This window comes from Fistularia commersonii, chromosome 11, assembly GCF_037954325.1.
Source record: "Fistularia commersonii isolate RoL2024-O1a breed Wild chromosome 11, RoL_Fcom_v1.0, whole genome shotgun sequence".
In the NCBI taxonomy this organism is placed as follows: Eukaryota; Metazoa; Chordata; class Actinopteri; order Syngnathiformes; family Fistulariidae; genus Fistularia; species Fistularia commersonii.
The window spans coordinates 4,961,698-5,105,876 of NC_141294.1; the positions used below are offsets into that span (position 1 = coordinate 4,961,698).

The 144,179-nt window shown below is 39.1% G+C and overlaps 1 protein-coding gene and 1 long non-coding RNA gene across 4 annotated transcripts; one reads left to right on the forward strand and one right to left on the reverse strand.

Moving 5' to 3' along the window:
• Positions 1-21,305: 21,305 nt before the first annotated feature.
• LOC147229275 (uncharacterized) lies at positions 21,306-87,234 on the reverse strand. Of its 2 annotated transcripts, XR_015106770.1 has the most exons (4): positions 87,122-87,222; positions 86,866-86,936; positions 41,815-41,892; positions 21,306-22,539 (listed from the first exon to the last, which is right to left on the reverse strand). It is a non-coding gene; the product is annotated as an uncharacterized LOC147229275 (long non-coding RNA). The 2 variants fall into 2 exon arrangements; XR_015106769.1 differs by lacking the exon at positions 86,866-86,936 and having other exon boundaries at positions 87,122-87,234.
• Positions 87,235-88,215: 981 nt separating this feature from the next.
• Positions 88,216-105,114, forward strand: sall3a (spalt-like transcription factor 3a). 2 transcript variants are annotated; one of them, XM_086154603.1, is made up of 5 exons: positions 88,216-90,941; positions 99,238-99,305; positions 99,432-102,351; positions 102,772-103,109; positions 103,437-105,114. In XM_086154603.1, exons 1-5 carry the CDS (start codon positions 90,860-90,862, stop codon positions 103,866-103,868), a joined length of 3,840 nt encoding a protein of 1,279 aa, XP_086010729.1. In that variant the 5' UTR covers positions 88,216-90,859; the 3' UTR covers positions 103,869-105,114. The 2 variants fall into 2 exon arrangements, with proteins under 2 accessions (XP_086010729.1, XP_086010728.1); XM_086154602.1 differs by having other exon boundaries at positions 99,238-102,351.
• Positions 105,115-144,179: the final 39,065 nt, after the last annotated feature.

The window sequence follows — 144,179 nt, forward strand, 5'->3', positions numbered from 1 at the left end:
AAGATTAATTATGCTCTGCGCATGGCTCACAATTATACGAGCACTGATCCTTTCCACTGGCAATATTTAGTCACTCTCCTCCCGTGCCTCGAGTTTCACATAATCCATCATCACTTTCATGATATGTGTTATTTATATATTGTAATCATTTATGTGAATGTGTGCGTGTATGTGAATGTGCATGTGCATGTGTATTTGTATGTGTGCATGTGCATGTGTGTGTGTGCATATGTATGTATATGCACTGTATAAATGTGTGTGTGTGTGTGTATGTGATGGGGTGAAAGTCCCCGCAACACAATCACTTACTGTGATGACTCAGATGAGTGAAACTAATCAGTTCTTCAAGTTTCTAATGTCATCCTATAAAAATTTGTTTCCGCTCAGCAAAGTATTAGTAGAATTTGAGTGCATTAGTCACTGAATATTTTCAAAGGAATGAAACTGTTAAAAAAAGGAGGCACCTATATTTCACTGAAAACTTAAATAGTCCTTATAGATTGAAAAAACTATAAAAGAAACACTTTCAAACTAACATGTTTTTTATTCTGATTTGTGATTCACTTTTGATGAATGAGGAAAATGAGTAAAAGTTTTTCCAATACTTCTACATTGAGTTGTGGTACAACAAGAATGGTATACTATTTTGATCTGACTATCAGCCAATGGCAAAAATTGCAACTGTTTGTTTTTTCTCAATTTTGTATGAAATGCAAGTTTTGAATGCATTCTTTGACATGCAACATTAATTGTCAGCTTATGCTACAAATTCTGAGACGGAACACACGGTGTTTTTTTTTTTTTTTTTCTGTAGAGATGAGAAGGCGGTGGGGGGAACAGATCAATTTTCTTTGCGGTAACTGGAGTCAGCTCTTGATTTAATAACTCTCTATGAGATGCTCTTCTCTCCGAAGATCCTGAGAGAGCAGAGATGTTGGAGGGGGGGGTTGAGGGGTGGAAGAGTGTGTGTTGGGGAAACGAATGACGGGTTAACTGGGATGTCTTAATTCCTTGACATAAACATACACACAGATTAATGAAGCCTTGGGAGATTGTGAAGAAGGAGAAAGATTGCTTATCGATCCATATCAAAATTTTCATGCTAATCCCTGCCAGGAGACAGAGTGTCTGGTATCAGAGTTAATAATCTGATTTCTAAGCTGTCCGGGACAATTCCAGCCAATGTGAGAGCCTAATCACAGCGCCGTCTTCCCATTTGAGAGCAGCTGCCTTCGCCCTGCAGCACGCTACCTCAGTTACACCCCCCCCCGCACCCGCAGGCCTCTGGCCCCTGCCACTGACTCGGACAGTGATGGAGCATATGATAGAAACATGTTGACAAATTAAATTTTTTAAATTTCAGAGGAGATTTGCAGCAGAGAGATTGGTTGGTGATGGCGGTTATTTGGGAAGTGCTGATAGAGGCAGCACTGACCTTCGTCTGTGAGTGTACTCATGGGATTCTGTGTGTTTCCTCCCACTGTTATTTGATCTCTTGAGAAGTTTCGGGTGAATTATCCTGAGCTTGCAGTAACAAGGTTCTACCTGGCTGCAGTGCTCTTCTTGAACACTTGAAGTAGGGGAAAGATGATTGAAAATACTTTTCATCTTCAAACATATTGTCTGAAACTAGCTTTCAAATATTACAAACTTCTCACAAAAATGTAATTCTGTATGCGGACTAGTACTGTTACATTTATCTATTACCTATACTATTATAAATGCTGCCTTATTTTGTTTTCTTTTCTTTTTTCGTTTCGTTTTGTTTCATTTTGTTATTCAATAATTCAATCATCCATGTTTTGTCTTGGTCGTAGTTCTCTTCTGCCATAACAAGGAAATGAGCCCAGGCTCAGCCGATGGGTCTTAACTATGCTAATATCCATTCCTCACATGTTTTCCATTTAATCTGAATTACAGACTTGTTGAGCACCACTTGACATTTGCATTTTGCCGACGCGAGCTGCGATGCACACCGCGTTCAGAAGTTTGAAAGCTTCCGTCCACTGACCGCTTTGTTCGGCCGCAAGCTTTCATCTATAAAAGGGTCATAGTGGCAGATTGGACCTGATGAGACTTGCTGCGCAGGCCCTTTGGGTTTGCAGGAGAAAAGAGCAAACTTTTCTGAAAGAAAATGTAAGCTCAATTAAGAGACATGACAAAGTCATGTGAAAAGAAGACACTCTTAACTTCTCTCAATAATCAATCTTCTCCTCCTGATGTTTACCAAAAGAGTCAATATTTGGAGAGAATGCCTCGTGATTGGGTTTGATTTTTACCTCCAGTTTGAATCAGACATGACCGTCCATTGAGAGTTTCCTCCCTTTCAATATGACATTGATGATAGCAAACATGACAAGGATCGTGAATATTGATGAATCAAGTAATTGCATTTGTTTAATAACAGGAAATGCATGCGTAGTGTAAAGTTTCAGTAATGTGTACCAAAGGCCAGATGTACTAAAACATTAGTGCCTGTTTTAGGTGTAATTTTGTTGCAACGTGCACTTAAGAACATGGCACGACATGCACAAACAGATGGTACATGTCTGAAACTGCAGCTTGTCTGCCACCAGAGCAAGGAATGGCAAATTACGCTTCTCCCTTATGCATTCAGTGGATGATAAATGAAGCGCAAGTTAAACGAGTGCCTCTTAAATGTGTTTGTAAGGTGCCCATATGACGGTTGAACTGAATAAGCCGACCATTTTACTATTTCTCTATTTCCTTTTTCATCAATTTTGGGGGATCATCATTGTTGGAGATCCATCATGCACTTCCCTGCTGTATTTATATTTTCTATTTATCCAAAGGTATAAAGTTTTGTGGTGGTCTCTTTGTAACTGCAGAGAAACTACTGCAGCAGACATTTTTTTTTTTCACATTTGTCTGTTTTTTTTAACTTTTACTTTTTGTTCATAATAAATTCAAAACTGACACCTCCCCCGCACACACACACACACACATACAAACAGACAAACATACACATACACACACATAACATATTTTGTAAACACATAACATGTTATTGTAGATTGTGACTTTCTCAGCTTGGGGTCAGAAACATCCTTTGACTGTGACGTCATCAGAGGAGATTCTGAGGAATTGATGCCCTACTGACATATATACCCATTGGAGGAATTCTTGTTCCATTAAAATGATCGAGACAATGTCAAAAAAATATATTTGTCAGTATCCACGAGTATTGGTTCACTGTTCATCACATTGAACGCTCAGTGATACTGCTGAGCTTTTTTTATTAACTGTCAGTGTTAAGAGAACCTTGTTGTCTGTCTGTGTATTTGCATAAATAATATTTCTGTCTGTGGTGTTCGTGGTGTTAATACATTGCAGGCAGTGGCTGCCTGTATGAGCAATAGTATAAAGTTGATGTTTGCTGTAAACGGTATAAACCTTTACGGCCTCACCTATAATCTGTATCTGTTTTGGGGGGTATAATAATGTGCTAGCGTGGCCTGGATTTTCTATTGTTCTGTAGCCTTGTCATGGTGGCTCAGGGGAAGACTTATCCATATGAGAGGCTTAGCGAGGCCTGTTTAGATCCGCAAGGATTAGACCCAGGCTAATACACTGGGTCAACTGCCTGGTTCTCCTAATGAGACAGGTGTACAGTACTTATGACTGTCTCTTCACGTAGAGGAGGCTCAAACAAAAGCTGATATCATCCCTCTCGGCTTAGCCTGACTCATATGATATCTCCTCCGTGGTAAATACGGTCGCCGTATCAACCGTAATGCAGAAATTCAACAGAGGCGATCTTGGCCGCGCAGCGCCGAAAGGGATTGGGACGTCAACGGCCAATTTGAAAAAGGAGAACTGAAACATTGCGAGGAGGATTCGTGGCTTTTCACTTTAAAAGCTTACGTATACACATCATTGCTAAATCACAGCTCTTGGCAGAAAGGGTCCGTAGCCTGGTCCGGAGTCTGCAGCACTAAAGCTTGATCAGAATTTGTGCCTTCCAACTGCTGATGGATCTTTGGCCAATTAAACACATATTTACAAATGTATTGGTTTGATAAGTGTATTGGCCTCTTCTCATTTATCAATTATAGCTTAACGCTACATGTATACTCTCACCTTTATGGCTTGAAGGTAATGTCTCCGTGATCACACAGTGCATTTTGTTTATGTTACATTGGATAATATAAAAGCTTCCCTCTTCATGGGTTCTGTGTTCCACATTTCATTACCTAAACCCCCACAGCACCTCCTCCCCCAACCAACCCCTCTCCTTCTTCCACCACTCCTCACTCTGCTTGTCAAAACATTTGTGAAATCCTATTTTCCTTTAATAAACTATAGTTCTTTCCTGCAGATGTATGTTTGGATAACATGTCATACTCTGTCTTTGTTGAGAACGGTGCCCTGCTGATGTTCTTAGGCAGTGAGAAAATTGCCTTATTGAAATACGTTGCTTGGAGTGCCTATCATGCCACACTAAGGGCCAGCATTATGCACATGACACATTCAGGACCTTGGAGTGGAAAAACTATGAATATAAAGTAATCACTGAAGGCACCTACATGTTTTCTCTACCATGATAGCTTTGCTTTTTTCTCTAACCTTTGTCAGATATGATGATTTCATGATTTTTAGACAAAGCATTTGGTTGCAAGCTGGATGATTCAAAAATCAGGTTTGTGTCGCGGCTTTGTAAAGGGTCTCACAAACACAGAGACACCGGGCATGTTTGTTCGACTGAGGATCGAAACGACGAATATGATCTTAATAAGTAGATATACCTCCCCTAAATCAATACGTTCACAATTATTAGAAAGATGCAGGTAAAAGAAAAAGTCATGTTGTGCATGACCCTGAAAATAATGCAGATTCATCACAGACAGTACAAACACTTTAAGTTTAATGGCCCAGTCTGTTTTTGTGTGTGTGTAGAAGAGAGGGCGCGTGTATTCTGGTGAGCTGTGTAAACAGAAATGCTAAGCTACCCCAAGAGTATAGTATCTCTGTGAAGTTAAGGGCCGGATACACATGTTTATTACAATTTCAAACAAAATGCAAATGCCATTAAACAAATGGGGTAGAGGCAAATTAGCCAGGAATTTAATATTCACAGTCTATGATATAGGACATCTTGTTACGAGACACTGGTCTGAAGTATCAGTTGTGAGCCAAGTCTTTCATCCAGCCAACTCTCTTGAGGATATTTGTAATTAGCATCATTTGCCTAATACTTCAGGTTAATTAGAATATTTAATTGAATAGCTCTAATCTTCGGAGATGACTATATTATAATCAAATTAGCACCACCGATAGGCCGGCTATTGAACATGGCAGACTGCCTGGCTCCTGGTCTCTTGTCTGCTGCGTCTCTGTAGAGCATTCTCACATACTTAATGGTCCATTTGAACTATGCTATCAACATTTGATTATTCCTGAACAACAAAGGAAGCCACAACCAGTAGGCATAAAAGAAGAGATGATAAAGAAAAGCACTATGGCTCCCATATGGCAGGTTTGGGGGGGGAAGCGCTCGCTCTGTTCGAAGCAGCCGAGCCAGGCAGCGGGGCCTGGGAGGCCATCAGAGAAAGGAGTTGACTCAACTCTTACTTTCCTCCGTCCGCCCTTCATCTACCGTGCCAAGTGTTTGCTAAGATAAGCAGATGAGGAGACATATGCTTGAGAGGCTTCTGGAGTACTATTGAAAGAGTTCGGTAGTAAAACCAGATGAAAGGCGGTTGTAAGCCTGTGGTATTAATACTGCTGCATACAGTAACTACTTATTTTTTTCCGTACCTTTATTAGGCACGGCTTGCGTTTTAAAACTAGTAATTAGTCTTTTTTTTTTTTTTTTTTTTTGTAATCCATGCGCATGTGCACCACTTATTTTTAGATTCATTTTGAATATCGTTGTTAAAATCTGTTGCCGGCTCGATCCGAGGGAAATCAGTCAATTTTTTTTTTTTTTCATACTAGTCATATATTCATACACAACGGTTTGTCTCCCTGAATGGAAATTAAAAAAAAAAAAAAAAACACAAACCAATGAAAAGCTAAATATTACAGTGTGTTCGGTTCCAGCAAGCAGATGGTATCTAAATTAAAAGAAATTACATATACATTATCTTCGCTTTATTGCTCTGCTCTAATTAAGGCGGTTATAACTCCTACCTTTCTCCTCTATAATGAAGTTAATTAATTCATTTAAGCTGGAACGTGTTAAAATTGTATTTGCCAGTATTTCGTGTTTAGCGTCCAAAGTGATCATTTTTGACAGTGCCATATGTTTCACTGGCAATATTTCTTCTTGGTTGAGTTTTATTACATAATTTTATTTGTCCTTGCGCTGATTTCTTTATATATCTACAAATGAACTCTTGTTGCAAATAGGTAGCCATATGCCACGAGGATGTAGAGGAGAGGGTAAAAATATATTCCTTAGGCTCTCTGTTAATTTGTTTTTTTTTTTTTTTCTGTTTTTTTTTTTTTTTTCTGTCTCGTTGCATTGAATCTGATTGTGCATTGTGGCTATATTAAAATGATAATGAAAAAAATGTATCATTAATTCAACCACCTTCAGCCTTCAGTGGTTTCAATGAGGACGACTGAAAACGTAATTGCATCCCTGGCCCTTTTCGGCATTACACACCATTGGATGGAAATGACAAAATGCTACATCGAGTCATCGTTAGAGGAGGATTAAAACAGATGAGGGTTTATTTTTAAAAGCACGACTACAGCTGTACCATATTTGAAATCACATTTTTAATTTCTATAAATGTTCATATTAATTTTATATCTGAGCATCTTTAAGGCTAGTTTTCATCACTTACTAATCCTCAGCGGACATATACGTATTTTTTTTTTTCCTGTTTCTTTTGGAGAAAATAACCTCGACATCTAAGTAATGTACAATGTGATTGCATGCTTTGATATATTCGCATAAAAAAATCGTAAAATGTGTAATTGCAACAACCCGCTTCTTCTTTACCGGAGCATATCAGTCTCACACTAAATTTTAATCGTACCGGTATTAATACAAGTACTTGTCTTAGTTAAAGACTAATTCTATGTGTTTTGGGGTGTCATAAAACTGGGCAAATCGGTAAAATTATTTATGTTGACATAACCTCCTGTGGAGGCAGAAATCAGTGTGTTGAAGCCCCCGGAGCAGAGGCTCAATAAAAACAGGCCTAACATTGGCAGAGAAGGGTCCTCACTGCACTTTCTGAGTTGGACCCCCTGGGTGTCTAAATGGCCACATAGTGGATAAAGCGTAGAGAGGTAAATGTTGTCTAAGTAGCACTCATGCATCTAAATTCGTGTTGTTGTCATTCGGAAAAACAATGGCAAAGTGATTGGCACAGTTCCTCGGAATTGAAAAGGGAAGCCTTTGATTGGCTGAGTCCATCACAACAGCACACACCACTGCTTGTTTCTTCAGCCATTTAAAATGCTTCATTAGTGTCTCTGTAAGTGGCAGCTTTGAGTACTAAAATTTTTGCTGTTTCAATCCACCGACCCTATTTCAATCTAGACTTTGGAAACGGGCGAAAAGGGCTCCGACGGTCTGAAGTGCCACTCCGTTTCGCAACTTTTTCCACGTCTTACAACGTTGCTGGCATCATGCATCCTCTCATACAAGGCATCAACTATTTTTTTACATCTTATTTTCACATCCAGGCAGAAGTGAATGAAGTAATTACATGCGCATATGTTTACCGTGCTTCCTTAAGTATACTAGATAATTAGAAGGTTCAAGATGTTTAGCCAAAGCTTTTAGGGGTACAGTCATTCCCACAAAAATCTCATGTTCTCATAAACAATTCAACTTTAGAATATAGTCGGGTGATTAAAATGATGAAAGTCAGCTCAATTATATGAAATACTTGAAATGCGGTACGGTTAGTTGAGAATCTTCAGTCCAAAGAAGTTCAAAGTTCCCTGGGTCTTGCTCCCACATGTTTCGATATTAATGGAAAAAGTTCCTTAATATCCAAATCCTCTAGGTCCTTGGAAATTGAGCATTTATACATGACATGATAATACAAATGCATCTTCAGCGGACTGAAAATGAGATTCAATAAAAACATCTGCAATTACGGGAAAGAAAAAAAAAACAAAACAAAACAAAAAAAAAAGATTAAAAGTAAGTGTGCGTTCTTCGAAACGGTTTCAAACAAATCACCAACGATGACTTAAAAAACGCATCTGTTCTCTTGGGAGTAGAGGAAAGAAAGAACCGTCCGTGATCTATATAAGGATTGTTTAAAAAAGCCTGCACCAGCCTAGTTTGTGATGTCCGAAGCAGTCAGACCCCAGTGTATGGTCAGAGGCGGTTTGATGCTGGGTTTGATGGAGTATGTCAGTCCAATCAGCCCAGCTTCCAGAGTCTGATTGGTTCTGCCAGCCAGAGAGGCAGCCCTGATATTAGCTCTACAGCCAGCTGACAGCCGGCATAGAAAGCAGTTATACGACACAAAACAACAAAGCAGTCACACCGAGGGGCCACGCTTTGTCTGGGTGAGTGTAAAAGATAGCAAAGGAAAAGAAAAATACTAGACGTCGTCAGATGTTGCCAGAGTGAAAAAGTCTCCGCTCGCCGTTCATCAGTTTTTACGACATCTGAACTCAATCTCTGGTACTTATAAGGGTACATATTATCGTCACCGCAGGAAAACACAAACTATACGTTTATGTATCCTAAAATCAAGAGTCTGTGTGTTTTCCAACCCCCTAAGATTGTAGTGTCTGTTTTTTGAGACATTTATATTCCCACTAGCACCACATATGTTTTTTTAACGGACACATGATACACCAGGCGCGTAGGTAGATGGTAGCCTCGGACAGGAGTTTTGTTTGCGGAAAGAACAGATTTCAATGGTTTACAAAAGTTCCAGAGGAAATTTGCTCTAAGGTTTATGGGCCATAGCTGATGGGTAGATGACCCAAGTTAATTATTATTGAATTTGTTTTCCCTGCTTCACTGATACTTACCTATATCCTGATGCAACAATGACATCGGGTCCTCTCATTAAACCAAAGGATGTGCTTGTTTTGAGAGAAGTGGGCATTTATTCACACAGGCACTTTTTTGGAAATATCTCTGTCTGAAGGTTTTTTGTTATATTTGGAAAAACAAACAAACAGGATATTCTGCTTAATAGTAAGTAAGACTGAAAAAGTAATATAGTACATGATGATTTGTGGCCCTTTGAGTAGTTATATATTTTACCCCTTCTGTTGAAATTGAAGTGGCAATAAGTAAGCAAGCTGACAAGGCTGTGGAGGATAGAAGGAGGGAGCGGAAATCGACGCAAATTACTTAAATCAAATGGATAATCTTGAAATTAGATGGTCAGGCATGTAGTATAATATAACATAATTGACAAACTATTTTGGAGCTGACTTGCCTTCTGTTGCATCTTACAAAGACAAATGACATAAATCATTGTGATATAAAAGATAAATCTCTCCTTCTGCCAGGATTGAATGCAAAATAGATGAAACACAAGCTGTCAGCTTGTCTTGCTGGCATTCACCAGAATAAATACTGCGTGTGATAAAAAAGACATCTGTCTAAAATATATATGTTGGCAGAATAACTTTTTTATTTTCTAAATTTCATAAATCTTTTCATGGAAAAATACGAATATATGCTTTTCTTAATTTCGTTATTTCTGTTTGGAAAGGTAGCATGGACCGTGTTGCATGCGCGCTCTGAAATATTTTCTTTTATAATTGTGACCTCATCTTCCCTCTTGTTTCTGCACCCGGCTGGAAAAATAGTTGTGATACAACTTAAATAATAAAAACTTCAAATAATGTCTTTAAATACGACTCCAAAATAAGTATTGTGTCTTGTCCAAGTACTAGATTTCATTTATATATAAACACACACAAACACAAGGATTGACATTGAGAATGATGATATCAATTACGTGTAAGTGGAGAAATTAGAACTGTTATACGTCTTTGCTTTTGGTACACAGGAAAGGGAAGACGACAGAAAAAATGCAGAACTTTTACTGTCAACTATGAAATCAGCATTGAGGGACTTGGAGCATAAACCTATTCCATTTTTCTCAAAAATCAGATTTTCTTTATTTAAGTGCATGTTCGATAATCTAAATTGGGCCCAAGGATGTCACCTCTGTACCTATAGGAACCCTTAGCCATGGTACACAAGCACAGCTCATTCAGCCACTGGTGGAAAGTGATATCTAGGTCTTATAGCGATCTTCTCCTTGTCCTTTCGGCTCTTCCCTTCAGGGGTGGCCACACCGAATCAACCTTCTCCACTCTAACCCTATCATCTGTATCCTCCTCCACTTTAACACCAACTACATTTATATCCTCCAGGTCTCATAGTGATAATTCCCTATTTTTTTGCAGAAGACTAACATGTTACACTTTTTGTGTGGAATTTGCATGCCCTATCTGTTTCTGCACGGGTTTCCTCCCACAGTCCAAAAACATGCAGTAGGTTAATTGGAGACCCCAAATTGCCAAGATGTGTGGATAAGAGAGTGAAGAGTTATACGTTGCTGTATGTGGCCGACAGAAACTGGCAACGGGTCCACGGTGAATCGCGCTTCATGATAATAAATGAAGTCACAGTAGGCACAACATAGAAGGGATAAATTGACTGAAGGTGTACCATTTTTATATTTAGGGTGACACATATGCAGTCATATAGACCTGCAGCATTTCAGTAGAATAAGGGGGGGGGGGGGGGGGGGGGGGGTTGGTTTGATACGTCAGATAACTGAAGATCTTTTTGGCCAGCCTGGTGAGTAATCTTCCCGGAGTAACAGATTCCTTACAAACCGAACAGCTTACATCCAAACATGTTTTCTCTGTATTCTGTCTTTGCTCTGAGACAATATGTAGGAGCGTTTGTCATGGGTTATCAGGGGGATGATATATAGTCTAGCCTGCAGAGAAACATGTGTTGTGCTTTAATCTAGAGTGCATAGGCCAGTATTCATGGCCAGCAGCTGGAGAAAATCACAGGAGACGAAGAGTCCACCGTGGAGAGAGGAGACATACTGCCTGCCTGCCTGGCAGATGCTGGTTCTTGTTATCAGCCCACTCTCTGCCTTATTTATGTGGTGGCTTACAACCCAACACGCTCCTTTTCCTCTCACACACACTGTTCCTCGGCCCACACAGACACACTTTTATATGAATAAATGTGTGTGCGCTTATTCTCAATGCCAATACAAATAGCACTTTCTCCCATCTCCGGAAGGGACTTTAGTTAATATTTAAATGGATTGAACGTTTTCTATTCCATACCCCCTTTTCTCCCTATGACAAGAAGAATACGATCAAATTTGTATTCAGAGGGACAACTTTCTACTGTGATTTTGGCGACAATAACTCGGAAAGTCTGGTTTCATTGAAAAGAAAATGATAGAACGCATACCTGACTGAGAAACGAAAATACCACGCTTCTATGATATCATGTCAGTCTAAAGTAGTCCTTCCGCTTTCATAAAACGAGGGGAGGTGGAAGCTTTCCGGCATTTTGGGGAACTGGCGTATCTCAAAAAGTGACAAATTCCATTAAGGTTTTCAATAGTTGCTCAAGAGAAGGAAAAGAAAATGCGGTCGATAGATCGGTTCTCCTTCAACGTTTACTGAGGCATTCTACCGTTTTCAAAGTTGATTAAAAATGAATTAACGAGTAAGTCCTTCTTCCAATGATAGAATGGACATTATGCTACCGCCGGTGTTGAAGATGTGGCAGCCTGAGGGAGACTCAGGTAATAGGCTTTGGGCTGCGGTTGCATCAATTTTCCGACTCGTAAGGCTCCTTTTATAAGAGGCAGGGAAACATCTGCACGGGCCTCCTGCCTCACCCTGTGACATGCACATTGTTTCTGTTTTACACCCCGGTTTTACACTGCTGCTCTGTTATTGACAAGCTCCTACTGTGATATTTATGTCACATATTTAATATGGACATGGGAATGATTATCAAATCCATAGTTGTCAAGAGAGTCTGATCGGCCTTAAATAATGGATGAGCAAGGATGCGACTCAATTTGTGAGGCCGCACAGAAAGACATAGCAAGTGCAACGATCGACCTCTCCGCCCACCCCCATCACTTTCTTCCTCCCTGGAACGTCATTATTCTGGTCGATCTTTTCTCCCCTCGCTTGACATCATTCAATGTAATCATCCTTCAATAAAAAAACCTGCTTGTAATAAAAGGAACAACCCGGGTCAATACACAGAATATGGAGAAGGATGACCCTGTGCTTGGAGACAGCGTATAAATGGGCCTCTTTATCAAAGCGGATAGCAGCCCGGTGCCTTAACAGGATTTCGACCGTGGCTAGAGTTATCATTACTGTTACCTTTTGTATGGTTGGTGTTTGCGCTCCGTGAATATGAGGAAGAATGATGGGTACATTAATGAATCAATGGACTAATGAAGCAGCCATTGTGTTGGTTTATTGAAATACACTGACATGAATTGAATAATACTTCTGCAGAATTCCTATGCTCACTGTTCTGGCATCATAAGATCCCAGTGTAAATGTAAGGGGTTAACAATTTTTTAAAACAATTATTGGCAGCTGTGCATGTCGCATCTCATTTTGTCGGGATACAATACACGATGTGAAGTGTTGGGGGAAAAAGGAAAAGACTGAGAAAAAAAAAAAAAAAAGGCAACCCTTTTGTCTTTTGCCGTTCTTCAAAAAAAAAAAACAGAAAGACCACTACACTGAACCTGAGAGCTATCTGTGTCTGGACTAAAGATGGTTCGAGGGTCAAATTAACTGACAGGGTAATTTTGCAGCGATGCCATGCAGAGCTGCTGATTATCCCTGAGCTGGCATCATTTTTGTTTATCAAAAAATGTTAATTGCCTGTTTTTACGAGTAGGAAAAGATTAAAAGTTAATAGGAGAGACTAAATAAACACAATGCAATTGCATGAGGCTGTAGAAGATGGTAATTAATTTGTGGCCACCCCTGAGCTAATTAGCTAATATAAAGCAGGAAAAAAGAAGTTAATGAGGCTTAATGTAACTGATACACTGCAAGTTTAGACTAATGAATTTATGAATGCGTGAAGAAATAAACTTGCACCAACTTCCACTTTGTGTGGCACCTCTAGGATACGGGAAACTTAGTTGGTGTTCTCCGACTTGATCACCTTGAATGTGCAATGTGCGGGTTTAAAGCTATATAAAATTTCATAGCTCTGTCTGATTCAGCGTGAAGGTGGAATCAGGAGTGTTGCCTCCATGCCGAGCCTGAGATAGTGGACCATAGGAGGGCTTATACCATCCCAGCGGTTAGTTTGCTCTGTGAAACCTCAGGGTGCGTCTAATATAAAAATACAAGAGGTTCAGTATCTGGGCGTCTGAGGAGGCCAGTTATCTCTGTGAAGGTGGTATGGAAAATAATAATCTCCACCTCACTACCCATGGGGGGCTGTTGGTGCAGGGGGCTCTGTCTGTCACAAACATAAACCAGCATTTAAACCACATCTGTCATATTCTCTATTGTTTCCTAAGTGACTCGGGTCTCTAATATCTGTCTACGTCCACTCTTTTCAGCTGCGATGCTCATTTTAAGAAACACCTTATTATTTCTCTTACTACTGTGATGACCGCAGATAACATTACTTACGCTCAACAGGGTCACAAAGACATTTACTGTTGACACCGTGGACTAAGGTTCATGGGTAATTTGAATTAAATTATAGGGCCATGATGAAGATAGTGAGTGGGAGCCAGATTGACGAGGTAATCAGGTAATTGCAGCTTTCATAAATGTAATTTATGAGCAAGGCAAAGGCCAGGCCCGTTAGCTGAATATCTAGCACGCTCGCTGTCTCTTAGGAGCGACCTGCAAAGCTCTCATGTGGTGACATATGACTTTATGAGCTGTGGGAAGCATAAAGGGTGATAAGGCAGAAATGCCCCCCGTGTCATATCGCATAAATCATCTCTCTGAATGGACATCACGGCTCGGTTTGCCGTGTTGCCCATGGTTTTACAGCAGGTTCTTTTCACCATTACACATTGACGTAGCGGCACTTATGCTATCATGATAACAATCGTATAACAGATTTTCTAGTTTCAGAATGTGTGGCCATTTGGGAGCCGTCGGAATGGTTGTTGAACTACTTGATCTGAAGATAAAATAAATATTCAATAGTCTTAATAACATCAGCTACTTTCAATGTTGCATCATGCAATATTTGATTAAGCGACATCTAAAAGTTTAGATCAAAATAACTGTTGTAATATGTTGCATATAAGAATGGTCAAGTCAAGGCAAGGCAAATTTTATTTATGTAGCGAAATCACAATGAAGTTGTCTCATGACACGAAATTACCAATTGCATGTCATTCTTATCACCTAAAGACTGAAGTTGACTATTATATAAATGTGTATAATAGTCTAAAACATTAAAAAGCAACCCTCTCAGGCTCAAATTAAGTTGTAGTTGCAGGAAAAATCTGATATTTGGCTGTCGCAAATCTGCAACATCTGCCTGGAGAAGGTTAAAATATATGGAATTGTTTGAAGAGTTTTAGAGGGGAAGATTTTTTTCTCTAACACTATATAACTTGTTCATTTTAAACAATAAAAAGAAAGGTTAATTAAATTCAGTTATAAGTCAGTCATAAATAATAATGATGACAACAGAATAGGCATGTCGGGATTACTTTTTCATATTTGTTATTTTGATGAAACAGCCTACTTGACAGTATAAAAATGTTGTCCAAGAAAATGTTTATCATTGCTATTGATTTAATCTTAGTACCAAAACAAATGGGAATTCTGGTTATTTCCTCCAACGCACCTTGCAAAATGTGAACATATTAATTTCATGCTATACTCAACACATATTTGAAATGCTTGATCTCCTGGCGTATAACCGTGTTTCAGTACAGGCAAGCATGTAGATAGAATTGAAATTACCTTTTGTCATGGCGCAGATTGGATCATCTTATGAGTGTGTAGACAAGACAGAAAAAACACTGACTCTACTGTTTGGTGATCTGGCCCTGGCTCATCGTTGAATTATTCTTATACAACTGCCAATGCGTCGTCATGACAAATCAGATGTTCTTTGTGATTGGGAGGCACACATAAATGAAAATGTGGTGATTTTGCATCCTAATGATCCGACTGCAAATTTGCAAGATTTCCTGTGCTTGATGCTGTAGACAAGGCAACTACAATAAGATTGGAATTATTTCATACATCACTACAGAAACAGTCTCTCAAGCTGGGACCATTGGTTGTCCCTCCACCCTGCCGACAAATTAAATTACCCAATACAAGGAGAAGTAAGTTGTAAAAGACAAAAAAAAAAAAACAATGAGATTACTGTTTTTGTTTTTTCTTCCTCTTGGATTTGTACTAGTTGTTTGCAGTTGTTTGAACTAGCACGATACTTTGCACTATCTTCTTTGGAAAGCGGTTGTCCGCTCTAAGATCCCACACTTTCCAAGTTTTAATGCATGTGAGTGAATAGTATCGGAGACAGCTAGAGACTGCACTGGATTATCGTGAGGATTTCAGCGTCACATTTGGACTGAGTACACGCTGCGAAGATCTTTAATTCTATTGGTCCTCTGCCTCACATCTTACTATAATGACATAAACTTGAACTCTGCAAGAATCTTATCATGGTAGAGTTTGTTTTTTTTTCACTCCAGTAGTAATACTGCGGAAAGAATACATTATCATTTATATTCTATTACCCCCATTTAGTATTTTATTAACCGTCTTTTTGCCCCAGCAGGTAATTTGTTAGAAACTGATTATTTTGGATTATCCAAAAACATTTTGAAAAATGGCGTCACTCAGTTATTTATATTTACACTTATCATATTTCCTAGATTGTAATGGCCAAAGCGGGATCAGCTATTGTTTGCCCGGTTCCACGGCCTCTCCACAACTGAGTGCTGCTCACAGTGGAGTTTGACGGACTGGAAACGAACAGAAAATCTGACAGACTGGAAACAACAGGACTTGAATATTACACAACTAATGATACAATAAAGAACAGGTGGCGGAACATTAGGCAGGCTGGGAGCTGACTGGTGGGGGAAACAATGTGAACGGGGCAGAAAATTATGAGGACTGATGCAGCGGAGGGCAAATGAAAAACAGGAGGAATATAAAGTAGAGAAACAACCAAAAGACGAAAAATATAATAAAACGTCATATGTTTGTTAATATAAAACAAAAGCTGAAGCGTCCGTAGCCGGTGACTTTGGCTTTTTTAAATCGATTTAAATTATGTATGGATATACAGATCTTCACTTGCGCAACGCTCATATTTGAAGTTTGTTTTGTAATTACATTTTCGCAGAAAAATACTGATCAGACCAGTCACAGGCCAGTTAACCTATACAAGATCCAAATACAGCATGGATTAAGCTCTCAGATCCAAAGTAGGCGGTTTAAAACCTAGATCCTAATCCTGTCAAATTCAATACCTAACCCTCAACGTAATAGACTCAGACAGTAATTCTCTTTTGTATGTGATGATGTTAAGTGTGGCTTTTCACTTGTCAAGTGATGTCAGGATGGATGTGAAACACTGTTGTATGGTATATTACTCACTACAGTACACAAAATTCACAACTATACATGTATCCAAACTTTTCCGACAAAGCGATGGTCATTATATTGTGTACTTCTGGAGTGAAGGAGTGGCTTAGTCATGCCGTATTTTTTTTAATTTTTATTTTTCTATAAGGCTGTGAGTGACATTCGAAGCCAAGAAAGCACAGGAGAGAGACAAGAAAGCCTCTGATCACGCGTCACTTACTTATTTCATAATATCAGACTGGAGAGGGCTAGAACATTATAGGTCAAATACAGGTCTAAATGCCTTTTACAGTTTTCCTATTTTTCCATTTCAACATATCCGTCTGGTGTCCATGCTCTCTCGCCTCTGTAATAGAACACTATTGCAGAAGCATTTCTCCGTTAGCCAGGGTCAAGAGGTCATCACTGATGTCACTCTCAAAGTAACCAGTGGCAAATAGGTCCTGACACGTATTCTCCAATGAAAGAATGAGACTGGACAGCTCCTCCGGCTTCCCAACTGATAAGCTATAGAAAATATGTGAGGATTGGAGCACAATAGCTGCTGCTGCTGCTGCTGCTGCTGCTGCTGGCTTTTGATAGACCAATACTAGGAACTGAATTAAGCCTTACGTTAAAAATAAGTATAAAATAGATGGTAGATGGTAAATACAAGTCTTTTTTTTCCTCCTCCTCTCAGTAATCTCCCACATTTTAATCTGGAAATGTAAATGGCAGTTTCTTCTGAACTTTGTAGATTTTATTTGTTTTTTTTTTTAACGACTTTTGTGCTTCCATTATCAAACAAATGCCATTTCCTCTAGTCGAACTGTGTTTTGCTATGTTTATTTAAACTATGTTATGCTCTTTATTTTTTATTATCTTATCTCGATCTGAAAGGTCAGGTATAAAAGTGAACATTTCTGTCTCGCCTTCTGTTTGTGGTGGTCACGATGTTTGCGATTTGCTATGCAATCTAGTGAATATTCCTCAAACTCAGTCACGTGAAATGGCCAGATATTCAACCCCGGTTTCACATCTTCAGTTTTGCCATTCTCTTGGCAGACTGGAATATGTGCCAGGAGTGACATAAGACAGAAACAAAATATAGCAAATTAAAAGCCTGATTTGTCATAGTTTACAAATATTTCGACGAGTGTTAATTCCCCAAGTTCGTCCCTTTTCTCTTCCTCTTCCCTGTCTCTCTGAATCTCCACCTCGGTAGTTTGAGAAAGGATGACTGAATGAGCAGGAGACTGGCATTTTCTGATAGAGTTACACCCCACAAATGGAGTCAATCAGGGGCCGGGTGAAAAAATTCATTTTCTGACAGAGGTGTCAGCAAGATTGTTCGGCCTCCATGACAACAAATCCATAGCACTAAGAGAAAAAAAAGTGTTTGGGGGAGAAAAAAGCATGGGAGTTAAGAAGACCTGAGAGCCCAGACATAGTGTGAAACAGGAATCCTTGGAGTGGATTCACAGTCAATCAGACCACTTACCTTTCAGCTGTCCATAACACTATTTCATACCAATTATTGCCCCCACTGAGCAGGTGACAGGCTTGTGTGCAGATGCCAGTGCCATGCAAACTCCCGGTAATCCCAAAATGATGGATTGGGAGGGAAGCCTTGCAGTGATTTGTGACAAAGTGACTGAACATAGACTTCTGTACTTAGAAACGTGAGAGTAGTTTATTGTCATGCTTTCGGTAAGACTCTACACTGATTTGCTGCATGGGTTTTAGTCCACCTCACCAGTGCGCCTCCTCAACTTGCTGCGACCGTCGCTGTTCATGTTCTAAATTGGAAAAATTACTGTAGGATGTCAAATTTGGTCTTCACTGAGCAATAATGGACAATGAAAAAGATGTTTCCATCATCACCGGCAAAAATGTAGCAGTGTCATTTATGGTGTTATTTGATAATTATTAATTCATTATCAATTCATTTATTTATTTTTGGCTTTTATGAAAAGCATCCATTTTTTTATTCTTTTTTTTTTTTTTTTTTTTTGTGAGCAGAAGCATAATCAAAGACGAGGTCTAAAATTGGTGGTGTTGTTTGATTTTTCACTTAAAAACCCATAACCTCTCAGCTTGCATTTTTCTTCTTCTTTAAGCCAAGCCCTTAAGTCTTAAAGCTTCCCGCCTGTTATATTTCCTCCACATCAATATGTCACCCTGTTCCGCTGCGGCAGGATGTCAACTTAATGCAACTCTAGGGTTAAGAAAACACCATCTCTACTGCTGACTAATCGCCTGTCAAGCCTCACACAAAAAGTTTAGAAATTTGATCCACCTGTCATCTTGCCTGTGATTATGAATCTCTTCCTCTAGCAGCTCAGCGCCCATTCAGATGCAGTCTAGCTTGGCCCCGCTCAGCATTAGTTACATGGATGAGAGAGCGAACTTCAAATCACTCCAAGTGAGTGAGCAAGAGAAAGAATCCAGCTCATCTTAATGTAAACAATGGGCCCCAGTGGTGAGCCCACCAAAATAGACACCGCTATGAAGTGAGGATTTTCCTTTTATTTTGAGCAAGACCTTGATATCAGATTTTACCGATAGGCGAATGAGGTGGAGCATCACAATTATCATATACATATACACATTTGTGTGTGTGTGTATGTTTCAAAAAAGGCTCTGTTAGTCTTTATAAACGGACTAATAATACGCCCCCTTTATGCTTTTTGCACTCTTTATTTTTCCACCTTTGATCTTCCTAAAAGGAATAAGCAAAAACAAAGAATGAATTCATGTTTCTTCAGCTTCAACCTCGCAGTGAACTATAGATGACCCTCGGAGTGAACTGCTTTGGGTGGTCAAGATAACGCCATTGGATGTCTGTTTGTGTGTGTGTGTGTGTGTGTGTGTGTGTGTGTGTGTGTGTGTGTATTGGAGAGATGAAGAACAGAGTAAGAGTGGGGATTTTTCATGTTCTCCATTACCATTGTTTGGGTTAGAGGGGTTAACTCAATGAGGCTAAGCAAGTCTGAACTGTGAATTTTAACAGCAGGTTTGTGCCTTCACATATGCACAATGTCACATATGCACGAATCCAGGCGTAATCACGACATTATTTTATATGATGAAAGAATATTGGATGGAAACATTTGTTTACACATTTTTTTTTTTTTCCAAAATGCGGTATTCAGTTCTCCATGTAGTCATCTCTCTTACTCTTTTCATTTTCCCAGATAGTGTATGAGACAGATTTATTATAGATTTTCTGTGTTTTGATTGCATTTCTGAGAAGCAGGATGGGAAGATGGGATTTCCAGCTGCTCTGGATGTTTGGAAATCCTGGGAGTCTTGGCCCAGCTGCCCTCCCGGCTGGTCCAACCAAGTGGGCATGCGCTGTTACGGGCTGCGGTAGGGGGTTGATGGGACTGAAGAGGCAGGGCCAGAGAGGCCACAGATGCCTTAAATGACTTGGCATGTTGGGATAGTGAAGGCTAAGGAACATGACTCACAACCAAATCAAAAAACAGGTTGTCGGTTATTTGTGAGTGAGTGTTGGGATGATATAAACCTCCACAAATGCACTCAGGGATTCGGTCAAACTCACAACTTGATCAGGTAAAAGCCATAAGATAAAAAAAAAAAAAAAGTATTTCAAAATCTTTTTCTTTTTTTTTTTGATGAAAGCATGAGTATTTTTGCTATAGACTGCAATGTATTTAGTTTTTTATTTGAAGTTTGTACAGATTTTTGTATGCATCATCACACTTGTTAATTAAATCTATAAAACTGATAAATTAGAGCTTTATCATTGGTCTGGACCTTTTTACTCTACCTTTGAACCATGGTGATCCCAGTAAGTCTAGCACAAAGACATAGGAAGGGCTTCCAAAAATGCATTTGAATCCTGCACCCATGATACCAGGCTAACAGAAGGGCCCCCATTAGAAGGTAATTCATGTGGAAGCTGTGGGACTCCAATATCATTATCATGCAACAGTCCTGCCAACTTTTTGTTGTGCCTTTACCAAGTTTCACAATGTTCTTCTTTTGTCCTCATGCTGAGGTAGATCTGGCACGTTCTTTACCATTATGTACTGTTTATATAAGTGTAAATCTTTGTTTATCCCTAAATGAAGATGTGGATGTCATGAGAGCAGAACTGCTTCCAAAAATAGAGAAACTGGAAATTTTGGAAACACAAGTCCGTTACCGATGGTTCACGTGATCATTTTATCAGTTTTTTACATTTTTAGTTTTATTTTCTTTTGTCTAATTTAAAGGTAACACCTAATATATTAATATTAACATATGGACAAAAAAAACAAATCAAAAACTTGCAGAACATTAGTACCTATGCAATTTTAAGACTGACTCAAAGATGTAAATCTTTCCTGCACATTCCTTCGTTTGAAAACACTCTCCTGTGACAGCACTGAAGCACAGCCACTCAAACTGTGAATTTCGAGAAAAATGTAAGTGATCAGGTAGGACCTGCGGAGTGAGTGGAAAAGGAAGAGAAAAAAAAAAAAGAGCCGAACAAGTCCCTTTAACTTTTTAAAGACTTTTCAGCATTTGTTCTGCACACTTACCTACGCAAACTCCAAGGGGCCACAGTGACTGGGGTCCCATTTCAGGCCCAGCGTGGAGCCGGAGAGCTCCTCAGCTGTAAAATGAGAGCGCCAGAGCGCAGTGTGAAAATGGATTAGCCTTGCTGAGATAAGGGGAGCTCTCAGCGAGCCATGCACGCCTTCGATGGGGAAAAAGAACTGCTGTACAAATTGTTTTTGGTACATTAAGTACCTGTTACTTTATTTCACAGATGGAAAACAATAACACAGGCTCTGGGGTTGGAACCGCCACCGCACGGAGGAATATGAGAGGCTTGGCCCACCCGGTGCCCTCCCGGCGTGCACCTTTTTCTTAATATGCAGTCATTTTTCGGAGCGCTTTTGATTGAAAGAAATCAACAGATTGACAAACGTTACATATGATGATAAATGACAAAGTGCTAGGTCGGTAGCCGACAGTCTGCTGAGGGAAATCATACAGAATATCCATGTTAATGAAAGATAAAATAAAAATGGCTGAATGTTACCACTCAGCAAACAGGGCAGGGATTTTTCATTAATAGGCCTGCTGCTGCACCGGGGTCCCCCAAATTAAATGAGTGTGTCAGATCCTGGATGATTTATACATTTGGACTGATCTAACAGCTCTGTGGAACAGCTATGACACCCTGACAAGCCAAGAATGGATATGAAAAATGAGCCAATACAACAGCACTAAATCTGAGACTTTCAAAGCCAAATGCACATATAGAATCGAAACCTCGAACATACCCGCAAGAATAATGAAAATAAGGGGCGGGGGGGGGGGGTCCCCCTCAAGAATCTGCACAATTTTAGCTAAATCGTTCAGTGTTTATATGAAAGGAGTGATGGAGACAAATTGGTCCGAGTGGAACGCGGTAGTACTTTGCCTCTCTGATGTCTTTTTGTGGCTGCTCAGAAAGCACATCACTTTACAGCTAAATGAGATATCAGGCGTTTTACGCAGCTTTGACTTACTGGGGAAACGTCAAGTCAGGTTAGGGCTAAAGTGCTTTTCAAATCACCTCGGTTCTCTCCTGTACGTCAAATTTAAAATAATTATGCATGTTATTGTTTCTTTTCGCAAACCAAATTCTTTCTCTTTTCATTACACTAAGAAAATGCATGTGGCCCAGAAGCATCAGAAACTGAAATCAACCTTTTTCCTGTGAGCATAGCAGCAGAAGCTGTGTTTGTAATTATGTTGTGTGGGCTATTGGCCTTACTCACTTGTTAGGTGAAGTGATAAAAACCAACATGATGGACTAAAGCATTTTTGCTTTTCTTTGTATTGTCCTTTTACCCTCTCATTCTCCGTCTGATGAAAAACAGCGCTTGGTGTTCCTCAGCTCAGCAGATTTAGAGGAAACAATTACCAGTCCGGTGATCTCTGCTTCTCCAGTCCCACCGATAAACACCCAGCGCCCTGAGGTATGGTCAGAAAATGATACAGTTTTAAACGGGTTAAATTTCATTGTTTCCTTCAACCCCCCTCTCATCCCCTCGACTCCCCTTCTCTCCCTCTGAGGTTTTATTTCACAAAAGCGTAGACACATTTTTTTGTTGATGGGGGCGAAAAAAGAGAGAGAGTGCAACAATAAAGAATATGAAAAGCCCATCTTCACAGAACATTAGACATCACAAAACAACCCAAAGCTATGATTGGATAAATCAAAACTGACAAGTAAAAGTTGATTGCTGAGTGTCTATTGATTGAGCTATATTTCAGTGGAAGAGCACGGCCTTGCTGTTGTCTCCACAGTGCACCAGAGTCTGCTGCAGAGCCACAGTGATAAAGCGTAAGCAAGCATACGCCGGTGTGATTCAGTTGATTGCTTCTTATGATGTACATAACATACCAAGTATAGTTCATTTCAAAGTTTTTCGTCCACATTTTTGGTCATTCTTGCATTAGAAAGGTAATTGAAGTGACTCTTCCGATGCTTGCGATGTTTAACTTTCGTCATGGTTGTTGTGTGCGGTGTTAATTTTGGCCTCCTCAAAATTCATTTTACATTAATTGCATGCATGATGCTGCATTTTAAATAATACATGGCATTCAAACCTGCAAAGACAGTGAAGGGTTTATGCAGTTGGTGATTTGGGGATGCCCTTCCCCTTGTTAGCAAAATGACCATAATGCATCCTCCTTGTTAAAGAGCCATTCCCCCAAAGTAGAGACAGCGCAGAAGCTGTTAAGGTGAGCGTTATTCCAGTCTGACTGACTCATCCTTCACTTGACCGTGGTTTGCGCAAGTTAGAATCAATGGCTCAGATGGTTCTGAAATATCAGAAGCCTATCTGCGCGGTGTATTGATAAAACCGTGGTGCTGTCCGTGGTGCTGAGGGGACGCACGAATTTGAAATTAGCCTTTTTTGTTCTCTCCACTTTGCTTTTACCTGTCAGGTTTTTCTGTTATATTTCCTAAACTTTTTTTTACTGCTTATGATAAGCAGCACTGTGAGGCCTTGGGAAATCCAGTTCATCCAATGTAGCCTCACTACTGCCCTTGGTTTCTCTGGAACAATCCTTCTATAAAGCTTTTATTTGCTATTATTATTTAACAGGAAAAATAGGCCTCCTACGTTATACAATATTTTTGGGTTGACTGGCCAGGAAGAGAACACAGAAGCTTCAACATTCTGGGATATAACAAGTTCCTCTGCGTTTAAATTTAAGTGCATATTAACCCATTACATTTAGATGCAGTTGTAAAAAAAAAAAAAAAAAACATTTTATTGGGAGAGAAGGGGGATAATTGAATTTTAATTAAATTATGGAATTTAATCAGTACAAGAAAGAAACAAGTGCCAAAATGTCAAACTATTGTATTAACAGTTGCCTTGGGATTATGGCCATAATGGGCGAAGAAGAAACATAAGGATAATTGTTTTTTTTTATGATATATGTACTGTTGATAATAGGGATTTGGGGGGAAAAAAAAAAAAATGGAATGGAGCAGTAATTGTAGCACTGAAGCGTTTGGATATTGCTGTTGTTATTTCACAAGGCCATAATAAGTCATGAGAAAGACAGAGATGTAGGTGACAAGAAAGACTAAGACGTAGATGAAAAGCACAGGCGTAAACATGCCCACTGTATGTTTTCCTGGTTCCCTTTGACCATGTCACATTTAGTTATGATGGGCTCTCCGTGATATGATCATTCGTAATTTGTCTTTATCCACAACAAGTGAGCAAAAGAGACAAGCAAAAGACGGGGATGAAAAATAGGAGGAATGCTGACAAGGAGCGAAACACTTGAACTGTAGAGAAGGAAAGCAGCGCAGCCAGGAGTGATTGAATGATCCCATTCTGGGCTCTTTGTTAGACACTAGGCAGCGATGTATGAAGATTGATACACAAGTGCTCGACTCGGTTTGCTGGATCATCAAATGGATTGATATTATACTCCAGCCAAGGATGAAGACAAAGTAAGTGTTATCATACTCAATACTGGGGCTTGTCAGAGGCGGGAAATCATCCCGTGTCACTGGTTATGGGAGCATTTCGCAGACTGTCATGAGAATTTATCCAGGAGATGTGGTGGTCTATGGCAGTCTGTAACTGATGGCGGAGGCCCCGGCTGTATCGTAAAGATCTTAGCTAAAGATTGAATTACAACACCTTGCTTGCGACTACATTTATTTACCTACTATCATGTTTGTCCCCACTGACAGTGTAAATTCCTGGGCTTCTTATCAAGTGACCGTTTATAGTCATTCAAAATTATATTATTCACGCTGAAACCATAATTTAGATAAGACATATTACAGCAAATGATTTGCTTGCCTGTTATATAGCAAAGGCTTCCAATATAACCTTGGAGGTTACTTCAGGTTCCATATTATTCATGAGTGCCGGGCACAGCGAGTGCACACTGAAGGGGAAAATGCAGTGATATTACATTTGTTTGGAAGGTGTTCTAAAGATGCAACAACACATTTTAACAACAACAAGGTATCCATTCATTTTAGAATCTACAGAATTGGTATGACATAAGGGCAAACCACGATTACTCTGGGCTGGAGATGAGATTACGGAGAGAATAAGGAGCCTGTGAATGTAGTCTATTTCATTTTATTACTTTTATTTTAAAAAAAAAAACTTTTTTGTCAAGTATCTGGGGAACAAATATGCTTTCCACCCAAGGATACAGCATGTCACTCGATTTTCGGCATTTTCCACGTACAGTTACGTTTGACATTGTTTTTCTAAAGTAACTCTTTCTTTCAATCAAAGATATATGATTTTTGTCAGATATTGTTTTCTAATTTTAATATTTGTGTCACCTTGAAGCCTTTCATCAGAGTATGTGAAGAAGTGCGTGTTATTAATATTGAACGGAGCATATTCAAACTAGTGACTATGAATATATTACAACATATTATATAGTATTATGAATAAAAGTTACTTGGTTCTATGATTTGTGTGTTTATAGTTGGCATGTGTGGCATTTATTCCATCTGCAAAATGCTACTTTCATGGCAGTGGCTTGATTCACCAGTACGTTGTATTTTCTACAAAATAACACATTACATGTATAAGACAGTAACAAAGTGTAAGCCAGTGAAATGTTGTGTTGAAAGATAGTTAAACGATTAATGTAACAATATTATTAATGATTAGAAAGATAGTTAAATGGTTAATGAAACAATATTATCAATTATTAATAAAGTTAGATTATTAAGAGCAAAAAATTAAAATTATTGTGCCACAGAAAAGGACATTTATTTTCAGCTGTCAGCATATGACTCCTCACTCCCCTCTGACCATGTTTGTACCAGCGAAGGCTTTCTGATGCTGTTTTCTTAAGGGTTAGAAGCACAAGGCGGCATAAGTCAATGACTCTGTATGGACAGATTTTATGCCCATAGTAAAGCTGTCATTTATGTCTGTGCATATGGTGCCCTCATCATGTCGCCTAGCTGTGTAAAATCAATGTATGGGAAACATGGCAGGCCATGCACTTATGGATATTTCTCTTAACATTCATCATTTTTACATGTAGTCACTGGACGCAGCGGGCTGTCGAACAGACTTACTGCTTTTCATCTTCATATTGAAATACCAGGACGCACGTCTCCTGCTGCTTGTTATATCATTTGTATTGCCAATATTTTTAAAGATACACTCAGAACATGAACAGTCACACACCTCGATACCAGGTAGAAAACCGGAGCTACAAGGTGTTTGCTATGATTTGGCCTTGTTAAGCTGTTAACCCTGAAGATAGAGAATCGCCTCTACTGTGAAGTAGGTGTCACTTAAATGTGTGTGTGTGTGTGTGAGTGTGTGTGTGTGTGAGTGTGTGGTATGATGTTAGGAAGAGGGGGTTGTCCTAGCTTTGAGTTAGGGGGTCTATCAAGGGACAAACTTCTCTTGCACCACAAAGCCACAAGATCCATCTCCTGTTTTAGTTGTTGTCAGGACCATTTTATGTGATGATGATTTGATGCTTGGGCGCCAGGTCTCCTTCCCCTCTTCTCAGATTGAGCTATGATAGTCAGACCTCAGATCACTGATGCTCACAAACAAGCACACAAAATAACACAGTGTCCCTTAGCTGTGGAGCACAATGACAAATCCCGTTTCTATTGCATTCACATTGAATTGCTTCTACGACTTCCACCGAGACTGTTATCCAAACCCATTTGCTTGAGGTGATAAATTTGCTGAAATGAATGAACAATAGATGAGTAAAGGAATTAATGAACAGATGAATAGCTGAGCAAATGCATTTACTGTATGAAAATATATTGTATTTATTTTGCAATATACTGTAGATTTGCATTTTAGAGAGACACATATCCTTGATGGCCATCATCAATATTTTGCAGAAAGAAGGAAAGAAATCTAAAAACTATATGTACCCCCAAAGAAGAAAATTGATTCATTCGCAGTCATTGTTGATTTCTACGGTAACATTCTTACGGTGGTATCATATCTCGGCTGGGAGCAAAGAAGACAAAATAATTGCACGTGGAACCTAAAACAAGTGTGTGCATGTGTGTGTAATGGATAATCTGTTTGGACTTTGCAAGGAAACTGGAGAACCTGGAGGAAACCAATGGGACACAGATTTTCTGCACAAAAAAGCCCCCCTTTCATATAGTTCATATTTATATGATGTCGCTTTGCAAGTTTGAAAAGTTAATTTTATGTTATTTATTGACAACTACAGTGTGACATTAGATGTGACAAATGTAAAGGTTTTTGTTTCAAAACAGTTAAGCTCTAGAAGGATCTGGATCTGATTTCCATAATGTTTGTATTTTCAAAGGTCATCCTGTTGTGGTCAATCCGTAAAATTAGTAAAATTTTGACATAAATGACACTTGATGTTTTTTTTTCTCGTTCTTTTTTTTATTTTTAACATAGCTTTCCAACCCGACCATCTCAGCCGAAAGCACTGGCAATAAACAAATTCCTCTCACGCACAGTTTTTATGTTCATAAATGCTATAAATCTACTGTATTGTCCAATTACATGTAGCTTTTAAAGAGTGTGTTGTTTGTGATAGGCCGTGTAATAGCATAATAATTCTGTCCCCTGTACGGCCGTCAAGGAGGCTGTGTGTAAATGAGATAGTTCTTCTACATTAGCTTCATAACACCATAATCCTTTCTCCATAAAACATTACATGCACTGCAACATTTCTGATTTATGGGGGCTGGAGAATCAATGGGAAAAAATTAATGCCCACAAAACATCCCCGGGACAATATTGAGCAGATTTTAATTGTGATTTCTTTCAAGTGGCTGTTAGCCAGATGATGAATGGGAGCGAACCTTCTACTCCGTCACGCACAAGAGAGAGTCTTTAAAATGACAATTAACTGTCTGTATTTTACATTTTATTATATCGTTTTTTTCTCGACTTCCCGACTTCCCTTTTCTACTGCACTCTCAACTCTCTCTGCTTTTTCTCACCGCTATCTCTCTCCCCGCATCACTTCATCTGTACAGTGAAGTCTCTGCCTAGATTAAATGGAGAGTCCAGTTTTATCCATCCCACAGCACTTACTTATGTTTTATGACACACACTAAATCAGGTTTATGTTGTTATTGATTTTTTTTCCCCCTCTTCTTATTACCCTTTTGCTTAAATTGACACAAACCATTTTGCCTTTTGCTCCCTTATTCTTTCCCCTCGTGTCTTGCGTTGACCTAACGCTCATGACCGAGAGATGGGAAAAACAATGGAATTTTATCATGGCGGCGGCTGTGACAAAGCTACAAGTACCATGACAACAGAATCCTGGTGTGAAATGAAAAAGTGTGTCGCAAGAGTGGCAGGCTGAATTTGGGAGTGCCGCAACCTTAAAATCTTCCTTTTAGAAATCCCAAAGTGCACTTTAATTCCTTTGAAGCATCAACACAGGGTAAATCAAACACAAATATTATGCTGAATGACTAGACCCTCAAAGCATAACAAGTTTGAGACATCTTGATGAATGTGAGTCTTATCAACCTTCTAGCCTAAAACATGGCCCCCACAGAAAAAAAAAAAAAATGCCCCCCTTCACTCATAAGATTCTATGTGGCTCTAAATACTGTCATAGAAATAATTGTCTTAATGGGTTGTTTTCATTAAGTTGTTCAAGTAAAAGAAAACATAGTTTACAGGGATTTCTAATTTACTTTCATCATTAAGACTGACAATACCTCTGGCACCTTGCAAGCAGTCTCTTCTGAGCGCAGATTTATTCACAAGTGTTTCCGCAAACTGAGCCAACAAGACTGAAGGCCAAAAATTTCAATTATTGCGTGAAGCATCACAAGGTGTAGAGAAACCAGGAAAAAATATAGTACGGAGCATAAAATTCCAAGCAAATCTTAAATAAAATGGCACATTTCAGACACTGCAAATATATTACAGTGATTATTTGTAAGATGTTTTAGAATTTTTTTTCATGTGTTCATTTGCTTTATTTTCAAGATGGGGATTCCAGCGGGGTTCCTTTACAGATTACTTATTCATCACTTTCAGGAAAACTAGCTGGTAAGTGCAGGGGGTTAAGTGCAATGAGAGCTGGCCTGATCTCAATCAATTTGTCCCTGTCTGTTGGCAGTTGCCCAGGCTTTACTCTGTCCCCGTCCCCAGTGTTGGCTCCATCAGGACTTCCAGCAAAGAGCTATGCAGCAGCATCAATGTGACCATTTATAGCGCGATTTGTGCAGATGCAGTTGGAAGGTCAGGCCATTGTGTGACCCTCTTCCCTCTTTCCTTTCTCTGCATCCTCTAAGATGCCATCCACATCAAAGTTTTTATTGAGGCCCCCTAAATCGGAAATCCCGGTTTGGCAGGGATGTGAAGTCTTCGAGAAAAGAATGAAGGCCTTGACCCGACATGAGGACTAAATCAGCCTGCTGACAGCCAAGACGATTAATACTCATAGCAACTTTTTACACCTGGCTCCATCATACATCTCACATCTGGATAAAGAGTAGATTGAAATTAAGGCATCTTGAGTGATTTCACCAGCTCATTTTTGCTAATTTGCCAGCATCATGTTGTCCTTCTATCAAATGGTTCTATTTATTGTTTAAATGATCTGTTTTTCTGAGCACTCCTGAGTGGATTTCTATTCTTGCTTTTGTTTTGGGCTCTTTAATTCTACTGTTATTCCCTGTTTGCAGTGATAGAAAAGTTACTCGTAATACTTATGTTAAGCTTTGATAAACACAATAGCCACATATTGGGTGCATGTTTGAAATTATATCTGGTGATTCAAAGCAACCCAGACTTCAGCTATGCTTAAATATAGTGGGCCTTTGAGCGATTTAAGGGTATAATCACCTACCTGGATTTAAAAGTATATCTGTTTGGGTTTCTAGCAGCCACACAATGCCATCATCACCAGTGTACAAAATCAAACAAAATACGTTTTTGGGGTATTAATGATGTCAGGATCAATAGAAATGATTACTTACTGTAACTACTAAAACAATGACAGGAGTATTTTTGACCGTAAAAATGTCATCGCTTAAAATGAAGTCACAATCCTGAGGTGTTTGAATAGTAGCAGGAAATAAGTTAAAAAGTACATTGATATAAATCAAATTATTTCCTGGGGGAATGAATTATACAAGGAATTATATTAAAGCTGAATTTATGTCAATGTTTTCAAATGTTTGCACACAATACTGGTGATGAAATGGGGTGGAAGAGAAACTGCTACAAAACCCGGTTTCATTATCTAGAAAAAAAATCAAGCTTCAGCCGGGCCATCTCTCTCTCTGTGTGACACAAACAAACTGATGCACTCTTTTCCATCCTGCAGGCTCAGCTGCCTTGATTCTTTCCTCTTTTTCAGTTTGCACAAAAAATGAAGGAGTTCATGATGTTTCACCATTCAAATCCTCGGCCGTGAGTACGACGATCAATCATAAAGATATACAGTTTTGTTTTTTAAAAGAACACTTCCAAACAATCTGGATAAACAAACACACATATATATATATATATGTATATATATATACACACAACATGCTGCTATAAAACGATTCATATCATTGTTAGCAATAAAACTACTGTTGTCTGGCTTGTTTTGAAACCTCGAGTTTAGCTTTTAATACCTTGCTTTTAAAGAAATTGATTTCAAATATTTAGATTGGAGTGTGGAGTATACAGCATCTCTATCCCATTTCGGCAGCACTGCATCATTTATTTAGTTGCGCAGCTTTTATCAATTTAATTTTTATTTTACTCTTAACAGGACAAATAAACATACATCTTATAATGTAATCAAAATGACATTAATTTGAGGAGACTGTATAAACTTTACCAAATATTGTGGTTTTTGGATTGACTTTTACAAGATTGCTAGTTACTAATACCTCCTTATGTGAGTGACAGCCCTTGAAAAATCCAGGTTCAAGTTATCCCCACATTGCCTTCATTTTTCATATCTGAAAGCCTGGTCTTCTTTAATACCCAATCTGTCTTCACACAAAGAGAGAAAGAAAGAGTTAAACTAAGAATGAAGGAGAGAAGGAGACGGAAGCCAATAGGGGGTGGAGGCTGCAGTGAGTAGATGTATGGGTTTTTTTGTTTTTTTTTTCCCTCGCTCCTCCTCTTCCTCTTTTGCATTTTAAACTCATGTGGCAAAGCTTTTCAAATTATGATGTGGATTGACGTGCAGCAGCTGTCCCCTCTCCCAGGTCTTACCTGTCACCTCACCGGTCACCGCTGACAGGACTATGATGGATTAGGAATTGTCATCCAGGACGTTTGTCACTTGTTTACAAGTTGGCCATCCCTCATCTCTCACCACAGGCCTTATAATCTGGCTGACCCCCACTCCCACCTCCTACCCACCACCCACTGGCAAATTCACAATACAAGACAACACCATACATTACAACAGCTCCCCCCCTCCCCCTAACCTCTCTCTACCACCCCCTCTGAGATCCCTGGGCTGAACACAGTCAACACATTTAATGCATTAATATATGTGTTGTGTTCACCAATCTCCCGGGGACTGGGGCGATGTCTTCTCCTGTCAACCTCTACCCCTGAGAACTGACTGGGTTTTATACAAACATCCCGGTGGGTGCAAGCGGGGGGCTCGGCTCAAACCTAAATTCTGTTATTTGAACAATAGACCCGCTACATTTGTTTCTTCAAACTGTGGAACATCACCACATGTTCTACATCACAAGTGTGCTGTTATAGTAAATAAAAATCATAGTGATTCAGAGGAGTGGTAGCCAAAAAATACATATATGGGGAATTATTTTGCATAATGTTCCACTCGAAAGTTCAATGTGACAGATGTGAATATGTGATATGCAGAGATACATTTATTGGGATGATTAGGATTGCTCAACTATCTTGTATTATTTAAAGAAAGACACCATCATCGAATAATCGAATCATCGTATGGATATGTTGTGTGAGAGGAGGGAAGTCTTCATGGAAATGGGATCAATTTAAAAAACAAAAACAAAAACAAGGGAAAAAGTATACGTTGTTTGTTTAAACTTTGTTATCTGAACCAAGTCATGCTTCTTTCTATAAAAAAAATCAAATGATCATACACTATTTAACTTTTGCTAGTCATGACCCCTTGAGCACAATTACCTCAATAATAATAATAATAATAATAATAATAATAATAATAATAATAATAATGATAATAATAATAATAATAATAATAATAATAATAATAATAATAATGGGTGTATGGCAAACCAATCAATGTAAACTTATCCCTGTCCAGTCCTTGGTTGATAAAAATACTGATGGGTTTTTGAAAATAACAAGAAAACCTATGGTATATAATGTAGATACAATCAAAATAAAAGTGAGAGGAACACTGTATGCTATATCACAAAAAACTTCCTTTCAAAAAAATACATTTCCTACCTGTCAGGGGTTGAGTAAAGGTACTGCTGCATCAATGACGGCTCCTGCTAAAAAGCTGGCAGATCTACAAATGCGATATCATTTTTGGCTACTTATGGACTCGTAACTTGTGTTTCATTCAGTACTTTTATAACAAAATGGTTACACTGAAGAGACATTTATTTGCCAAAACATTTCAGGTGGCATTGTGTGGAATTTGCATATCGAAAATGTTGAGGAATGAAACCCCACAGAGCAGAGTGATCTCTCTCCACTGCTCCTCTACGACCCGCTGTGGCAAAGCGTGAGTTTATACTCCCTCTGCAGGCATAGCCCGAACTGGAAAATGAACCAGCCGGCACGCCTTTCTCACTTGGACACCGTCCTGCCAGCTGCAATCACGCAGAGAGGATGAGTGGATACCATCTACCCTGTACTGCTGAGACCCTCTCCGTGCTCCCACTGTGGCCCTTGAGAGAGGCCATAATCTTCTCCTATCTGCCTTAATGGCTCCCTCTGTGGACGCCGAGATAGCAGGCCCGGGAGTGGGAGGCGGCATGCTGAATCCTACCATGAGCATATTGTAATTAAATTGAAAATTTCTGAACACTCCCTTGCTTGTGGCATAACTGCCACCATGAGAGCGATCATAATTGGCTCTGAAAACATGTGTAATTGCCTTCAGCTGGCATTCTTTTACAGATGACATTTATGAAGCGGCGGCGGGGTGGCGGGTTGAATATGCAGCTTGTTTCACAATGACTGGAGTAATTCTAATATGGTAAGTGTGACTAGAAGATTACATGAAAGTTTCTAGATAATCTCCTGACAGGAGTCACTGAAGTGACAATCTGCCAAGCTGTTTGCGGGAGCAGGCAACAGCTAGCAGGCTGCAGAGAGAAGCAGCGAGCGAGTGGGCATCGCACAGCAGAAGAAAAAACATCTTGGATGGTTCACTTATTCAGAGCTGTTCTGGATTACTAGGCTGGCTGGCATTCTTTCTATCACCACATTTATCCCTCTTTGGTGACTGTTGGTCCACATCAGTACACACCTTGAAGAGCAAACAGATGGCGATTTATTTATAAAAAAAAAAAAAAAAAACATCACAACTTTACTATAACTTACATACAGGGGCAAAATTTGGTCAATCAGACATGTTTATGGAGACAAATTATGAGGAGATATACATAATATAATCATGGCATAGACTCAGTGGTTGTGTTGTGACTTGAGGTGAAAACGTCGAGGTCGTCTCCTCCTTTTATTTTACTTCTCCCTTCACCATTATCTTATATTTGGGTATAAACACACAGACTGTGCGACTTGATAATATGCAATTAAAAACAAAGATCATTAAAAAGTTATTGGTGTCTGTCTAATTACTATAACTTTACCCCTTGTATAATGAGCGTGCATGGGTATTGATTTGGAGCAAATCTCCCTTTCCTCCTGGAAAACGCAGGTAGTTACTTTGTGTTAAATCATTAATATAGTAATGATTTTTCCAGAACACTCTCAATTAAGACCAGAGCAGAAAATGACCCTGGGGATTTGAAGCTCACGCTCTTAAAAGTGTGATATTCCAAATATATCCTGGCTTCTCTCGCCAGAGAATATGGATAGGAACGGGCAATGTTTCTGAATAATTTGTTTCAGTTGGGATGCCTGTAAATGTGTGCTTATGTTGAAGGTGTACTGTATATGCTGTATCACAGTTTAGGTCATATTCACCTAGTAAACTTGGTGCGCAAATGAATTAATAAAGTGGTGAGGTAACTCTAGAAGATCTGTTTGAATAAAATCTGAGAGAAAATGCATTATTATAAAGGACTGTCATTTAGTTAATCAAGAGGTTAGACGGACGCCGACGCATAAATGAAAAACATAATGTTACGTGTACCTGTTGTTTTACTAAATCCTCTAAAATAACAAATATACCCAAAACTGAAATGTATTGAAAAAACATGTATAATTGTTTGAATAATTGTTGCTGGTATTATTATAATTATTGTTATTATTATTATTGCATTTCACAAATTACCACTGGATAATCTGCCTTTTCTCTGACTCCCTGACTCAATGAGTTGCAGATACAAGGCAATTTGTTTCCCGGCGATCGCTGATATTCCACCATCACGGGCACTCCCCCACTTGAAAGTGCCCATCTATTATATCAGAAAATCTATCTTAATTTCCCCTGCATTTGGGATCTAGTCTACCTTCTGTCTTCCTCTGTGGTTTCAACATAAAGTCTACTGGTTAAGTCCACACCAGCTTTACTTCTATTAGTCGTGCTGTGGGCGCCGGTATCTACCCCAGCATTGTGTCGATGCTAAAAATCTGTGCCAATTCAGGCTCCTGTAGCACCAAATAGTTGTCATGGCCCTGCCTTTTTTCTTTTCTTAAAGTTATTTTAGGCCCCCCAACACAAAACACATCGGGGGATTTAAGCAGGAAAATGTACGAAAAAAGATTCTCTGTCATTTTCCCTTTACAGACACTCGTAATATTCACTAAGTGGGGGCCGGCCAGCGGTGGCACAAAGAGCCCTTTAGGGTTAGACGAGATTAGTCTCTGTAACCGTGGTTTACAACAGCTCTCCTTTGAAATGCTTGACATTTTATGTCCTAGTACGTAGATATAGACGGCTGGTACAGTGCGTCATCTTTGTTTGCCTTTATTAGAAGCAAAGAGATGTTTAATGTCATTGCCCAGGTAACCGAAGAGTTTTTAGCGACAATGTAGAACAAGCCAATTTGTCAGAGGATGTGTAAAGTGTGTATATATAAATCACTACCCTCTAGCCCACATTCAGGAGATTATTATTCTATAGATATATGATATGTTTTGTTTTTAATTGCACATCCTGTCACTAACTGGAAGTTCAGTGCTCCAGGGGAGCTCAGGGAGGTTCTGCTTGATGGAGGGGTTTAGAACAACGGTTAGCTTTGGATGCAGGAAGAAGTTATTTTCTGACAAGCAGATGAAGACCTTTGGCTCAGCCTTCATTCGACAGCATGGTTTCCTGTGCCGGCTCCTCACGTACCTCTGCAAAGGTTTGTTGGCACGAAATACTTTGAATCTTTTTAATATGTTTTTAAAGCATTCTCAATTAAGAAAAGAAGACATTGGCAAGATTACTTATTTTTCTAAATCCTTATTTTCAAAGGCTGCACCTGGTTTGATTCCCCACTCCAAAGCAACAATTAACATGAGGCCGAATTGAAGGGTTTTACTCAGTTAAAAGGAAGTACGAGAAAATTTTCCTGAAGATATTGTTTATTTTACTTTTGATTTAACAGTTCAAGCTGCACTTGTAGTGTAAAGCGTCCATGAGTGAAGGATGAGATGCACAACCAAGGTTAACCTTTCCCTGGGTTACATTTCTAAATAATCTAGATGGTCATACTAAATGCACACTGCGTTTTGTCTTATTTGACCAAAGGGCGCGAGGATCGATATCATATGAAAGTTTAACAATTATTCTCCAAACAAGCTGGATGGAAATGAGAAGATTCTGACAAAAATTGAGATAGAAGTACCAAAAATCCCTTGAGCTTTGAGATAAAAGTAACATAGGTGTCTGTGCCCTGTAATGATTTTTAACTTGCTGGTCCATGACATGATCCCCTGCTGTACATACATTTGAAGGCTGTCACAGCCTGGCATTTAGGTTCATGTGACATTATCAAAATGCTCATATGACAGCACACCAATTATGAATCCTGATGAAACACCGGTGGAAAACATTTTGCACTTCAATTCTCACTGACATGACCTTTTTACTATGATTCTCCATTCTAGAGATGGATGTCCCCTCCTGTGATGCCTTTTGCCTTTTCTTTCCTCTCCCTCTAATTCATAGCTCTGTCCCCTCTGCTTCTGTCCCGAGGTAAATCCCATCAGGTGGATGTTTTGTCATAGAGGCTCGTGAATGTTTGTGCAGCTCTGGTGTTATTTATTGGCCAATGACAGGGTCATGAATTCTGAGCCAAAGTGAAACTCATATTGTTATCAAAAGCATAAAATTCCTATCACTTTAGGTGTCAGAGCAGAGACAAGAAAATGAAACAGGTACTCATAAAGGCAGCGGGAGTCGTAAATCATCAAGAGGGGCCTGAGCATGGAGACGCTTGATTAAATAAGGAGAATTAGGTATTTTTGCAAAAGTGGCAAATAACATTGATCTATGCCCCTGTCACTGCTAAGGCTGGACTGCGTCAAGTTGACACTATTGTGTATTGTTTATTTTTTCATGCATTGTTGAAGGATATCAATCTCTCTTCCCGTTTGACAGAACAGTATGAGTAAGAACGTCTCCCCTCTCCCTCGGCTGTCCTTTCCTCTGCTCTTGTTGTCCGCCTTCTGTTGTTTCTTCAGCAATTGAAAGACCAATCATAAGGTGTGAGTCTGGTTTTTTTTTTCCAGATTGTTCCAAGATGAACCAATAGGACCACTGTTTTATTCCTTCTGTGCCATGGGCATTATGAGGCAATTTTAGGTCACTCAGAGGTGAGACACTTCACTACCTGTTATACCAGAGCACAAATAAAATTTCACAGCATTTTAAGTGAAAATCACTTTCCGGCAAATGCACTTTTCAAGACTACTAGGAGCCTCTGCGACATAAGAAATTTTAAGACCCCTTGAGCCCTGAAACGTCAAAAATCTTTCATGTTTATCCTGTGCAAGATGTCTTTTTAATTACCTCTATAACCCTGTAGAGAGCGGTCATCTGCAAAAAGCTTTTATTTTTTATGTCATTTTAGAACTACTGGGTGGTATTCTTGAAGAATGGTCTTCCAAACACAGTATATGATGAGATATAACTCTTTTGGAACGGTATCCCTCCAAAAGCTAATTTTGCCATTTGTTTTCCCCTCTAAACGTATGATATCAGTTATACTCTCTGCTATGATTTTGAGGTGTCTGGTTGCCTGATGGAATCAGTGAACTCTAAAGAGTGGGGTGATGACCTTCCACCTCATCCATCATCCACTGATGGACATGGGAAGCTAGTTGCTGACAGGTCGGCGGGGAGGTAGGAGGAGTGGAGGGTACAAATGGGGTTAAGGATAGGGCCAAAGAAGGCTTTTGGTTACAGAACCATGATTACTGGAAGAAAAAATAAGGGGAGGGAGCATAGTATGTCTTGGATTGAGGTCAGAGACATATGAAGGGGTTTTGAAGACCCTGGATGGATAGTAAAAATGTTGAGGTTTACAAGGACTGATTGTCTGACTGTTTTAGCATTTGTTACGTCCAGGACTAACAAGAAGTAGCATGATGTTGCATACAAAAATAAACATTTTTTTTCATCCTAGAGAACAAATTATTCAATGTAAATAAGAAAACTAGGAGTTAGGTAAGTGTCCATTTTCAAAATTTAACTAGAATAATTGTCTTGAATCGTAAAAACTGTCGAAGTTTTGTCCTGAAAGGGTTTTATGTCATAATCCACTCGTGAACCATGTTCCTCGGCCACACTTAGAGCGGACAAGTTCTGGCTGCACGCTGTGCAGACAATTATACCGGCGCTTTATTGAGTGACAGCATGCTACGAAGCAAGGATGCTTTGCACAACCACACATACTCACAAATGTGACTGTGAAATGACTTCAATGACCTTCGACCCCAGCGCCCCCAAATGCCTGTCAACACCATGTACCATCATTTTATGCGCAACATTGTGATCATTTGTTTTCCTCTTTCTGAAAAAAATGCAATCGTGTCTAGACACTTCTTTTTTTTTCCAGTTGCATGGTGATATTTCTGCCTGTCATGTGAAACATTTTGCTTTTTCAGGAAGTTAAAAAAGACTCCTTCCCCTCTCATGTCAGACAGTAGCTTCATGCTTAGCTTGAAGAAACCAGGAACAGGCATGAGGTGAAGTGCCCAGTTCACTGTCACTCATGAATCTGAGGTTTCACTGTTTATTTCGTCAGTGTTGGTTCATATATAAGTACATATTGTTTTTTGTTTGTTTTGTTTTTTTAAATCTGAATTCCCAGTTAGAGAGAGCTACCACGTCTTAAATCCCGATTCGGATTAAATCATTAAGTATTCTGTAAATAAGGATAGTCTGTTATGATAACATGGAAAACAGTACGGATTGACACGGATACTTTACGCGATAATCTTGAGATTAAAATGATTTACTCTGATTGAAGATTTGATCTGGTTGATCCTGTTTTTTTTCTTGCTTTGTTTTGTTTTTTCTTGTTATTCAAAGTAATTGCTTGGATGACAGTTTATGCTTACAAGGAATCTGTTGCATCCATTCTGTATTAATTGAAGCATAATCTAAGTACACAAACAACACACACATGTTGTGTGCATCAGGGGTGAAACAACAAGCTGCCCTTGCTTGTCTTCTGCTGGCCAAGGCCTCACTGGGATGGGCAGTTTGTGAAATGACAGGACATGCCAACAAATTGCATCACTTCTGCCTCTGTGGCTGAGGACAATAGGCCACCATATGCCAAAGTGGGGAAATAAATGAAGCTCATTTGTGCTGGCACCCTGAGCCCCCACTCCCCCCGACCCTGCTGGGGCCTCCGTGGCACCGAGGGTGACACAGACAGACGAGCCCACCCTCTGCCATGCGGTGCTTCAGTCCACCAATAGATTTCAAAAGATAACTCGCCCAAAGAAGTTTCTGGATTTGTTGTTTTATTCATGAAAACTAGAGATGAAACAGTAAAGGTTAATTGAATTCCTGTGCTAACACTTTTAGTAAGTAGGTCTACATATGTTTACCAGCTAATTTAAGGGATACTGTAACTGTAGACTTATCAAAAATTCTAAGCTCTGATTATTACGACTACTCCTTCAACTACCACCAGCTATGATAATAATAATAATAATGAAAATAATAATGCTAATAGCAATAATAATAATAACTTAATATAATAATAATAATAAAAACAACATGATAAAAATAATAAGCACAATAATAATAATAATAAGACATTTTATTATTGTTATTATTATTATTATTATTGTTATTATTATTGCGATTGTTATTATTATGATTATTATTATTATATAATATTTTATATACTAGTACTATAACCAATTATTATTACATAATAATAATGATACTAATAATAATAATGATAATTACTATTGTTATTGTCATTATTATTATCATCATCATCATTTTTATTAGTATTATTATTGTTGTTGTTGTTGTTATTATTATTGTTGTTGTCAGCCCCCACCGTAGTGTTGGCTATTAATTTACACAAAATTGAAATTACTATTGTTTGAAAGAATAAATGTATTGTTTTTGTCTGAGTTTATCTGAGCTGGTTTCTGTTTTTCTTTGTGTGTTTGCGCGCGTGTGTGTGTGTGTGTGCGCACATGCGCTTATGTGCATGTACGTGTGTTTGTCTTTCTGTGTGTAGGCCTGGGATGATAGCAGATGATTAAGGAGTGGCTGCTCTGTTGACATGAGATACTAATGAGGATGAAATGAGAAGGTCAGGCCTCGTCTACAGGAGGGGGACACCCCCATACACACATTTTTCTCTCTTTTGTACCCCACCGCCACTTCCCTCCCCCTCTTCCCTCATCATTGTACCCCGTTGCTGCCCCCCTCCTTAGGATGGACAGCTAATCCTCCTCTTAATCGGCACAGACCAGTACACACACATATGTACTCACACACAGACACTTGCAAGTATCTCCAGACTTCAACACTCATCTACGCTAAGGCGCCTCTGATCACGTTCTCTGCATCTTTATAATGGAGGTAATTAGCAGCTCAACAAGGCTAACTCAGCATTATGATTAGCACCTCTTTCTGAGCACACTCTGAATTTAACCAACCTGGCCCTCTGCTGCCGATCCACTGCTCCTCACACCTACTACAAATAAAGCCGATAGCGCAAAGTTTTACCAAACATCATGTGATCTTTTTGTTTCGCAACAAACTTTGCGGTCCGAAATTGTAAGTTCTTATCGTAGTTTTACCTCACTATGAGATTTTAAAATAAATAAATAAAAATCTGAAAGCCCCATTAGCAGCCTCTAGAGGATGTGTCGCTCCTTAAACCAAATCTGAATGTGGATTTGCAGAACTACGGGGCAAGTAAAGGTTAATTTGCAATTCTTCTGACAAGCAATCATTTACAATTTCACTGATTTGAGTTAAAAAAAAAAGACAATTCTATTTTTGCGAAATTTATGAAAGCAATATCACACCGACTTCTCGAAGATTACAGAGTCACTTTAAACAACTGGGTACACCAAGTGCCGGAAATCTCGAAAAATTGATGACATATTTCAGAAGAACATGATGAAAATAGAGACAAATGCAGCACCGATGGGGGTTCACCAATGCAGCAGAGTGACCTGTGTGAGTGCAGGGAGCCTCTTATTAATGGAAGTGTGAGGGTCTCTATCAGCATAGTGAACTGCTGACCCCAACAAGGGGAAGGAAGTGCTGGGCCAGCTGCATGCCATTTTTCATCTCTCTTATAGACCTCAAAAGACGACAGAGGGTGAGTGGGGCACAGAGCAGAGAGAGACAGAGAAAAAAAAAAGGGGGAGTACCCAATATTAAAAGAAGAAGTTGGTCCTGTGAAGTGTGGCGAAGTGTTGGATAGAGGCCTCCTAAGCCATGCCCCCTGTGATTTTAAAGAGTTTCCACCTCACCTCGTTAATCAAAGGCTAATACGTATCAGCGTGCTTTCCGCCCCCAAACCCCACATACACACACACATTATACACACACATTATACGCACATTTTTTTTTCAGCTAGTTCATGGGAAGATAAGGAGCCATAGTTTGCTGCCATGAAAATCTTTAAAAAAAAGATGGTGTGTTGATCTTTGCGTGCCTGATTATACAATAATTATAATTTTTTTCTTTTTTTTTTATAAAAGGGGAAAAATGGGGCCAAAGATAGTGTGAAGAATTGATTCAGTAACAACTTGTAACATTGGTGTTTAATCACAGTGACCGACATTAGTGTCAACTATAGAAAATTATTTGGAAGAAAAATAAAAATTGTATCAGTGACTCCTCAATAAAAGATTTTTTAATCATTTGGAGGACGGAAGCTGACACAAAGTTGTCCGTGGTCCCGAATGAAAGCATACAATGGTGGATGATTTACCGTGGACTGTATTGGTCCAGAAATAAGACTACCAAAATAAATTTGATTAAATACAACAAGACGTATCATAATTGATTCAAATGGATGACTTTTAATAGAGAAAAGAGTGATAGTCATGATTTTCCTGACTTTAAGCGTAAACTTTATTCTATGTGGAATCCCAGATTGCATTTTGGAATTGCATTCTGTGCTTCTTGTGAAGTCTTGGCAATTGTACTTACATGTTAAGAGAATTGGGATTATAGCTGGCGATCACTGCTATTTTTCCAACAGGCATCAGATCTTTGTCTCCTGTCGGTCTGTGGAAAAAAAAAAAAAGACAGAAAGCGAAAGAGAGTGTGTAAGAGAGTTTCCAACTTCAGAGTACAGTGTTCACTAATGGTTAAGCAGAAGGAAAAACAACACTTATTAGAATGCAGCGATTGAGTAATATTTAACTTTGTGAATTTGCTTCTTACTTCAATCCAGTGCGATTGTTCTGGCTTACTCTATTCGATTCAACATGAGAGAGCAGGAGAGAGAGGGGGAGGAAAAATGAGCCTTCCTGTGGTTAATTGAGCATACAGATTACTAATGTGTCAGGTGGTGGCCTCTTAGATGAGGTATGGCACTTTTTTTTTTACAAAGCATCTTCCTTTGTTTCATCTTTAAGGCTAATGAAGTTAGCCTTCCAGTTGCCATCCGGTTGGGACTCAGACACCAGAGCTACTCTCACCTCCCAAGTCTGGCCGCGAGTTGTGGCCTTCGACACTCGACCCCCTGCATCCAGTCAGCCCAAAGACAAATGCAAACACGCAATGAGTCATAGACACACAGGCTCAATTGCAGGTATACTTTTAAATATACTGTAGATGCGCATAATTTGGGTTATTATCTAGCCGTTTTTGAAAGACTTACACTCCAGGCCCATGTTTACAGCATATTCATTATAAAAGCCGCAGACTTGTTTATTTTTACTGTCTCAAAACAGCAAGCATCCATTATCCAAAGATTTTTTTGTCTTTCTCTGTCGTCTTTTTTTCCTTTATGCCTTTAGGTCACCCACTAATGAGCTTAACACTGAGGAAACATGGAAGTGATTAGATGAGGTTGGCTGTGTAAACAACAGAGTGATGATATTGTACTGTGCGTGCATTTATAAAAACAGAAACAAGGGATAGTAGGGGTACGAGAACGGTGTTGCTAACCGGCTTGACTTTTCCTGTGTGTGAGCTACTAGTTAATGATGATCGCTGTTGATGGCTGCCCCCGATCCCCTCCTTTCTGCTGTTTTATCAAGGTGGGCTTACGCCTCCTTATGATCTACTCCTCTCTCTCTGTGCCATGGCTGCTCTGGCCAAGTAGTTCTGGTTACCCAAACATGTTCAAGGTGCTCCATGACCATATGTTTGCTCATTGGGGACTGGAGCAGGGAAGAGCTGGACTCTATAACCTTCACCCAGGTTGAACAATGAATACTCCAGGCTCAGCTTGCTTGGGTTCATGCCAGTTAAGTAGTAGTTGAGGATTCAAGCCATAGACCCGCAGCCTGGACATAGATTTTGGGGCAACAACACATGAGAAATAGAAAAGAGAGTAGGACATATTTAGGGGAGCAATCTAGTCATTCTAGTTAATAATTATCATTAACTGTGCCTGTTTTTCATTCTATTTATTAATCAAGCTATCTAGAAAGGCTATCACAAGAATTCATATTGTTTGAATTTGGAAAGGCCTATGAGAAAACATGTCATAAATTGAGCTGACGACTATATTTGTTTGATGAAAGTGTATGTGACAAAAACGTATGGCTAAATATTAGAGGCAGATTTAAGATCATTCTACCAATACAGATATTTATCTATTGAACATGTCTGTGAGGAGTAAATGAATAAAAAAAAGCTGATTATCTGTTCCTATGCCTTAAATACATTTCACTTTGCTTTCTACTTTAATCATAACTTCCATTTTTCACTTGTCTTATGATTAGATGTCAATTCCTGATTTGTAGTTATCCTAAAAAGGCTTCTATGACAGGGTATCAGCAGAAGCAACTCAGCCACTGGCCATAGTTCCCTGTTTTAGTTCCCCGAAACCCGAAAGAGCTCAACTGTTGTAACGTATCATGCACATTTATTTTCACATTTAGACTGTTAAGCGTAGACCATTCTGTTATATGTTAAAACACAGTGAGCTATTGAGATGATGAATTCCAGAATAATGTAACGTCATGCTATTTTTTTGTTTAAATGTGAAACAAGGGCAGAGAAACAAGAATTGTACAGTTGATCATGGATTTCAACGTAAATATCCTTTACAGATTTTTTAGGACATGAGCCCAATACGCTCCTTTTACTCAATATATAACCTTAGTAATATTTAACACATTTCATAAGCCGAATGACCGTACAGGTTTAAGAAGTTAAGAATAAACTTGTGCTGCCAGTTGAAAATGTCTTCGAACATGAGTCAACAAGTGATCTTAATAAGAGGGAAAGGGCTGAAGGAAAATGCCATTACTCTCCAGATAATTCAAACATGTGTTGGCATTTATCTTGGTGGTCCATGTCCGAACACTAATGACAAACTCTGGTTATTAGTGGACTGAACCAAAGCCAAAGGCATGCCCACCCAAAACTTTAATCTGTTAATGTTTCCCTCTCTCTAATTTGGTATTCAAAAAAAAAAAAAAAAGAAAAAAAGGAAGAACAAAAGAAAGATGCAAAGAGAAAGCTGTGTAAAATCAGGGTAACATTTGGTATGTTTTTTTTTTTTTTTTTGAATATCCCTCTGCCTCTTCATCCCCCGTCAAACTTTATTATGTATTAGTGTTTACTATCTGCTTGAGAACACTCTTTAAACTATGAACACCTTTGAAACTACAAAATGACAACTGACGCACAGACTTCCCCCACCCCTACCCCAACAGATGCACACAGACAAACAGACACACAAAGACACACACACACACACACTCCACGGTCCCCTGATTTTGGATGGATAGATGTTTGGGGAGAGGCAGGAGATGGGGGGTTGAAATATATAATCTTCTGAAAAGAATGAGGCCCTCTGGGATTTTCTCAAAGTGGCCCCTCTCTGTACTGGGTCGAGGGAGAGAGTGGGTAAGCGCTGGTGATGTGCATGCGTGTGTGTGTGTATGCGTGTGTGTGTGTGTGTGTGTGTGTGTGTGTCCCGAAACACGGCAACTCCACACTGTAACCTGAGACAGAAGGGGGCCAATCTGTCAAATAATTAGCTGTTGCCCGGCACAAAGGTTTTATTTGCAGGAATTTTATCGAGGCAGGATTGAATAATATGTCTGCGCATTGTGTGGGGTCATGGGAACATCATCTCTTACTGGTGGGCCATAAAAGACGTCTAAATGATAATGAGAAAAGGCCCCGGTAATTCAATTCCGCGAGCTTTGGTTTTCATCTTTCTCCCCCTCCTTTCCTCGCCACTTAGTTTCTCTGTCCTTTTCTCCCTGCTTAGCTAATTGCAGAACTTCATATTATACAGTGGAGTGGAGATAGCGGAGTATCTTTACCGAGTGTACAGAAAAGCACAAGCTTTAGTACGACTATAGCTGCACAAAAAGGCAACGTTCGTAGCTCATTGTATTTTTCATCCAATTCATTTCAGTCTAGAGCTGGAATTCATGAATAAACAATGAATGTGGATGATGTCTGGTGTGACATTGTGCATTAACAAAAAGCTCCTCAAACAGTATCGACTTAATAAATAGCTCAAGAAATTAACACTTTAAAACATACAAAAGTAATTAAAATTATGCATGGCGTAATAGAAGAAACCAGATAATCAGTAGCATGAGGCTTTTGAAATACTTAATCCTCGTTGTCTCTTTGTACATTGACCCCTGATCTCTGAGAGCAGCCAACCAGGATGTGGATATTGTTAAAAGGGATTGATTAGCCTGTGGTCTATAGATGATTGTTTATATCATTCCATACTGGAGGCTTGACCTTTGGTGACCTTTCGCTGGACCAATCTGCTGAAAACCATGACCTGCATCCATTTGCAACAGCACTAATTAGCTTTGACGGGGCCTCAGTTTGCGTCTGGGTTGTAAAATGAAGCCCTGCCGTGCTCTGATTGAAGAAATACGTGGTGTGGCTACTCCAACATTTGCCTAGCATTTCCTCCCGCCGAATGTCAAACACATTAAACTTAATGTACCAGCAAATCTTGCTCAATTATTTGTATGTTATTGAGGTGTGTGCATGTGTATGTTTATGTGCATGTCTGGTGGCACTAAATGGTGTTCATATGTCAGTGTATGTTTAGCTGTCTGAGCACACTGAAGCATGCTGGTGTTTACATGTGCGAGGGGGATGAAGAGGGAGAGACAGAGAGTTTGCCTTTTCTTTATGTCCGTCGGATGAGGTTACACATGCTGCACCAGACTGCAGAGGGGTGAGGAAACTTGCTTTTAAGTAAAATAATTGGATTATTGTATCCTGTGATCTTGCTAATTATAATGAAAGCAAGCTTACAATTTTCCAATTATTATTCTATGCTGATTCTGTTCCTCTCTAATAAAGCGAAGCACTGATGCAAAACAAAATGCCAGGACTCCATTTCCTGCCTCTGCCTTAGAGCTATTGAGAGACAAGGGACCTACACACCATCCAAAAATCACCCCTTAAACCTCCACATACGACACACGTAACAAAGTTCTGGGAACGCGCGCCACGTTCAGTACAGTACCGCGTTCCCAAACTGAATGCATGAGGGATTTTCACAATATTAATCTGCCTTTGAAATCATCAGTCAGTCAATACCGCAAAACACAGGACAATATAAGTAACTCAACAAAACAGTTAGTTACTGGGTATAAAGTTGACATGAGTCACTAACTCTCTGTCTGACAAATCACTGTATTAAATCTCCCACATCCCACGCTCCTCCTCCTCTTCCTCCTCCTTCTCCTTCACACACACACACACACACACACACACACACACACACACACACACACACACACATACATGCGTTCTCGCCTCTCTGTATCAATCACTCATATGTCTCTGCCCTCCCTGTCAGTCTCCCACCAAATTCCCAGGATCAGAGTACATCTGACAGTATTTCATCTTGGATTTGAGGATAAGTGAGAGGATTTCAGTTCAAGCTCTGAGCTTAGCATGAAAATGCAGCTCAGTGTGAAAAGCTAAGGGTTTACACAATACGGGATCCCCCCTCAACCCCAGCCTTTTTTCCTTTTTTTCCTTCTCCTGCAACTGGTTCTGTCCCTCTCCTTCCCTCTTTGCTGTGTTTTGTTGATTTAGCTGTGAGTGGCTGCCTGACACAACATTGGCTAACTCCTCAAGGAGCTAAATACAGCTAACCCCAATGCATAGTTATTCTATCACTGGAATCCAGGGGGAACACAAAAAGGATGTATTTTAATTAAGCAAAACCCAGGGGCTTCAGTATTACTATAACCACATGGAGCTAGGGACATAAAATGAAGAAAACAAGAAACAGGTATTAGACTGTGTTTAGAGAAATTGCAATGTTTGAGATCACAAAGCATCATGTACAAGGCCAACAAAATAATGACCGTCACAATATTTAACAGTATTTATGACTGTGCAAAAGATGAAAAGAAGACACATTTATGAAAATATCTTGATTATACAAATAGCAATAAGAAATGCAGGCAACTATTAATATTTTAATACAAAAAGTAATACCCCAACAATTTCTTGCTTGCATGCTTAAACATGTAGAGATCCAAAAAAGTAAAATTGCTTTCCATAAACATGTTTTGCACTCGTAGCCAGCTGATCTAGGTGGTTTGTCAGTGTCAAAGACCGCTATTGTCGACCGAGACATTTAAAATCCATCAGTCATTCTACTGCAGAGCCTCCTGTTTTATTTAACAATGTGAATTGGTTTCGGTCACTCACAATAGCTCTCAGAAAATGCACTGTACTCCTCTTCTTTGAGTGACAATGGCTAATATCTAAAGGTTAAACTCTTTTAAGAAAAAAAAGGCAGAGAAAAATCGTCATTACACTTTTGTTTCAAAGTATTATGAGTGGAAATAATGTATAGTTTATTTTGAGTATAAAGGTCTAATTGGGGAAAAATGCACCCCAGAAGGTGTGAGATGTTATCGTAGTCCCATATGATTTTTTTTTTTTTAAATACAAATCCTATATACACCCTCTGTGCTCGGAGGCAAAGGGCCATGTCTAACAGTAAGGCAAGACTTATTCTAAGTTGTAGTTCATCTGGATCATTTTATTCATTCTATTCGCACTGCTTTGATTTTTAGAAAAATGATGTCATGATCTGGTTATCCTGGATCCCATCACAAACTATGACATTGTCTAATCTAGCCGGAGGTGTCGTCAGCTTAATGCTGGACTTTTTTTTTCGTAAAGTCCCAAATAATAACCATAGAGTAAATATGTCCACTACCCAGCATGCAGTGACACATTGTAGATATTATGAAGACTCATTAGTTCAGATATCCTTTACATTATTTAAATCATTGCTTACTTTTCTTTAGTATCATTTATTTTCTTTGAGGGAATATATCATGGGTTAACTTGATTCTCTGGTTGTATTTGTTGCATACTCTGTTGTACTGTACCAGACCTTAATAAAAGTTGAAAGCCTGTTGTGGATCATCCATTCAAACACACACACAAACAGACACATACACACCCACGCACACACACCCACGCACACACACACACACACACACACACACACACACACACACGCACACACATGCACACAGGCACACACACTCTCACACACAGAAACTCATACAAAAATGTTGCTACTGCATAGGTTAACCCTGGAAATAAAGAAATAAAGGCATTACATTGAGAACCTGAGGAGAATCTTGAATGCCAGTTGCTGGTAGGAAAGATGGATTGCCTGAATTCTCCACCAATCACCAAACAACACATCGGCTGCAGCATTGATTGATGAAGTATTTAAGTCGTCAATCTCACATCACCTGCTTTTCTTCTCTCTCTTTCCCCCAAATGGCTGCAGAAAAGCTATGCTGTGTCTGCAGATCAGAAGAACTCAAATCGACAGAAGGCTTCGTATATTGTTTTCTTGTGCGAAGATCAAAATTTAAAAGGCTGCTATGAGGGTTGGCTTCAGTCGGTCAAAAAAGACGACGAGACCGCGTTATATATCTTTTACAACTTGCACAACCAGCTCACCGGACTACAGTGAGCCAAAAATCTCAAGAGCGTTGCCACTGCATGGAAAAATTGATCGCGCATCGTTTGCATGTTTATACGTATGAAAGCTGTCACCTCACAACTCACAGGTTCTGTATCCACTGCAACCCTGGCAGTACAATGTAATTGACCTGAGTGTATATAACTCAGACCAATATTATTGATTACAAATCATGATTAACAATAATGCTATTGATAAAAAATGGAACATTAGCTCTCACCTCTGACCTTATTTGCAGACCTTTTTGTACTCTATGATGTATTCAATATCATAATCATGCTTGAGTACTCTTGCTTTGAAAGAAAAGCGTGGAGGGGAAGGTGGGATCAATCGGACAGCACACATAAGCAGAGAAAAAACATTGCACCTGCAAATATTGTGTTGACAGTGCATTGGTGAGCAAACACAGAGCCCGGGTCCTCTGGAGTTATGGAGATGCCATTGATCCACTAGTTAACCTATTCTCCTGCATCAGTACAACAGCAAACCCTTCCCCCGCCCACCCCATCCATTGTTTCCCCTCCACTAATATGATACCCCCTGAAGGTTCTCCACAGACCTCATTTCTAATCAATGCATGTGGTTGGTGGGATCATCCTGTCTCTGCAAATTAATGACTTCACTTTTTTCTGTGGTTTCATTCCATCGATTTGTTTTATTAGCCCATTGATCTCCATGCACCCCCACCGCACCCCACCCCAACCTCTATCACCCTCCACCTCACAAGCCAACCTCTCGCTTCCCCTTGTCTTATCGATATGAAAGTCTTCCTTCATCATCAAGTCACTTTGGAAATTTGCAAAACTAAAAATGGACATCACTCGTGCATCTTATTCACAAATAGACACGACGTATAACTGTCATTTTTTTTTACATTTTGTTCCTCGTGAGTGTTATAAGACAGCTGGACCAAACCACAGTCGATAATAAGACAAAGAACCCTCATCCATCAAGATTGCTTGACTCTTTTCACTTTCAAATAAGAATATTCAATTTAAGGGACCCCGATTTTCAGTCTTGTAATACAAATGTCATGGTTGAAAACCCTTAAACGTTCGTCTGGCCAGGGCTCGGTGGTCTTATTAACAACCATATCTAACTCTCCCCTATAATTCCCTTTGAGATTCGAACAAAAGGATAGGAAGTGCTTTACTCCGACAAGTCAGACTTCACTTCACAGGAGGAATTACAGCTTTTCAGTTTCTGTCACTGGAGCGTTTTAGTGAGGTGCCCCACTAGCATAACGATGTTCTTTCTCTCTTGTTTTATGACTTGGACCATGTACAAAGAGTTGATTCACAGTAATTACATATGAAAACACCAATGCTGATGTGTATATGAGCAGTTCAAACTAAACTTGCTGAGAGACAACCGCACAAGGAGACACAAAGATTTTCTTTTACTGACAGAAATATGTGGTGGGGCCTGATATGCAACTGCTAAGACATAAACTCACAAATGAAACAAATATTCAAGAATTCCCCAAAGCAAACACAACTCAAATATTTGTTGATTTAAAATAAACAACTGCCCATCTATGAAGCAGTCTGATTAGTATAACTTTTTTTCATATTCTGTGAAAAACTATGCTACCCATTGTTGTTTCTTTTCTGCCTCACTCACATTTGACTACACACACTAATGACGTTGAAAACATTTTTTTTTTTACCTTTTGTTCGGCTTTACAGTTACATACTGTATTAATTTAAATCACACTGTAATAGCGAAGCAAGTGCTGTTTACAAGTTTGATGTACTTTTCCCAGGAAGCATGCAATCTTACATGATCCTTACACATTTTCATATAGTTACCATATGTTGCCTTAAAACAAACCAAATAAATTGGAACTTCAAAATATGTTTTCTGCTTTCCCACACTGATTCTGCAATTCAAGTAAAAACACACATGTGGTATTCAACACATAACACATGCACACCTACGGTTTTCTCTTACATATCACATTTCTATGCCCAGATATCACCAAATGATTACATCGTCCATATTCAAAGATGAGAGAAAAACTATCAGGCACCCTGCCACCCCCTCACAAAACTGCATGTTTATCCAGCTTGTGGGAATTCCTGTTCCTCAGGATGGATCTGGAGTCGTCACAATTGGTGATGTTCCTGTCCCACCCTGTGAGCTCTTTCATGGAAATCAAATCCCACACAGATAGACAATCACTCACTTTTTTCAGACTACCCCCAACTTAGACATTACCCAGTGACCTTGTGGTGGAAGACATGGACTGTTACTGTAGATACACACACATACACACAAACTGTGTATGTATACATACACACACATATATATATATATATATATACATATACACACACGCATGTATTTATAAACATATATATATATAGACATCCTATATATATATATCCTATATATATATATAGACATCATATATATAGACATCACACACACATATATATATATATATATATATATATATTTATACACACATATGTGTGTGTGTATGTGTGTGTGTATCTACAGTAACAATCCAAGTCTTTCGTCTTCCACTATTCCACTACAAGGTCACTGGTTAATGTCTAACTAAGTTGGGGGAGTCTGAAAAAGCGAGTGATTGTCTATATATATATATATATATATATATATATATATATATATATGCAACTTAGGTTTAGCCTCTACTTACAACATTCTTACATGTCTTTCTCTTCTTTCTTTACATAAATCCTTTCAGGGCTTCTGGCAGCAGTTTCCTGCTCTTTCATCTGGCTCCCTTGTGGTACAACTATTAGCTCGGCCTGTATACCTGCCAGTGTTTGGGAAGCAACTGGCTCTGGATGCTCAGTGCCTGCATGGGCCCAGGGGCTGCTGGGACCTGGGAACACTGGCACCAAATACCTATGGGTAATTAGACCTTCATTCAAGAACGAATGTGGCAAGAATTAGACAAAAGGCTCTTTCCGGTTCAATTCATATCTCTATCCTGGCTTCCTTCCCTGCCTAATATCCATTCTCCACCATCACTCCTCTCCCTTTTCTCTTCTCCATTCTTTGACATCCTTAAACTGAGACCAGTCCTGTATCTTGATGTTGGTTTGTTCAGAGTTCCAGAATAAAATAAGACAAAAATCTACCCAAAAAGAGTAAGTCAAAATGTAACTGAGAGTACATTTTAAATAAAAAGGATGATTATTATTGGCACTCACCTTTTGAGATTTAATTCATTCAATTCCAGACTACAAAGCAACTCAAAGATATAACAATATAGTTATATACGGCATTATAAAACTGCCTAAATCTATATTAGTCAACGATATTTCCTGAATAGCCACTGATGCCACGAAAAAACACCACCTTCAGTTTGAAACATCCATGAGAAAAGCCAGATCCTCTGTTCCTCAAAAAAAAAAAAAATCATCATCGACCAGGAACCACGGTAACCCAAACGTCAGATTATGGCTTCAGCCGGATTTGAATATTTGTTCTGTTGATTTACTACTTTTCCTCTCTTTTCATTTGTGAGAAACATGATGGCGGTTCTTTCTCATGTAAGGGGAAAACTATGAGAGGCCCCTTCTTCTTTTGTGGTGAAAGGTGACATAACCCATAATTCCACTCAAACCACAATGTCTTTGATCAGATGTTCCACTCTGATACTGCAAGGGTGGTTCACATGACACAAAGCAGGCACACATGACAAATGACTCAGTTGCAAAAATGCGCCAAAGTACAGAACCCAAAACAGTTTGAGACATGAAAACATTATCAAGCGGATACCAAATTTTACACAAATTAAAAGTCCACAACTAAATTTGCATGTGCTTACGTGAAATGTAATGGATGTCAAGAACTGTTGGGAAAAATAAAATAGAAAAAAAAAAAAGATGATATTCTGCACCGTATGAAACAAAACTGTTAAATTCTATTGATTAGAAATTATTCATTGCCTCATCAAATCTTTATGGCACAGAAAGGGGAGGCATGAATAGGCTGAAGGGCTGCTCTTTGCTGCTCACTGGATTGAATAAGAAGATAAGAGGATGCTGCTTTTAGCAGTCTGGGAAAAAATAAAAACAACAAAAAAAAAAAAAAAAAAACACTGGGTCCACATTAGCATAAACACAAACACAAAAGAAGAAGAGGACAGGAATGAAACAGAAAAAAGTGTTGTCAACAGGACCCCCAGTGAGGAATTTCAATTTCATATATCTAATTATCCCTGTCAGATGGAGAGGGAGTGACACAAAGCTGTCTTTGTTCTGTCTCTTTATCTCCCGCATCTCCTCCAATTAATTTCAGTATACGAATATGACTAATTGTCTCTCTAAAGCTCTGCCGCCAAATAATTTTGGCCTGTGTTGGAGGGGGGTGGGATGCTCAAACACCAATTTATGATATTTAAAGACAATGGATTGCGCATAATTCAGGTGAGCATGTTAGCAGGGTGATGCAACCCCGGCCCCTACCCCACAGTCTTGTATTCTGTGCGATACCTCTATACTTTCTCTCTTTTGTTAACGGGCGTATTATGTCTCTCATTTCTGTCATTGGGATTGTTTCTTTGTTTAGCATAGCATCATAATCAGGCGGGAAGAGGTGGAAAATTGCGGTAGATTTATTCTTGGTTTTGGCAGTGCGTGCCGAAACAACATTTTACGTCAATTTTCAACAGATGTACGGAAGATGAGGTTAATTCTTGCCATCCAACTAACTTTTGAAAAATCAATCAAACTAAATTTTAACAAAAAACTTCTGTATCGAAGCCTTTTTTTAGTGACTCTTTCATTCAAAGATAGGCGCTTTTACGACTTTTATGGCTCTTTCCACTGTCACCGTCCAATAGTAGATAAACACTTGGGCTATCGTCAAGGGTGTTTGTTTTTACTTTCCAAAAGTATTGCACATTTATATTTATCACAAGGTTTGTGATAATGACGGTATCATTAATTGGTGTGCTATTTACATTAGAAGACCTTGTCTTTTGCTTTATCTCATTGGCAAGTGATGCACTCCTGTTGAAAAAAAAAAAAAAAAGATATTCCATCACTTATTGACTCTGGAATAAGAAGCCCTCGAAAAGAGATGGTGCTAAACTAATGACATTTTTTTCATTCTGTCCTTCTGAAAATTGGCAAAACCTAAACGTAATGAAACGAACATCCCAATTAAACAAAGCCGAGCCTCAATATTAAGAATATAAAACATAGTCACTCATTCCGCCTTAGAGCGAGGGGGAGAAGTGGTGGGAGGGGAGCTATCGTTACATTTCATTAGACACATTCCTTCTCTATGGACTCTTGACCAGTTGCCATGGCATTTTAGCTGACCACATTTTCAAATCACCCTCCTGTCAACTGCTTTCCCAGTACTTCTCCTCCTAAAATTGCAAACTATCTATCTATCTATCTATCTATCTATCTATCTATCTATCTATCTATCTATCTATCTATCTATCTATCTATCTATCTATCTATCTATCTGTGTTTTATTCAAGGCTTAATTAATATCTAGCTGGTTTTACAAAATCTCTGAAAGGACAACGTTGTATTAATTATAATCAATATTATTTGTTTTTAACTAATTCCAAAAGAAGAGCTTTCAAGCAAATGTATCGTCTCTACTGAGGAAACTAACAAAGGTTTGAGTATTGTGTGATCCGGACAATACATCAAAAATAATACATGCTGATCATGTTGATCAGTTGAAAGAAAAAAGTAAGTAAATATATATTTAGAGAGAAGGAACATTGCAAAGAAGCACTTCCTTCCAGCTGAAACTAAAACAGCAAATAATTTCCTTCCCATTTTTGCCAGAGTTGGCTTTTGTTTTGTCTGTGCTGTCGAGTATTATGTCACAAATGCAGAATAAAAGCTCTGCTTTGCTTTCCACAGGATACACACATGTAATCTTCCAAGACTTCTGCATCCAAGCAAAAACAAACAAAAGCGTACAGTCAGTTGGCTCTGCATAGTGGCACTGGCTGCTGCGGTTGTGGCGTAACGTCACTGTACTTTGAGAGTAGGCATGTACGGTGTTTGCCAAAAAGCATTACGAATTCCACCTGAGCATTTTAAAGGTGAAGTCACTATTATAGAGACGGCGTTCCCAGAATACATTAAGGCTGAAACTTCACCCTGTAGTAGAGAGAGGTCATTAACTGACACTTGTTGTAGACTATCTTGGAAATGTCTATCAGCTGCTGTGGATAGTGAGAAAGACAGGATCATATCAACAAAAACGTTTTTATCCAGCCGTTTAAATATGAGTATACTGAACTTTCCATATACACTGATTAGCATCTTTCCCCAGCAGTCAAGGGCTCAAAAACCGACAATAACAAAAGTAGAAAAACTTGATTTGCATTTGGTGTATAAATAGTTCCAGGACAAGGGCTGTTAAGTTTGGAATTAACATGTAAACAGTTGGAAAGTCTGCCCTGCTGCCCCCTATCCCCTTCTCCTTAACCCCCTCCCTGGTTCCCTTTTAGCGCCTTGATAAATATACATAAAGCCTCACACAAAGACCGCCTTGTTCCTTTTAAATGGGCTACTTTTTAATGGAGACATATATTTCCAGGATTATATCAGCATTCACTTGCAAATTTTTAGTTTTAATACTCCAGTTGGGGCAGTCTATGAATAAGAGTATCATCTGAATGCATGGAACACCTGGTGCTGAGGGTTGGGCTGCGAGGGGGTTCGGAGCTGACCTGATGTCAGTGCCAAGACTTCCCTCGTTCCCAGACATTCAGATTCCCGCTGTCACAGTCACCGTGATACTGCGGACGAAAACACACATGTAACTTTACGCTCATGTCTGTGAATGCCAAGGAACAGATTTGAAGAGGGCTGCTGAGTTCAGAGATCAGAGTCAGATAACAGTTGGATAACTTTGACATCTGATAATATAAAGATACTTAAGGATTGTAGCGGCTAAGATTTGTACCTATTCTTACAGGTTTTTATACGGCTTTTCAAAAGAGCCTGGGGGAAATTTCTGTATTGACAGCACAGATGCGATGGGGACGAACTAGCGAAATATAAATGTGATAAAACGGAGCTGGGTTTTCCGTGAATATTTTTCAGAATTTCAATATCATCTGGTTAACAGGTGGAGACACAAAAGAGATCTCAGGGTTTAGCGCTATAGCAAAGAAAACAATGGACCTGCAGAGGCTTATTTTGTACATTACTTACTTGGCTGCATGAGAAGACATGGGGGGAGGTGGAGGGAATGAGTAGCACTATTTGGAGGAGAGAGGAAGGGGTTCAGGGTCTATTCGTATGCACCCCACATCCACTCAACACACAATCAGGCCAGTATTGCGTTTTGCAAATTTATACCCAGGATGTTGGTTTAGAGTGTTTCCCTGAGAAAAGAGAGAGAGAGAGAGAGAGAGAGAGAGAGAGAGAGAGAGAGGGAGAGAGAGTGAGAGAGAAAGAGAAGGATTTTTTTTCAAGTAAGTGTCTGCTTTCATGAGCAAGAGTGATTGAGGCACACAAACAAACCTTTGTTTCTCGGCTCACAGATGCAAGGCCTGAGCTCTAATTTTTACGCCACACCTCGAGACACATTTGCAGTTTTTCAAATAGTGAAAAAACAAGTGTAAAATTAGCGACCATCTTGAAAATAGTAAAAAAAACAAAAAAAAAAAAAACCAAAGCTGCTAGCCAAAAAAAACCTGCTGTTAGATAACAAAAACAGGCAAGGGTTTGTTTTTTTTTCAAATATGAAATGATGAGAAAGAGTTATAATATAAATATTCATTTGAAATATACTTCTGAAAAATTATGCTTTTATGGGACATGCAATTTTGAACATGCAGTGACTGCCGATAAAATAAATAAATAAGGCAAACTAAAAAAATAGAGCTGTAAATGTGACAAACAAATCCATGGATGAAAACAAACACTCTAAGTCAAATCAAGAAGCCCAGAAGCTGATTGACATTTAAACTATACAGTATGTTAAGCTTCTTTACCGCTGGGTTCATCGAGTTTGAACCTCCTCCATCCCCTCATTTTAGTTAACATTAATGAGTATTATCCGAAGATACATGTTACGTTTTTATGACGTTAAAATTGATGTGCAAATCCTCAAGTGCCATAAAATAAACTGCTGTTTCAAACTAAATTGTTTTCCTGAGGGCCTTACAGTGGTAAAATGGTTTACACTGTTGCATCGTTACTAGAAGAGTATGGGTTTTGAATCTAAGGGTCAGTTGGGGTCTTTCTGTTCGAAGTTTGTAAAGTCTCCCTGTGCCAGTGTGGCTTCCCTCCCGCCTCTCGCTGCAGAGCCATAACATGCAGTTGGTTAAAGCAGACTAAACTGTCAGTAAGTGTGAATGTAATAGTAAGTGGCCCTGCATTTGAAATGATGAGTCAAACTCCCACCCTCAGCCATGACAACCCCATGTGACCCTGTGAGCAGTGTTACAGATTAATGAATGGGAGATTTATTATTATTATTATTATTATTATTATTATTATTATTATTATTATTATTATTATTATTATTATTATAGTTTCTGTTTTGCATTGAGGTATCCACTTGTTAAAACTGATCACTCATTTATATCTATTCTTCATTTTGTATAAAATGGAAAATGCAGTGAAAGCCATTTTCAGGTTAGTACTATAATGATGCAGGGAAGTGGAGAGCCTAAATAACAATTAAATGCAATGATTCGATATAAAAGTTTTTTTAATACTTATTTACTACGGCTGAGATCTTGTACTGATTCTTGATTGGTAAAAAGTGCTACATTTTGATGCATGAGTAAGAGCTTTCTAACGTACATTTTATAAAATAATTGCATAATATTCCGTGAGCTAAGCGTGTGGTTAAGTTGTAAGGCTCTGACAACTTGCTTATGTCACTTTCATTAATAATTACTTTAATGATGTGAGTATTTGGCATGCACTGGGCAGGAAACATTCACACATAGCGCTATTTGCATAAATCTGCCATTTTAGGGGGAACAGAGAGAGCACGATAAAGGGAAGTGGGGAATTATAGGACTCAGATGAGTGTGATTGGCAGTTCCCTTGGCTCCCAGGGTTAGAGAGTTCAGAGAAAAGCTGATTATTCCTCTCCCTCAGGTCAAGCCTTCATAAATAAACAAGGGGAGAGCCTGAGGCAAAGTGTTTTAGTATGATTAGCATATCATACAAGTTATCGACAAGGCACTTATCATATTACAGCACCACCGTCCACTAAGCACACAGAGGTTACATGTACAGGGCTGCTGAGCATACATCTCTGTTCATTACGATGGTCCTGAGGGAGAGAATAAATCATATCAGCACGTGGTTATGGCAGCGCAGTCGTTTGACTTTGCCATGCAGCGAATGTTGACTTGGGCCCTTAATAAACTGCAGTGGTGGTGACAGGTTTTCACAGAAGGGGAGACAATTGAAAATGAATGAAAGGACAATAGCGAGGAGTATAGTTAGAGGCAGAGCTTCAATGAACATTTTTAATGTGACCTTAGACTTTTTTGTGTCTCTTATGCTATATATTTTTTGGTTTCGGTTTTAGGGAACCCGCTTAAAAGACCATTACCTATTGCCTATTTACTGCATCAACACCTTTTTTGTAATTAAAGAAGAGTAAAACCGTCAAATTAAGTTGCCATACTTTTTTCATAACCCATATAGCCTCAATACTCTTAGAATAGGTTTCAGTTTGCTGAACCATGGACTTCTGTTGGAAATCTAAATCTGTTACAAAACGTAAATCCAAGGATAAATGTACTTCTTAAAACTTGTACATACAGTTCTCAGAGGATTGAACTGGTAAATTGTGACAACGCTGAATGCATAGCACTAAAATAGAACCCTTTCCAAAATGTGATTCAATTTTCTTTGACCATGTAGTATTATCCAACTATGTTGTTTAAAGAAATATTTCCACTTTTCATGAAGAAAATCATTAGAAATGTAGTTTGACAGTCAATCATTGTTGCCGCTGTTGTTGCTTTGTTGCCGGTTTGATACCAGCTTCCAGAGCAGAAGTAGAACTGCCGTGTATAATTACATTGCAGCGCCAACTTTTTTTTTTATTTCTTTTCAGCTATTTGGCTGCAAGTTCAAGCTTTATCTGCCCACATCACACAGGGCATGATCTTTACCTCACATTAATAGTTTGAGTAATAAGGTATTTTTTCCATTATAAGTCGAGTGGTGGTTATGTCTCTCACAAAATGGCACTCTGGCTCATTATTTGGGTCGGGTCTGGCCTTAGATAACTCTGCTTTTAATGTAAATACATTCCATAAAATGTTGTGGAGCAACAGCTTGACAAATAAAAAATGAGTATAATTGTTACTATGATGATATTTAAAAAAAAACACATATCATAAAATTTGTGGCACAACAGCTTGACAAATTAAAATTGATTATAATTATTATTCCCTTGCCCTGGTATAAACTTTTCAAAGAGACTGAGTAGAATGATTTACCTGTTGTTGACATATACCCCTCCATCTCCATCTTTAACAAAGGGGGACTGCTAGCCTGGTCTGCCACCCCCTGAGCACTGTTCCTGACCTGAAGGGGCGAGTTCGCCAAATCAACCCCACAATTTTCCAGTGCCTTTAACATCTCACAGCCAATCTCATCCACAGCCGACAAGGGATGAGCATGTCAGAGTCAGTTGGTTCTCAGGAGTTCTCTGAAGAACTCTTTCAACTGCTTAACAGTGTCCCTAGTTGAGGTGGACAGATGCTCTCCCATGCTGTAAATGACTGGGGCCGAGCCATGCCTCCCTTTCCCGAATCGTCTGACAGTTTTCCGAGATCATCTTGAGGTAAACCAAAAGTCTTTCTCCGTGGCTTCTCCAAACTTCAACCACACCTGTTTTTTTTAATTTCACAACTGCTGCCATTTCACCCTTGTGTCATTGCCAGCAGTTCAGGACATCCCTGGGATAATCATACCTGAATATCCTTCTTGTACTGGTTTTCACCCACAGGAAATTGGTTCTTGCCAAACCAAGTACCAATTTCTTTCAGGCCACAGTGCCTGAAAGCCATTTCAACAATGGCCGTCCTCAAAATGGATAATCAACATTCCCAAAAATGTTGGAGAAATTCCTTCAGAGATAAAATTGTAGACCTTTTGGACAAGGTTCTTCTCAACATGTTCCCGGTTGTTTTCCTCAACATAGACATATTGTAATTGATCTGATGATGCAACAGCAAAGTTAATCATGAATATTTGGTTTGAGTTGTTTTAGGGCAGGGATACTAATCCTCAATCCGCACACTATTTTTGTAAGTACTTCCATGCTTTACACAGGGGCTTACCGAATACCAAAAAACTACTTGGGTTTAGACCAGACAGGCTGTTTTTCCCAATCACCCCATTCCAAGTTCTCTGTTGTTGCCAGTGTGTGTGTTGTAGCCTCCCAGCAGTCATTGGAGTTACAATGCGGTGCCCCATATCAGGCAAAAAAAGAATGAATTCAAGAAGGCCCCGAGATGGACTGCTCAGTTTTGTGGTGTGTATATTGTGCCGGCATTGGTGCCAAGCAAGACCTTCAGTATACCAGTCCCTTTACATTCTGACTCCCACCTATGGTCATTTACTTTGGGTCACGACCTTAAGACTGAGGCCTCTGATGCAACCATCTGAAATGTGTGTCCTCCACAGGGGGGCTGTGCTTAGGATTAGAGATAAGAGTGAGTAGCGCAGACATCCAGAGAGAGCTGGTGTAGAGCTGCAACTCCTTAGTGTTGAAAGGAGTCATTTAAGGTGGCTCGAGCATCTGAGGAGGATGCCTCTTGTGCGCCTCCTGTAAGAGGTGTTCTGGGCTCATCCATCTGGAAGGAGGCCCTCTGGTTGACCCAGAACAAACTAGAGAGATTATGCATTTTGTCTAGCCTGAGAACACCATGGGGTTTCCAAAGAAGAGCTTGAGTGTGTTGCTGTTGACAGGAAAGTCTGAGTTGACCTAATCTGTCTGCTTCTGTTGTGACTAGACCCACAATAATAGCTGGGTCAATGAATGATTGATTATGATTACAATTATGATCATTAACAAAGTATGTATATGCATTCATCTTCCCACAACAGGTTGTCAGCTGGAGAAGCAGCAATAACAAAGAAAAAAATAAGATAAAAGAAATGAAGAAGATATTATCAATCAAATATAGATACTATCGCGTCACTGACTGGTAGTGTTATACAGGAAAATAATACGGTGTGTAGTAGATATTTCAATACAACATTCTATGAAATAATATTCACCTCCACTACATTCTGTCATGACTATTTATGCACCGATTAACTCCTCGACCGTTTATCAAAGAGTTTCCTATTGAATATCGCCAATCTAAAACCCTACCACTTCTTGGCGGACGATTCCAAACGGCGGCTGCTGCGCGACAGACACAAATTGCTGCCACTGGTGAAGACGGTAAAAAGTTGTTGCGCTTCGCTGGTGTAACACGGAAATGCTTAGTATTAAAAGATAAAAGTTAATGCATGAATAAAACTACTTTAAATTTTGCATTTAGATTTGACCCTCTATGTTTGTGATGAAGTTGTCACAGAGCATGAGCTGACTTCCCTCAAACCATTTGCTCCCGAGCTCAATTTTCAATACAGTTGATATATCATCAAATTTTATCATTTTATGAAAAACACGGGCATGTGTGTTGTTATAAAATTCTGTATTGTCACAATGGAAGCAAGCTTTTTATATAATGTGAGTTAGTATACTTGTTGCACATTTTGGTTTATGCTTTGCTCAGTATCACACAATGCACTTAAGATATGAGTGAGGTCTGAATGAGAACTAAAAAAGAGAGTATCTGCAGATACTTTCTTTGACTTAGATAGAATTTCTTTGATCTTTCACTTCTTAACTCAATGATAATGCTTGGTTACATGCAAGGAGGTTCCAATGAACAGTGAAATGGAGTAAAATAAGAGGAAAGGATGTGAATTTTGTGCAAGCAGTAGAAATAATAATGTTTCTATGGATGATAAAACTAGTCAGATGTCATTACTCCTTTTCGTACTGCGTCTTGAAACTGCTTGATGGGGTGGAGGTTGCAGCGATTCTCAGACACGCTACTCAGATTTCAATTTAGGCAAGCTCTTGCTCCAAAGCTACACCAATCACAGACCGGGCACCACAATTAGCAGCTAGCCAGTCTGACCAGGGAGAAAGAGCAAATGACATCCGCACCTAAGCCACCCTAAGCCTAAGGAACCAGGGCACTGAGCAGCCCCATTGCACTCTTTCCTCCAGTCAAGCATGGATCTTGAGGTGGCCCGCACATCAGGGGGTGAGGGAATATTTTAGCTGGTATTAACCGCATTTACTCCCCTAATAGGGGAAAAGCCAGGTCATTGACCAGCTAGGCCAATATAGACTAGGCTGTAAAAAAATTCAAAATGCAAAACTTAAACTTTGGAGGTAAGTGCGTGTGCGTGTGTGTGTGTTCTGTCGTTTGTTTTTCTCTTTTTCGCATTTTAGTTTCATGCTGGTGGCGCAAAGCTGGGATCAGACTCAAAGCTACGACACCTGAATAATCCCCCCCCCCTCCCCGCCCCAAGAATGAATCCTATGCCAAAAAGACAAACATCACACACACAGACGCACACAAACACACATATGTATTAGAATTTGAGTGTACAAAATGACTTTTTTTTTTTCCATCCCCATTTCTGCTTTCGTTTTCATGAATCTGCATGAATGTGTCTGTATCGCTCCTCATTGATGCCATCCGCTGAGACCCTCTCACTCCCACCCCACATATTTCCCCCTCCTATCCATGCAAATTACAAATTCACACATCCTAACAATCTGCCGGGTGCTCTGTGATTTCACACGACCAATTAAGACCCTCTTGGCAGTTGTGTGAACAGTTTCATTAGAGGAGATAATATTGCAAAGTGAAATGATAAGCAATCATTATGATTAATGCCCAGACATTACATTGCTTGTTAATGAGGTGTAAATGATCTCATTATTTTTGAAAGAGTACAGATTAGATTAAAGTGGAGTGGACAGCGCTTCTCGGTGTTCAGACAAGTTAGTGTTAATTAGGCCCAATCTCCAGAAGCAAATGAGCCGCAACCCTTTGGTAAACAATTAGGCTTCCATAGCCCTGGGCAAGATGGACAAGGATAGGCTACTGAATAGATAGATTGCTGGTTAGATGGATGGTGAGGGAAGCTTTAAAATCTTAATCCCAGTCATTTTTCAAAATCACATAAATCATTTTTTTTTTTCTTGTGCCCAGCAGATAGGGAAAAATGCATATTCATTTAAGTAGTATCAGCTACAGATAGTTTTTTTTTTTTTTTGGTGTGGCGGATCCCAACCCGTAACATGCTGTGTTTCCTTTTAGGCAATGCCCTCGACAATCATCAAATCAAACATTAAGACATGTATTATGGGTATGATCTTAAATATGCAAGAAAAACATGCTCTTGGATGTTTACAAACACATTTGAGACCTCAATGGGGAATGAATCTCTTGTCAAAAAGAAAACAGTGGAAATACTGGTGACATTCTCTGCATTTGTTATGTACTGTACAGCAGAGTGATAACTAATCATTCGCTTTATACATATTGAAGTAAATACAAACATTTCTTGAGTTCAGTGAATCATTAATGTGCAGTTTGTTAAATAAACTACATCTCACTTAACAGGGAACTAAAATATGTCACAAGGGGATTTATGAGATTCACAATATTAAGCCACAACTTGTTAAGTGCAGTCAGTTTTTGAAACATTTCAATAATTGTGCAAAAATTGTTAAAAGGGTAACAAAGAAAACTTTTTCTTTGAAAGGAAAATGGGCATTTTCAATGTACGAATATTATGATGTTTTTGATAATGCATGGTGGGCAAGAGACCTATGCATTTTTAAAATTTAACTACATGTTAATTTTCCAATTTGAAAAATAGTTAAAATTTGATCATTAGTTGAAAAGCAACTTTTGGATCAGTAATCATTTAATCATTTACTTTAAGTTGCTGGATTTTGTAGATACCAACAACCCTGATGTCTGTTTCTTCTGTCCAGCGGAAAGGACGTTAAGATCAGTCATATAGATCAAATTGAACTTTACCTTGGTGAAATGTGAGGACAAAGAGACTTTTGGAACATGCTAATGCAGAATCCAAATAGCTGGGTGTGACGTTTATTACGACTCAGAAATATCAGGACCAATTTGAGGAAACGTCTGGTACGACATTTTGACTGAAAGCCTTTTGTATGCTACACCTGGGTGTAACATTGCATGCCTTTTGCAGAGCAAGCATGAGTTAGACAAATAGAGTAGTATTCATGTACATAAAATAAATCACAAAAAAAAGAAAATACAATTACACAGCCAGGGAAAAAAAAAAAACACACTTGGTAACAATCACTGTCTGTCTAAATTCTTGCCTTTCAGCATGGAACATTTGACCAGGAACAACTTGGACCTCCATCAGTCAGACATAGTGCCCTTGGTGTAAATTTTGATAACAGAGACCAGTGTATTTGACATTTTATTAATCCCAGTAACTCCAGTGCTATGAACCTTAATAAGAGTGTTCTATTTCCTAACTGGAGGTTAAGATTTTAGAGACCCAGAGATAATTAGGAGAGATGTAATGCTTTACTTTGAAACCCATCTTGCATGTGATAGCGTTAATATGAATCTAAATATTTTCCCCAAAGTGTAGAAATTATGCATTTCTTAACTCGGCAATGAATGAGTGAGTAGAATGAGTATGAATGAGTAGATAAATAAATGAATAAATATGTACATACATTCCAGACACAGCAGTCTACGGCACTAGTATAATGTTTTTATTTTTTAATTCGTAATATCAGATCACAAAGCATGAGAAACATCCTCCACTTTTTTTACTTCTGCCATGGCGACAATATATTACTTTACTCATATCAGGGAACAAACTTGATAAAGTCATGTTCTATGAGCCTTCTTGACTTATAATATTAATATTTATACTCGGGCCTGCTTACAGATGTCCTTAGGGATCATCCTGCTGTTGATCACTGAGAAATGATGAAATAAAGAATGACTTTTGGTCAGCCTGATTTTGGTCACTTACAAAACTGAAAGGAGACGTCAGCAGCTGCAATGCACAAGAATACCATCGTACTAAATCCTTAACAAAACTCGTTAAACTAACTTCTACGAACAAAAATGAAAGTTCAAGCTCTCTTTTTATAATTATTATTATTATCGTTATTACATGCATTTTTTTCTTTATACAGCTACAGTTTTCAACAGATGGCTAATTCCTATCATCTGAATATAGCTTTGTGAAAAGCTCAGACTTGAAGGTTTGAAAAGTCCCTCCTGTTTCTCATCAAAAGCAGACTGAACCAGCCTCAGTGGGAAATGTCTTTCTCTGACAACATTGATTTTACGATCCCCTCTCTTGTCTGAAAAGATATGCTTAGATTATGACAAGAAAACTGATGCTGTAATCCCTCTGCCATTGGAGTTATGTTTTAGCAACATCAGCCCCTTATCAGTGATTGATAACGCTAACTCAAAAACATATAGAGGCATTAGGGACGTCAATATTCTGCCAGCCACTGAAGGTGACCCCGAGCTCCTCTGTTTGCTGTGTGTGCGCAGATGGCTTTGATGGTAAATTTGTGAGGGTGGTTACGTGGGGAGGCTATTATGGATTTGCTATCTTGGCCTCAAGTGTTTGCGGCTGATTATGTGATTAAATCAATAATAATTTCTGTTTGTGCTCCTCTGCTCCTCTGCTTCATCTTCTTTTTCCTGTGTAGTTGAGGAGAGCAGTGGGTGGAGACCGGTGTATACAAGTATGCTCCCAGGAACACATAACTGTGCACTAAATACACACAATTACGCTAGAAAAATTGCAGTTTATATGCAAGAGTTTACATGATGAACTACAGTGACTGAGTCTGAATGAGATAAGCAGATGATGAACTGCTTATCTGTAATATCATTTGTATTTACTGTCATTATTATTTATCTATTTATTTATTGAATCATTTTACATACAGACCAATCATTTCTTACAAGGTTACATTGCTAATATTGTTTTTAACATTTGTGCAAACTGGCTTGCCATCTCAGACCCTGGATCCGCATCTGACTTGGGCAACATATCCTCAGCAACTGCAAATGCTCCCCTTTCTCATTCTGCCAGCTTTGTTGTTATGTCTAGACTACAGGAAATGCAACATTACATTTGTTTACAGCCAACAGGAACTAGAACCAGAAGCTGTTATGTGATTAAAGAGTGTTACCCGTAGTCTGAGTGTGTGTGGCTTAACCCTCTGGGTTTGCCAACAATCAGCTCAATATAGGCAAACCAAAATGGAGAAACCGAGCAGAACCGATGTCCCTATCAGTTAGATGAACAGATTGCATTCAACACAGTATTCTGGATCAAGATCCCAGGTACTGAAAGTAAGTCAGAATGTGCGTTGTGTGTCTGCTGTTGTTAGCTTTTTTTAAAATTTACCTGATCATGTTACTGTATAGTATGCTTTTAGTGTGTCTGTGGGTGTTTGTGTTATTCTGTGCCTGCGTAAACTCAGATTCCCTCAGCAACTGCTTAGATCTATATCCAATAAAAATCAGCGCTGTCTTGAAAAAAAAAAAACAAACCCAGGGAAACATCTGTAAAACATTGATTTTGCAGATTGCAAAGCAACTGCATGGCTAATGAGAAAATAAATCATTTTTGATTAATTAACCCAAAAATTGGAGAATCTGGGCAGCCACGAGGGAGGTGACGGGTGCTGCAGGCCGGAGCGGGCAGGGGGAGGACATACAGTAGAGCAGCTTCCTGCTCCAGCTTACTCAGTAGAGAATACAAGTTGTTTCATAGTGACTCCCATCATGGTCATCAAACGGAGAAGTTAAATATTTTCCAAACAAGAATACTAATCCAAACTGTGAAATTTGGGGGGAAAAAAACGCGCTGTTTTGCTCTCAGCGTAGGTTGACTTGATCGCTCTTCTACAACAGCTTCGGTATTTTAGTTAATTGGAAAACACATCACATATTATCTCAGAGGAGTGACATGTCCAGTTTTAGACAGTGTCTGTTGCAGTGATTATTTAAATCTGTACTCTGATATATTTACTCAAATTAACACTCAGTATTAATTTTCAATATTACTCAATTCAATTATACTGCATAAGAATTTACATTTAAATATACGAAGTTAGTTACCCTCGTGAGAAGGAGCACAGTGACTATTTGGGACTTTTTTTTACTCACTTTCTTTGTCACTTGAATGTTTGAAGAGTTGAAAAAAGGCTTAGTTTTCTGTGTGCATATCCACGCTTTCAATATTATATCAGCATTAATAAATTCGAAACAAATCTGGTGCCTGGTGCCTTATAACCTCTATAAATTACCATCAAGTTGAAACACCTTGGAATTAATTTCATGTAGATTTTGCTCTTGTTGACCAAAATGTAAACGTATAAATATTTTTCGTAGGCCTGAAGAAGTGTTATTATTTGAAGTATGCTATAATTCTGTTTACATTTGGTTTGAATGAATGTTCAGTAAGATTCAAGGAGCCCCTGTATCATATTACTGCTTTGTTATATTATTATACAAAATGTTTTTGATAACTTCATCCGTGTATTTATTTTCTCTTTAAAGCACAACATCATTCTTTCTTCTGGAAATGTCAACATGCCTATGAAAATAAAAGAAAATAAATAAACATGATGTAAAAAAAAGGTCCATTAATAATCTGTTTAAGAGATGTTGTTGGTTATGTATTTATGTATTTATTCATTTTTGTTGTTCCTTATTTAAATTCTATTTGTTTACTCAATAATTTAATTTTGTTTATTTATTTCATCCATGAATATTAGACTTTAAATAGTACTTTGCCTATACGTTTTTGGAGTATCACTTGCACATAAATGGGCAAATGGAATCTAAATGTTTGGAAGTTTTACAAAGTCTGACTGAAGAATACAAATATGCAAACGCAAAGGTGCACAAACGTGCACACGCAAGAATTCAGAGAGACTAAAGTGTGCCATGTTGAGCTACAGCACAGCTGTTTCTCCAAAGTCAAGTGTTTATTTGCCCGAGTATTTTATTTGTTTTCTAATACAGCAAAGGGAATGATTTGACAGATCTACATGAAAAGCTGCATCAGTACTGAAACATCTGAAGGGCATGGGAAATTTCCTCTTTTCCTCCCTTCTCTTGATATTTTTTTCATGAGTTTTCAATAATTCATCCATATTCTTTTTCCCCTACGTCTTACTTTCCCCCTTTCCTTTCAGGAAAGCATAATAGTCATACCCTCGCAGCTCACTAGGGTGTTGCAGTAACAACCCCCTGCCCTCTGATGGCTAAACAGTAGGCCATTGTAAAGCTGAATCACCATGGATTTATGGCCATAGTCCTTGTTCCCAGAATGCAATGTCACTCTGTCACACTATCATCAATCTGCCATCTCCGACCTGAAACGGAGAGGTGAGCGAAAAGCACCCCAACAAGTGTGAAACATCTTTATGCATGATTTTAATTTTATCAGTTGCTATCATGGGTAAAATGAACAAAGACTTAGAGAGGATTTGGGGATGTTGTTAATCTCGATGTCTCTTATGTCCATATTGAAAAATGAAGAAAATGTCAACTTGAGCGCCGAATGTGACGGTGAAGCGAAGAAATACACCGGTGCATTTGCAAAATCAAATCTTGCCATTTTTTTCAAGAAATCACCCACCTATGACACACAAAATTACAATTTAACAAAATACCTCCGGGTGTTTTATAAATTAATGACAAATGTTTAATCATAATGTTTCGCAGTTAATCTTTTTTTTTTTACACTGGCTGAACTTTCTATCAAACACATTCAGCTGAAACACACACATAAAGTCTCGCCACTATCTAGCTCATAAACTGTTACCCTTCAGAGCACTTTCCCATGATCTACACACAGATATATTAAACATCATAAATCAGCTTCATAAAGGACGTCTAGGAGATTCTGTGTCTTTTTGAAAAATAAAAGAGGAAAGAGACCTAAATCCTCATGATTAATGTGCTCTTGAACCCACTCATAGCCATGGCAACCAGGGCAGTTTGCCATGCCATTTAGAGGATCCGGGCACTGACATAAAAGTATCATGTTCCAAGTCACATACAAATGCATGATCGGTTAAAAGAGTCTTCAGTTGAAAGAAAAAAGAAAAAAAGAAAGAAAGAAATACAAGAAAGAAACGTTTTCTGAAAGTATTATAATTTTCTTTAACCTCAAATGGAATTTATAAGCCCCCCCCCACAAAAAAAGATCAATTAAATGAAAAAAATCAATCAGTTTTACCTTCTAAGCCCCTTCACTGCCCCTTTTATAAATCTTCCACAGAACCTTCTCACATCCCAGGGAAAGTGTCAGGAGGAACAAACTGTACCAAAGACCTTGTGTCTCTGCTCTGGTGACATATTTCTCAGACGAATTCTTGTACGAAAACAACATCGGTATTGGATTTAACATCTGCAGTTCTTTCCCAGTGGAGGCTAAACAACGATGCCTTTGCATATTAACTATGCTTTGTTCCGGGTCAATCAAGGTCATTTCATTTCTTAATATATACATATATATATATATATATATATATATATATATATATATATATATAAAAATAAAAAAAACATTTACAGTCTCTTAATTGTTTTTGCATTTTCTTTTTCTTTTTTTATCATTTATGTTATTTCTAACTGTAAGTACAAGCATTTTTTAAATAACTTTGTGAAGTATATTTGTTCTGTTGTAAATTTGTTTTACTATTCTGGCCTCGTCGGGGCTTTGTTTTTTAGCTGCTCAGAAAATATGGCTGAATATATTTCTTTTTTAAAATCAAAACTCCCAGTTATCTCGCTCATCTGACAGCAGCGAAATATAACTTGGTAAGAGCTCAGACCAGTAATGTTTCCATAAAATGTGGCGGTACCTTGCTTAAGTAAAAAGAACTATAAATATCAACAAATTAAACTTGTAAAGTGCAACTCGATAAAATGCAAGAAAGATTTTTTTTTTCCCTTCCTTTGTGAATAACTGAGTCAACAACATGCTTTCTGATGAACAAGGAGGGTTTTTTATGTACATAAAACACAGAAGGGCGTACTTTTACTCTGGTGTATATAAAGCAAAATGGAGAATGAATTACAAAGTGTAGATGCAGAGAAGTAAATGAGAAGTATGGATGTTAAAAGAAAGGGGAGGAACTCGCCCACCATGACAGAACTGTGATTATAAGTTCACTGGTGATGGCCTGGATCCGTCAGCTACCTGATGTTTGCCTCCTTTAATTTACTATGTCAATAACAGTGCAGTGGAAACCCAGCCAGCATGATAGATGTAGACATTTTGCGTGGACTTCCCTCCAAAGTGCCAATTCTTGGTAGTAATTGGAAAAGAGAGGATGAGGGAAGAATACGGAAAAAAAAAAAAAAAAAACATATCTAAATCACATGTTTTACATATGTGTGTTGCTTCCACTGCCGTTTGCTTACTTTTTAGGAGCAGCTGTTTGTTTACTTCGGGCACTTTGTGTCCACATTTATGAAGCATCAACATTTTCTTCATGTAATTTGACAAAACGGACGATAGTGGCGGGGAGATCTCAGGCTATTACAGATAAAGTGCATTTTAAAAGTATGCCTGTCTACATGTCTGTCCATTTAAGGCTCTGTGCACAGGATTTAAAGCCTACCGTTGTGAAGAGAGGGAATCGAATTAATTATAACAAAACTTAATTGATGACAAGAAAACCTGTTGTAGTTAAAACCGGACCTCAAGGCGATTTTATTGTTAAACGGGAAGGGAAGTTGATCTTGGAATCTTCTATTATTCTATGTGAGATAGGATGGAGGATAAAAAGAGAAACTAAGATATTTCCTCATAATATGGCCTGTATTCTCTGCAAATTAAGTCAGTAGGGATAAAATGGAACAGACAATGAAGGAACTGGACAATAAAAATAAAACTAGAGTTAAATATTTGTATAAAAAAAATGTTTGAATACACATAGAAACTTTTATAAGGAAAAATTAGATGAAAATCATGATCAATCTATGTGTGCTGAGATATTTCTCAACATGTCCAACATTGATATTTGCTGTGATAAATAGTACAAGAGTGAAGTTTAATTTACCTTCATTACGACTAAGGACTTGACTGTTTTCTCAGACAAAAGGTCTTGACAGGAGGCAACAAAGTTCAATTAAAGAAAGAGTGGAGAGGTGAGCACTGATTTAAAAGACAGTATTTCAAACTGCACCCGAGAGCACAGAGTGGGGCTCTCACATTGATGACACTAATTCTTCGGGGAAATTCATGTTAGTTGGTGTCTAGACGTTTTATTGCACGGCCAAAGAACCAAAGAGCCGCTTCCCAATGTGCACAGTTAGAGGTATATGACATCTGACGGTCAAATACTTTGACTGTTCGTCGCATTCATCGGCATATTCAATTGATAGAGTAAGGTGAAAAAAAGATATTCGGATTTAATGCGGTAGCAAAAGGTGAATTTCAGGTTTTAACGTTCTTTTAATTAAAAATGCCTTTATAAGGGGTCAGAGATTCGCTGACCCCCTTTATCAAAAAGACTTGCAGAGGTCCCTCATCTGGAACATCATCAAATCCCAACCTTTTGTTTTCTTATTACTTAATAATACACAAGGGGCACACTGTGATCCCTGACAAACTCCATGGCCATAAATTGTAACCAGCTCAATGTGGTGAGACATTCTTTGGTTCATTGGTACTAATAAACTGTTCAACATAAGCATTTACTTTTTCTTCTTTATAAATGCAATTCTGATTTTTTTTTTCTGTTTGTGTGTCTGTTTGATCTGTCTTTTTCTTTTATTGCTTTTCTTTTTTTTTTTAATTACAGTGACTTTTTGTATATTGCTGTTGGTTTAAATTTCGGACAGTTATACAGCCACAAAGACAGAGACAGATTGTTTAGGCTCGTGCAAAAACATTTTTATAGCGCCAGATAAAACTTTATCATTTCAAATTAGAATAAAAACATAAAGATTCTCATACTCTACCTATAAATGCGCACATTGATTTATTCTTTGGAAAGAGCACTAAAACTTTTTATCCATGCGGAAGTTGTATTTCCTAAAGACAAATCATTTCAAATAAAAATGGAAAAAATATCACTTTAAACAAAGACTTGAAACAATAGGTCACTAGAAGCATTTGCCGCCATTTAATTTGTATAATGTGCAAACATGCTGACTTCAAAACACAGACAGACACATGCACGCACACACACACAAACACACACGCAAGTTGATTAGCAGCACTCCTGTGAGTGTGTGCCATGTTTTAGTGGAAAATTACAGCTCTTTCAACAATTCCTCAGTCGGGATCCCATTTTAAAGTGGATTTTATCTGCAAATCACAATTATTTTGTTCATGCTCCGTTTTAATGGGCACACCCTGCTGGGCTGAAGAAGACATTTCTCTATTCATAAATGTATTACTGCTGGGGAATCATTAACTTATTGTTAGCAGGGCGACTGATGGCTTATTGACATGACAACATTCAACTAACTCTTTTGTCTTTAAGCCATACATCCATATCACTGAAAACAATGTCATCTATCCCCCACTTTTGCCGCTCGACTTGTGTTTTTGAGCTTAGTGGAAGGCTTTTCAAACGCCGGAGGGGAAAAAAAAAAAAGTATCTCGCAAAAGATAAATGTAGGCTGGGCTTTCTGGAAAGACAAGAGGTTTACTTGATGACAGGATATCCAAAAAACAAAAGCACCAGATGCCACAGTAAGTGCAACAAGAGGGTATGAGATAATGTTATGAAGAAATCTCTGTTTGCGGGAAATGATGTATCACTTCTGTTTGGTCAACTCGGGAGAATAAAAGCCTAAATGGAGGCAAACACAGATGATAAATTGCAACGTGTGAATTATCTCCTCATCCGATATCTATGGATGGAGTTGTAGGAGAGTCATAGAGTCAGTCGGTTTGCACAGATGGTGGCCATTCTCGGTCAACACTCAAATAAAAAACGAAATGAGCGCCTCCCTTGGTGTCCAGCTATTCCTCTCTCTCAGTGAATGCAGACACAGATAAAGGGACGGGGTGTAAAAGTGTTTAAGTAGGCAGAAGTTGTAAAGGAGAGAAAAGCAGATTCACTATTCACTGCTTGTGCAATCCTTTCTGCCTTGTTGAACTTTATTAAATTCTGCTGTTCTCTACTTCCCGTCTGGCTCCTTTTGTCAGCTTCTCCTCATGCGTGACTCTGATTTTTTCTTTCTTTTTTTTTTTTTTTTTTTCTGTTACAGAGGTGTGGCGGAGGGCACTCAGCCTGAAAGAATGTTTCAGTGATAATCATACCACAGGGTACCAATAAGGATCCAGCTGAGATGAATCACGATGACAAATCTGTAGGGAGGGGTATCTAGATGTTGACTGCAGGGTATTCAAAACATCTATATTTCTGTATCCTGAGATGTGACAAAGGCTATTCGCATTGCAGATCTTGTTGCAAAAAGCGGTCTGTGCAAAGTCTTTGCAGCAATTCCGATTTCTCTATTGAGTACTCTGTTTAAAACTTAAAAAAAAAATAGCTATCCATCAATATATATATGTAAATGTATATGTATAAGTATAAGTATGTATATGTGTGTATATATATATTTTTTTTTTTGTGCTGTTTATAATTAGTTTGTTTCAGGGCTTTAACCATCCCAGGTCCTGTCATATTCATTCACTTTGCAGCATGTCTAAATAACAATGAAGCGAGGTGTGTGGTTTCCCACAGCCGATGGAGAACATGAATAAAACATGCCACTGTGGGGTTAAATGTAGGCTTTTCTTCACGTCAATTCAGACACTCGGCATTATCTGAGTATAGTTTATGAAAAATTAAATAACCGGTTTGTGGGACTTGCTGAAATCTTTTACGAGAACAAAGCGGCGGTCTATAATATTACTGCTATTATTATATTATACTATGCAATGAATTAAATAGGAGCACAATACTGTGACTCTTCTTTCACGAGGTGAGGAAACATTATCTGTGTCAATCGCAGGTCTTTTGTCATCCATTCCGGTTTTGAAGTGTGTTTGTATCTTCATCATTGCAGCAGCTACGAGAGCCAAGTTAATGGATATGAAGGGCTGATCAATTGTCCTGGAAATAAAGATTAGGGGTGGGATGACTCACCATATTCCCCCTCCTTGACAACCATGTCATGCCTTGCAGCCTCTCTGGGGAGGTTACTTGTTGGCGCCTATCTTTCATCACTAAGGCTTTAATCTGACTTTCCCTGTGTTTTATAATTATATCAGCAAAAAATCTATATGATGCCTCTTCCTCTTGTTCCCTGATTCTTACCTGCAGCGCAAAAGGTAAAAATTTAAAAATAGAAATAAAAAGCTAGGGGGAAAGTTGTTGAAAGACAAAAGAAAATACGTATGAGATGAAGATGAGGTTAAGGAAAGAAAAGCGGTTCTGTAAAACTAACATTAATTGTGAAGTGACATTCTTTGGAAAAAAAAGTGGCAGACTCTCTCCATCCCCATGACACCCAAACACACAAATAAACAAACACAAGGGCAAGACAAAGTGCAATCACTGACCTTTGTTCAAAGAAGCCATCTAATCTGTTTCCACTTTACTTAATTAGTAAAAACCTGAGAGATTTTTAATGTGCACGGTGTTAATGGGAAACCGCTCACAGGTGCTAATTAAAAAAAAAAAAGGAAATAAGATCTATTCAGTAGTTTTCAGTCTATTAATCTATATATTATTTTTTCCAAATCTGAAATCGCATATGACGATATATGAAAGCTGCAAAAATCAAGAGAAAAACATAATCACATATTTAAACATTATAAACAAATACTGGTGCCTTTGTTATCTGGATCTGTTTTTGCTCTATGAATTGTAGGCCCTGGCGAGGTAAAGAGTAAAGGCTCCATAATATTAACTCTTTTTCTTTATGGCTGATGGCTGTTTCCCACTCAAGGCTACAGGTTTATGCACAGAGTGATTAACCACTTCTTTGCAGGATCGAAGGAGGCACCATGTGTGCCCTTGAGGTGTCAAATACATTCATTTCCTCTTCGACTGTAAAAAGGAGCCGAGCTGCTCTGCTAAAACGGTTATTTTTCTTTTGTTTTCTTTTAGGGAGTAAACAGTGTTTTATAGTTGGCAAACACTTTAACATATTACTATCAACTAAAATCATGTCATGTTATGAACACTCTGATTACATTGATGTTTGCTCATGACTGGAAAATGACAATGTAATATAGATTGTTCTAATATTTTTTATTACTATTGTTAATAATAGTACTAAATCAACAACCTGGTGTAAAACTACATTGCACAGAACAACATTGTGAAAAATAAGGTAAGATAAAACAACCCTGCATGAAACAAAGTAACATTAAACAAAGTAAAATACAAGAAGGTATCAAAACAACAACAAAACAACATCACTCAAAACATGAACTAATTTAATGCATTTGTTATCTGTACTTCTTATCCTGCCTTGGAGGTATTGGAGCCAGTTCTTAGCTGACAACTAAATAGTAATACATCACGACAATACAATAAAAGACAACTTATAATGATGATAATACTAATAATAATATTTATAATAATAATAAATAATAATAACAACAACACACAGTGAAGTAACAGTGTAAATCACAATGCAACTCAAGTGTTAAACCTATGGAGAGCAACATAGCACAAAATTACACACTATTAATCAATGTGTCACAAATGTTGTGTATACTATTGTATTAGGTTAAACTAGACCCTTCACCATAGCTGTCCATATCTATACCTCTGCAGTGGCATATCTGTGTCAGAGCACAATTAAACAGCTGAATTACAAATTGGCGAAGGGACTGCTTTGTAGAGGGTCGTTGTGTGTTTCCTGCAATCACAGTTGAAATGGAGTGGATTGTTTGTGAGTTGAGGCTAATAAATACTGAACAACGTTCCGTTAATTGAAATCACATAAACACTCACGACAACCTCACACCAGAGGAGGAGTTGGGATGGAAATTAGTGAGTTGAAAAACAGCAAAGAAATTTGAAATTGTCCTGAAACTGCTCTTTGGCGTGCATTAGTTATGATGTTGACACTGAGGCGATGTTTACCTATGCTATCAATTTTATCATAAAGTAAAAGTATACGTTAACCCTTTAAGTAGCGTGTTGTAAACGTATCATAAAGCAATATATCATAAAATAACATAAATCATTAATCATAAATGTCGTGAAGCAATTTATTGCAAAAGCATTTAGCTAAATATGCAAGCAAAAAGACATTTGAAGTAAAGTAATGCAATGTAATGCAATGTGGTAATGAGGAATATATCAAAGTAACATATCATTAAATATTCTATCTTAAAGAACACATTATATCTAAATATTATAAAGCAACATCTCATTTAGAAGGTTTAGGTAAACCTGCATAATGCAACAGGCTTCTATCTTAACTATAGTCATATTCTTTTATCAACTAACACATGTTTCAGTGTTTCTCCGCTCTCTTGAGAAAGTTTACTTTCTTCCACACGACATTTGTTTTCGGGCAAACTTTGTGCCTTGATTTTTTTTTATTTCTTTTTTACCCTCAATTAATATTCACTTCAAAAGCAGAGAGATTAAAAGATAGATGATTTTTTACTTCATACCTAGGACCCGGTGGTTGATGAGCTCAGCCCATTGTTATGTTCCCTTAACCACATTAAGGCCCCTCTTCTACGGGCAGTGTGTGGTCTGCCTCTCAGGGACGGCAGGGGATGCAGGAAACAAATTAGCTTTCTTGACCTTGGCCCAAGTTTCCCTTCCACCCAACACCCCTCCCTCTCCTTGTCCTTCATCTGGCCACTTCAAGGGTCAGCTGAATGACAACACCCCTCTGTTTTCCTCTGCTGTGAGGTTAGGTTCAGATGAGAAGTACATATAAACTTGACATGCATTGTGGGAAATAAAGTTTATGAGTTTGGAATATACAATATTGGTTAGAGAGATTACCAGTGATGCAAATGCCTTGCTTATGACTGAGGGCACAGAAAGAATGACAGTAAACTAATAATACAGCATGAAAGAACAGAAGGCAGTTGTTTTTTTTTTATTTCTGAGGAAAACAAGAGTTCTCTTTTTCCCTTAAAAAAGGACAGAAAGAGGCAAAACAAGACAAAGACGTCCTTTTTCTTTTCTTTTTCCTAAGCAGTTAGAGATTCAAAAACAATAAATAAATTAGAAAATATATTTTGATAAAAACAATACAATATAATTGTTTTGTATCATAGCAGCCTCTGCCAGAGCGCGAGAAAAATGCCCTTCGGCCATAGCAGTGAAAATAATCCTTTTAATAATATTGCATTGTAAAAGCTACAGTCGAATCTAATTCTCCTAGTTGACGTGAAAGCACGTTTGTGTGCGACAGCGTTCAGACGCAGAGCAGAACTACCACGGGGTGTCCGGGGAGGGAAGTTGTAGCACTTTATTAATGTTCATACTCTCCATTGATCTCTGAGGGCTCCTTAATCTTGCGGCCAGCTTCCTCCTTCGTATATTTCATAATGTGATACATAGTGCATCAATAACACTGGTGAGAGCCTTTACTATATCATGCTGGCTTACAGCGTTTATTGATTGAGAGAGAGGACTAAACACGTCTTTAATACATAGGCCTGTCACTCCGCGCAGATACTGCAAAACTTTCAACCTAACGTCAACTCTAGCGATCAGAATAATCAATACTTTACATGACAAGTTATCATCTTGAGATTCAAATCACTGAAAGATACCACGAGATGGAAAAAAAAAAGACGTGTCACAAAGCAAAAACATGTTTTCAGCACATGTTTATTGCTCAGAAACCTAAATGTTTCCCGGGCCGTAGATTATTTATACTGCTGTATGATTCAACTGGTGTTCTGGGAATACTAGACAAAAAATACATACAGTAAAATGACTCAGGGGCATAGCTTTGGCAGTGTACCAAATTGGCCATAACCTTATGACTAAACGGGGGCTTAAGCCAGAGCAATTTCCCCTTCATTTTCTGCAGGCAGCCAAGTAAAAATGATTATAGTGTGAGCTTTGAGTAAGACTAGACTAACATGGGTTTTTGACAGCCAAGGCAACAAGAGACTATAATTTTTCCATCGGGTTCCCTCTCCTGTATATTTATGTGTGTATTTATGTGTGTGTGCGTGTCTGTTTGTATGCGTGTGTTTGCAGGAGAGAGAGAAAGAGAGCATAAAGACGTATAAAACAATAAAGTTATACAAATTGATCATGAACTGAACAGAGTTGTTCGACTCTAACCTGAAATGAAATCCCTCTGGTTGCTTTGGATCGAAAGATGCACTGTATGTTTGAGTGCATGTGTGTGTGTTTGTGTGTGTGTGTGGGTGGAGGGTCATGTATGTATTCCTCAAACAAGAGATCACATGGCAGGGAGTCCAGACAGTAGGAAGTGAAAGTGCGAGTGCAGCCACAACACAAGACAGATCTTCACCACGCTTTTCCGCTATACAGTGCGATTGCTCTTCTCAAATTTAAAGCTCGGGAGGTTTTCGAGGAGCAGAAATAGGCAAGTTTTAAAAGCTGTCTGCTGTTATTTCAGGTTGTGGAGTCAAATCGAGGAACTAGAAAGTATTGACTTGGAATAACTTGTTGATAAAGTTTAAATTAACTCATTGAAAATACAGGAGTTGTATCCTGAACAACTAATTTCACGAATTAATGGAAATCCTCTTATAAAGATGGAGCTAATGTGAGTGTCGGGATATTTTCAAAAATGAAGAGGGTTGGTTCACATTGTAGTACATTATCAAAAGCATCCTATGCTCATGTTCACTGTTGCATTACTTTATTTTGGGAAGCATTTGGGTAAGAAAAGGGAGACACCATGGGTTACTCAGTTTGATTTTACTTTCTCATTGTTTGTGACACCAAGGGAGGGAAGGAAGGGCAAATTTGTGAGGTTTGACAAAGACAGCAGCAGATGAAGAAACGTGAAAAATAAAACGAAAGGGGCACAGCTATTTGTGTGCAGGGAAGAAAGACATAAAAAGAGCCTGGCACTGAGATTGTTGCTCCCCATGAAATACCTGCAGATTGCATGTTGCCTCACATTTGCGGGGGTATTCAATTTTAATTAGGGTTTTGAAGACATCTTTTATCAGACTGTCACTAATCTCTCTCCTGTTTCCACACTGCACCCCCTGCCACACAAACATGCTCAAATTCTAAAATGCAAATGCACGGCAACAATAATAAAAAAAAAAAAAAGTATTACAGAAAATGAGGATAAAGGAAAAAACAAGATTTATTGAATAGTACAACAATCCGTTTGATACACGCATTATCAAACAGCAGTGAATTGGGGACAAAAAACATTGTCCCATTTCATTTTGGAGAACAAACTATTACCTCTACTTTTTAATTGCATTTTCTTTGGGGCAAATGTGGTAATTAATTTTGCTCAGGGGGGCACACAAAACTCCTAACAAGAATATACAAAAAATGTTAAAATAGTGCTTTTGCCCTCAGTCATAGAGGAACTATTTCAGTTGTGACATGGCAACTCTTAAAACGCATATGAGGACCAGAGAAAAAACAAATAACCCATCATACTCTGCCAATCAGACCATGAACAAACACTCACCTATTTATATTTTAAATTACATTAAAAGAAAATGGAATAAAAAAAAAAAAAAAAAATTGTGAAGTCCCATTGGATTCCTGGCATATACAAAGTGAGATGATTACACAATTACCTCCAAATTACTAGACCATGAATCATTAGTATACAACATAATTATCTTACTTGGATTAATTAAATTTAGATTAAGTTTTTTTTTCTTTTTTCCCCACAAATTGAAATACATGTTTAGTCGAGAAAATATATTTGTTCAAGTCATTTTTTTTTAATTTACATGCAAAAAAAAATGAATGTCACTTCTTAATTCACACTTCAACATAATCCAAAAACGGGTCTGAAACCATGGCTGTAAAGGCAACTTCGAGCTGGGATTCTTTTTTGTTTGCCGTCCCCTTATTTCTATCTATGTGTGGTGTGGTGGTTTTCCTGTCTCCCTCTCTTCATTCCTGGCCCTCTTCCATTGTTAGTCACCTTGTTTATTGGCCTGAGCAGCCATGGCGTACTGGACATCATCTGAAACTACAAACGACAGGATGCAATAAGCTGGAGAATAGCAGCAATCTGAGGAAAGTTCTCCATTCACCAGAGCTCCCTAACTCTCTGTCTTCTTATCCTGGGTAGAAAATAAAAAAATCAATACGGGCTCACAGGGCTTGATAAAAGTGCTGGACAGGGAGAGAAGCAATGCTGGATATAGTAAATTAAAGTGATCAAAATTTTCCAGTCGACTCAGCCTACAGCCTACATAAACTAACAAGCCTGTCTCCACAACTGTCCATCACCCCGCTCTTGCCAGTGTCTTTATTTCCTCATTGTATTTCAATCATTAGATTTATGCTAGACCTTGGCTGCTATTTAAGATTATTTTTTTTGCTTGGCATTTTTCATAGAGTACTGCTTTAAATGTTTACATTCATTAACATGCAAAATGTTTTTCTGCTTTGCTTGGGATGGTGCAAGGGAAAAAGAAAAAAAAAAGCTTTTTGAATCAGTTTTGGCCTTAGTTATATTTATATTCTCTGCTGTACCATGGTACTGAACAGTCTTTCATGTGGGGCTAAAAGGGAAAAAAAACAAAACAACATAAGACCAAAATAAACATACCAAAAAAGGTACTCGGTAGCGATGTTTCTTTACAGAAATCATGGTCACAATTGTCTGCAAGATTTTTGGTGTTGTATTCCTGCTGTACATCTTTACCCACTGTGTGCCCAACTACACATACACTAATTAAATTACAGTAATACCAGTAGCAGCTGACTCACTCACAAACCCCATGCCAGCCCCACACAGGGCCTCTTGGCACCTTGTCCATCTAACAGTAAGAGGGGATTAATAGGGATTGGCAAATCCAGTCCAGTCCCATGGTGTGCGAGCATTACCATAGAGTTAAAGTGATATACATGCTCAAAACATAACTGCAATTTGATTTCTCTACTATAATGTGGGCTAAATGCTTAATCCCATGTGATATTAACTTATTGTTAACTTTTGATTTCCAGATTTTGGCTTTCTGAAATTTACCTCTTTTTCAGAGATGCTTTATAATATTCAATTCTTTGGCCTATACACCCGGTACACCCGTCTTACATGTCAACAAAACATGTAACACTTTGGATTTTCTGATGTGATATTATGAACATGGTTGCTCTCTCAAAATGTAATTATTTAATTTAACTTCAACAAAATATGGCTTAAATAATAATAAGCAGCCAAATCATTAGAAAATCAACAAGTGTTAAACACAGAAGAGAAAAACAAGTTATCCAGGTGATCCACACCCCATATGACCTATATTATGTTTACATGTTAGTCTGCTTGAATTTGCCAGTGTGTGTGTGTGTGTGTCTCAGGGATCAGCTTAAGAGAAACTAACCACCTGGACCAGCACTTGCTACAGCCTAACATCCTGTTGACCTGGGTTAGACAGCAGACAGCCTTGAGACACTTAAATCCCACCGTAACCCTGAGCAACACACAGATGACCTATAAGGTTCACATCACATCACAACTTAACTTTTCAGGGACTGAACATGGCCACTAGCCAATCGCTTCCACAACCTTTTCAAGTTGCATTAGAATACACTTAAGCTATGAAACAAGACAAAATATCCTGCTGTGCCAACATAAATAGATAAAGTGACATGAGGTGTCATATTTCAAAGCTCCATGTAATATCACAAATATCCATTTCTCTGTTTTACTTAGTTTTGAATAACTTGCCACGATGGACTAACTATATGCTGGACTGATAGTGTTCGATGAGTCCTGCCAGTTTCATTATGAAAAAAATGTCTAAAAACAGATATTTGTATTTTGGAAAGCAGGACAGGGGATGTGGAAAATGTAAGTCCAACGTTCTAGTATAAGGGAGGATGATCACAAACTCCTCTTTACGTCAATGTTTTATTTGTCTTATGTCATTCAAATGCGGATGGCCAAACTCTACTTGTCTGTTTCAATATGTATCTATTTTAATCTCTTGTAACGCAAAAGGATTTCAATTAGAAATGTCACATGTGTCAATCCAATTGTAAAACAGTTGGCAGTCCCATGTTTAACACTTAAAACCTTAAGGAAAGATTACAGATGGGCCATTGCGTGCATATTCGGGATGCAATGCCTTAAATGCATCACTCTAAAACTATTTGCCTAAGTGTTTCTGTCAGAGTTGCACAGCAGCCAATTAATTGTAGGCCTTTACAATATGGTGCAGAGAACTTTGGTGAATCTGCTTCTAAGCCCCTAAAGCCAAGCCAACGGTGCAGGCAAGCGACCTTTAACTGTAGAGTTAGGGTAGGGTGAGAGTAGGGTTAATAGATGACATCTGCAATAAACCTACAACATTTATTTAGGAGGTTAATACTCAAAAAACCTGTATTTACTATACTCTTTCTTATTTGTAATCCAACACAGGGTTTTATACTGTGACAGTCTGTATGCATGGTTTACCGCAGGTGCTTTACAAGCTTAGCTCATCCCCTATCAAGCATGATCGATGAGTATGTTGCCATGTAAACACACACATGCATACCTCCCGTGTGCACAACGCATACATAGACGGGTTCGCTTGCACGCAAGCGCGTGCACACCCGCACACACATACACGATGCTTGATTTTAAAGGGTTCTTAATCACAACTAAGCAATTGAGTGATCAATGGGAGATATGAGGGACAGATCTGGAATGCTAACAAGACTGCATTTGTTTTCTTTTTTTTTTTTTCTTTAGTTCACCATTTTTATCACAGATTTTATTTTTCTCTCTGTTCACAGACTCCAAGCTCTGCCGGGGTAATAATTAAAATCTAAATACTAAATATTGATTAATACGTTATCAGGGAATAGCAGTTGCTCCAGAGTCTATTGATCCAGCTGGTGATTTATTATCATATTTAAGGAAAATCATTTTGCATGATTATACGAAGTAATAGATTTTTAGTGAGGGGTGTAATTCTTTTTTTTCCTCCCCCTTTTTTTTTCCAGCGTTGTGTCTATTATATGTAAGGTGGAGCAGATTTCTCAATTGGATTCGGAGATCACTGATATCCTTGGTGCTGCAACCCCCAAGCCCTCTCCCAGCCCTTCCTGGCCTGCGAGAGGCTAAAGCTTGTGTAAGAGAATGATCCCGCTCTTGTCATTGGGAATAATGGGTATTGGGATTGCCTCTTTAATCACAACAAAGATTAACAGATGGTATGAGAACAGTTATTAGCAAACATCTTGCACTCATCAAATCAATAAGATGATTTGTAATCAGGCTGTTGGTGCAAGTGAAAAGGGAGCCGGGCCGTTCCCAGTGAAAGATCCTGGCAATCAGAGGCTACTGTGTAGCAATTACCTCTCCACAAAATAGGTGCTCTTCCTCCACTGGCTGGCAGTCCTCCAGAACACACACCAGACTGATAGCAACATAGGGCATTAACACGGCGAAACACAAAACACTGCATGGGTAACCTTGTATTTGATCAGGTGTAACGTTGCTCCATGATTTCATTTCACTTTGTGCCTTTTAATTTGGAGGATCTCAGCATGTATTCCAAGGAAAAAATGTAAATGTTTACACATGCTGTCTCTCTACAAAGGACCGTATAGATCATTAGCAGGTTACCATAAATAAGTCAGTGAAGGGACAATGAGGGAGGAGCATAGAAACTATACAGAGAAGGGTTCTATGTGCAAATATTTCTCCCTGGAGACGGAGAGTGAAAGGGGGTGAAGGACTTTAGAATTGCCAGCTCACCGAGCTAGTTAACAGAGGAATGTAAAGTCCACTATTTTGACACATTTCATCATATTTTCAAGTATTAACCTCCAATGCCGTCTTGAAAACAAACAAAAAAAAAAACAACTTCACTTTATCCTAATGATTTTTCACTGCCGCTTCAATTACATGACCTTGCGTTTAAATTCACGAGACAGTGTGCATGACGATTTGCCAACTAATTGTGCCTGTCTTTGAAATTTGAGTTTAGGTTTAAATGCTGAGTGGCTTATAAATGCTGTTCTTTGGTCTGTGTTGGTTTTTTAGTATTTTTTGTTCAAGCTGATTTATGTTTATCTTATCCATAAGCAATATGCACACTTTCTTTGGTTGTACCAATACACGTAAAATGCGTTTCCAGTTTTTACTGCCAACTTGTTCAATATTGATTCTGCAAAACACATTAGATTGGGACTTTCTTTTTGTTTCAGCGAGCGCAGCCCAACACTGTTTTAAACTACTTCCTCTTTCAAAAGTGACAGCAACTATCAGTTTAACTCATGTTGCGGCCATAAAAAAAAAAAGAAAAAAAACATTTTAGCCTTTTGGCATCTAGTTTGTGCTTTAATTTCCGTTTTTGCAGGGGAAGGTGACATCACAGATGATGCAAGACTAGAGGAAAATAAGGACTTAACCTAATTTCCAACCTCAGCAAAATTGAGATTTTTTTTCCAATACCTGTATTTCACTTTATGCATGTATCAATATGCTCTCAAGGAGCTCACCCGGTTATACACACATGCTTTCATATGTATGCCTGCCGCTAGCTCAAAAACTCTAAATAAAAAAACTCGCAATCGCAGATTTTAACTGTACAGTCAACAACATGCTAATGTTCAATTCCCTGTCAGGATGCCTTGTGTATATTATAACTGTATCTCAACACTTACTCAAACACCAACCTCTCCACTGCCAGTAAGACAGTCTGTAAGACAGTGTAGATATGCACTTAGCAGGATTAACAAAGCAAATGGTGCCAAAACAATGACAGTATGAAACTGATGCTGTTTAAAAATTTAAATGCCTCTATTGAACAGACAATGTGGCACACATATCAGTGGGCCGCAGATCCCTGCAGCCCACTGGTCTGAGTGCTGTCTGCTCCCATGAACATGCACAGCAGTCAGAAACAGACAAAGGATGTCCTGCATTAATGCGTCCTCCGACTGTATCGACATTAGATCGCTCCGAAAAAAAGTGTGACCGGTAACATTTAAAAAAATAAAAACACTTACAGCGTGCGTACACGCACGAAAGTAACTCGTGATCAAAACAGCTTATAAGCACTCCCTTCCATAGCAGACACACACGTAAGCAAACACAGTCACTTCTTGAGCAGCTAATATCTTTCCAAGGTCAAACCTGACAAGGAATTCCAATGAGATTAAGTGTCATCAGTGTGGCTTTAGCCCTTTTCTACTCATTGTTCTTGGAAATGGTATTAAAGCTGCAGATGACCAAGGCCTCGGAGCAGTAAAACCTCTTCCCCTCTCATACTGGCCGAGTTGATACGCGATGTGTTTGATACAGGGCATCCCGTTCTGACCATTGGGTCAATATATTTGGCCGCTAATTCTAGAGATTTATTAAGTATCCAATATCAGGGTTTGGTGTTATCCAGTGCTGACACGATGGATTTGTATGCTGGAACACAGCCACCGAAAGGCACGATGAAGTTTCCTAACAAAGTCCGTATTGTATTCCATAAAGCCGTGCCTCTTCATTTCAATGCAATATTGTGCAAATACGTATTTTAACACTTGTAGCATTAACAACCTGTGCCGAGTCCACCGAGAATTCCTTTTTATACCAACCCATGTTGCAGTCAGTGTTTGGTTTCCAGCCACTTCACCGGCGAACCACCGGCCTTGTCAACATGCCAATCAGCATTTGGTGCACTGCCTTTCACACTGAATTTGACACGTGGCCCTTTGGTGGCAGCAATGAGCATTTTGACATCTCCTCCCAAGTGCCAACTTGATGTCCAATTACACCCCGGCTACTAATTTAATTACAGTAGCAGAGGAAAAAAAAATGGCTTGATTCAATTCATTTCACTTAGTTCTGATTGGACCAGTCAGATCTAATTTTGCTCATCTCAGGTGCAATCTGCCGGTCACATTTTATCTCAGTGTGCCTCATTTGGAACCAGATAAGCTGGTCATGATATGATAACTGAAAATGCATAGCTGACTTCGCAGATGTCTGATGTAAAGTACATTCACAGGGCAGACGATGGCAGATTAAAATCCCTTTTAACCTCTGCCTCCAACAAATGTGAGTGTTAAATCCCATGCGGTGAGGAATCTCTACCAGCTGCAATTTGAAGTGCCAGTTACAATAGCCATTATTTATGTACAATATACACAGTAACTATATGTATCAAATTGTTTGGGTTGTGTGTACGGGTATATATATATATATGTGTGTGTGTGTGTGTGTGTGTGTGTGTGTGTGTGTGTGTGTGTCCTATTTCCTTACAACGCAATTGGCTTGAATGCCATTTGTACCTTATACAATAAGGAAAATCTATAAAATCAAGAGGAATAGACAGAAATATGAGAATGTCATGACTTCAAGATGGGGGAGGGGGGGTGATATAATAACTGTACAAGATTATTTGATTACCATCATCAATCTGCTGCCAGATATGTGTTGAATATAAGAATGCAACATGAATGTATTTCTTTTGAATACTAGAATATCAGCATAACTAAATTTGCCATTTTCATCCCTTTGGGTTAACGCTGAATATTATGAAGACATAAGATATGGGAGGAGTGTAAGGGAAACAAGTGGTATTCTCCTCTGATTGGTACAGATTCAGACCCAGCAGTGCGCCATAGGCTGTTGCTGTAGCCTGCGGTGCGTGGAAATGCGTCCCGGCACCAGTTGCGGCGGCGCAAAGATGTCTGATTGGCCAGACGAGGACGCATCAGCTGAGCAAGCGGCACGCTTCAAAAGACCCGCACTTCCATAACGCCCTCCATCAAGAAAACGCATATTGAAATATAACCACATCGACCACTCATAGATCCGCGGCCTGCTTCCACTTCCAAAGTATGGCACGGGAATATATATATACATATATACACATCAATGCCTCGGCGTTGTTTACCTCTCGGTGTCTTCTTCGACTGCCTGCCCTCCCTTCACGTTATCCACATGAGACACACAACCGGACGGAGACTGGAGAAGAGAGGAGAGGGACGGAGAGTGGAGAAGACGAGAGGAGAGGAGAGGAGAGGAGAGGAGAGGAGAGGAGAGGAGAGGAGAGGAGAGGAGAGGACGAGAGGGGCTCTTACACAAGTCATGCTGCTGCGGTTTATGGTGCAGAGAAGGCCGGCATAGAACACAAGCAGTATTTTTCTTACCTTGCGACATAGATCCAGAGGGGGTGAAATGGGTAAAAATGGTTGTTTGGGTGATTACACGTTTCTCCCTTTTCTCTCTCCCTCCCTCCTCTTCTCCATCCTCTTGCCCCCCGGCCCTCCCTCCCTCCCTCCACCGCACCATCACCACCACCACCACCACCACCAGAGCTCTCTCCCCTCACGGTGAACAGAGTGGCACCGTTCTAATAGCCTGCATGAGGCTACACACACACACACACACACACACACACACACACACACACACACACACACACACACACACACCTCTGAGGCACATCCTTTAACATCCCTTTAAAAAAAAAAAAAACGATGATTGTTTTTAATATTATTATTATTATGAGTATATATTTTTTTTATCATGACATCAAGTTCAAATTATGGTGCATTCAGTGGCATGTGTCATCTGCGCAAATATTGAAAGTGTATAAGAATAACTGTCTTAAATAAACAACAGGAAAAAAAAATCTCTGCAATTTCAAGTTGGCGCTGGTTTTCAACACAAGTCGGACTGAATCTCCCTCTCCCTCTCCACACACGCACGCCTACCCGTGCGTGTGTTGCGAATGTACCGGATTAAATGGTACCTCGCTTTAAATGACACCTTGCCTCGTTTCCTCTTCCCTTTCATCATCAGCAAAATAAGGATTAGGCCCCACGGAGGAGATTGTAAAGGCGCACCTTTGGAGGCGCGGGGATCTTCATTCCTTCGCCTTTGTGATGATATTGATGATGATGATGGCCAAGTGGACAGTTTGATTTTTGTGTGGCGAGCTAGTTATAAAGAATCAATATTATATCAAGGGGGTAACTTTGGTGATAAAGGACTTCAGCCACTCTGGCTATTCATCATAAGTCTGTAGCAAGCAGATAGGTCAAAAGAAATTATATTGCTCTAAAGAGTGTGTCTCCTTATCTCTCAGTACCAGGGGAGTGGAGGACACGCCGATCGATACAGTAGCTGCCGTATACTCCTTGCAATTATCAATAGCTGATTTTGTCTCCCCGGGGCTGCATCTATTAATACTAGATAATAACAGCCTTTTGGACATAACTTCTAAGGGGGTGATGGGAGGAGAGGAAGAAGAAGACAATAAAGAAAGTTTGCTCTGTGGACGACCTTGCTGTCAACAAATGTGTCTCTGATATGACGGGGAGAGTAGTGTGTGTGTGTGTGTGTGTGTGTGTGTGTGTGTGTGTGGATGTGGGGGTGGACGAGTCAAGCAGACGAGGGGGTTGTAACAGAGCTCCACTCTTAAAGTGCACAATGCTCAGATTAAATCGTCAAGTGATTGTTAAAATGTATATATATATTTGGGGGGAAATAAATACATTCCAAAAAAAGGGATGACGATCGTGCCGAATGATGTGTTCCAATCGTGCAATAAAAAAAAAATAATAATTACGCGTATTACCTCTTAATACTTAAAATGCACGTTCATTTATTTTCATAGTGCAACTTGGCCTCACTCATTTATTCGTGATAGCAGATCGTATTGAAGAAACAAAGTGAACGATTTAGCACCGATGATATTTATTTCCCTTGCAGGGAAAAAAATAACCGTAATCTACATATAAAATAACAAGTGCGCTTTTTGACTTTTGCGCTCCGAGGCGTTGGTTGTTACCGCACATGACGATTAAATGTCATAACGCGCATCCAGTGGTTTCCATCATCATGCGCAAAAAAAAAAAAAAAAAAAAAAAAAAAAAAATCTATCGTAAGTTAACACGCAGGCGGGAAGTTGAATTGAAAACCCCTACCGTGAGCCCATAATATCCTCAAACAAAAAAAGAGATTAAGTTGACAGCCTATCCCTCACAGGCGGCGAGATATTATATGATGGGAGGTCAAATCTGGGTGTTGACACTGGAGGGTGAGGACGATCCATTCAACAGTAACGTGGTGGTACATCCTAGTGGCGGCTGGAAGCAATGGGCTGAACCTCTGCTCGGGGGTTAACGCTCCCTCAGAGCACGACACACACACACACACACACACACACACGCCGAGAGACCGACACCGGTGAGCTGCCCAGAGGAGAACTTCAAAGTTGGCCTCGGCGAAGAGCCCCGGCGCCACGGAAGAGCCCGACCGGAGCCTGAGAACTCCAGAGCTGTTCGGTCAAAGATTAATCGGGAGGAGGGGGTGGAAGTGGAAGGGTGGTGAGGGGGGAGGAAAGAAGAGAGAGGAGGAAAAAAAAAGGGGGTGCGCTTTTTGGAGAGCGCGTCGTGGCGAAATCGCAGTCAGGAGCTTTCGGACTCTTTGAGAGACGGCGGAGTTACATCGCGATCGGGCACGCTTCTATTGTCGGACAAATTCAGTTTTCTTTTTTTCTCTCTCTTGTTTTGGTCACATCGGCATTTATGCCGTTAGCCAGAAGAGCAGGAGGAGATGGAGGAGGAAGGTCGGTAATCGCATTTTTTTTTTTTGTGTTTTGTTTTGTTTTTTTTCCCCGTACAAGCGCGTCAAACTTTGAGGAGCTGCGCCACGGGAAAGGTCCGGTAACTGTTTAACGCGATTTTTCAAGAACTTCCAGCTCCTGCCCGGTACAGATGTTACCGGTTACCGACTCGGACTGTGACTACGTTGCCGGATAGATGCCCGCCTCGGGACTGCCGTGAAACCCTGACGCGGACCGTCAAATAAAAAAAAAAAGTCCCAATTCGGAAGGAGACGCGTGTTGAAGCCGCGCACCAGCAGTTAAAAAAAAAAAAAAAGTTACCGAAAGAGAACCAAGAGATACACGAGAAGAAATCGCTTTTTCTCTCTTCTTTTGTTGGAAGGGTGGGTGAGTGTGAAGTTGTGGGGTTTAACTGTGGCACCGTAAAACGTCGGGGGTGGGTGGAGGTGGAGGAGGGAGGAGGAGGAGGAGGAGGAGGAGGAGAGGAAAGGGGCGACGAAGATGAGCGACACTTCGCGAAGGAACGCGGCGGCGAATCCTCGGCACTTGTGAGTTGAAGTGCGCTCCGTGAAAAGGAGGGGTTGGAAAAGAGAGGAGAGAGAGAGAGAGAGAGAAAGAGAGAGAGAGAGAAAAAGAGCCGGATGGTCCCCTGTTGAAGACCCCCCACCACCACGACCACCTCCACCACCTCCTCCTCCTCCTCCTCCTCCTCTCACTGAAGTTTCAGGGCATAACAAGAGATTTGTGTGTTGTGTTGTTTGGGGGGAGGCTGGATCGCGGAGAGAAAAGAGACGGGTAAAGTCTGAGAGTGAAGCGGCTAATTGCTCAGTCCGTCCCTCATTTCCATATCCAATGCGCGTCCGCTGGACTGCGGCCAGCCCTCCCCACCTCCACCCGGTGCCGTTCATCCTTGGGCATTATTCACTATCATAACTATTATACCGACATGCGCAACCCGGCGCGCACCGGGAACGGTGGCGACAGCGAAACCGGTTAAATTTTCATATATTTTTCTTTTTTTTTTTTTTTTTTTTTTTTTAATTTTTTCCCTCTCTGCCTCCCTCCTCTTTGAGACTTTTTGAGAAACTTTTTTTTTTTTTTTTTTACTTCAACACACCCTCATCTGCGTTTGATCCCGTCGCTCCTCGCTGATGTATCTGCAAAACGCAGAGACATCCCGGAGTGCGAAATCATCATCATCATCATCATCATCATCATCACCAAGACCAAGACCACCAGCAGCACCAGCAGCAGCAGCAACAGCAGAAGAAGAAGAAGCAGAAGCAGCACCGCCGCCAGTCCCGACCCCGGCAGTATGTCCCGACGCAAGCAAGCCAAGCCGCAGCACCTCCTCTCGGACGAGGATCCCACGCTTGCCGGGGTGATTTCCGAGCACGGTGAGTGGATTTAATCGGCTCTCGTCTCTCTTATCCAGGCCGGCTTTCCAACAAGCAACTTCTTCCCCCGGCGCGCATCCCCCCCCCCTCCAACCCCACCACCACCACCACCCCCCAGCCATCACCCTTCACCTCCCACCCTCACCCCCCAACACACACACACACTTACACCCCGCTTTATTTTAACACCCTTAAAAAAAACAATTTCCTGCGATGGATTCATTTTAAACACGCATTCAAATGTAATCTGTTATCATAAATTAACCGTCGCTCACCTCCCGCCCCCAGGACTTAAGTCTCAACTAGAAGTCAATGTTCATTCAACCCCTAAAAACGTGCTCTCGACTGATGACTTTTTTTAAGATTTATGAATTTTGTTGATATAACAAAAAAAGTATGAAAGTAAGAAAAGCCAGTTCATGCCGAAGGCCTTTAGAAGGCCCGTTTCTAACGGAAAAACACAATTGATTTTTTTTTCCCTACTTAATATCACAGCTTATTTACGAAATGCCATCAAGTTCAAAGTGTAATCGCGCACGATAAGATACACACACGCACACACACAAACGATCTAATCTAGTGAACAAAAAAAAAATATTTGCTGTTACCGCGTTCGTTCACGTTCTTAATTCAGCTTAATTTAACAAACTTGTTTAACAGATAAAATGTACACACACAAGCATATATATGCATGTATATGTTTCTTTTTTTTTTTTAATCCAGAATTAAAATGCTTGAATGCTTTCCACTTTGCCTGTCCGTCCCTCTGCGCCTGCCTTGGCGTTCCGGAGAACAAAATGCGAGTTCTGTTGCAAGTCGGAGCCTTGTTTTGTCATGGAAATGTTTTTTGTTTACCCCCCCCCCTCCCCGACCCCGACCCCATCACACACACACACACACACGTTTAGCACACTTGATTTGTTCCCTTTCGTTCACATTGTCGACAGCACCGGTTTGACAGAGCGTCGTCTGGTCATTCAGTCTTCAGCCTGCACTCCATCTTTTGCGCAACACATTTTAACAACTGAAGTCAGATCTGATGTGATGAGAGAAGCTACGCAAAATACCAAACAAAACTGGCATTTTTTCCCATTACAGTGAAACTAAAGAATATTTTTTCCGACTCAATTTTTTTTCTTAACCTGTATTTTTTGTGTAAGATCTTATATCAGTTCAACTGGGGTTTATATATTCTTTAATTGTGTGATTTTAGTTTCGCAAAAAAAAAAAAAAACTTTTTAAAAGTTCTGTATTGCCTCTTTTTTCTTTTTATTGTGCTCAGCCAAACCCTGAAATAACGCATTTTATGTTGAGTATCCATGAAGCTTGGTTTCCACAACACAGACACACACACACACACACATACACACACACACACACACACACACACACACACACACACACACACCTCACAGACACACACACTCACACACTTCACGGGAAAATGTGTGATGTAATCTCACTCTCTTTGCATGGGGAAACAGTGTGTGAGTCTGTGTGTGTGTGTGAGTGAGGAGGGGTCTCACACTGAAGGTCCCAGTCTCTCTTTGGTGTGACTTAGTTCGAAGACTTGAGATTTAAAGGCGCTTTCACCTCACGACATTGTTGCGACGAGCTGTCGAAGAATTGGGCGAGAGATGTGAAACATCAGGTTGTCTCCCTGTAGGGTCGCTGATTGAAAGTCTCCCTCTGTCCCTGCAGCTTAAAACAACATGCAGACTATTCATTTGCAGATTGTTGCACTATTTACAAATTATATTACAATTTATGAAACCTAACACACTCTTAACAGCCACCCTTGGGGAAAGGAAATAATTAAGAATTCTAAATAATCCATTCACATATTAATTTATTTTTTTCCGGCCTCTCCTGAAAGAACAGATTTTTTTTTCCCTCTCTCGTTCTTACACATGCGATGCTGTGAGTAGCCTATAGTCTCTATGCTATTTTTTTTTTTAAGCTGAAAGTGGCAGTGGAATGTGCCTGCCTATCCTTGTTAAAGAACCATACTGGCTCACTTGTTTTCATGCAGGACAGACATTGCCGTGAAACAATCTCAAGGCTCTGGCAGAGCACAGCAAGCACTCACATACTTACATAAACCTAATAACACCGTGTCTCATCCGAAGCTACCTTACAGACCCGAGACAACCGTCCGACTGTTAGTGGATCGTTGCAGTGTGATCGGATTCCCGACTGTTGCCACGGTGCAGCCCCTGACGACACTATTGATTGTTGCTTTGATAAATCATTTCTTGTAATGTTGAAGGGATTCAAAAAGTTCTGCATGTAAGTGCTCCCTTTTTTTTTTTCTTTACCCTTTCTTTATTTATTTTTTTAGACTTATAATCTATGTTTGGCGTGAGGTAAAGAGGAGAAATAAAAAAAAAAGATTAAGTTTGGCGTCATGCCGGGGAACACATTATGCTCAAGGACAAACAGGCAAATCTGTCGCGTGGTGTGAACATAGTAGAATATCCAAGACAACACCTCAAATGTTTAGGAATTGTTATCTTCTCGGATGATGTCTGATCACATTGTACACTTATGTTTTTCAGTTTAAACTGAATTAGAACTGACCTCCTTTTTGTGTGAATTTCGTTCACCCTCGTCTGTTGCAGCTCGGCAGGGATCCCTTTAACGTGCTGCTTCCCTGAAAGGAGATAAAAAAATAAATAAAAAAAAACACACACACACACACACACACAACAAAAATAAGCCCCATGTCTGGCATATTATCTGTACCTTCAGGCCTTCTAGACATTTGCCCTACAATGGTGCAGGGGTTGTGTGTGTGTGTTAGGATTTGGAAAGGGGACAGGGGGTCTGCTTAGGAGTGCTTTTAGAAAGCTTGCTGATTTAACCTTTGTCTCGGCCAGCCGGCCAGGTCTTGCCACTAGATGTCAAGATCCTTGAACAATTAGAATATGTATGCCATTGACCTTGCCCGCAAAGCTCACCGGTGTCTGGGAAAGTATGAAGAGCAGCAGGCTTTTCATCTCTACAACTCTTCAACTCTATCCACTGTCTTTGAAAACAGCAACCGTATGGTGCATAATATCAAAAAAATCTCTTAAAACAACGGTAGGGTATATATTAACTCACATGGAAAACAACACAAATTGAATCTGTGAATTTTAGAAATTATCTTTATTATCGAGTTTAAGAATTCTTTTTGAGGAAGTAGACATTTCCAGTGTGTATCAAAAGGCAGCTCAGGCACCGAAGGACGACGAGTTCTCGAAAAGTCAGAAGGTTCCTTGATCGATCTCTATGTTCTCTATATTGAAATGTCCTTCAGCAAATAACCATCCCCTCCAACTACTCATGATCCCTTCACTGTCTGAGGGTAAAAAGTAATACAAAGCACTTAAGTTTGAGCCCAAACCTACATTTTAGTCTGTTTTATTTACAGGCTTTTGGTGGAATTACTATCTGACATGTTACCTTCTTCCCTTCACTATGTCTGAGACTTGAAGGAAGTTAAGGGATTAAAAAATAAAATATTATGACAAGATGATTGAAGCTGACAGTGACGGTGTGATTGTTGCCCACTTCTTTTACAGAGGGTTTTGTTTAGTTTTAGTGTTAATCCTCTCGTACCACCTGGTGCAGGCCCGTGGACCACCCACATAGCTGTGGCAAAGACTTCTTCAAGAAGTAACTCAAATATGACTGCCTTAATTACTACTCAGTGTAAAATAAATACATAAATTTTGAAAAAATGTAGGAAATAAGCAAAATGACAGAGTAAAGACTTGACGTGATACCGGGAGTTTTTACAATATCAGGAAAAACTAGATATTTAGAATTTGAAGACTCGTCTGAACCCTTTTTTTCCCCCGATGATTTATTCTTTATTTTAATTATTGTTTCATAGAGAGGTACCGAGTGTGTCTGCATGTATTTTACGAGGTCTTGCAGGCACAGTTTTGAAAAGTGCCTCCATTTAACATCAATATCGCTTTTCTTTCTCTCGTCTTAATGTGAAAGTTGAAAACCCCGCCGCTCATTTCAGTATTGAAAACGATCTATCGGCTGTCATTTTGCCTCGCAGAAGAGAAGCATCTATCAGATCCTGAAGCACCTTCCTTATCTCAAGCTCAATTGTAAATTCACATCCAGAGTGACCCAAGAGCCATCCTAACGGGTGACACAGTCATCTGGACAGAGTTCCGTCATTGAACACTGTATTGAAAATGCTTGCACAAACAAATCGTTAATGTTTTGGCTGCTCCACATCTGCAGGCTATGACAAAGGCCTTTCTGTTAGTGTAGATATGACTGTACCACTCTGCAGTAGGGCTGACCAGGCCGATGACAAACAGTGCTGTGGTGAGGACACTTGAGTGAGGATGCGAGCAAACATTCATGGATTTGCCTTGTGTGCTTTGTAACCACGGGGACATTTCTGTGCTGGTAGTCTGAAAAAGCAAACACGGGAAAACCAGGTTTTAAAAAAAAAAAAAAAAAAAGAAATAGTAAATTACTAATAACAAGTACAATTTAAAGAAAAGTTCTTAAAGTGCACAATTAAATAAGATTTTCTTTTTGTGTCAAACAGTCTATAAAAACCTCTTTCTTTAAGTAAAGGAAAAAAGACAAGAATTTCATGAATGTGAAATGCAATTGGCACAAAAAATATATAAAGTATGTTAACCAATCCATATAGAAACAATTGTTTTAAATGAGAAGAATGGGTGGAGTAATTTACAGTTTTCAGTGCATTGAACACCACAAATTATAATGTATTTTTTTGTTTCTGCCCATATAATTTGACTGTAGGATTAAAAAAAAATCCTGATAGGATAAACCTATTCATGTCTAAGCATGAAGTAAATTTTACCAGTGTCAGTGTCATTCTCGGCACGCATATTCATGACCTGACTCTGGAAATAGTTAAGAATGGGATTATTTGTAATTGTCCAGTCCTCCATCCACAGCATGGTCGTTGGACTTTTGCAGAATCAGTGGAAAGCATGAATACCTCCTCTGATATACCAGATTAGTGGTTTCTGTTAGCATACTAAAGATTGTTGAGCATAATAGTGAATACACAGATTAAATATTGGGTCGCTTCCACTTCCTCGGATGCAAATGCACATATTTGCATCTGAGGAAGGGGTGACACTTGAGGAAATGGAAAGGAAAAAAAGCATCGTAAAACGATTCTTTTCTCTCTCATCCCTACCTTTTTCATGCTTTATGCAAATTAATACGGCCCCCAAGACACACACACATACACACATGCATGCACAAGCACATGTGTGCTTGCACCCCCCCCCCCACACACACACATGACACAACTCACAACACACACACATTTTTACTGTCTTAAAAACACGCAAAAAAAATCAAATCTTGCCATTACATATACATTACACGACAGCTAATGAAAGTAGTTTCAAGGGTAGAAATTTTGAAATCTTGAGCAAGAAAAGTTTTATTCTTCAGGTGTTACAGTTGACGCTAAAAGACATTTGGATTTGATATATTGTTTTGTGGTGTCAAAAACAAATGCAATGTCCAGCATGTGAAACAATGAATGTAAAGTACAGTCTTTCTCAAATGGCTGTAAATGGTTACACATTGCTGGCATGGAAAGGATTTTAAGATTTTTTTTTATCGTTGGGGGTGGGGGTCAATGAATGATAGCTATTCATACCAAGTAAATCAGTCTAGAAATCACTTAAAAACATTTTTCTTTGATTTGTCATTTTTTTAAGGAAAAAGAAATCCCATTTTCAGATAAGTTTTAACAAGACAGGCCCTTTCCTACCTGCTTTACCCACTTCATAATCATTCTTTTGAGAATGATAGAGTGTTTCCTTTTAATTGTTAACATATTTGTGTTTATATGCATTTATTTCAAGTGTGTGTTTTGTAAAACTATGTGTGCTCGTGTGTGTGTGTGTGTGTGTGTGTGTGTGTGTAGGGGGATGGAAGGCACAGGCACACAAAGGCTTCCACTTGTAATTGTATGAATGAATAAAAGAGATTGACAGTAATACCATTCTAATAACTAATCAGCTCAACACAATGCCTACTCATTTGTGTTGACCTTTCAACTCTCAATTATGGAAATGGGTTCTGCTGTCCGCTGCTGAGCTAAGGAGATTTTCAACCTGCTGTCACGTGTCACTGACTTTTCCAGTCGCTTGTGTCCGCTCACTTGTTGATTTTTATTTTTTCTTTGTCCTGGTGACATGATATTAATGACAAATCAAGAGGTGTATTTCAGTTCAAATTTTATAATGAGATTCAATACTGGTAATGTAGATTAGAGTTTTTTGTTTGTTTTTTCACAAGTAAATATAAAGTATGCATTCAGAAGGAGCTGAAAAATTCTATTATAATATATTTTCCTCTATTCATTTATTTGTTTATTTGTTAATAAGAAACAATACCACACATAATGAAAGAAAAGGATATATTGTTTTCTCAGTCCTGAATCCATTAAGGGTAAAAACATGGTTGCTGCTCAAATTCTCTCTGTTGACAATTAATTATGTTACACATACAAGACCTTGATAGTCGGCCAGAAATTACAGAGGTGATGAATTTCTTTCCTAATGAGACATTTTAATTGCTCAAATTATTCATGTCACCATGGCTAATTCCACTTTAACCTTCAAAATTAGTGAAAAGGTATTTATATTGTATGCTAAAACACAGTAAGGCCTTCAATGTTGAATTGTTAATTGTGCAGCAGGTTTTTGAGTGTTTTAGAGAGAATACTATGTTCAGTATCTTTTTTTATTATTTTTTAATGCAAGTCTATAACTGACCAAAACCTGAGTGAATGTTATTACTCTCATAAGTGTAATCGGTTTATTTTGTTTGTGTGTTTTTTTCTTTCAGGCATGTTTTCTTTCTGGTTTTTAGTTCTATTGTCATCCGTGGTGCATGTCTATTGACGATTCTGTTAATGCTAATTACACAGTAACGGATGACAAAGCCGTCAAAAATTGTGGATCAAGAAACTTATTTTCATAGATAGAAGTATCATAATGGAGACCAGGAATACACTGGTCTATCTTCCCATCTGAGGAAAGTAAATACACAGACTGAAATAAAGTATGTGATATTTGTGACTGAGCTTGAACCGGTAAAACTAAGAAATCTGCATCCATATTTTCAAGCAACAATTCACACATTTTGGTTAAAACAACACTAAAACACATGCACACACACACACACACACACACACACACACACACACACACACACACACACACACACACACACACACACACACACACACACACACAAGACATACACACAAACATATATAAAAGGGGGTCACCCTTTACATGGTTTTGATCAGGTGTGAATTAGGTCAACGTTCAAAGCTTGTGTCAGTGATGGTTGCATGAGGAAGAGGAAGTGGCTTCCTACAACTGTGATTAAACATGTGTAACTAATCAGAGACTTTGCTGCCCTTGCACTAGCATGTAATTTGTTGAGTCTTATTTCAGAGAGCACGGGAGAGGGAGGGGGAGAGAAAGAGAAGCAGAATCTGAGGCTACAAATCTCCTGACTGAAAATTATATATTGAAAAAAAAAAAGAGTTTGAAAAAGTAGGGGAAAAAAACAACTTTGAAATAGACGCAGTTCTCCCTCTTCATATGTTTATCTTTGTTGCAATACGACCCAGTTCAACAATGAAACTGCAGAGGGAGCAAATAAATACGGTGTTGCCTGTTTTAAATACCCTTCTTTCCAGGTATCATGACAATAGTTCTTTGCAGAGATGTAGAGCTGCAGAATTACGTTTGCATTGCTAAATGAAAAGGCTGAGGCATTTGAAATTCAAGTGGAAATGACTGGGCTTGAGAGCAGAGGGGAATCCTAATAGGGCCATCAAAGTCCTGATTTGTACCCAACAGATGAGGCAGCTGTGAATCGTATGAAATATTGGAAATCAATAGCTTCTATGGAATTTCATTAAGCGGCAGTATCCACAATTGATAGGCCCTCATAATTTGATGGATTGCACAAAGAAAATTATTAGCTGGCTCTTTGCACAGGGTGCGAAGGCCCAAACGTGGGACTTGAGGATTAGTGAACTAGGGCAATTTGCAGAGAGTAAAAGAAAAAAAAAATTATATTGATTTTTGTTATGTTAAAAGAAAAAAAATCAAAGGTTAAATCTTAGCAGCACTGCACTGCAAATTTGTGTGGATACTTTATTGATTATTTATTCATTAATTCTCCTTTTGCCTTTATCCTCTCTCCCTCTGTATCCCTTTCCACCCCCACCCCCCCTCTGCTCCCCCCGACTCCCTCCTTTTAGCCCGAGGTGAAGTGTTGGAGGATGCTGACAGCGGGAATGAGAGCCGCAGTGGCAGCGAAGAGACCCATGTATGTGAGAAGTGTTGCGCTGAGTTCTTCAAGTGGTCAGATTTCTGTGAACATTTAAAGAGCTGCACCAAGAACCCACTGGTACTAATAGTGAATGACAATGAGGATACACCTCACCCCTCCCAGGATTACCCATCTGAACCCTCCCCTGTACCAAGCTGCCCCAGTGAACAAGCCGACAGCGATGACGCCAGGGAGGGAAACCACAGTCCTGCTGATGAGGGGGATGACATCCCAGAGATAGCAACTTCGAATGGGGTCGGTGTCCTCGAAAAGGAGGACGAAGACATGGAGCTGGAGCTTTCTCCCGAAAAGAACATGGATCCCGAGGAGAGAGATGTGACATCCCCAGAGCCAGAAGGCTCCCTACCTCAGCTCAACGATGTCGTCCCATCCAGTGTCACGAGCTATGCCATGCCAAGCACTAATGTTACCTTGGAGACCTTGCATGGGACCCGAGTTGCAGTTGCCCAGTTTTCACAGAGCATAAGGGCTGCAGCAGGTAGTGGCGTTTCAACCATGGCTATTCCCATGATCCTTGACCAGCTTATGGCCCTCCAGCAGCAGCAGATACACCAGCTGCAGCTTATCGAACAGATTCGGAGTCAAGTGGCTCTGATGAACAGACAGTCTGCCACACAGCCTGCGCTCAACCATCATCACGGCACAGTTGCTGGAAACCAGGGGCCCGGTTCCTCCTGTGTCCCTTCGGTTGCAAGCCAGCTTCAGCTACATAACTTTATCACGCCACCTGTCCATCAACTGCCTGTTAGGTTACCGGCCACTCTCAACGGCCAGGGTCCGTCACCTCTGACCTCGTCAATAGAAGGTCCTCTCTCTCAAACACAGCAATGTAGAAGTCAGCAATCTAACCCTTCGGTTCCAAACACATCCTCGAATAATTCCGTTTTTCCACCCCAAACCGCTTCAGGATTGTCATCTCTACTACCGTCTTGCTCATCCTCGGTAACAAGCATGAGCACGAGTACGAGTGTATCGGGAAGTGGCATTAGTAGCAGTTCAACTCTTCCAAGGAACTCTGCCACCCCTCCATCACTCAGCCACAGCACCCTCCTGAGCTCAGCCTCCAACCTACCGCTAATACCTCATAGCTCGTCAAGCAGTGTTATCTTCCCCAACCCCCTGGCCAGTATAGCAGCCACAGCCAACGCACTTGACCCTCTCTCTGCTCTGATGAAGCATCGCAAGGGGAAGCCCCCAAATGTGTCTGTATTTGACACTAAGCCTAGCTCTGAGGACCCCTTTTTCAAGCATAAGTGTCGGTTCTGTGCCAAGGTGTTTGGCAGTGACAGTGCACTACAGATCCACCTGCGTTCCCACACTGGAGAGAGGCCCTACAAATGCAACATATGTGGAAACCGATTCTCCACCAAGGGAAATCTGAAAGTCCACTTCCAGAGGCACAAAGAGAAGTATCCACACATACAGATGAACCCGTACCCTGTGCCGGAGTATCTGGACAATGTGCCCACGAGCTCGGGCATTCCATACGGTATGTCTTTGCCCCCAGAAAAACCTGTCACCACATGGCTGGACAGCAAACCCGTCCTCCCCACTGTGCCCACTTCAGTCGGGCTCCAGCTACCTCCCACACTACCAAGTATGATGGGGGGTTTTGGTGAGTCTCCAAGCCTCACTCCTCTCAACAGGTCTCCTCAGAGACCATCTCCACCATCAAGCGAATGTGCGTCTTTGTCCCCTAATATTATTATTGACTCTGGTATGACCACAACATCACCTTCCCCGAAGCCCATCCTTGTGAGTGATGGACCTCCTATCTTAAAACCCGAGGGTGTCCTCCTACCACCAACCTGCTCTTCCAGACCGGGGGAAAACACCACTACAACAACAACAGTAACTCAAGTGGTCCTTTCCACCTCTGTCACCTCCACAACATCGTCTGGCACCGTTCAGGTTAATGACCCCGGCGATTGCCCTAACTCTATTTCCCATCCTGTCCTTCCCATGCTGTCAGACCAATTTAAGGCCAAGTTTCCTTTCGGTGGCCTCCTTGACTCTATGCAAACCTCGGAGACGTCTAAGTTGCAGCAACTTGTTGAGAACATTGACAAGAAAATGACCGACCCCAACCAATGTGTAATCTGCCATCGTGTTCTGAGTTGCCAGAGTGCTCTCAAGATGCACTATCGGATCCACACCGGCGAGAGGCCTTTCAAATGCAAGATATGTGGCCGGGCATTCACCACTAAGGGTAATCTGAAAACGCATTTTGGTGTTCATCGATCCAAACCCCCAATTCGAGTCCAGCATTCATGTCCGATATGTCAGAAGAAGTTCACTAACGCAGTTGTTCTGCAACAGCACATCCGAATGCATATGGGAGGGCAGATCCCCAACACTCCTGTCCCTGAAAGCCTCCAGGATATGGACACTGACCTATCATTTGATGAAAAGAGCTTAGATACTATGAGTAATTACGATGATGACCTTCTTGATGAAATGGAGCAGGCTATGGATGACGATGACTTAAAAGAGGGAGAAATGGACCCGTCAAAACCTTATTCACCTGGCAGCTCCCCACCAACTTCCATTATCTCCAGCATTGCTGCAATGGAGAACCAGATGAAGATGATTGACTCCACTGCAAACATGAGCCTTTCATTTGGTCAAAAGCCGACACAAAATGGCAGCAGTTTTGGAGGAGAGAACGACTGCTTTGCCTCTGATTCTGTAGTAGGGGAAGCAGAATGTCGAAGCATGGGGAGCCCTGCTTTGTCAGAGTCCTCTGGCTCTTTGCAGCATTTGTCCCCAGCCCACAGCCATTCTGAGAGCCAGCAATCCAAGTCCCCATCTACTCTCAACAGCAGTGCCATGACAGCAGAGGAGGGCCAGGAGAACAATACAGCTGGCTTGGCAACAGTGAAGTCAGAAAAATCAGAGACCCCTTCTCCGCTTTCTACAACACCAGGCAATGGGGCCCTTGACCTGACTGCTACTCAACCTGGCAGGCACTTTATCAAGGAGGAGAGCCACTTCAGTATGCTGTTTCTAAATAGAGATCGAGGTGTGTATGTGTAAAAGCTAAATAAAGAAAACATTTGAAAAAAACAAGGATAGTATTGAGAATTTATCAGCTTGTTGTTTCAAATAATGTACTACATATGAGAAAATATCATTTTGATGATGATGAAGAGGTGTTCTCTGAGTAACTTCTGCATTGAAAAGACATGGATGAACTATTGCTTGAAAACAGAACTTACACATAATTGATCCAAAAGTTCCTAAAGCACAAATGATCGCAGTAAGGCTAAGCAAAAAGAGAACGATTTATTCTGTTAACAGATAACGACAGTCAGCCTTTTAGTTTATTTTTGCCTTTTACAAAATAATCTAGATTCTATGTTTGATTTATCTTCACTTATGCACTTTTGGGTCACAATATTAATCTCATTGTTTTTTTTTTTTTTCTGTTTTTTTCTCTTAGGTCTTAACACTCCTAATTTGGCCACTACAGCATCAAACATGATCAAGATGGAAATGAACGGCCATGGCAAGCCGCTTTCTCTGAGTGAAAATTCTCATCTACCAGTGGGAATTCAGATTCCTGCTGCAGCTCCCCAGACCACTCTGAGCCCCAGCACTAACCCTATGTTGGCTCCTCCACCTCCACGACGCACTCCTAAGCAACACAACTGCCACTCTTGTGGGAAGAATTTTTCATCTGCCAGTGCTCTGCAAATCCACGAGCGCACACACACTGGAGAGAAACCTTTTGCCTGCTCCATTTGTGGAAGGGCTTTCACCACAAAAGGCAATCTCAAAGTAAGGGCAATATCTAGCACTGGGTCAAAATATGTATCGATGAGTTATTGTAAGTAACACGGGAACTGATTCAGGCTAGAAAATGCTGGGGGGGGGGGGGGGGGGGGGGGGGGGGGGGGGGGGGGGGGGGGGGGGGGGGGGGGGGGGGGGGGGGGGGGGGGGGGGGGCACTCTTTTCCTTTTTTTTTTCAAGATTTAAACTAAAAAAAGCTTTTACCATAAGATTAGTAATTCATTTTTTTCCCCCCACTTGTTCTTTGAACAAATTTGAGCACCATTGCCATGTATGTTAATCACGCTTATACATCCTTTTTATTACTCGTTTCAGGTCCACATGGGAACGCACATGTGGAACAATGCACCAGCCCGAAGGGGTCGGCGGTTGTCAGTGGAAAATCCCATGGCTTTACTGGGTGGGGATGCCATGAAGTTCAGCGAGATGTTCCAGAAAGACCTAGCCGCGCGGGCCATGAATGTTGACCCGGGATTTTGGAACCAGTATGCAGCCGCCATCACCAATGGCCTGGCCATGAAAAACAATGAAATCTCTGTGATCCAGAACGGAGGTATCACCCAGTTGCCCGTCAGCCTCGGTGGCGCAGGAATCACTTCGTTAGGAGCCATGCCTGTTGGAATGGACCGTATTCACACAGGCAGCAGCCCTCCTATGACTGGTATGGAGAAAGGTGCACTTGAGGTCGCGGCCAGCCGCCCTTTCTCCAGGTTTATGGAGGAGAACAAAGAGATTGGGATAAATTAAAGACTGTTTAGTGTATTATTCCAAGGTATGCGTTAAACAAAGACTTAGAGTCTGATGACCACAAGAAAAACTGCTGATCCAGTCTAAAACTCATACGTACTATATTATGTACAGATTAAATATTTTTGGTTTTGGAAATATAGTATGTAGTGTTGATTAGAGGTCTTTGCCTTTCAGTCATTCTCTGTTCAATTGATATTTCACCTATATGAGGAATAATTTGTCTCTTGTTTGAGAATACGTTGTCTTGCAAGATTTGCATGGTACTTATGGTTTTTATCAGTATGTTTGACTGCTTTTATGAATTCCTTGGAAACCGGGATCCTGCCTCATTTATGATTGGCAAGCATCTTGGATAGGACTGAAACAGAAGAGAAACTGAGACTTGTTTAAAGACTGTTTTGTCTTTGGCAACCTTGTTTATGATTGCTCTTTTAAACACGAAAGGTCCATGGATAGACTGAAGTATAGTGTTTCTGTGCTCGCCTGACATTTTGTTTCTCATGAACTAGAAAACTTGAAAAAAAAAACAAGTAAAAGAAAACAAAAAAAAAACAATGTTTGAACTATTTTAATCTTTACATTTAGTCTCCCAGCATTGTCTTATAATATTGTCCTGTGTCTTTAGTATTTATGATATTGACAAAAAAGCGGGTATACAAAATATATTTAATGGCCCAAGCATTTTATTGAATTTTCTTTCTTTTTTTTCTAAACATGCTTCACTGATAAATGTCTCTTTCAATAAAGACAATATGTCATTTGAGTTGAACACCAGAGAGAAACTGTAGGTTTTATTTGGATATATTAAACTATGTGTATCTCTGTACATGTAGGCTACATTTACAGGAGGCTGGAGATATCTGAAGCTGCTATGACCACAACCCTGCTTTTAACCTTTGTAAAAATAAAAATGAAGTGATCCTTTTGAAGAAATATCTATGTATAGAAATACAGACAAATCTAAAACAGGTATGCATATTTTGTATCACATAAAGATAGACATCATGAGTTGAGAGTATTTGTCATGTTTGTGAATGCACTTTTTAAAAACAAAGACGTTTCGTCTGTGAGTTACCGTTAACCTTTTGACTGAGCTATCTATCATGTGCTGTTTTCATTGTTTTCGGCGTACCACTCCTACAATTTTCAGAGTCAGTTTCTCTGTTATTGCATCTGTGCTACTCTTCCGAGTACAAACTCATCAGTCAATCAAAGCCTTCGTAAATAAAAAAGAGAACAGGTGTGTGCTGGAATGGTTTCCTTATCTCCATTATGTTTGTTTTATTTTATTTTTTGTTCCCAAATTAGAATTGCCAGATACAGTGTGAGGATCAACAGAAATGAAGGAAACATTAAATTTTGAAAGAGAAAAAAAAAGAAATAATAATTTGATGTAAAGTTCTCAATTTTCTTGTTTGTTTTTAATATTTAAGTGGATTTTAACAATTATACTTACTTCAATACAATTTAATAGATTAATGAGCAAAATGAAAGATCTGATATAGAATATGTTTTGGTAACTATTAGTTTTAGTTTAAAAAGTTTATTAGGACAGTGTACAATTACATTAAGCACAGAGCCAGAGATGTTTGTACCAGATTGTAGCTCATAGCTAATTTCCATCTGTAGTCCTGGGAAGATTAGTGCTCTGATTCTCGGGTGAGTATAGGGTTGATGTTTTATTTCAGACACATTTATTGATTTGCCTCCTCTTAAGAAATTAACAGTCATCCAGGTTCGATTCCCTAAAAAACATATCATTTTCTAAATATTCAAAATATTTTCTACTATTATGGATGGTTTGCAATAAAGAAAAACCTATTCAGACCTATGTAAACACAAGTACAATCAAAACATCTTTTTGAGGAACAGCTCAATTTAATGAATTGAATGATTTAATCATTCATACAGAAAAGTCAGTGGTAGTACAGAATTTCATCAGTGTTAATTAAGAGTATGATAATTTGGGGGTTGAATTTAATTTGACAAATGTTCTGTGATAATTAGAAATAATAATAGAAAATTGAACATGGAAAAAATGGATTATAACATACTTACCAAATACTAATTTTTTCGCCAATGGATAACAATAACAGTATAAAAGGTGAGTGGAAATACATCTGAATGGATAAATTCTGAAAAATTATTATTATCTATAACCTTGCATAATTTATATAATTATGTCATTTATATGTCAAACTAACACAATCAACAAAACTTCAGAGGAAATTCCAGGTGAATGTAAGAGAAAAGTCATTTTTTAATCCTTGAGGCACATACCTGTACAACTGCGGCAGGGCAGATGTGTTAGACAGTGTTGTGTCTGGTTGGTAGTGCATGCTATATGCATTTTAGTTAAGGTGTGTGTGTGTGTGTGTGTGTGTGTGTGTGTGTGTGTGTGTGTGTGTGTGTGTGTGTGTGTGCGTGTGTGTGTATTTTTCGATTTCTGTGTCTGTGTCTTGGTAGAATGGTGAGAGTGGTGAAGATATGATGACCTCCCCCAAACACATGCTCCTCGTGCATTAGCCTTGACATATGGTCAACATATGTGAACAAACACAGATGAGCATACAAAGTCTCAAACACAAAGAACTTTCATTTGACTTTGTTGGCCATACAAAAATAACTTAAGGGATGCATTCATTTCAGTAAATTTACCCATCAGGGGATGATGAAAGTGCATTGTACTCTAAATAACTTGGAATAAAATAAAGTTTTTTTCCACCCTTTTCTCAATCGACATGACCTAAATCTCCGACCCAAGCCTTTATCGAGACGGTCACATAGAATGACATTGTATTAAACATAACCAATGCTTAGAAATTAATTTTTATGCTCATTTGAGGAAAACTAGAAACTTACAATATTACATTTTTAAAAAGTAAAAAGGGTAGTAGTCCACATTGTCTATGTACCAACAAAATAAATCAATAAATAAACGAATAAATGGATGAATGAATAAATAAAAAAGCAAGTTCACAGCAACTCTGTCTCCTATTGTAAAAGCAGTGATGCATCAAGGTGCTGAAGAGACGCGTCTGCCGTCGGGAGCTCTCGGGGTGGATTCCGTAATGCATGGTGTCATTTATAAGCCCATTGTTTTCACGCTGCACTGTCAGCTGATCGCAAAGGCTCAATCTGCGGAATTGTCAAGTAATGAAGAAATTTCATACCGACTGTTGTCTCCATGAAGGCGCTCATTTTGTTCATATTTGAATGGAAACAAAATACATTCCACTCATACCTCAGCTCATGTGCTTGTGTTTAGCAAACAATTTTGCAGACAACCAGTATATATTCATGTTAGGACTCTTGTTTTAGAATCTAAATGGCAATTCTTTTCACATTTATAATATAACTGAATGGCCCCTTCCTGGGGCTTCAATACATTGTGAAGGAGGGCTGTTTCAGCAAGTGATTTCAATTATGATGTCTCTCCAACGTAAGATGGGGTTAAATAAGGTTATATATCATGACACTGCAGTATTGTTATTTCTGTAATACAATTTCAGGATGTCAACTGGATTTGTTTATTAAACTGCAATTTCCTTCGGGATTAATAAAGTTGTTCTTATTCTTATTCTTATTCTTATTCTTAAACATTTTTTTCGATTAAGATACACTAACCCATTGAAAGTTGGATTTTTATTTATTTATCTATTTATTTATTGATCTATTTATTTTTTCATGTATTTATCTATTTATTTATTTATTTATTTATTTTTAACTTTAATTTTTAACTCTGTGTCCTGTAACAGTTTTTTTTTTTTTTTACCGAATTAGAGGAATTTACAGGAGCAGCAAATTTTCAGTGTGAAAACATCAGCTTGTTTTTGAAATGTATTAGCTCTTTACTCTCTCTCTCTCTCTGTGTTTGTAGCACAATGCAGATCACTTGACTTTTTTGTCATGTGAATCTCACTCATGTTTGTGAGCTACCTGCATGAAGAGAATGCATGCTACATCTGGGCCTGGCACAGTGTGAACAGACAGGCCATCATCGGGACGGGGCTGTCAGGACTGTTTGTTTAATGCCCTACCCACTGTGAAAGTCTCTCTGAAACAGGCGCAGTAAATATCCCCATTGATCCAGAGGCAGGGGGCCCTATGATGATGTAGTGGCGAAGAGCCGCAAGAGTAAATCTAACCGACAGTAATCCAATCCCATTCTCAAGGCTCTGGGATCGGAGATAGGTGCTTTAAATCCAAAAGTGAGTCTTTTTGCACAATTTCCTTGCCTGCTGGTTTCTGCTTCTGTTGTACTTTACTTCCATGCCTCAGCTCTAGTGTTAATCCATAGCTTGCACAAGCACTCTAGGTAAGCAATTCTTTGTTTTTGTTTATTCAAAAGCATGTTATGCTGCTTCCGCAAATTCAGTTTCCATTTCCATTCTAATTTTATTTCAAACATTATTTTACCACCCTGGGGCCTTCACAAGCTGTGTGCTTGAGTGTAATAAAGTTCATTGGGTTCTTTACATCCGTGGCGGAAGAGTATACTGGGCATTTCAAATACTTATGACGCTGCACACATGCATGCACGCAAAGTCATGGCTGCAGAGCTGTCGTGCAAGGCACGGCCCGGACTGTCAGGAGCAACTTGGGGTTTATTGTCTTGCCCAAGAATATTTAATCATGTAGTCGGGAGGAGCCGAGAATCAAACCACGGACCTTCCAATTGGAAGGGCCCCTGCTCCGACAAGTGAGCCATAACCGCCCCCAACACCTGTAGCGCTTGACTGATTGCACGGCTGCTTTAGCAAGTGTTAGTTTTCATGCAGGCTCTTAAAATGACAAAGTTATGCACTCCAGATCCCTGGAATAGAATAGCGCAGTTTACAAATTCTTTCCTTTATGGATTGTTGAGAGTCACTGAAGCACAGTGCACGTTAGCCTAGTGAGTGGTTTTAAAACAGCTTTGTTACAGAATGGCATTGTGTAGACAGAATTGCAGAGAGCTAACTACATAACATCTAGTTGTCTGTGTTGAAGGTTGAAAGGCATGTTTTAAAATAAAGTGATAAAACCATCCCTGAAAGTCACTTCTTCTGCCATGTACTTGAAGTCTGGTTAAGGTGGTTGGTCCATCTTGGACTTTTAAAGAAAGCGAAAAAAAAAAAAAAACATGGTGAAAGTGAAGGTGTTTTGGGAAATCGATCAGTTTGTGGAACATAGTGGTGGTCCACCTGAAAGAGAACACGTCATCAATTAAACAAACTTGGAAAACAGGGCCAATTCATCAGAGTGCAGTGTGGATCAGCTATTGGGTTCAGCTTCGACGTGACAAATGCTGGACCTCCTCTGTGTGCCCAAGGTTGCAGATCGATAGAGATCATCATTGTGATGTGGCCTTTTATCTCACAACATGCTCCCTCAGGCCTTATATTATTCCCAACACAAGACTTTCAAAGGAGGAGGTGGGGTGAGAAGGGCGTGAGCCTGATTGTATCTTTTATTCTTGAGGCATATGGGCATTTGTATCCCGCCTTCATTGAAATTTCCCCACATTCGGATAATATTGGAATATTCTATTCTTGTATAGCTTTTAAGATCAGCCTTGCAACAAGGTGGTAAAGTTTTGAGTATTTTATTTGTTTTTTTTCACTACTTTTTTCAGTTCATTTTATGATAACTCCTTGACAGATTAATATCAGTCTGCTTAACATATCATTGCCTGCAGAGGGATTGAATCCTCTCAACACCTCGCCAATGCGGTGTTTATTCAAATGTGTCAAATCCGGCTGAGAGGAAAGCCTCCTGGGTGGTTATTGATCTGTGCCATTATGGAATTCCATGCCAATAAACTGTCATTACTTACTGTAACAGTCCAATGATTAGACTCCACTCCGGTCATGTGACCATAGTGAGCTTCCTCATTATCAGGGACCATTATGAGAAAATTGAGTTTTGTAATTTAGTAATGCAATGACAAACATGGACTTATTTCAGCTTTAATCGGCAAGTTTAAGCACGTCATTGGTGCAAGCAGCCAACAGATTTGCCAGTTATTATGTTTTCATAAGCATCATGTTCCACTTTTGATATTTTAGCCAACCAATGTTCCTGTGCAGAATTAAATCAGATACAGACCAAGATTCGATTTGATAACACTGGTGTACGGATCCTGCGCCGGTGCAGAACCGAACGCTTCAGACGCTCCTTTCTGCACGCAGCTGTCAGACTGTACACGTCAATCTGGACAGTACACAACTCTGACCAGCCGGTAACGCATCTGTACCACTGGCCACAACCAGCAAATGTCACTCATTCACTCACATCGCTTTACTCCTATACTCGCATAGCAATTTATCCATTTCTATGCCTTTACTGCTGTTGTCTTTGTCCTTTTTAGTGTCTCTATTTATATTTATTGCTTTTGTTTGATGTCTTTTGAAACCTGTGTTCTGCAACACCCAAATTTCTCCTATGGGGATCAACAAAGCATTATCTTATTTTGTCTTAGACATACCCATTTATAGTATTTTTTAAGTATACTCCTGACATTTCTCACACTAAAAAAGTTTGGATTCCTTTTGGTAAACAGGATGTTATAAAGCTTTACTACATACATAAATGAAATATTTTGACCAAAACAGTTTTGAATGTACAATTATCTCAAATTTCTCAATCCAGTTTTGTAAAAGCTGTTCATTTTTTTTTTTCAAGTGCTGACATTTTACATCTGGGCAATGGTGTAAAATATGCATGTGGACAATATCAGTTACATGCTTCTGGTCAACTCATGCTGGGAGAAATTGAGGATAGAACTGCTTACTACGTTTCATCAGCCTGCACCAGTTTTCCATCGGTGATTTAAACCAGCACTGTTATCTACTGTTCTCTAGATGTGATTTCAGCCATGCTTTGTATCTGGAGGAATTAATGTGGCCCAGACTTGTAAAGCAGCTGCACCTGACAAATATGGTAGGGTGGGCTTTTGTCTGGTTAGCTCTTAAATTGTTTGCTGGCATTTGAGATGTACTGTGTACATCATGACTGTCTCAGCTTCACACCTTCAGACATCAGATAAGCACAGGTTAAAGGTTTTTTTTCTAAACCACATATCTTTTTGTCTTTTTGTAGATACATACTATTTTCTGTGTGATTTGTGCATTTCCCCAAGCATGAAAAAAAACATTATTCAGTTGAGGTAGACCATTATATGTCTGACTGTGGGTGCATTTGTATTTAAATGTTAAAAGTTTCAGTGTTGCTTTTGTTACTCTAGAGATGGCTAAGAAGAAGCAACGTAATCATGCAGATCATACATATTACATTATATAATAAAGTACACTGCATACAGTGTGGACGGAAAAAAAACACATCTTCAGCAGGGCTTTCTTTTTTATGTCATACTATTCTTTTGAGAGAATTTGAAAAGTTCTTGCTGATGTACGTGATTTGAGGATTTCAGAGTTGTCAGTGTTTGTGATTGACGTAATGAAAGGATCAATGTAAAAGCCTTCCTGCCAAGCAATAATCCATCCGAACAGATCACAGTAAAAATTGCCTGAGGATATTGATTACGTGTGCAGAACCAGACAACACAGTAAGACTGTGCAATAATTATCAACGTGGCCGAGAAGCTTGCTTTTTGCACCCTTGCTTGTTATTTCCTTTCCTCATTATTTCCATTATATGCTGTGAATCAAACTACAGTGTACTCCATGTAAAAAGTTGTTGCAGTGATTATTGATTATTATTTGATGGAAACGAGATGTGCGGTCAATGCATCACCTTGGACTCTGGCAGATTTTGTGTCTTGGCTCTATCTTCCTAGGACTAATGAAATGCAAATATTTAATATCTAGTTTTGAATCTGACCTGTTGATCCAAACATTTTGGTAGGCATAAAAGGCTACATGAGAATGGTTGCATTGGCAGGCCGGTTGAACAAAGCGGAAATATGTCAGTGGTTTCTGGGGACTTGCTGAGCTACAAAGTAGCTTGTTCTCTGGCTGGAGTGCCTTGAAGAGGTCAGGAAGTGACTGTTGCTATCAAAAGAGTCCAGCAAAAAAGTACTTTTGTACTTCAGTTTTGGGAGTCCAGAAACTTTACTGACAATACTAATGACTACTGTAGAAGGCTTTTTCTTTCTTTCCAAAAATGTGAAGAAGACTAAGACCAAGCCACCAAGACAACTCCCCAAAGATTGGCTTAAGGCTAGTAAACATTTTAAACAAAAAAAACAAACCAAGACCGTTGGGCCAGAACAATGACGGCCTCATGATACAGTACTACATTAGAGTTGTCATGACTTTAACACAGGAAGGTTGAGGAACCATTCCTATCTTAAGAAGGGAATATGTTGTAGAACAAACCTTTTTTGGTGGTAAAATGCCTTCCATCAGGCGGCAAAACACGGAAAAGAAATCTGACAATTCAACTTCTCTCAATAACGGTTTGGTTGTTGCTAATAATGGCTGGCCAGCAGATGATGCTTGCTACATTTTGAGAGGATTTGAAACAGTTTGGCCTTATGTGAGATTTCAGTGAGTCTGAGTTATTTGACAACATTCAAACGAAAACCAAACCCCTTATTAGATGTGCCACCATCAAATGTAATCAACTGTCATATAAGTTACAAACTGATATTCAAAGTTTCAGCGAGGGGTTGTGGAAAATTGCTGTTTAAACAACAACAAAAAAAAAACCTCCCTTTGGGAAGGTTACATTTTTTACCATCTTGAAAGCTTTCTGCTTCTTTCCAATAAATATGATTCATGAAAACAGTACTGCAGGAAATATTGCTGTCAGAACAATGCACATAACAGATTTCTGCTCCATATTGACATCTAACTTAATCATATCCCAATCGTCCAAGGCTTAACCATATTTGTTCCACCTATATATAAAGAAAACCGTTTCAGTCCTTTCGGTCGAAGAGGGGATCATTTATCAGGGAGAACTCTGTTTACTACGATGGTCACTATATGGACATTTTGCATCGAACAATACAGCAAGGTTAACCAGACGAAAAAATACTGAGAAGTCACAAAAAGTACTGTAACCGTCAAATGAAGGTCAGTAGCAAAGATTCATTACTGCAAGGGAAGGTTATCCGTGACTGACACTGGCAAGTCTAATTAGCTAAGATTCTAAGTGACCTTTATTTCTATTTGCTGTTACAAAAAGTAAAAATGTGATAAATACATAGACCTACATAAATAAACATTTCAATTAAATTAAAAACATGTTTTTTGGGCATGAAGTGCGGCCAGTGGAATGATGAAACACAGTCCTTAAAGAGCCTTTAATACTTATCATTAAAATATTAGTATATGTTCTCTATCACAGATAATGAGAGGCGGGACGATGCCAATGTAGTTATGTCAATATGTACACTCTTTTTGATATGTGCACTATATCAATCAATTTAGTCCATTGGAAAATACTTGGTGCTGCTGGTTGCCCTTTCCGAAAGACCCAAAAGTCACAATTTACACAACTGTGAAAATTACTGCATTCAAAGTCAGAAAGTGGATAGCATCAAACATCTGGTTAATGGATTGGTAATAACTGACCACACTGCGGGGAAAAAGGAGATTTTGTGGAGCTCCAGCTTGCCACCTAAGGAGCCTCCAATACATTATGTAGGACAAAACTGTCCGTGATCACAGTAGACCATTGCATTACACCTTATCATTTCCTCTGCAGCTGAAACTCAAACTGTTGCTCATTAATAATGCACCTATGATCTCCCATTCTGAAGATCTCAATTGCAGATCAACCTGCTGAAGTGTCTTCTCTCTACCGTCCACCTCCATTCACTTGATGTACACTCTTAAAAGAAATGTCCAATTTCCTGGGTGCCAAATGCCCCCTTTTTTTATTCAAAACCTCTACAAGCGCTCGGTGTCAGAATGAGCTATTTCTATGGTCATCCTGGGTAATGAAGTTCTGAGTGCTGTCTGTGTATACAAGAGATATTCCACATTATTTAAGGTGAGGGATGGGAATCTTCCAACTCTCTTACTCTACCTGAATTATCAAATACATAGAATTTGGTTAAGCAGTGTAAATGTTTCCAAAGGCCCAAAAATAATTAAAATAGATGAATATCAGGGTTGATCCATGTGCATTTCTTTGCTTTTTTGGTATAGTATCAGTACTGAATTATTGTTTTCTTTCAGCACACATTCATTCAATATAGGCATATATTGAATGCGTGAATACATTTTTGGTGAATAAACATCAGATTTCTTTATTTATCAGACCTGTGAAAGTATGTTCAGGAAGTTCATCTCAATATCAAATTCAATTTCTGGCAGTTTTTGATATTCCTTTTTTTCTGGCCAGGAACATTTAAGAGCAAAAGCTTAATGTACTCTATCCACCAACCCATGGCTTGGTTTTATCTTAAAGCAGAAAAATCTATAATGGCTTTGACGGCCAAGGTATCTGTTTCACAACAGTCTGCTCATGTCAATCAGGATGATGCTGATAAAGATCTGTATTTTGATTGAATGTGTGCAAAACTACTCATACTTCGCACAAATGACTTTGATGCTAAACCATTTGAAATAATATCAGATCCGGCACAATGAAAGAAAACCCAATCAACTGAGATGATTTCATAAAGAGGGCTCTTGGGTTTCAGCATCATAAATAACTCATGGTAATCCCATATTTTACTGACTTCTCTCATTTGTGCTATGGATGGAAAGAGGGTAGTAGTGACAAACATTGTTAGCGTGGCTGCCAAGCCATTCTGACCTGGCTTTATGTGTCTTGGCTCCTCTGGTTTCTCCATCCCAAACTCATGAGGTGATGTCCCAAGCTAATCCTTATCCTCACCTATTTCCAATCTCAGTTCTACATGTAGACAAATACCAGGTTTGGCGAAAAGAATACATAAAAGGAAAGAGTGACGGTTATTCACTTAAGGTCTAACTGTTTCTATACAACCTCTTCACCTTCAATCTTGCAAGTAAAGATGTTATTTTTGACCATCTGTTTTGCCGTGTTAATTATAACAAAGCTGTTTTACTGACCGTTCATGAACCAATGCGTAAAGATTCTTGAACGGGCCTGATACATAAGTCATGTGTACCCTTGATGAGACCTCTTTATACTTGTACAGTTTTCCAAAGTCAGCTACTTGCCAAGCAATAATTATGCTGAAGTTTTCAATTACACTCCTTCCATTTCATTAACAAAAAATGTTCAGCTATTGTATAATTAGATATATGAGCTTACCACCTACATTTAACATAGCCACTACACAGCAGCTTGATGGAAAACAGAGAGGTTTTTTTTTTGCATGTGTGCATTTACAGCGGTTTAGTATTCTACTATAAAGAAAAGTCAGCTAGACATTACACAGCAGCCGACGTGCCCCCACCCTTTTTTCCATCATTCGCCAAAGTCCTCTATTCTGCAAGATAATTACCAACCTACAAATAAGTGTCATGAGTTGTTGAAAGGATAACGATACGCTTGGTTAAATTGACTTCCAATACATTCATGTTCGTCACAATAAATTTATGTAGCTTATTTTGAAATATTTATATCATGATTTACTATTTAGACATTCATTATCTCAATTTACATATGTTATAAGTTTCATGATCATTAGCATACGAATTAAATGAAAAAAGTATTACGGGTACTTCAATTTCTATGATACATATATATATATATATATATATATATATATATATATATATATACTGTATACATTTTTTTTTTCAAAAGTGTTTGAAATGTTTGCATCTGGAAATATAATCACATCACTCCCTGTTTCAAAGTATTGATGACATTATATTAAAAAAAGGAAAGGCATTAGAACAAAAAAGAAAGAAAGAAATGAATTAAACTGTCCATCATCATGGCTATCTTGCCATCTTAAGTGGCTGTACCCTGTTACCATACAGGCTTGCATTTCAGGGCAATGCAATCTAATACAAGCAACAGGAACTCTCCTCAGTCGTGTCATTTTGTCTGCTCCTTTTCACCTCCATCGTAACGGGTTTTCACTGGAGGCCAAGGTTGTTCTCAGTCTGGAGGTATGTGTTGCGGCATTACCTACACTGCCAGAAAACCACAGTTTATTATGACAGAGAGAAACTTAAACTCATTGTGTACAACAGGTACTGGAAATACTCTGCGGTGAATGACAGACAATTCAAATCAAGTTTGGGATTTTCAACATCGTATTTTTTAATCAGTTTATTGCCGAGATGTAATCTACTGTTTTGCTTTACACTATTTTGGTAATAGATAATGGTAAAATGTGCTTGTATTGTAAAAAAGCCAACTGTCACCATAATGGCAACCAAATAAATTAAAAAAAAAAAAAAAAATATATATATATATATATTCATCAATTACTAAATGTAAAGGTGTTGACTGATGTTATGATGAAGTGATTGAGTCAACAGGAAGCATACTTTTCATAAAGCTTGCTACTCATTTGAGAAATGACTTGATGTCCTACTGCGGTGAAAAGTGATCCCGGCCTTATATTCCCCTCCTTTGTGTCAGAATTATTAAAGCTCATCCTCTTAATGTAGCATCCGCAGTGTCAGCTTTCAGTTAAACAACCAATATGACCGACTTTTTCCACAGGTAAATTGGCATGGAACACAAATGAGTGCCCAATCTAAGCACAGACGGTAAATTGAATGCCCAGACGTACTCCGTTGCCTTTTCTTTCTGTCAAATTTAGACACAGAATTATGTATATCAGTCCTAATTTCCTGTCAATATAGATACTAATTGCATTATGGTGGTCATCAGTTGCAAAAATGATCTCAAAGTGGTGTCCATTTTTAAGGCAATTTTTATTGTAAGTGGATTTTGCCTCTTGTTGCACAGAAGAAAGTCCCTTCAAGCTTGTACTAATTACATTTATAATCAAATGCATTCTTTGCCCCCTTGTTAATGACATTGATCTTTTGGAATATCCAAGCCTATATTCTGTGAGATTATTGGATAAAGTGCAGGGCGAAGTCTGTGTGACCCCAGAAGGAAGACGTCATTGCAGACATAAGTGGGTATTAAATGGATATAATTGACAGTGACCCTTCCTGGCACTCTGTGCTGCAGAAGCCGCCAGTCCATGCATCATACAGCAGAGGGAATGAATTAGCATGGGTTACAAATGGCAAAATTAAAATCAAGAAAAGGGAGATGGATCAATGTTGAGCCACTGGGCTTATCAGCTGATAGAGGCCACACATGTTGCGGTCAGGATTCCCCAATGAAGTAAAATTCATATTCACTCAGTATCATCGAAGAAGTTCTATACGTCTCCGAAAATCAAATTGTATCAATCATCTGCCCTCTAGTGTTATATATTCTTTATTCTCTTTCAGGACTACATTAGCAACAACCCACTATATTTGTTTATTTATCACTTGAAGATTTTGACGACTTGATGATGTACACTGTTTATTAACGCAGATAATCCAAGTTAACCTGAAACAATACAGGGTTACAGATTGCCGATGAATCAACTGTATTTGTGAAGCAGATGATTTCAGTTTCTTTGACGTGCTGACCTTTGTTGAGATAAAAAACGGTAATCAGGCAACCCATTTGCAGGTGGGTTTCATCGTCAAATGTGGAATGTTTGGTTTTCTGCACAACCGTTGGCATGATGAGGGTAATTGGAGTGTTGGTCTGATGAATCAGTGCCAGCCGGGGTGGACAGATTGCGTATGATGATCATGCTCTGACCAGATGGCTAGCTGGCACCAGGGCTTGAATTGGCAGGGTGTATATGTATGTTTGCATGAGTGTGCATGTGTTTGTGTATGTGCGTGCGTGCGTGCGTGCACACTTGTGCTGGGCTGCTCTTCAGCAGCAGTGAATAGCAATTCATCGTGACAGCTCATTTAGATATGTATGTTGGAATTTAACACTTGTACGGTCAAGAATAACGGGCCTGATGCACAAAATACATGTACAAGATTTCATATTTCTGAAACATGGAAAGATGTCATATTTTTCAGTTTAACACATTTTCGTCGTGATGCATATCTGACACACCAATTATTTCCAAATTGTCTTTGCATGGTGCTCGGGGGTTACGTTTTATTTGAGAGGTATACAAGACTGTCTCAGTAAATTAAAATATTGTGATAAGCTCTTTATCCTCTGTAATGCAATTAAAAAAATACTATTTCATGATATTCTAATATTTTGCAATATGATTTTTGAGTTTTCCTAATATGTAAGCAATAATCAGCAATATTAAAATAATAAAAGGCTTGCAATATTTCAGTTGATTTGTAATGAATCCAGAATGTATGATTTTTTTTGTTTTTGTAATTGCATTACAGAAGATAAAGAACTTTATCACAATATTCTAATTTTCTGAGACCGTCCTGTGATCAATAAGTCAAGAATATTTAGATACTTAATACATCTTGGCAAATTCAACCAATGCTACTTTGTGTTCTTACCTTTTAAAGTTTACAGGACTGTTTCTTTCATGTGTCAAAGGGTAGCACAACACCAGGAAATATTCTTTGTTGCCCCAAGCTATATAACAATATACGGCTCAAAATATATATGAACCCATTTATACATTTATTGTGCCATCAGCTGACTCAGATCAACCGGCCTGAAAATTAGGCAAATATGTTTTTCAAGGTCCAGGCTTTTTTGAACTACAGTGATAAGAGATTCATTCAGGTCAAATAAAAGACAGAAAGAAAGAAAGAAAGAAAGAAAGAAAGAAAGAAAGAAAGAAAGAAAGAAAGAAATATTTTTAAAAGATTCAATCACTGAAAATGGGTTTTAGATTAGAACAAAGAAATAAATGAATTTATTCAGAATACTTGCTGAGAAATGTTTAGTTGAACTTATATAAGTGATCAAATAAAATTAATTATTATTTAGAATAATAGTAATAAGCCAATGTAACACATGTGCCTGCGGTGTTGTCTTTCACATTTATCCTTGGATTTTTATCAAAAAAAACACATGAAAAAAAAAAAAACTAAAAAAGATCATAAATCAGTCCAAAACACCAGTCCATCACATCATAGCAATTCAATGTATGAGTGCTGGGAGCAATATAATGCCAAAATGTATTATGATGTGGACTGCAACCTTTATCAGCAGTGGACCAGCAGGGCACACTGCAGTACCCAGTCTTCTGCGCTTGTCTAAATTCCAAGACAGTTGGAAATACATTACTTTCGAAGATGACAAATGGCTCCGGCAAAGTTTTACACATGTGGCCGGATAAAGTTTATCTTTAGGGCATGTGCAGCTGCCACCACTACTTCCAGAAAACTTTAATCTTTCCTTTCAGTGGCTCACTTCCTATTTCTGCACACAGAACTTGATGGGAGGCAGACTGGGGGTGTTTTGACACCCGTCTGAGGAAACGATCGCAGTGAGTGGTCCTACCGCTGCCACTGCTGTAGCAATGCAGCCTGTCTACTGTGGTTCCTGCTGGCTGTTTCTCTGTAACTTAGCACCCTGCTTACTTAATTAGAGCTTTAAGCTGGGTGAAAAGAACCCTGTCTGAGCCTCCCCAGTCAACTAGCAATATGACTAACCAGACACAGGAGAGTGCCTTTCTTGGGAATAATCAATGCGTATAATCTGAAGGTGTTAAGTGCATAATAAGCTGCTTAATTATGAAAAAAAGAAGAAAAAAATTGAATTTGAAATGAGAAAATTAGGCCCGTTTAACATTCTAATACACTTCATGGCTGTTGAGGATAAAGAGGAATATTACACGATATCGTCCTCAAAGAACAGTGGCGGCAGCCATCACAGTGTTGTGGAAACAATAAGAATTAAAGAAACACGGAGCAGACCAAACTGATAACAGTAAACACGATTGATGGGGCTGGGAGATTTCATTACACCACTCTGTTGTTTCAACTAATGAGCAACTTCTTAAGCAAACTAATATTGTGAGAGTAGCAGAAACAGAGAGAGAGGGTGGGAGCGAGAGAGGAAAGGAGCATCACTGGTATTGTTGTCAGTGGGGGCTCAGGCCAACTGGGAAAACGTCAGCGCTGTCAATGGGAAGGAGGGCTTGATGTTGCAATGATAGGCCTCTGTAATGGGCACTTTGAGAGAACAATCAGTGCCTTCTGTGAATCATATAACCCGGCATGTAATTCATGTTTGCGTGTGTGAATATCTGCCAGAGCAGGAGAACAAAAAGTATTTGTGGACTGCAGAAACTAAGCTAAAGGTCATACGCATTCTTTTATGAGGACTAACATTGTAGCTCAAAGACTGACTCATTGGGCTTGATCTATTATCTTTTGGCTTGTTTCCTTTACCAAAGTATTTTCATGAAACACATGTCCTGTTATATTCTCCGCTTTGTTGTCAGATATTTTGTTGCAAGCCAATGAAGGTGGAAGTATCGTTTCTCCAAAAATGTGGATTTACAGAACTATGGTATTATACCGGGAATGTTTTGATGTTAGAATCGGACACCACCTGTATGTAACCTATGTGTCAGATGCCTGCCGGGCCGTGTCCCTTTCTACTGAGATCATTGTTGACTCCAAAAATCAAACACTGATTCTGAATGCCAAGAATGCAGCATTCATATTCGGTGTCAGGTTTAAGCTGCAAAATCAGCCACAGAGTTCCCGCTACATTTATAGAAGAGAGTACCTGTAGCAGTACACAGCACAGGATGACTTGACATCTCTGATGACCGCAAAGCAAAAAAGATGGAGGATAGCAATTAGTAATGAAAAATTGATTACTTCTTTCTCTCCTGTTTGGCCACAAAGAAAGAAAAAGGATAAATCTCAACTGCTAAACCCCACTGCTCCTCCTACCAGATTAAAAATTCATAAGCTATATTGAATAGGTGTAGAAATCCCAAAATATATGCAATCTGATCAAGCCGGGATTAAAAGTGTCATTGTGCTTGTCAATAAGGGTTGGTGGCGATGTGGCAGTATCACATTGACTCCAGCGTATTAATACTCAGTGTCCTGTTGGGCCATCAGCTGATTGTTTGGAATGCAAATGATGCTGCTGATGGCTCCAGTGACTGATGGCTTAAATTTCAATTAATCAATTGCTTCATCAGTTTCCCTAATTCAGATCAAATATCTCCTGAGTGCACACTCTTCTTTCAGTGGTATTAGAAGAAATAAATGCTCTGGAAGTAATTTTCATCAATCTCGTGTACATGCCAATATCGCTCACAAGCCCAAGCCAGGCTGAGGACTAAATGTCTACGGTGTGCTATGTGCATGTGCATGTGCATGTGCATGTGCAAGTGCGTGGATGTCTATGTGTATATGTGTGGGTGTGTTTAAGTGTGTGTAGGGAATTGTATATGCAGAGTAAATATAAATAGGGAAAAGCGTTACAGATATCGATGTGAGATATCTGCCTTGTGAAAATCTTGAAATTTCTTCTTTAATATCGTTATTATTATTTATTATTACTGTAGAACCGTCAAGTTCTGCCTCACACGCTGTCCTTCATTTTTGCTGTGTGTTATGTGTGTGGATGTGTGTGTGTGGGTATGTGTGTGTGTAAGTGTGTGTAGGGAATTGTATATGCAGAGTAAATATAAATAGGGAAAAGCGTTACAGATATCGGTGTGAGATATCTGCCTTGTGAAAATCTTGAAATTTCTTCTTTAATATTGTTTATTATTATTATTTATCATTATTGTAGAACCGTCAAGTTTCGCCTCACACGCTGTCCTTCATTTTGCCGTGTGTTAATCATGCATTCATCCACCATTGTCAGCAGACATGAGCTCAAGATACCCCTAGGCTTTTCTGATATTCCATCGCTCTTTACATAGGCTGGTTATGACTTGTCATAAGATCCCACCTCTAAAGAAGTCGACTGGCCGCAGTCAATGAACCTGACGTGAGCCAATCTTTTGTGCTGCAGGGCCCATACATATCGCTGCATCTCAAACCCAAGCTGCCACGGAAGGCCTCGCTGTGCGATAAGCCTTGTCAGCAGTGCAAAATAAAATCAAGTATTCATAAGTAGACTGTAACGGGATATTGGCTCACAGATTTAATAATTCAGTTTTGCTCAGGCTTAACTTGCATTAGTTTGTAGCTAATGGTTGCCGTGGTAAAAAATTCATTGAAGACAATGCCAGAGTGAGAAGATACACATAATTATGTCTACTTCATTTACTTTTGTCAGCCTGCAATTTAAAAGTGACTTCTAAAGAGTCCTCAGTTGTTAAAGTGTGCAGAAGCAAAGGTACTGTAATTTGATTTATGAATTTGATCCCACCCCCTAATTTATTTCATCAATGTTTTAGAAGAAGCAATTATGCTTTGTGCTACAGCTCTTCATAGCTCTATTATCCAAGCTGAATATCTTTGTCGGAGAGAGTGTAATGGTATTGCTAAATATTCCATAATGGCTAGACAGGGCCTTGTTACTCACACCCATTACTTGTTTGTCCTTCTACACAAACTAATTGCATTTTAATAATAGTTTTTGACAACAGCCGATAACATGGCCATGTCTGCTCACAAATGAGTCATTTATTAATGTTTCAGGTAAGAACAAACAGGCTGTTCACAAAAATTAAAAGCCTCACGTGACGTGGCCTCTACCCGCCACAGCGAGCTTGTAGAATTTCATTCATTTCACACAGTGATTAAAAAGAGTAATTATTACAAACAAAATAATGTTTTCAATCAAGTTAGATATATAACTTTTGCATTCATTAAATCAAGGAAAAATATCTTGTATTGAGAGACAGCCAAAAAGGCATCCATTCAATTATTAATTGTCGTCTCTGTGTTTGTATGATGTCCGGGAATTGATGTTATTCTAAGCTGAGCATAAACTTTTTTTTTTTTTCTCCTACTTGTACATGGTTTTAATTAGCCAGGTGGCCACAAGAAGTAGCCTGGTTTCAGAGAACAAAAAAGCGATGCATAACCACCCCCCGAAGCACCTCTGCTACCCCTCAACGAATGCTCAGCGGTCGTGAACTACATTGATCCGGGGTATAATTCTCTATGAAATTGATGGATGAGGGCAGCCATTGACAGAAAGGGTAAAGACCACTTTGAGATGTCCCCTGTGAATAAGTATGATGGAAAATAGATTGTTGAAGAAGATTTATGTTTGTTCTCCGCTGCCACCAGAGTCCTCCCTCTCCACCCCCGGGTCCACTCCAGTACGACAACTCAAACATGTCATTGCAGTCCGATTAAAGTCAGTGGGTCTATTCAGCCGCCAAACTTTGGGATAATTAGCTCATTCTCAAGATGTATAACGGCAACAGAGCAGAGACATTGGCTATGTGAATAATACAATAACAAGAAAGTTCTGCTATCTAAAGAAATGTCAAAAAAACATGACTCCATATAGGATTATACTGCAAGTAAAAGAAAATATTTCAGTCTCCTGCCTATATAGCTATTGTTTATCACATACATACCTGTATGTTTGCATGCAAGTAAATAGAGTTCAATGTTTTGTGCTCCAGTAAACGGCCTACATTGTTTTGAAGCAAAAAGGCACTTCACAGCTGAACTCTCTGCTTGTATGTAAAGTTTTTTAGCTCCTGTCCCAGTCGCTCCGGGGTTTAGTGTTGTTAGATTGCCAGCAGTGTAACCAGATCGCACCCCCGAGAGGTCGGAAAGACTGTAAGCTTCAGGTTCAGCTTAATATTTCTGTCACCTTCCTTCAGAAACATTGAGAAGAGCTAAATGTATCCCATTGTGAGCACCCTTCTCCGAGTAAGAAACATGAAGACCACATATTCAATTTTCAAATGAAAAACAAGAATACAAATACTGGTGAACCCAGACGCTTTTAGCTTTCTGACTTCTAGATATATATTTTCCATATTCATGGATAGTGATGAAATCAAATCATATTCTACCAATTATATATTTGTTCTTAATCCTAAAGGGAAATTGATTCGTAGGATTTGTAAGACCCTGGCTGAACTATGCTCTCAACTCTGATGAATGAAAACTAGCGTCAGGTGAAGTTTTCATGGCTGGGTGACATCAGGGTTTTTTAAAATGTTTCATTATCGGGACATTTGAAGTCAATTAAAAAACATTATAGCATTACACCTACTTTTGTGTATGGTGCTAACTACAATCGTGCCTCTACCATTGTTTCCTCTGTCATTCCAGCCCCAATTCAAAAGATTGCATCATAAGTTGTCCCAAATTATAACTATCAGCATGAAATCTTTGACTTGTACTTCGACGCACCTTCAGCATCAAACTGTTCAACTTTTCGGAATTGTAGGTTGTTTTTTTGTGTTTTTTCAGCAGACAAAATGCTTAGATCTATGACTCCTCTGGTGCCTTTACCCACATTGCCAACAATGTGGAAGGCAACTCACTTCAGACAGACATACAGATAGATTAAAAAATAGAATCAGCCGTTGTTAATGGAAAAGTAATAAGTTGCAACAGAAACATTCATCTTCAGAAAAAAAAAAGTGCAATCACAATAATGCAATCAATTAAATAGACAGTGATGTGTATCTGTCAGATCACCGTCCTTTAAATACACACACACACACACACAGATATGCATATATACAAACACATGCATATAAAAATATATATTAGAAAACAATAATATCATCTAGAATAGGATGTATAGAAAAGGTGAAAAGAGGTGTTAGGTTAACCGACTGAGTAACGATGATAGAATGATGCCTCATGCTGAAGACACATTTCTCTATTCATCACAGGGCTGAATCACAAAGACGTCGCAATGGAAATTCTAACCTCATACCTGGAGTCAGCTATTGAGGTTGCATGTATACAGTATGTGTGTGTATGTGTGTGTGTGTGTTTACCTGCTAGTGAGGGGGTATAACTAACCGGTGACTCAGATAATAAATATACGATTCAAGTTGATGATCCATTAAAATAAGTAAGGGGTGATGCGATAGTGACTCAACTTGTTATTTCTGTGGTTTTTAACACTTTACAACAAAAACAAACTTGTGTGGTTGCAAAGGGTTCAATGAGGCAATATTTTGCTGTCCACCCATTTAAGGGTTGTAAAGAACAATGTTTAATTCCTTCACTGGCATTTTTATAGCTCAAGATCGTGAGGCACTATTGGTCCCCAAGGACTTTATTATTTGCAGAAGGTACAACAACCTCTGCCCGTGGACTTTTGACATGACACAGGGAAATGAGCCCAACAGCTCTTTTTGTAAAAATGAACGGAAGTGCTTCAAGTAGCATGAGAGGAAGGAATCCTATCGCTTGACAGCAGGCAAGCAATGGATGCCCAGAGCAGATCAAGAAAATCACAGGCTGGCATTTTCCTTGACATTGTTGTTATGTGCACAGATCAAATGCTTATTTCCTATCAATGTTTCATCAGAGGCGCATATTAAGGAAAGGCAGGACAAGTATGACTTTCATGATTAATCTTTTCTGACATAATCAGCATCTTGTGTGGGCTTTGCCCAAAGCCCCTTCCCATGATATGCTCCTGGTCGGGGTCCTCTCCATGTGTAGCCATTATTTACATGATTCTCCAATAAAAACATCACCTTCTGCCTCCAATAGAGTTGACGGAGTATAAAGCTAGAATCAATTAGAAATAAAAAGAAGTCGTTTTTCAAAAGATGTATGCTTAACTTGACTCAGTGAGTCTCTCTTTCATCGGGTTGCCAGAGAGTAAAGGGGTCTCTATTGTTTATGTTTGATTTGGCAGGCATTGCCAAGCACCATTTAATGTCAGTAGAGCAGACAGACAACAACAAGTTTCTTCTTCTTTTATTGGAGAAGTTTGGTGTTTATGTAGGGATTGAAAGAAGAGGAGCAACTGGGAACCCAGAACAAAAAGATATCAAAATATTGACAGACGACAGTCTCTGTCAAACATACACAAACCAATTTCCATAATGCATGACCTGTAATTACTGATGGGGTCAGAGTCGATGTTGAAAGGGCTCTGTTTCTACATGACCCGGACAAGTAATCGGATGTATGGCAAATTAGCATGTGAATACAAATCCATGCTATTTAAAGTACTTTGCTTATTGTCACATGCTGTCTTACACATTCAATAAGCTGTATGAAAATATATTCATTTTTTCTAAAGTCTTATCAAGTGTACACTAGTATTTGACGTCTGCTTTAACATCAGGATATTCTGCAGTACGAAAAACTGTGATGAAACACGTTGAGAAATTTCAAGAAAATTATTAATTTTTTTGATGTCTCAAAGTATTGTTTTGATTTTTGGCTTGATTTTGAATTTTCCTATTTCACTGATCAGATCATTTGCTTTTTACCGTTTCTTTGCAATTTGATTATTATTATAGTCATTTTCAATTGACATTGAGATTTGCAGGAACTTCTCTTAAAATGAAAATCTAGATGAAAAAGAATTCTAACAAATCTCCTCCACCAAAAAGTCAAAACAATTTGAATAATTTTTAACTGAAGCTATTACTTATTCCACAAAATTTTATTCTTTAATATACATATATATACAAAATATATTCAGATCCACCCCACCTCCTCCTTTCAATTGTGTACTTAGTATATTGTTTCATATTTTCAAAACTTTACAAATTCTTGTTCTCCCTCTACACTATACAAATACACCTGCTGCATGCCGTTTAAAAAAAAAAAAAGTACTTGTGTGTATGTGTGTGTGTGTGTGTGTGTGTGTGTCTCCTTTCATGTGTGTGATTTCCTGCTGCTAAGAGATATGTGGAACAGTCAGGATATCCGGGTGTTGAAATGAACATGTCACATTAACCATCATCTTATATAAAGGTGTAATCAATCCCTTGTAAGACAACGTGTCTTAGACGAAGTACATCCTTATCGGACCTTTATATCCCTCATTGCCAAGAGATGACACTACCAACATCTACTCTGAGGGGTTTTCTGTCTTCCCAAAGCACTTAATGTGATCAAAGAATTAAAATTTCAGCGATCCATTTAATGATAGCCTGGGTCAAAGAGCCTGCAATGTCAAGCTAGAGTTTCCTGTGGTTTCTGCAGTCATATCTCTGGCATCCAAAGAGCTCACTCTTTGTTTTATGCTGAGTTCATTGCAGCTTGACTCACGACCACACCTGCTCCCTCTTTCTGTTTAACATGATCAGATAGATGTATTATTGGTTACGTGACCATTGAGATTTTCTGGAACTACTTGAAGGTTTGATCACATTAATCTGACCCTTATATGATAAAGGAAAGCACATACATTTTAGTCCTATTATTGAGCCTGTTTAATTTGCAAAATAAACACTTGATGAGGTGACATCCTTCTAACATTTGATCAATAAAAACAAATACCACCTGTTTAATTTACTAATATTTTTTTGATTTTTTATTATAATTCTTTTAACATTACAACACAAAGGAGAATGAAGGCAATGCTGTGGATATACAAATTTTATCAGGAGGAGGTCTCAGACATTTTAAAGTGTTTGGACTAAGGATTGGCTGCAATTGTCCCTCTTTTGTTCAGAATTATGAGCAAAAACCTCCTTAACTTCATTTAAATTATATTGAAGTAACACTACCAATAATTATTTTGGTGTCATTTCCACAGATTCCTTTCAAATGCCCGTAATGCTCAGAAACAAAGAATGGAGCAGGCAAAATAATCATCTTGCATCACAAACTATGTAGTTAGCATCAGTTCTCGTAAACCTGCTCAATAAGTCTATCCTCTTTGGAGAACAGCCATGTATTATCAGATATTCCTTCCTGCACATTTGATTATGTGAGTGAGTGTGTGTGTGTGTGTGTGTGTGTGTGTGTGTGTGTGTGTGTGTGCGCGCACATGTTTGGACATCCTCTGTGTGTAAATTTGTGTCAGTATGTCTGTATCCATGTGTCAGTTCTGTAGATGCTTTGTCTCATTAATGAGAAGCGTTCAGGCCGTCCGTTGGGGCCTGTGGAAGATAATCTTCTCCTGTTTTGCTATGAAAGCTCTTCTGCACGTAACCAAAGAAACTCACTCAAAAGGCAGAGAGTTCAGTTGAATTATTCAGCATTCACAATCAATTTTGGCCCCTGCCTCATCTTGACACCGCCCTGGACCACAGGGCCTGCAGACTCATCATGGGAATGTTGACAATTCCCTGTACAAAGCATTTGCTGGCCCACTGGCAACATGAGAGGCTGTGGGAGCATGGATATTTATGTGGGTTGCGATTTAGCATATTGAATTATTGAAACACCAAAAAGCTGGTCTATAGCAGCTTCTCCCCCCTAATGGGCTCAAAATAAAACTTTGTGACCCAGAGATGTTTTGTTCCAATCACCAGTTATTTGAAAACCCAATGAGACCAATCTAAGACATCAAATATTTTAAACTCAGATTAAACCAGCTACATATACACATAATTATGAGAGCTATAATGACTGTATAAGTAAAGTCTGTGCAGTTTAGCTAAAAACAGTTTGTAATAAAGCACTGCTATTAGATTGCAGACCATACTGGCACGTCTTTTATTCTTACTACAAGAATTAATTCTTTGGTTTAAGAGATATTAAAAACTGCTGCAGTCTGAGAAAAAGGATTCTTGAATCTGCACATTGGCAGCCTTCATTATTTGGGTGACTTCAATTTGTCCTATGACTTGTAACATTGATGTGGAAAAGTTGTATTTCAAATAAAATCTTGTAGATGGCATCCATAGAGATAGGCATCTGTTGTTTTTCTGTTAACGGTGAGTAGCACAGGTTTATTTTATGGATAATAGTATGTGATGAACTTGGAGTAAATGGTCTGGATGCTTTAGAAAATAGAATTCAACTGTGACAATGGTGGGGTTTTGAGTTCGAGGAGTTGGTGAGCCTGCACTGCGTAGCTATATTGTTCTGCATAATAGTGTTAGGGATTACCTAAATTGTTAAAAAATTAGATCAAAAAAGATCTATATATACACATATACATTTATATTCCTGAATGTTTTATACATTCATATTATATCTGCAAACATGCAATAAAACGTCAGTTGACTTTTTGAGATAACCGTTCCCTTAATTCTTGACAACTGCCAGACTTTGCATCACAAATTAACCTGTAAAATATGTGTTTGAGAGAGAAACATGAATATAGCTCTCCTGAAGGGAAGTAATCATGTCATCTGAGTTGATAATACATCGTATAAATCATTCTTGTACTTTCAATCCTGGAATTGCTGCAGAAGTCATGCGAGATCATATGATTTCAATGTCTATCCATCTCTGATACAACGACATCTTGGATGTGCCGTTATGCTGGAGCCAGTTGGGAACATGTACAATAACATGATACAGCCTATACTCAAAATCAGCCAAAAGTGGGCGACAAAAACCGTTCACCAATTTGTGGCTCTCGTATTACAGGCGAGTATGTAATACTAAGTAAATATTTCAAAAGCAAGTTACCAAAATCACAGTTATCGTCATCAACTAGTACTTTGACATCATAGGCCCTTTGCTCCGCCATCGCATTAGTTACTGATTGTTATTGGACTTAATGTGTTCACTATTTGTACCAAAGTTGTGTTTAACATGCATCCAGCTACTTTGTATTTTGCCTGACAGCTTTTCACCAACATCGAGCATTTCTTTGCATGTTTTTTAATGTTATTCATTTTTTACACACCATTGATACAGTGAGTGGGAGGTTGGGGAGTCTGCACTTTAACAAGTTTCTGATTTAAAGTGTTTGTAGTAATAAAGAAGTGTGTGTATGTGTGTGTGTGTGTGTGGGGGGGGGGGGTCTGACCCACATTAACCCTTTGATGCATGACCCATGATATACTGAGTTAAAAAATTGTAAATAGCTGTCCACTGTAGTGACCGTCATGCATGAAGGGGTTAATCACATTAATACAGTGATTGTTGATTATCTTTAGGGCAGGGATATGTGATATTGTACTTGTCAACCTCACCTCCACCTGCCAAAAGCTGATCTACAAAAAAATTAATGTTATTATTATTTTTTTTGTAACTATATCATTTTTTGGCCCATATCCCCCCTAGGAAAGCTCCGGGGCCTCTCAATAACCAGTCTACCATTGTCCAAATATACTGGATAAGACTGGATCAATGATTGGCCAAATTGCTCGTGTCTCTATGCATCAAAGACTTGCTATGAGTGTGCACTTGTCTGTGTCTGTGTGTGTCTGTGTATGAGTGTTTGCCAGAGAGCAGCATGTCATTCACAAACCTACTTATCTAACAGGCCGTGCAATGCAGTAAGTAGGCTTCATTGTCAATAGTGGAATCATGGAGGAAGATGATACCTGGTTCAAGCATGATTAAATTGACACCCCATAGAGTGTCTCAGATACGTTTTTGTCCTCTTGATACTGTGGCGGCAGCTTATTCAACACTGTCTCACTGTCAGTCTCACCTATCATGCTGACATCATTGCAATGCAATTACAGTGAGGGAGAGTGAAAATGCAGGCCAGGGACTGTGAGATGAGTGTCATGGCAATGTTAGGGTTAATCCAGTCACGTGTATGTAGAATTAATACAAATTCAATCTTCCTAACACAATTTAATGTCAGCACCTTTCGAAACATAATCGAATAGTTTTCTCAGTCTGCTGTCATTTATCAAAATTGATATTCATTCAGTTCAGTTTCTTAGTGTAGGGTGATTCACAAGAATATGAATTAATCATTACATAAAACATTTTATTTCCAATCAATTTTCTGTACAAACTTACAAGCTTCACTTATCCCAAAGTGAATTAGTAAAGCTCGGTCCAATGCATTCATGCATCGTTGTCTTGTGGAAAGTATTAATTTTCTCCATGACCTGAGGATATCCAAAATACTAACTTCCTGAACATCTGCACTCAAGATCAGAGCTGTCCAAGACAGATCAGACATTTGAAGTTCATTTTCTGTGGCATATTTATTATTTATACAATCTGGTTCATAACAGCATTTATTTTTACTTTGTTTCTTTAGATGTCCCATTTTTCTGCTCAGGCACGTGGCCAATGTGACTGCTTGATAATACTGTCACAGTAAAGTGAAAATTATTTCAATGCGCTCCATTAGATCATAGCTTGTTTTGACCGTTAGGATATATGAGGGGAATCTTAGAATTAGACCAGCAAGGTAATAGAAGAAAGAAAGAAAGAGCAAGAGCATGAAAGAGAGCGAAGCGGAGTCGTTAGGAGGCGTTTTGTTTATGGTCATTTCTCTTCACCACACTGAGGGTTGAGCCAAGAGCATTTCCTGTGGTGATTCATTCTTCACTCAACTCAATTTTTTAGTCAAAGAATTTAAGGAATCACATATAATCACTGGTTTCCGCTGATGCTCCAAAGCTTCAATAATTGTGTGATCTCCTTTTCAAACACCAATAATGAGACAGTAGTTACACACAAGATGTAAACTAACCAATCACTGACTTTTTTGGAGCTCTGGAATTCTCTGGAGGGTAGCAGTAGTATTTTAAAGCAAGGAAAGTAGTGTCCATTACTTAACCTTTACAGAAATGACCATACCTACCATTTGACCTCAACTTATACCTTTCTTTTTAACAGCGATACTGATATTTATACAATGCTATGAAATATTAGTGCCGCTGTGTATGTCAAGAGATTTTATCATGTGCAAAGTAATTAATGCAGTGCACTGTCATATTTATGTCACACTAAGTAGTAAGCTGATGGTATCTGCAAGTAGGATATCCCATCCCTGAAGGTCATTCTGAAGATATATATAAATATGCTCATTTGCAGGAGTAAGAGTCATAGAACATTCGGGGTTCATTCTTTCACCAGCTCTTAGTTTTAGCTTGGCTCTGCCTCTGTGTTTGGACCCAGCAGGCAGCGTGTCACAGCAGCTTCTCTGTGTGTGGCCTCCTTGTTTTTTCATCATTTCTTATGTGTTTAGGAATTGGCCGCAACAATCTGACCACAGCTTGACTTGAATGTGGGGAAAGAGCATAGTCTTACTTTGTGCCCTCTGCCTGGTTTCCGTGTAAACACGTGCATAGGTTCAAATATGTAGCTACATGTGCATCTAAACATATTTACTTGTACTTACATGCACTCTTGGTAGCCACTTCCTCTTAAGATTTATGAAGGCTATGAAGTTATATTTATACACATAATTGCTTTAGTTACATATGGTGGATCAGAGGTGCCACATGCAGAGTTGAAGCTTTTCCAGTGTTCGCTGCTGCCCCCTCTGTTTTAATTCTACCCTTAGCAATTGAAAGGAACACTTGAGCCACTTCCCTTGGATGCCAACATCGGCTAAGCGGCGAGAAGAGAGCACCGGGACATGTGTGGCTGTCTTGCTAATGGGACACTTAGACGTCTAGGCTTCTGCCATTCAGTCCCAGTGCACTGCATCCAATCGCCCCCCTATCACGGGGATCTAGCTCCGTGACAATCGATCTGCGGCCAGCCTCCTCCACCCTGGCGGTCACGGCCCAGGCAACTGGAGCCAGCGGGGTCCTGAGGCATCCCTCTCACTGTCTAGCAGCTCCAGCACACAGACACACAGAGTACTGTCCTACTGCTTCTGCAACTCCCGGCCTGACCTTGATCACCCTGAGGAGAACCCAGAAACTTTGGAACTGCAGTCTGCATGTACAGGCAAAAGCTGAGAAGTGAGCCTAATCATTATGCAATTTTTCTGAGTCCATGTTGCAAGCTGGTCCAAATCTTCTGCTGTTATTAAAAAAAAAAAAGAAGGTTTGGTACAAGGTTAAAATAATACGAGGTTAGGTTAAATCAAGTGGATGACCCCTAATTATGTTGTAAAATGGACTGATGTCAGTGAGAATTAAAGCATGGTCTATTTCTCTAAATGATAAAGCCATTATAATTATCCACATGTAAGAATATCCACAATTACCTCACCCGATAAATCCATGTACACCGAATAAGTTAGCATTTCATCAGTTATTTAACTTTGTGAAAACCTGCTTCAGTGTTTATCTTTGCCGTCTCCCGTTGCCTGCCATTACTTTGTGATTCAACTTCATTTTTTACGTTTGATGTTGTAATTTTACACTTCAAATATGTCCAAATCTACCATGATGAATGATTTACAAAATACATCTGATGCTTGATATTTGTTCTACAATGGTCATTAAAAGACATTGGCTAGAATTACGATGCTATACAGACTACCTGAAAAAACATCTGTAAATGCAATAGGTTAATAAAGTATTCATTTATTGTTCCAGTATCCCCATGAACATAGGTCATCTGTCATGACTCATGCCTTCTCATGTTGTGTGGCTGTCTCGGCCATGTCATGAACAATGTGTGTGTGTGTGTGTGTGTGTGTGTGTGTGGGGGGGGGTTGCAATAAGCTTATGAATGTCCCTGTACCTCTTCCCATCATTGTCATCTAATATTGATGCTCTCTTCTCAGGTAAGCTCCAGTAATGTGGGGCTGATTTGAGATCAGGGATGATAATCTGCATATGCTCGCTCATGAAAATGGAGAAGGGCCCTCTTCAAAAAACCCTGTATGTCTGGCTGCATAAAATATCCACATAAACGTGTTGTGAGGCACCTTGCCTAAGTTCAACTGGAACAGTGAGTGGATCCATAAAACACATCTGTGTCCTTGCGAGATATAGGAGAAGGAATTATGACACATGCTTCTTTTCCGTCAATGTGCTATACGTTTCTTAATATAAATATCTTTTATTCATTTTCACCAGCATTCATGGTAAGTACCAAGGTCTCAATGAAGAATGCGTAGACAGATGCACTGAGGGTTTTGTTATGATCTGGTGTACCTTCTGAGTCCATTATGGCGTGTTTTTTATTTATTAGGTCAAAAGTTCCCATTTCTAAATATTTATGATATAGATTCTGAACTTCTCTATCCCTCAATGTTCCTCTAAAAGCACTCACACAACATACTTTGAAATAGTAACTGAATCGCATCATCATCTACAAGCCCAAATTTGTTTTGTCTAAATGAAGTGCTGTGAGCTTGAATTGAAACGATGCATTTGGAATGAAACTTTTGCAATAATGGTGTTGTTTGGAAAAATAGATACACGCACAGACAGTGTGCTGAGTGGCTTGTTTGCCATTTGCTTGTATTCTAATATCTCCTTTATGCACAGCTTTACTGAAACACTGTGTGTGGTCCACTTTGGTCCAGTCTGCATAGCGGATGGCCACGGTGGCTGCGTTGTTGTCTTTTTGACTTCATTTTTCAACATTGGCCAGTGTTGCTTATAATAAAACCAGATTATGAAAACATTTTGGAGTCCCAACATGCATTGACAAATTCAAATATCAACAAGACGATATGACAAAAAGGGCACCCACAGCACTCTGCCAATGCTCATGTAAACATCCTTGCTAAATGAATTGAGGGCTATTGTGACATTATTTGGCTATATTTTATCATTCTTTTTTCAGGTTCATTCCATGAACAGCTGGAACTCCGGGGAACACATCCAGGTGGAGAATTTCAGGCTATTGTGTTGCATTTCTTATGTCTGTCTTAATCATTAATTGGACATTTGGATTTGACTATCAAGCATATTTCCCACAAGATAGGATGGAATTAAAGGATTAATCCAGCTGGATTTAAAGTTACTGTTACTTTACCATGCCTACCTTTAAATTGGACTAGTTTAAACATCCCCCTGATGGGGCAATTTGGGATCCCCCCCTTTCACCCCCGCCACAACCAACTCTCTGGAGAAATATCACACAGTTGTGGGTGCTAATCATGTTGAGCGGTTTAGTCTTTCATAAACAAAGTGTAAAAATTAGGCCACGCTAACAATCTGGTAATTCAGTAGCAGTCGCTGGACGTTGTTTCCTATTTCATTTCTAGGTGGATTATGAATGCGTGTACAAAGCCGATGCCCTCTTAATGATGGCCCTGTGATATTACAGCCGCTCACAATTAGCCCGGACTCCCCCCTGGCCGCCAGAGCTCCCCTACTTAAATAAACACTTGGACCTGGGAGGCTGGGCGCAGTAAGCACTGAAACAACACAGTTGATTTGGACATCTGGTGTGGTAATAGAAACGTCTCTTCCACACTTTGACGTAATGAATAGGGATCACAGTTCTGGTTTTAAAGCAACTTGAATGGATGATGGAGACATGCTTTATGTAATCTCTTTTAGATCAGAGCAGGAGAGAGAGAGAGCTGTGTGATTCTTTTAGGGAAAAATGGACGCACTGTGTATATAATGACCGGAGTAAACAATCAAGAGATCACGGGATGTGAAGTATCATTCTGACGTAAAACCCCATTCAAATCTTTTCAAAACCAAGAGGGGTAGATTTTTTGAATGGTTTCATTTGGTCATTTGGTTTCAAAAAAAGATTTATTGAATGAACAAAATCTGATGCTGTTCGCCTGCGTTATTTTTTTATCTTAATTCTATATTTGTCTTGCTCCAAAGTAAAAATTACAAATCTATGATTTCTATGATTCATGGTGTGTCATAAATCGGTCTTTACAGCATTATTGATTTTTTTTTCTCTGAACATTTGCCTAGAATTATATTTTCTCATTTTTAATTGAATTGCTGTTCTTTTTTTTTTTTTTTTAAGTCCTTGCACAATCATGGAGACCATTCATGTGAAAAATGGTTTTCATAATCAGCCTCTTTTGAGCAGTTTACCACCTGCAGAAGGATACATTTGGCAAAACAAGTCTTTTCTTAAACATGGACATGGGGACTTTAGCCCAAGGCACATAGTGTTCCTCCCCAAAATTAAAGCTGTTAGACAAGCATCATCACATCATATCTGAAAATCATCCTTCAGTTGGGATTTCATGAAAATACTAATGCAGTGGACCTTTCATCACAAACATTCAGATAATGTTTCTCATCAAGTGCTGGGATTAACATTAACTTCAAGTTTTGATAGGGATTTTGCAATCAACATTAGCCATGTTGGTGCTTTGTCTGCATTTTCACAAGATAAACTTCAGGGAACACCCCAACATTTATACAGTGCTACAGGCTTATATGCCTTTTTTTTTCCCCACTATTCCATTTTCTATGTTATAAAAAAAGAATGAGCTTGGCATTTGGGGGGAGGGGGAGTTCCTTTAAATGCGTTTCTACCAAGCTATTTTTTGAATGTAATTTAATTTTTTGTACGTTCGTACGTACATCATGTGATTAACCATTTCTTGATGACATCTAAAACAAAAATGCAGTGAGTTGTTCTTCCTCTCCATCCATATATGAGACTTTATCAATTTATGAGAAGTTTTTACTGTCAGCCTGATTCTGTTATTTATTCCTTCTTTCTTTATTTATTTTTTGTTTGTTTAGTCTAACCAGTGGTGTTTTAATCAAATAAATGCAATATGATAAGGCTGATGTGGTAGCCGCTGCTGCACAGAATGCAACTTATGACATTACGTCGCAATTCGGACTGCTTCTCCGGGCCGAATGCTTCTAACTCTCCCTTTCTGTCTGTAATTGTTCAACTAATGTAATTTAATGATCTACTGGTGTTCATTAGGTTTGATGAGTGCTCTTCTTTACTATAATGGAAGCATAATGGCAGAGCAGTATCAGTCCATTCCCCAGGACCAAGAGCACCCTTGGGTGCAGCAACTTTTTTCTCATGATGCCTTCTGTTTCCAAGACAGATTTTTCCAAACACAAGGTCAGAAATTGCAGGAAGCTTTTGTAACAGTACTTGTGCTGTCAAATGTACTCGGATGTGTTCCCATTTTTTAGAGCCTTTACATAATGTATACCTACTAATTTCTACATTTCTTCAAACCTTCTTAGGTCTCTAATTGCCAACTGACCCTCATCATGGGTGCTTAAGTTAGAACAGGTAGCTAAAGATTCACTAGTTGGCTGATCAGTAATCAATCTGCTTTGATAAATTGTTTTGTAACCTTGACTTTCAAGATAAAGTTGCACCTATCCATGAAAAGGTCAGGAGCAGATGTTAATTAACCAAGAGGGAAATGAACTAATGGTGGTTTTCAAGTGACATTTAAAAAGACACCTAATCCAATGGAGCAAAAAAAGTCACTGTATCATACTTTTTAATTTGATGAACAGCTCTAGATTGACAGTGTTGACTATTTGCGGTTACATATTTAGAAACCTTTTAGTTTAAGGTTTTGCTCTTCGGCAGAGAATAGACTGCTCGAATGAACAGTTTCAAAGTATCAACACCCTCTGTGGAAATCTTGGATCATGATTTAGCACAAACAAGTTTAGTCCGTTCAAGTTTTGTCTCGTAAAGTTATCCGAATTGTAAAATAAAAGCAAGTCCTTTCAAACGGGAATCACCTGACCCAGGTGCCTTGACTGAATGCCAGTGTGCAGTCAGCAGAGCAATTCCATTTTGGAGTTCAGAAAACATGTGAATACTCCTGCTCATTTTGTACCAGGTGGATGATTGTCTGGTGAACCCAGAGCTCATTCAACAAACAAATAAATCCCACATGGAAAGCAAAGTATCACACCCACATCCTTCAATTTGCTTCATGACATCAGAATATCATCAACATCTGTTAACGTTCTTAATCCCCCAATAGACGACAAACATCGGGTGCCACCTTGTGTGTTTCTTTTCACTCGTAGGCCTGGGTGGCCTCAACCCTCTCCGCAGTTCTTTTCATATGTGATTGTATATGCGGGAGTTTACCCCCGCAGAAGAGTTTACACGGTGTGCGCTCCGGCTTTGAAAACTAACATCGCATGCAGGGCACATCCTCAGCAAGATGTGGCGGATGCCCAGGAAGCTGACTATTCTACAACTTCAAACTCTCGGTTTGGTCACTGTGATCAGAATCGGGTCCATTCAAGCATCACCTGCACCTTCTCCGTCTTTTGACTCCTCGCGGGTTCAAAGCGAGGCTTTAATTTTGTGGTTGCGCCTCATGACACAGGGAACATGCTCCCCCACCACTTTGTCCCTAATGTGACTTTACTTTCCCCTTCCCTTCCCTTTATTTTTACAGCCCCCACCCCACCCCCCCAGGCGGCTGTACACGCATGACCCTTGTATCACCATCTGGTCCACATTGGGGACTGCCACTGTCATCTGCGGATAATTACTGTCACCTGCACATTGCGCGCTGCGATAAACACTTGTCGTTACCAGTGGCAAGCCTCAATGCCGCAACGCTTGTTTAGACGCCTAAGAACTGGTGGGAGAGAAAGCTGCCAAAGACAGCGACAACACACACGAGGTACCTTTCACTAATCTCTGACAACACCAGGTGAGGCGCGCACCTGAATCAGAACTATAGATCAACCGTGTTACAAAATGCATTGCTTTACCTAAAAGTGCTCCATCCTCTGTTTGTCATTACCGCCATGACTCTTAAGTCAAACCATACAGGATTTCCCACTCACATGTTTATACATCTAAATCACTGACCTTTGCTTGCACAGGAAATCCATTTGCAGTGATATACAGTATCTCAATGATAAATACTTCCCTTCAAATATTTATAATGGGATCAGGAAACCACAAGAACATAATAGTTTAAATTAGACCCTTCAAATGCAAGAGGCTTGTAGACAGAATCCAATTTTTAAAGCGTAGGATACTCTTTCACATGCTGCTGTGGATATCAAAAAAAAAAAAAGGACCTCTGGAGTTAAGGGTTGCAATCATAATGATTTAACAATGGTCTTATTCTTGCTGCAATACAGTGTAAATCCTGCCAGAGAATATAGCTTTGTCCCTCCTGGAGGTTTATCCTCTGGTGATTCAATCTAAATCTGCTGGTGACAGTGACAATTATTTGACCCTTGTGAGGAAGTTGGACAGTCAGCCACTAAAGCTCTAGGAGTTTGGAAATAAAGCATTTTTCCCCCCTTTTGTGAGAAACACATGGGGAAGATTTGTCTAGGTGTCAAAGTTAACATTCTCCTGTACTTTACTGGAGATATTTCTTTTTTTTTTTGGGGGGGGGGGGGTTAATTAAAGGTTTCAATAGCCAAAACAACTGCATCAGTCTATGTATGATTGATGATTGATGTTACAATATTTGTTACATTACAGAAACAGTATCTGTGGTATATCTATAGTTTCCATGAAGCAGATAGGAATATTACAAAGACCAAATGTCTTTATGATATGACAAAGTAAATAAATAAAATAATTTTCATTTACTATTATACCAGAGAGGGGAAAATCCAGCAGGTTATAGTCTAAATTAGGTATCGGGTTAGGGCTTGGCTTAGAGGGTGAGAAGGTTACTAAAATGGTAAAAAAAACTCACTTTATAAAATGTTGCACATTTAATCGATATAAATTGAGATTCTAAATGTGACCAGGTGGAACATCGACTCCCAGCACAAGTCGTCAGTGATTCAAAGCGTTTACACGTACACATGTACAGTGTAGAAACGTGTTTCCCTGTACATCGAAAATTACTACTTTGCTGTCCGCAGTGCGTGATGTCATGGTGATGACAACTTGACAGAGCATTTGACCTCATGCCTATTGGTTTGAAATACCAGCAATGATTGGCTTGTAAAATTATATCTTGGGGTGTATTCTTATAAATGACTTCAATGTATAGATTCCAAGTATAATCTACACATTCACAGCTTTCACAAAATTACATTATGTAAACATAAGTACATATTTTGCTGAGTCACACTGATCAAAATGCATGTGTGAATAATGATTTTTCAACTTTAAGGCAAGAAATGTCATTGTATGCATTTCTGAACTTATTTTGGCATGCAGAATAATCCTCTGTGGATTAATTTCACTTATCATTTGAATGGAAATATACTTTTAACACAGCGAAAACACACTGAAAATATGCAGGAAGACCTTGTGTTTATTGACAAAATAGGCCTGCTGCCCAGGATCACTTCTGTGACGCACAACACTGTGAAAGTAACGCAGAGATTCATAGTGGCATGACCCTTGCAGCGACTACTGTGGAGTCAGTGCACAAGTATATGATAAATCTGATATCTCAAATATGGGTTTTCAGAAATATAATAAAGAACAACAATTCCCCTTTTTTGAATAACAAAAGCAGATTCTATTATGCAATTGATATCGTAGTAGCGCCTTGAATTTCGCATTGTTCTGAGATTCCAAGGTTATAATTGACATCTTGCGCAGTGCAACGCTATCAGTGCACCGGTGTTAACGTTTGTGCCTTTTTTTTTTTTCTGACAGTTGAATGTTGAGGGGAAAATGTTCCTGATTGGTGTTCCTAAACTGTCCCCAGTGGCCTGAGACCAGTTGATGATTGTGAGCGGGATAGATGTGTATATCAAATAGTTTACAAAATGAAGCCAGCTGTGTTTCCCCTGCATACTGTGGCTTCCTGACATGCACCATTAAACCTTATTAGCTACTTCCTTTAACTGAGATCCTCCTCACCCCGTCTTCCACCCCTCATATTAACGTTTTTCTGTTCCTCCGACTGGAAATTATTTTCTTTATTGTAGAGTGTCAACCTCTCGCTGTAGTTTTCTGACGCAACATAATTAGCACTTTAGAATATAATCATGGATGAGAGCTGTGTGATTGTAGTCTTTTATACACAAATTTCAACAGATTGTTGATCACTTTGTTCTGCCTTTGCCCCGTTGGTTTCGCTGTGTGTACGACTCATCTCATGTCAGTCTGGGCACCCTTTCCCAAAGGTCCTCTCTTCAATACGCTGCTCACAAGCCATTAGCTCTGAAATGACTCATAAAGAATCAATTGAAAATGAACGCGATAGGAGGTGAAGATCGAGAGGGACGCTGAGTCGCTCATGAACAGATGTCAGCATACGGATTGCATGGGAAAGACATCATTGCTTTATTCAGCCATTATTGGTACTGCCAAATGATACTGATAATTGCAGCAATGCTCAGATATGACAATAACTCCGCAGAATGTTTAGTGAGGGGAAATAACTGAAATGACTCCAAGTACATAGACAGGTTGCCTGCTGCTAGTGGAAGCACACATAATCATAAATAGAGACACACGGAAAACCTGTGAAACATTAATCACCGGAGATTATCATGTGAAGCTCTGGCTCTGATATACCAAGCTATGAAGATGATGCATTGGTGGTGAGTGTTGATTTAACTGGAAGTTGAAGTGATTACTGCTTATACATGGGTGGTCCCGGTGAGACAAAGGCCTCATATGTACATGAGTGTTTACGTGCTTGTATCGAAGCCTACAAGGTTTGTTCCTAACTGAATGCTGTAAATGTGGAAAGATGGAGTAGCAGAGACACAGTGCTTGTGACACAAAATATACTGATGGCTTCCTCGCAGAATAGGACCCATATACACCCAGTGATCAGGAAGATACACATGACAAGTCACCTAGTGATGTATATATTTAACGTAAATATTATATTTTTGTTAGAGTGAAACATTTCAATTCATTTCTATTTATTTATTGTTTGATTACACAAATATAATGTAATATATATTAGATCCATTGAAATTCATTAAATATATAATATTGACTCGGTCCCTATGGAAATTTCACCTCAAAATAGAGGTTGCATATGTGACTATAACATTTCAAAATTCCAACTGAGAATTCCAACTGCGATGTCTACTTGATTAATTCTGTTGTATTCAAAACGTTGATATATCTATTTCTATTTTACAGCAACAAAAATGCATGCATTTTAGTTGGCATTCTTGATCTGTTGCAGGTTTTTTTTTTTTTTTTAAGAAATCGCTTTATTTGTCACATCAGGTGTACATCAGTCAAATTTAACTGCTGCTTTTAACCTATCAGGGGTTCAGCATCTTGCTCAGCAACACTTCCACAGGCTTGGAGGAGCCGGGAATCGAACCAGGAATGTTTAGTTCCAAGGGTGATCGCTCTACTGCCGAAATGTTTCCCAGATCCTAGATTGAAGTTAAGAATAAAAATGTTTGAGGGAATATTTTCAGATGTTTTCTGTAATTTTGCACATTTTGCTTTTGTTGTTTTTCAACTAAATTGTGCATGGCAGCTTTTAGGTTTCAGCAAAATACCACCTACTTATCTTAAAATAAAATTCACAATTAGACCAAACAATTACCATTGTAAAGCGGACGGTTTTCCCTGCAATTCCGACAATAGTTTTGTTTTTTGTTTCTTTTAATCACCGATGAACCTCACTAAGGGCTGCAATGTGATTGAAGAACAATACTAAGTGCTAAGATGTTAATTATTAACATGTGATGTAAAACGTCACAATAAATATTCATTTACCAAATTCTGACATATCACCAAGTATCAGTCAGTAAAATATTTGGAGATGAGATCCATGAATATCGATTAATTTAAGGGCAGAAAAAAATACATTTCTTCCCTCCTGTTCTTTGAGGAGCCCCCCCATGCCCTTGAAGCTTTGCAAAGTGTGATTTGTAAATGAGATAGCCACGTATTACAGACCCTTGGTATTTCTCTTGGCGCCCTGCGATCAATTAAAGCCTGACAATAATAAATGTATACATTTAGAGGGATTTCACTGCAGTGACAAATGATTTTACCCTTGAGCTATTGACATTGTCTGGGAATAAACTGTGTCTGTCCCTGTTGTGTATTCTATCTAAGGGTCCCAGCGCCTGTTCGGGGAGTCCGAGGACATGGCCGACACATATTCATCATTAACATGTGAACATGAGTGGGCTCCGATAGACACACACACACACACACACAGACAGAAATACAGACACGCACACACTAACTCAAACACGTTCACATCTGTACATACACATTTATTTTCCCGGGTCAAAAGGGAACTACAATGCACTCCCTTATAATGGGATTTAGGAAGAAATATTTGTGTGCTTCTGTTACTCGCTGATACAATCATCAGATAGAGGTAATTGGAACCCCTGTAGTCAACTGAATGATGATTGTGAGCACTCTTATTAACTAGGACAAGGAAATTGAAGACTCAATGTGTTCACATGTTCTTCATTGGGAGGGTGACATTTTCTTCACTCATTAATTTCAAAATTCTCCTTTACATGTTTTTTTTTTCATTACTGTGTTGTTGTGCAACAAGCCAATCTCCTCACCTGCTGTGTCTCACCCAAAGTTGTATTCGTTTTGTATCTAACATGAAAATTGAAAGATATGTCTTCTAATCCCCTTTTGATTTTTATTCATGGATTTGATACACTACCTAGTTCATACGATTGATTGGTTGACAGGGTGATGGAATTGTTGTAATAGAAGTCATTAAGATAGTGGGAATCTAATATTACCAATCTGTGAGCCTTTGATAGAGCCATGAAAAGGTGAGATATTTTCTCCCAAAGAGGAGGGGGGGGGTGACACATTTAACATATTTCAATAACGTCATTTTCATGTGGGGCAGGTCAGGCTTTGACCACAAAGGGCAATAATGCCGGAGTATGTGAGTTGAATCGTGGTGTATGCTAAACAAATCAATAAAACATTAAAGGGAGCATGCAGAGAGCAGCCCATTTGGTACCTGTCTGCCAAGGGCAATGGTCTAGCCACTCAAAAAAGAGAGAAGGATTGGAGTTGCTGGGCTTGAGGAATGCTCCGGCACTAAGATAATTGGAAGGTAGTGGCCTTATGACTGCAAATAGGGTTTTTGTGCTTCATCAATAGGCATTTTGACAAGCAACGTCCATCAAAGCACATCTCACTCTTGCCAGACCAAGCGCAGTCTTAATAATTAAATTAAATCTTTCCATATCGTCCACTCCCGGCAACCTTATTGTTGGACAAGAAAAGCAATATACTGTGATTAGGTTTGATTGGGATGGTGGTGATAGATATACGTGTGCCGAGACTTACACATGAATGAAGTCACCATAGCAACATACATCTGTATCCATATGGGTGGAAGGCATAAAGCAATGCCAACCGATACGTGAGAGAACACATAACACTGGAGAACAAGCCGGGCATATTGACACTTATCTGGTGTGAAAGACAAACAAATAAAGCCTAAATGCAATCGTGCAACAAGTTATATGTGTTGGACACATCATCTGCAGTGCTGTGGCGCAGCTTTTTCGTAAGGCACACAATCTGTACATTACTTATTGGTTGATGATGTCAATACGGATTGGAATTAGTCATCCCCAATCGCAGAAATAAATTTCAAGTTAATTACATGCAGAGTTGAAAAATTTTGAGTCTTGATGTGGAAACATATTTTGAATTTACGTAGTTGTAAACGGATGCTGTAAGTAGCATTATGACTCCAAAGAACTTTGATGGAGAAGGTTTTATTTGAATATGTTTACTACATTACAACAGTGTGGTTTGTGTGTTTGCAGCTGTTGGCTTTTCTAAGTTTAGAATTCAGAAAATATCTGGGAAAAAGTTCACAGAGGTGGTCGACAGTATTAACTAGTAGCAAATCATAACTTTAACCCATAAAACATCGATACCAAAGCTGGTACCATAGTGCCTTGCACATACACTGTGCAGCATG

Excerpts from the sequence above, each read along its gene's own strand:
- sall3a (XM_086154602.1), top strand. The coding sequence starts at position 90,860 with ATGTCCCGACGCAAGCAAGCCAAGCCGCAGCACCTCCTCTCGGACGAG. Across the intron at positions 90,942-99,237 it reads CGGGGTGATTTCCGAGCACG|CCCGAGGTGAAGTGTTGGAG; the intron begins GTGAGTGGATTT and ends CCCTCCTTTTAG. Across the intron at positions 102,352-102,771 it reads GTTTCTAAATAGAGATCGAG|GTCTTAACACTCCTAATTTG; the intron begins GTGTGTATGTGT and ends TTTTTCTCTTAG.